Here is a 140,573-nt window from a genome sequence, read left to right as displayed (position 1 = left end):
CTAACCCTAACCCTAACCCTAACCCTAACCCTAACCCTAACCCTAACCCTAACCCTAACCCTAACCCTAACCCTAACCCTAACCCTAACCCTAACCCTAACCCTAACCCTAACCCTAACCCTAACCCTAACCCTAACCCTAACCCTAACCCTAACCCTAACCCTAACCCTAACCCTAACCCTAACCCTAACCCTAACCCTAACCCTAACCCTAACCCTAACCCTAACCCTAACCCTAACCCTAACCCTAACCCTAACCCTAACCCTAACCCTAACCCTAACCCTAACCCTAACCCTAACCCTAACCCTAACCCTAACCCTAACCCTAACCCTAACCCTAACCCTAACCCTAACCCTAACCCTAACCCTAACCCTAACCCTAACCCTAACCCTAACCCTAACCCTAACCCTAACCCTAACCCTAACCCTAACCCTAATCGCCTAACCCTAACCCTAACCCTAACCCTAACCCTAACCCTAACCCTAACCCTAACCCTAACCCTAACCCTAACCCTAACCCTAACCCTAACCCTAACCCTAACCCTAACCCTAACCCTAACCCTAACCCTAACCCTAACCCTAACCCTAACCCTAACCCTAACCCTAACCCTAACCCTAACCCTAACCCTAACCCTAACCCTAACCCTAACCCTAACCCTAACCCTAACCCTAACCCTAACCCTAACCCTAACCCTAACCCTAACCCTAACCCTAACCCTAACCCTAACCCTAACCCTAACCCTAACCCTAACCCTAACCCTAACCCTAACCCTAACCCTAACCCTAACCCTAACCCTAACCCTAACCCTAACCCTAACCCTAACCCTAACCCTAACCCTAACCCTAACCCTAACCCTAACCCTAACCCTAACCCTAACCCTAACCCTAACCCTAACCCTAACCCTAACCCTAACCCTAACCCTAACCCTAACCCTAACCCTAACCCTAACCCTAACCCTAACCCTAACCCTAACCCTAACCCTAACCCTAACCCTAACCCTAACCCTAACCCTAACCCTAACCCTAACCCTAACCCTAACCCTAACCCTAACCCTAACCCTAACCCTAACCCTAACCCTAACCCTAACCCTAACCCTAACCCTAACCCTAACCCTAACCCTAACCCTAACCCTAACCCTAACCCTAACCCTAACCCTAACCCTAACCCTAACCCTAACCCTAACCCTAACCCTAACCCTAACCCTAACCCTAACCCTAACCCTAACCCTAACCCTAACCCTAACCCTAACCCTAACCCTAACCCTAACCCTAACCCTAACCCTAACCCTAACCCTAACCCTAACCCTAACCCTAACCCTAACCCTAACCCTAACCCTAACCCTAACCCTAACCCTAACCCTAACCCTAACCCTAACCCTAACCCTAACCCTAACCCTAACCCTAACCCTAACCCTAACCCTAACCCTAACCCTAACCCTAACCCTAACCCTAACCCTAACCCTAACCCTAACCCTAACCCTAACCCTAACCCTAACCCTAACCCTAACCCTAACCCTAACCCTAACCCTAACCCTAACCCTAACCCTAACCCTAACCCTAACCCTAACCCTAACCCTAACCCTAACCCTAACCCTAACCCTAACCCTAACCCTAACCCTAACCCTAACCCTAACCCTAACCCTAACCCTAACCCTAACCCTAACCCTAACCCTAACCCTAACCCTAACCCTAACCCTAACCCTAACCCTAACCCTAACCCTAACCCTAACCCTAACCCTAACCCTAACCCTAACCCTAACCCTAACCCTAACCCTAACCCTAACCCTAACCCTAACCCTAACCCTAACCCTAACCCTAACCCTAACCCTAACCCTAACCCTAACCCTAACCCTAACCCTAACCCTAACCCTAACCCTAACCCTAACCCTAACCCTAACCCTAACCCTAACCCTAACCCTAACCCTAACCCTAACCCTAACCCTAACCCTAACCCTAACCCTAACCCTAACCCTAACCCTAACCCTAACCCTAACCCTAACCCTAACCCTAACCCTAACCCTAACCCTAACCCTAACCCTAACCCTAACCCTAACCCTAACCCTAACCCTAACCCTAACCCTAACCCTAACCCTAACCCTAACCCTAACCCTAACCCTAACCCTAACCCTAACCCTAACCCTAACCCTAACCCTAACCCTAACCCTAACCCTAACCCTAACCCTAACCCTAACCCTAACCCTAACCCTAACCCTAACCCTAACCCTAACCCTAACCCTAACCCTAACCCTAACCCTAACCCTAACCCTAACCCTAACCCTAACCCTAACCCTAACCCTAACCCTAACCCTAACCCTAACCCTAACCCTAACCCTAACCCTAACCCTAACCCTAACCCTAACCCTAACCCTAACCCTAACCCTAACCCTAACCCTAACCCTAACCCTAACCCTAACCCTAACCCTAACCCTAACCCTAACCCTAACCCTAACCCTAACCCTAACCCTAACCCTAACCCTAACCCTAACCCTAACCCTAACCCTAACCCTAACCCTAACCCTAACCCTAACCCTAACCCTAACCCTAACCCTAACCCTAACCCTAACCCTAACCCTAACCCTAACCCTAACCCTAACCCTAACCCTAACCCTAACCCTAACCCTAACCCTAACCCTAACCCTAACCCTAACCCTAACCCTAACCCTAACCCTAACCCTAACCCTAACCCTAACCCTAACCCTAACCCTAACCCTAACCCTAACCCTAACCCTAACCCTAACCCTAACCCTAACCCTAACCCTAACCCTAACCCTAACCCTAACCCTAACCCTAACCCTAACCCTAACCCTAACCCTAACCCTAACCCTAACCCTAACCCTAACCCTAACCCTAACCCTAACCCTAACCCTAACCCTAACCCTAACCCTAACCCTAACCCTAACCCTAACCCTAACCCTAACCCTAACCCTAACCCTAACCCTAACCCTAACCCTAACCCTAACCCTAACCCTAACCCTAACCCTAACCCTAACCCTAACCCTAACCCTAACCCTAACCCTAACCCTAACCCTAACCCTAACCCTAACCCTAACCCTAACCCTAACCCTAACCCTAACCCTAACCCTAACCCTAACCCTAACCCTAACCCTAACCCTAACCCTAACCCTAACCCTAACCCTAACCCTAACCCTAACCCTAACCCTAACCCTAACCCTAACCCTAACCCTAACCCTAACCCTAACCCTAACCCTAACCCTAACCCTAACCCTAACCCTAACCCTAACCCTAACCCTAACCCTAACCCTAACCCTAACCCTAACCCTAACCCTAACCCTAACCCTAACCCTAACCCTAACCCTAACCCTAACCCTAACCCTAACCCTAACCCTAACCCTAACCCTAACCCTAACCCTAACCCTAACCCTAACCCTAACCCTAACCCTAACCCTAACCCTAACCCTAACCCTAACCCTAACCCTAACCCTAACCCTAACCCTAACCCTAACCCTAACCCTAACCCTAACCCTAACCCTAACCCTAACCCTAACCCTAACCCTAACCCTAACCCTAACCCTAACCCTAACCCTAACCCTAACCCTAACCCTAACCCTAACCCTAACCCTAACCCTAACCCTAACCCTAACCCTAACCCTAACCCTAACCCTAACCCTAACCCTAACCCTAACCCTAACCCTAACCCTAACCCTAACCCTAACCCTAACCCTAACCCTAACCCTAACCCTAACCCTAACCCTAACCCTAACCCTAACCCTAACCCTAACCCTAACCCTAACCCTAACCCTAACCCTAACCCTAACCCTAACCCTAACCCTAACCCTAACCCTAACCCTAACCCTAACCCTAACCCTAACCCTAACCCTAACCCTAACCCTAACCCTAACCCTAACCCTAACCCTAACCCTAACCCTAACCCTAACCCTAACCCTAACCCTAACCCTAACCCTAACCCTAACCCTAACCCTAACCCTAACCCTAACCCTAACCCTAACCCTAACCCTAACCCTAACCCTAACCCTAACCCTAACCCTAACCCTAACCCTAACCCTAACCCTAACCCTAACCCTAACCCTAACCCTAACCCTAACCCTAACCCTAACCCTAACCCTAACCCTAACCCTAACCCTAACCCTAACCCTAACCCTAACCCTAACCCTAACCCTAACCCTAACCCTAACCCTAACCCTAACCCTAACCCTAACCCTAACCCTAACCCTAACCCTAACCCTAACCCTAACCCTAACCCTAACCCTAACCCTAACCCTAACCCTAACCCTAACCCTAACCCTAACCCTAACCCTAACCCTAACCCTAACCCTAACCCTAACCCTAACCCTAACCCTAACCCTAACCCTAACCCTAACCCTAACCCTAACCCTAACCCTAACCCTAACCCTAACCCTAACCCTAACCCTAACCCTAACCCTAACCCTAACCCTAACCCTAACCCTAACCCTAACCCTAACCCTAACCCTAACCCTAACCCTAACCCTAACCCTAACCCTAACCCTAACCCTAACCCTAACCCTAACCCTAACCCTAACCCTAACCCTAACCCTAACCCTAACCCTAACCCTAACCCTAACCCTAACCCTAACCCTAACCCTAACCCTAACCCTAACCCTAACCCTAACCCTAACCCTAACCCTAACCCTAACCCTAACCCTAACCCTAACCCTAACCCTAACCCTAACCCTAACCCTAACCCTAACCCTAACCCTAACCCTAACCCTAACCCTAACCCTAACCCTAACCCTAACCCTAACCCTAACCCTAACCCTAACCCTAACCCTAACCCTAACCCTAACCCTAACCCTAACCCTAACCCTAACCCTAACCCTAACCCTAACCCTAACCCTAACCCTAACCCTAACCCTAACCCTAACCCTAACCCTAACCCTAACCCTAACCCTAACCCTAACCCTAACCCTAACCCTAACCCTAACCCTAACCCTAACCCTAACCCTAACCCTAACCCTAACCCTAACCCTAACCCTAACCCTAACCCTAACCCTAACCCTAACCCTAACCCTAACCCTAACCCTAACCCTAACCCTAACCCTAACCCTAACCCTAACCCTAACCCTAACCCTAACCCTAACCCTAACCCTAACCCTAACCCTAACCCTAACCCTAACCCTAACCCTAACCCTAACCCTAACCCTAACCCTAACCCTAACCCTAACCCTAACCCTAACCCTAACCCTAACCCTAACCCTAACCCTAACCCTAACCCTAACCCTAACCCTAACCCTAACCCTAACCCTAACCCTAACCCTAACCCTAACCCTAACCCTAACCCTAACCCTAACCCTAACCCTAACCCTAACCCTAACCCTAACCCTAACCCTAACCCTAACCCTAACCCTAACCCTAACCCTAACCCTAACCCTAACCCTAACCCTAACCCTAACCCTAACCCTAACCCTAACCCTAACCCTAACCCTAACCCTAACCCTAACCCTAACCCTAACCCTAACCCTAACCCTAACCCTAACCCTAACCCTAACCCTAACCCTAACCCTAACCCTAACCCTAACCCTAACCCTAACCCTAACCCTAACCCTAACCCTAACCCTAACCCTAACCCTAACCCTAACCCTAACCCTAACCCTAACCCTAACCCTAACCCTAACCCTAACCCTAACCCTAACCCTAACCCTAACCCTAACCCTAACCCTAACCCTAACCCTAACCCTAACCCTAACCCTAACCCTAACCCTAACCCTAACCCTAACCCTAACCCTAACCCTAACCCTAACCCTAACCCTAACCCTAACCCTAACCCTAACCCTAACCCTAACCCTAACCCTAACCCTAACCCTAACCCTAACCCTAACCCTAACCCTAACCCTAACCCTAACCCTAACCCTAACCCTAACCCTAACCCTAACCCTAACCCTAACCCTAACCCTAACCCTAACCCTAACCCTAACCCTAACCCTAACCCTAACCCTAACCCTAACCCTAACCCTAACCCTAACCCTAACCCTAACCCTAACCCTAACCCTAACCCTAACCCTAACCCTAACCCTAACCCTAACCCTAACCCTAACCCTAACCCTAACCCTAACCCTAACCCTAACCCTAACCCTAACCCTAACCCTAACCCTAACCCTAACCCTAACCCTAACCCTAACCCTAACCCTAACCCTAACCCTAACCCTAACCCTAACCCTAACCCTAACCCTAACCCTAACCCTAACCCTAACCCTAACCCTAACCCTAACCCTAACCCTAACCCTAACCCTAACCCTAACCCTAACCCTAACCCTAACCCTAACCCTAACCCTAACCCTAACCCTAACCCTAACCCTAACCCTAACCCTAACCCTAACCCTAACCCTAACCCTAACCCTAACCCTAACCCTAACCCTAACCCTAACCCTAACCCTAACCCTAACCCTAACCCTAACCCTAACCCTAACCCTAACCCTAACCCTAACCCTAACCCTAACCCTAACCCTAACCCTAACCCTAACCCTAACCCTAACCCTAACCCTAACCCTAACCCTAACCCTAACCCTAACCCTAACCCTAACCCTAACCCTAACCCTAACCCTAACCCTAACCCTAACCCTAACCCTAACCCTAACCCTAACCCTAACCCTAACCCTAACCCTAACCCTAACCCTAACCCTAACCCTAACCCTAACCCTAACCCTAACCCTAACCCTAACCCTAACCCTAACCCTAACCCTAACCCTAACCCTAACCCTAACCCTAACCCTAACCCTAACCCTAACCCTAACCCTAACCCTAACCCTAACCCTAACCCTAACCCTAACCCTAACCCTAACCCTAACCCTAACCCTAACCCTAACCCTAACCCTAACCCTAACCCTAACCCTAACCCTAACCCTAACCCTAACCCTAACCCTAACCCTAACCCTAACCCTAACCCTAACCCTAACCCTAACCCTAACCCTAACCCTAACCCTAACCCTAACCCTAACCCTAACCCTAACCCTAACCCTAACCCTAACCCTAACCCTAACCCTAACCCTAACCCTAACCCTAACCCTAACCCTAACCCTAACCCTAACCCTAACCCTAACCCTAACCCTAACCCTAACCCTAACCCTAACCCTAACCCTAACCCTAACCCTAACCCTAACCCTAACCCTAACCCTAACCCTAACCCTAACCCTAACCCTAACCCTAACCCTAACCCTAACCCTAACCCTAACCCTAACCCTAACCCTAACCCTAACCCTAACCCTAACCCTAACCCTAACCCTAACCCTAACCCTAACCCTAACCCTAACCCTAACCCTAACCCTAACCCTAACCCTAACCCTAACCCTAACCCTAACCCTAACCCTAACCCTAACCCTAACCCTAACCCTAACCCTAACCCTAACCCTAACCCTAACCCTAACCCTAACCCTAACCCTAACCCTAACCCTAACCCTAACCCTAACCCTAACCCTAACCCTAACCCTAACCCTAACCCTAACCCTAACCCTAACCCTAACCCTAACCCTAACCCTAACCCTAACCCTAACCCTAACCCTAACCCTAACCCTAACCCTAACCCTAACCCTAACCCTAACCCTAACCCTAACCCTAACCCTAACCCTAACCCTAACCCTAACCCTAACCCTAACCCTAACCCTAACCCTAACCCTAACCCTAACCCTAACCCTAACCCTAACCCTAACCCTAACCCTAACCCTAACCCTAACCCTAACCCTAACCCTAACCCTAACCCTAACCCTAACCCTAACCCTAACCCTAACCCTAACCCTAACCCTAACCCTAACCCTAACCCTAACCCTAACCCTAACCCTAACCCTAACCCTAACCCTAACCCTAACCCTAACCCTAACCCTAACCCTAACCCTAACCCTAACCCTAACCCTAACCCTAACCCTAACCCTAACCCTAACCCTAACCCTAACCCTAACCCTAACCCTAACCCTAACCCTAACCCTAACCCTAACCCTAACCCTAACCCTAACCCTAACCCTAACCCTAACCCTAACCCTAACCCTAACCCTAACCCTAACCCTAACCCTAACCCTAACCCTAACCCTAACCCTAACCCTAACCCTAACCCTAACCCTAACCCTAACCCTAACCCTAACCCTAACCCTAACCCTAACCCTAACCCTAACCCTAACCCTAACCCTAACCCTAACCCTAACCCTAACCCTAACCCTAACCCTAACCCTAACCCTAACCCTAACCCTAACCCTAACCCTAACCCTAACCCTAACCCTAACCCTAACCCTAACCCTAACCCTAACCCTAACCCTAACCCTAACCCTAACCCTAACCCTAACCCTAACCCTAACCCTAACCCTAACCCTAACCCTAACCCTAACCCTAACCCTAACCCTAACCCTAACCCTAACCCTAACCCTAACCCTAACCCTAACCCTAACCCTAACCCTAACCCTAACCCTAACCCTAACCCTAACCCTAACCCTAACCCTAACCCTAACCCTAACCCTAACCCTAACCCTAACCCTAACCCTAACCCTAACCCTAACCCTAACCCTAACCCTAACCCTAACCCTAACCCTAACCCTAACCCTAACCCTAACCCTAACCCTAACCCTAACCCTAACCCTAACCCTAACCCTAACCCTAACCCTAACCCTAACCCTAACCCTAACCCTAACCCTAACCCTAACCCTAACCCTAACCCTAACCCTAACCCTAACCCTAACCCTAACCCTAACCCTAACCCTAACCCTAACCCTAACCCTAACCCTAACCCTAACCCTAACCCTAACCCTAACCCTAACCCTAACCCTAACCCTAACCCTAACCCTAACCCTAACCCTAACCCTAACCCTAACCCTAACCCTAACCCTAACCCTAACCCTAACCCTAACCCTAACCCTAACCCTAACCCTAACCCTAACCCTAACCCTAACCCTAACCCTAACCCTAACCCTAACCCTAACCCTAACCCTAACCCTAACCCTAACCCTAACCCTAACCCTAACCCTAACCCTAACCCTAACCCTAACCCTAACCCTAACCCTAACCCTAACCCTAACCCTAACCCTAACCCTAACCCTAACCCTAACCCTAACCCTAACCCTAACCCTAACCCTAACCCTAACCCTAACCCTAACCCTAACCCTAACCCTAACCCTAACCCTAACCCTAACCCTAACCCTAACCCTAACCCTAACCCTAACCCTAACCCTAACCCTAACCCTAACCCTAACCCTAACCCTAACCCTAACCCTAACCCTAACCCTAACCCTAACCCTAACCCTAACCCTAACCCTAACCCTAACCCTAACCCTAACCCTAACCCTAACCCTAACCCTAACCCTAACCCTAACCCTAACCCTAACCCTAACCCTAACCCTAACCCTAACCCTAACCCTAACCCTAACCCTAACCCTAACCCTAACCCTAACCCTAACCCTAACCCTAACCCTAACCCTAACCCTAACCCTAACCCTAACCCTAACCCTAACCCTAACCCTAACCCTAACCCTAACCCTAACCCTAACCCTAACCCTAACCCTAACCCTAACCCTAACCCTAACCCTAACCCTAACCCTAACCCTAACCCTAACCCTAACCCTAACCCTAACCCTAACCCTAACCCTAACCCTAACCCTAACCCTAACCCTAACCCTAACCCTAACCCTAACCCTAACCCTAACCCTAACCCTAACCCTAACCCTAACCCTAACCCTAACCCTAACCCTAACCCTAACCCTAACCCTAACCCTAACCCTAACCCTAACCCTAACCCTAACCCTAACCCTAACCCTAACCCTAACCCTAACCCTAACCCTAACCCTAACCCTAACCCTAACCCTAACCCTAACCCTAACCCTAACCCTAACCCTAACCCTAACCCTAACCCTAACCCTAACCCTAACCCTAACCCTAACCCTAACCCTAACCCTAACCCTAACCCTAACCCTAACCCTAACCCTAACCCTAACCCTAACCCTAACCCTAACCCTAACCCTAACCCTAACCCTAACCCTAACCCTAACCCTAACCCTAACCCTAACCCTAACCCTAACCCTAACCCTAACCCTAACCCTAACCCTAACCCTAACCCTAACCCTAACCCTAACCCTAACCCTAACCCTAACCCTAACCCTAACCCTAACCCTAACCCTAACCCTAACCCTAACCCTAACCCTAACCCTAACCCTAACCCTAACCCTAACCCTAACCCTAACCCTAACCCTAACCCTAACCCTAACCCTAACCCTAACCCTAACCCTAACCCTAACCCTAACCCTAACCCTAACCCTAACCCTAACCCTAACCCTAACCCTAACCCTAACCCTAACCCTAACCCTAACCCTAACCCTAACCCTAACCCTAACCCTAACCCTAACCCTAACCCTAACCCTAACCCTAACCCTAACCCTAACCCTAACCCTAACCCTAACCCTAACCCTAACCCTAACCCTAACCCTAACCCTAACCCTAACCCTAACCCTAACCCTAACCCTAACCCTAACCCTAACCCTAACCCTAACCCTAACCCTAACCCTAACCCTAACCCTAACCCTAACCCTAACCCTAACCCTAACCCTAACCCTAACCCTAACCCTAACCCTAACCCTAACCCTAACCCTAACCCTAACCCTAACCCTAACCCTAACCCTAACCCTAACCCTAACCCTAACCCTAACCCTAACCCTAACCCTAACCCTAACCCTAACCCTAACCCTAACCCTAACCCTAACCCTAACCCTAACCCTAACCCTAACCCTAACCCTAACCCTAACCCTAACCCTAACCCTAACCCTAACCCTAACCCTAACCCTAACCCTAACCCTAACCCTAACCCTAACCCTAACCCTAACCCTAACCCTAACCCTAACCCTAACCCTAACCCTAACCCTAACCCTAACCCTAACCCTAACCCTAACCCTAACCCTAACCCTAACCCTAACCCTAACCCTAACCCTAACCCTAACCCTAACCCTAACCCTAACCCTAACCCTAACCCTAACCCTAACCCTAACCCTAACCCTAACCCTAACCCTAACCCTAACCCTAACCCTAACCCTAACCCTAACCCTAACCCTAACCCTAACCCTAACCCTAACCCTAACCCTAACCCTAACCCTAACCCTAACCCTAACCCTAACCCTAACCCTAACCCTAACCCTAACCCTAACCCTAACCCTAACCCTAACCCTAACCCTAACCCTAACCCTAACCCTAACCCTAACCCTAACCCTAACCCTAACCCTAACCCTAACCCTAACCCTAACCCTAACCCTAACCCTAACCCTAACCCTAACCCTAACCCTAACCCTAACCCTAACCCTAACCCTAACCCTAACCCTAACCCTAACCCTAACCCTAACCCTAACCCTAACCCTAACCCTAACCCTAACCCTAACCCTAACCCTAACCCTAACCCTAACCCTAACCCTAACCCTAACCCTAACCCTAACCCTAACCCTAACCCTAACCCTAACCCTAACCCTAACCCTAACCCTAACCCTAACCCTAACCCTAACCCTAACCCTAACCCTAACCCTAACCCTAACCCTAACCCTAACCCTAACCCTAACCCTAACCCTAACCCTAACCCTAACCCTAACCCTAACCCTAACCCTAACCCTAACCCTAACCCTAACCCTAACCCTAACCCTAACCCTAACCCTAACCCTAACCCTAACCCTAACCCTAACCCTAACCCTAACCCTAACCCTAACCCTAACCCTAACCCTAACCCTAACCCTAACCCTAACCCTAACCCTAACCCTAACCCTAACCCTAACCCTAACCCTAACCCTAACCCTAACCCTAACCCTAACCCTAACCCTAACCCTAACCCTAACCCTAACCCTAACCCTAACCCTAACCCTAACCCTAACCCTAACCCTAACCCTAACCCTAACCCTAACCCTAACCCTAACCCTAACCCTAACCCTAACCCTAACCCTAACCCTAACCCTAACCCTAACCCTAACCCTAACCCTAACCCTAACCCTAACCCTAACCCTAACCCTAACCCTAACCCTAACCCTAACCCTAACCCTAACCCTAACCCTAACCCTAACCCTAACCCTAACCCTAACCCTAACCCTAACCCTAACCCTAACCCTAACCCTAACCCTAACCCTAACCCTAACCCTAACCCTAACCCTAACCCTAACCCTAACCCTAACCCTAACCCTAACCCTAACCCTAACCCTAACCCTAACCCTAACCCTAACCCTAACCCTAACCCTAACCCTAACCCTAACCCTAACCCTAACCCTAACCCTAACCCTAACCCTAACCCTAACCCTAACCCTAACCCTAACCCTAACCCTAACCCTAACCCTAACCCTAACCCTAACCCTAACCCTAACCCTAACCCTAACCCTAACCCTAACCCTAACCCTAACCCTAACCCTAACCCTAACCCTAACCCTAACCCTAACCCTAACCCTAACCCTAACCCTAACCCTAACCCTAACCCTAACCCTAACCCTAACCCTAACCCTAACCCTAACCCTAACCCTAACCCTAACCCTAACCCTAACCCTAACCCTAACCCTAACCCTAACCCTAACCCTAACCCTAACCCTAACCCTAACCCTAACCCTAACCCTAACCCTAACCCTAACCCTAACCCTAACCCTAACCCTAACCCTAACCCTAACCCTAACCCTAACCCTAACCCTAACCCTAACCCTAACCCTAACCCTAACCCTAACCCTAACCCTAACCCTAACCCTAACCCTAACCCTAACCCTAACCCTAACCCTAACCCTAACCCTAACCCTAACCCTAACCCTAACCCTAACCCTAACCCTAACCCTAACCCTAACCCTAACCCTAACCCTAACCCTAACCCTAACCCTAACCCTAACCCTAACCCTAACCCTAACCCTAACCCTAACCCTAACCCTAACCCTAACCCTAACCCTAACCCTAACCCTAACCCTAACCCTAACCCTAACCCTAACCCTAACCCTAACCCTAACCCTAACCCTAACCCTAACCCTAACCCTAACCCTAACCCTAACCCTAACCCTAACCCTAACCCTAACCCTAACCCTAACCCTAACCCTAACCCTAACCCTAACCCTAACCCTAACCCTAACCCTAACCCTAACCCTAACCCTAACCCTAACCCTAACCCTAACCCTAACCCTAACCCTAACCCTAACCCTAACCCTAACCCTAACCCTAACCCTAACCCTAACCCTAACCCTAACCCTAACCCTAACCCTAACCCTAACCCTAACCCTAACCCTAACCCTAACCCTAACCCTAACCCTAACCCTAACCCTAACCCTAACCCTAACCCTAACCCTAACCCTAACCCTAACCCTAACCCTAACCCTAACCCTAACCCTAACCCTAACCCTAACCCTAACCCTAACCCTAACCCTAACCCTAACCCTAACCCTAACCCTAACCCTAACCCTAACCCTAACCCTAACCCTAACCCTAACCCTAACCCTAACCCTAACCCTAACCCTAACCCTAACCCTAACCCTAACCCTAACCCTAACCCTAACCCTAACCCTAACCCTAACCCTAACCCTAACCCTAACCCTAACCCTAACCCTAACCCTAACCCTAACCCTAACCCTAACCCTAACCCTAACCCTAACCCTAACCCTAACCCTAACCCTAACCCTAACCCTAACCCTAACCCTAACCCTAACCCTAACCCTAACCCTAACCCTAACCCTAACCCTAACCCTAACCCTAACCCTAACCCTAACCCTAACCCTAACCCTAACCCTAACCCTAACCCTAACCCTAACCCTAACCCTAACCCTAACCCTAACCCTAACCCTAACCCTAACCCTAACCCTAACCCTAACCCTAACCCTAACCCTAACCCTAACCCTAACCCTAACCCTAACCCTAACCCTAACCCTAACCCTAACCCTAACCCTAACCCTAACCCTAACCCTAACCCTAACCCTAACCCTAACCCTAACCCTAACCCTAACCCTAACCCTAACCCTAACCCTAACCCTAACCCTAACCCTAACCCTAACCCTAACCCTAACCCTAACCCTAACCCTAACCCTAACCCTAACCCTAACCCTAACCCTAACCCTAACCCTAACCCTAACCCTAACCCTAACCCTAACCCTAACCCTAACCCTAACCCTAACCCTAACCCTAACCCTAACCCTAACCCTAACCCTAACCCTAACCCTAACCCTAACCCTAACCCTAACCCTAACCCTAACCCTAACCCTAACCCTAACCCTAACCCTAACCCTAACCCTAACCCTAACCCTAACCCTAACCCTAACCCTAACCCTAACCCTAACCCTAACCCTAACCCTAACCCTAACCCTAACCCTAACCCTAACCCTAACCCTAACCCTAACCCTAACCCTAACCCTAACCCTAACCCTAACCCTAACCCTAACCCTAACCCTAACCCTAACCCTAACCCTAACCCTAACCCTAACCCTAACCCTAACCCTAACCCTAACCCTAACCCTAACCCTAACCCTAACCCTAACCCTAACCCTAACCCTAACCCTAACCCTAACCCTAACCCTAACCCTAACCCTAACCCTAACCCTAACCCTAACCCTAACCCTAACCCTAACCCTAACCCTAACCCTAACCCTAACCCTAACCCTAACCCTAACCCTAACCCTAACCCTAACCCTAACCCTAACCCTAACCCTAACCCTAACCCTAACCCTAACCCTAACCCTAACCCTAACCCTAACCCTAACCCTAACCCTAACCCTAACCCTAACCCTAACCCTAACCCTAACCCTAACCCTAACCCTAACCCTAACCCTAACCCTAACCCTAACCCTAACCCTAACCCTAACCCTAACCCTAACCCTAACCCTAACCCTAACCCTAACCCTAACCCTAACCCTAACCCTAACCCTAACCCTAACCCTAACCCTAACCCTAACCCTAACCCTAACCCTAACCCTAACCCTAACCCTAACCCTAACCCTAACCCTAACCCTAACCCTAACCCTAACCCTAACCCTAACCCTAACCCTAACCCTAACCCTAACCCTAACCCTAACCCTAACCCTAACCCTAACCCTAACCCTAACCCTAACCCTAACCCTAACCCTAACCCTAACCCTAACCCTAACCCTAACCCTAACCCTAACCCTAACCCTAACCCTAACCCTAACCCTAACCCTAACCCTAACCCTAACCCTAACCCTAACCCTAACCCTAACCCTAACCCTAACCCTAACCCTAACCCTAACCCTAACCCTAACCCTAACCCTAACCCTAACCCTAACCCTAACCCTAACCCTAACCCTAACCCTAACCCTAACCCTAACCCTAACCCTAACCCTAACCCTAACCCTAACCCTAACCCTAACCCTAACCCTAACCCTAACCCTAACCCTAACCCTAACCCTAACCCTAACCCTAACCCTAACCCTAACCCTAACCCTAACCCTAACCCTAACCCTAACCCTAACCCTAACCCTAACCCTAACCCTAACCCTAACCCTAACCCTAACCCTAACCCTAACCCTAACCCTAACCCTAACCCTAACCCTAACCCTAACCCTAACCCTAACCCTAACCCTAACCCTAACCCTAACCCTAACCCTAACCCTAACCCTAACCCTAACCCTAACCCTAACCCTAACCCTAACCCTAACCCTAACCCTAACCCTAACCCTAACCCTAACCCTAACCCTAACCCTAACCCTAACCCTAACCCTAACCCTAACCCTAACCCTAACCCTAACCCTAACCCTAACCCTAACCCTAACCCTAACCCTAACCCTAACCCTAACCCTAACCCTAACCCTAACCCTAACCCTAACCCTAACCCTAACCCTAACCCTAACCCTAACCCTAACCCTAACCCTAACCCTAACCCTAACCCTAACCCTAACCCTAACCCTAACCCTAACCCTAACCCTAACCCTAACCCTAACCCTAACCCTAACCCTAACCCTAACCCTAACCCTAACCCTAACCCTAACCCTAACCCTAACCCTAACCCTAACCCTAACCCTAACCCTAACCCTAACCCTAACCCTAACCCTAACCCTAACCCTAACCCTAACCCTAACCCTAACCCTAACCCTAACCCTAACCCTAACCCTAACCCTAACCCTAACCCTAACCCTAACCCTAACCCTAACCCTAACCCTAACCCTAACCCTAACCCTAACCCTAACCCTAACCCTAACCCTAACCCTAACCCTAACCCTAACCCTAACCCTAACCCTAACCCTAACCCTAACCCTAACCCTAACCCTAACCCTAACCCTAACCCTAACCCTAACCCTAACCCTAACCCTAACCCTAACCCTAACCCTAACCCTAACCCTAACCCTAACCCTAACCCTAACCCTAACCCTAACCCTAACCCTAACCCTAACCCTAACCCTAACCCTAACCCTAACCCTAACCCTAACCCTAACCCTAACCCTAACCCTAACCCTAACCCTAACCCTAACCCTAACCCTAACCCTAACCCTAACCCTAACCCTAACCCTAACCCTAACCCTAACCCTAACCCTAACCCTAACCCTAACCCTAACCCTAACCCTAACCCTAACCCTAACCCTAACCCTAACCCTAACCCTAACCCTAACCCTAACCCTAACCCTAACCCTAACCCTAACCCTAACCCTAACCCTAACCCTAACCCTAACCCTAACCCTAACCCTAACCCTAACCCTAACCCTAACCCTAACCCTAACCCTAACCCTAACCCTAACCCTAACCCTAACCCTAACCCTAACCCTAACCCTAACCCTAACCCTAACCCTAACCCTAACCCTAACCCTAACCCTAACCCTAACCCTAACCCTAACCCTAACCCTAACCCTAACCCTAACCCTAACCCTAACCCTAACCCTAACCCTAACCCTAACCCTAACCCTAACCCTAACCCTAACCCTAACCCTAACCCTAACCCTAACCCTAACCCTAACCCTAACCCTAACCCTAACCCTAACCCTAACCCTAACCCTAACCCTAACCCTAACCCTAACCCTAACCCTAACCCTAACCCTAACCCTAACCCTAACCCTAACCCTAACCCTAACCCTAACCCTAACCCTAACCCTAACCCTAACCCTAACCCTAACCCTAACCCTAACCCTAACCCTACCCTAACCCTAACCCTAACCCTAACCCTAACCCTAACCCTAACCCTAACCCTAACCCTAACCCTAACCCTAACCCTAAGACCCTAACCCTAACCCTAACCCTAACCCTAACCCTAACCCTAACCCTAAACCTAACCCTAACCCTACCCTAACCTAACCCTAACCCTAACCCTAACCCTAACCCTACCCTAACCCTAACCCTAACCCTACCCTAACCCTAACCCTAACCCTAACCCTAACCCTAACCCTAACCCTAACCCTAACCTAACCCTAACCCTAACCCTAACCCTAACCCTACCCTAACCCTAACCCTAACCCTAACCCTACCCTAACCCTAACCCTAACCCTAACCCTACCCTAACCCTAACCCTAACCCTAACCCTAACCTAACCCTAACCCTAACCCTAACCCTAACCCTAACCCAACCCTAACCCTAACCCTAACCCTAACCCTAACCCTAACCCTAACCCTAATTAACCCTAACCCTAACCCTAACCCTAACCCTAACCCTAACCCTAACCCTAACCCTAACCCTACCCTAACCCTAACCCTACCCTAACCCTAACCCTACCCTAACCCTAACCCTACCCTAACCCTGACCCTAACCCTAACCCTACCCTAACCCTAACCCTAACCCTAACCCTAACCCTAACCCTACCCTAACCCTAACCCTAACCCTACCCTAACCCTAACCCTAACCCTAACCCTAACCCTTACCCTTACCCTAACCCTAACCCTAACCCTAACCCTAACCCTAACCCTACCCTAACCCTAACCCTAACCCTCACCTTAATTGATAACCCTAACCCTAACCCTAACCCTAACCCTAACCCTAACCCTAACCCTACCCTAACCCTAACCCTAACCCTACCCTAACCCTAACCCTAACCCTAACCCTAACCCTACCCTAACCCTAACCCTACCCCTACCCCTACCCCTACCCTAACCCTAACCCTAACCCTAACCCTAACCTTACCCTACCCCCACCCTAACCCTACCCCCACCCTAACCCTACCCCCACCCTAACCCTCCCCCTACCCTAACCCTACCCCTATCCTAACCCTACCCTAACCCTACCCCTACCCTAACCCTAACCCTACCCTAACCCTAACCCTACCCTAACCCTAACCCTACCCTAACCCTAACCCTACCCTAACCCTTACCCTAACCCTTACCCTAACCCTAAACCCTAAACCGTACCCTAAACCTAACCCTATCCTTAACCCGACCCTAACCCTACCCTATCCCTACCCTTAACCCTACCCTAACCCTAACCCTAACCCTACCCTAACCTAACCCTAATCTAACCCTAACCCTTAACCCTAACCCGTAACCCTAACCCTAATCTTTAACCCTAATCCTTAACCCTAACCCGTACCCTACCCTAACCCTTACCCTACCCTAACCCTTACCCTACCCTAACCGTTACCCTACCCTAACCCTTACCCTAACCCTTACCCTAACCCTTACCGCTATCTTAACCCTAACCCCTATCCTAACCCTACCCTCACCCTAAACCCTACCCTAAACCCTACCCTAACCCTAACCCTACCCTAACCCGTACCCTAACCCGTACCCTAACCCAACCCTAACTTTACCCTAACCCTACCCTAACCCTAACCGTAACCCTACCCTAACCCTAACCCTACCCTAACCCTAAACCCTAACCCTACCCTAACCCTACCCTAACCCTAACCCTAACCCTAACCCTAACCCTAACCCTAACCCTAACCCTACCCTAACCTAACATTAACCCTACCCTAACCTAACCCTAACCCTAACCCTTACCCTAACTACCCTAACAACCCTAACCCTAACTTTACCCCTACCCTAACCCTAACCCTACCCTAACCCTTACCCTAACCCTGCCCCAACCCTAACCCGCCTAATCCTAACCCGCCTAACCCTAACCTCACCCTACCCTAACCCCCTAACCCTCACCCCTCGCCCCAAGCCTGCCTAACCCCCAGCCTCCATACCTACCTCTCAGACCTACCTCCAAGTGTGATCCAAGTCGTGATTGTGTCAAAGCAAGACACTCCACAGCATTAAATGACTCAGCAATAATACTTGTTAAAGCACTATTTTCACAGAATCATATGCACAGAAACTATACCAGCAATTATACCTTGGGAAGTACATCAGGGTTACCCATCTTCATTACAATTCCTGAACTTAGTTTATAGCCACAGCATTCATATATTCTGTACATGGCACAATGCAATTTATAGGTGCAGCATCCATACATTCCATATGTGGCACAACACAGTTTACAGGCGCAGCATTACACAGATTGACTATGTGGCACAATGCAGTTTAGAGATGCAATATACACTTACTCCATACAGTTTAACACACGTGGTTTACATACGTCAGATTAACCAGAGAAAGGTCACAGAGCCTCCATACCCCATTAATGACATTACATTTTCAAAAACATTATGTATTGCAATCCACCTCAAAAGCAGTTTAGATCTCAGCCCATCCAAAACAGAATGCAAGTCTCAGACTGGCCGGAAAGGAAGGCAAATGACCTCCAACGGCCCTTGGGTGTTGCTTACAGGGTTGGGTTAGCCCTGCGGTACAAACAAAGCAAAGCTAACCCAACCCCATAAGCAAGGCAAAGCTAAAGCCTATTTGGTTGAAATAAACCGAATGTAAAACTAAAGCCAATTTGGTGGAGAGAAATTGATTGTAAAGCTAATGACAATTTGGTTGACTTAAATTGAATGCACATACTGAAATCAGCGCAACTCTCAGAATAGCCACAAAGGGGCATGAGTCTTAGACTGGCTGGGAAGGAACACAAAATCACATGAGAAGGAAGGATTGATTGGCCTGGGAGTAGAAGGGCCCTAAGGAAGGGTGTGGGTGGGTTGGATTTGCTGGGCTGAGGCCAATGGGGTGAACTATAATGAGAACAAGTACTGCATTCCACACATTGCCTGTGATGACCTTGGGCGGTGGTAGGGGCTTGTGGCAGAGTGAAAGGGAGACTATGGGAAGGGAAGAGACCGGGGGATATGGGTAACAGCTCAACTGAACTAAGCTGGCGGTGAGTGTGGGAGGCCTGGAGAGAGCATGGCATCCCAGGGGGGAAGTCATCGACTGGAAGTGTCAAAGGCATCTTTGCCTGCAATACAGAGAGACACACTTTAGAAAGAGGAACGCCAAGACACAAACGGCGCTCACCGTAAGACCACCCCCACAAAACGTGCAAGCAAAAGACCACCCCAAAAAATGGCTTAACATTAAGGTTAGGAGTATTTAACAGGGAAGATGTAGAATTATTTTCAGTATTACACTGAAGGTTAGAGATGGGTTAGAGGGTAGGTTCAGGGTTAATTTGGACAGTTAGTATAGTTATCTATACAGTCATGGTTACAATTAGCACTACATTTGGTGTTCAGAGCTCATTAAGGCTGGGGTGAAGATATTACAGTTAGGTTTATTAGGATCATGCTCAGCGTGACTGTTAGGGAAAGCCTAGGCAAAGGCAAGAGCAAAAGGCGAGAACACTGAAGCAAACACCAAAACAGAGTGTAAAGGTATAGACAGTACCCAAGGGAGGGCAAAGTATCAAAGTAAGGCTAAGTCATGGAAAACAACAAAGAGGTGGCCGCGTCAAGAGGCCAGGCCCAAAGAGGCGGCCGGGCCCAAAGAGGCGGCCTCAGGGAATGCCAAAACGGCACAAGACTGAAGAGAACGTTACACATAACACCATAACAGAGGGCAAAGCCCAAGATAATGCCACAGGGAACACCAAAATGGAGGGCAAGGCCCAATAGAACATCACCACGAATGCCAAAACACTGGGCAATGCACAAGAGAATGCCACCACAAACACCAAAATAGAGACTAAAGAGAATGCTGCAGGAAATAACCAGGCACAGAGGAGAGGCAAGGAGAACGCAGAAGGAAGAGAACAGACAGCCTGTAAGGCACGCTGAAGTGCAGAAATGAACTCTGGGTACCCTACCTTGCGTCTTACTAAGTAATATATAAACACTGGTAGATGTACATTGCCCTTACCTGTTGGGCAGATAATTACCGGTCAGCAAAGTCGGCTTCCAGGGCATCCGAGGAAATACAGATTTCTGTTCCTAGCTGCTCTCAGGAGGAACCACAGATCTCTCTGTACAGTTTTTACACTGCTCAGGAGCGCCGCAGCTCTCCGCTGCCACCTGTTGGACACAATACAGTAATGAAGGCACTGTCCCGCAAATGCGGGGGCTGCACCCTGTGCACATTGCTCAAATGATGACGCAAAGGAGTGTTAGGGATATAACTAATGCTATTTGTTGGCTTGAAGTCACAGTTAGTTTAACAATTCTTTTCTGCACTACAATTAGGATGAAGGTTACTTTGACAGAAAACAAGGAGTGTCATTTTTATTGCTGCATTTAGGGTTAGAGACATTTTTAATATCAGGCTAAGGGTTAGGGTGACAGACACATTGCAGGTAAATGTAATTATCATTAGAGCTCCCATTAAGCTAGGGATTCAGGTCAAGATTACAATTAACACTGCCTCCCAGCCAATCCCAGAGATCCAAAGGCAAAGGTGAGCCAAACTCCCAGGACAAGCAAAGGGAAATCCAAGGTAAAGGCAAAGCAAACAGCTAAGGCTAAGGGAAGGGCAAAAGCAAGGAAAATACCCAATGAAAAGCTATGGTGAGGGCAATGAGAGTACAGCAGGGAAGGCCAACAGCAAAGGCCGAGAGAACACAGCAAGAAACACCAAAACAGAAGGCCAAGAGAACATGGTAAGAAATGCCTAGGCAAGAGCTAAGAGAACATGGCAAGAAATGCCAAAACAGGAGGCCAAGAGGACGTAACGCCAGAACAAGCGGCCAAAGAAAACATGGCAAAGAAAGCCAATGCAGAAGGTGTAGACAGTGAGCATAGAACTTTCGAGTAGTTGCTAGTAGTAACCAGATAAGAAGTAGTGACGCAAGTGCTTACGTACGATAAGAGGGGCGTAGACGAAGTTGTACAAGGCTATATAAACTGTTGTCACGAGTTAATAAACGCCATTTTACCACCCACCACATTGGTGTGCACCGAGGTAGATGGACAGACCAATGAGTCCCTAACGATTGCGAACACCTGTATGAAGCTGAAGCGGGCGTTCGGCTTCATATGGTGACCCCGACGTGACGTTAGGGAAGAGTGGTCGGCCACAGGCGGCGTGGCGGGTTCCTGCTCTCGTCCCACCTCCCTTGGGGAAGGAGGTGATGACCCTAGAAGAGGGGGCTGCGGCTTAGGAGAGTGGAAGCTGGGTAGCGTCGGAAGGTACGGCCGATAGCCTATAAGGCCTGTCCGAGGACCCAGGAGATCATCGGAAGAGGTGCCCGGTGGTCGCTTGTTCCGTCGAGGAGATTACGCCCGACGATGGAAGCCGTCATAAAGGTGATTTCGTCCGCGTGTAAGACCCATTGCGGGAAAAATGCTCCTTCTAAGAAGGAAATAGGTACAGTGTTATCACTGTTACTAAAGGAGGGGCTGCTTACATCTCCCTCAGATTTATATACCCCGGGGTCTTGGGATTCTATCACCGCAGCGCTTTCTCAGCGGGCGATGGTACTCGGGAAGTCAGGGGAGTTGAAAATCTGGGGATTGGTCTGGGGGGCGCTGAAGGCAGCTCGAGAGGAGCAGGTTACATCTGAGCAAGCGAAGTTTTGGCTGGGTTTAGGGGGAGGGAAGGTCTCTCCCACAGATTCTACAGGAAAACCGACCGCGGAGCCTCAGAACGGCGTGGAGGAAAAGATAACAGCTGCGCAGCAAGAAACGAAGATGGCGCCGGGAGAGGTGACCGCGCCTAAAACCACATCTTGTTATCGCTGTGGAACAGGCGCTGGCTGCAGTTGCGTCACGGCGGCCCCCTCGGCCCCTCCTCCTTACGCGGGGAGTAGCTTATATCCTTCTTTGGAGGGGTTGGGTGGGCCGAGAGGGGAGGGCGTAGCCACGTCACAAGCGGGGAGGGACGATCCGCCCCAAGGGGTGGAGCGAAAGGTGGAGCCGGGGTGCCCCGACTCGGCCCCCGGGCCAGCTTTGACTGACTGGGCAAGGATAAGGGAGGAGCTTGCAACGGCAGCTCCGTCCGTGATAGCCATGCCCGTGGTGATAAAAACGGGGGGACCGGCCTGGGCTCCTTTGGAGCCAAAAGTAATTACGCGATTAGCCGATACAGTTAGAACCAAAGGCTTGCGATCTCCAATTACTATGGCAGAAGTGGAAGCTGTAATGTCTTCCCCGCTGCTGCCGCACGATGTCACGAATCTTATGAGGGTCATATTAGCCCCCGCTCAATACGCTTTGTGGTTGGACGCTTGGGACGTCCAGCTGCAGACGGTTGTAGCGGCAGCCACCCGAGACCCCAGACACCCTGCGAATGGTCAAGGAAGAGGGGAGCGAACCAATTTAGATCGTTTAAAAGGCCTGGCGGATGGAATGGCCGGAAACCCGGAAGGCCAGGCTGCGCTTTTGAGACCGGGGGAGTTGGTCGCTACTACGGCGTCGGCTCTCCAAGCGTTCAGGGAGGTTGCCCGGTTAGCGGAACCTACTGTCCCCTGGGCAGATATCACACAGGGACCATCGGAATCCTTTGTGGACTTTGCTAATCGCCTCATAAAGGCGGTTGAGGGGTCGGACCTTCCATCTTCGGCACGAGCCCCGGTGATTATCGATTGCTTTAGACAGAAATCACACCCGGATGTCCAACAGCTTATCCGAGCGGCACCCTCCACTTTAACGACACCAGGAGAGATTATCAAATATGTTCTAGACAGACAGAAGGTTACCCCACTTACAGACCAGGGAATAGCTGCGGCTATGTCATCGGCCCTCCAGCCCTTGGTTATGGCGGTAGCCAACAGAGAAAGGGACGGACAAGGTGGGCCAGGAGGCCGCGTCCGGGGAGTTTGCTATTCTTGCGGATCCCCAGGGCACTACCAGGCGCAATGCCCAAAAGGAAGGGGGTCAGGAGCTGACGGTGATCGGTGCCAACTATGCGGCGGGCTGAGGCACACCGCTAGGTCATGCCGGAAATTTCAACACGCCCTGCGGGATGAGGGTATGAGTAGGGGCCGCCGGCCAGGGAAGGGATCCTTCTCAGGGCTGGGGCCTACTTTAACTCGCCCTTCCGTGTCATTGGCAATGACTATGGAACATAATGACCGCCCCCTGGTCAAGGCTGCAATGACTAACACGGGCAGCCACCCAGTGAAGCAGCGCACCGTTTACATCACGGCGTTGCTGGATTCTGGGGCTGATGTTACTATCATCTCGGAGGAGGATTGGCCTGTCGACTGGCCATTGATGGAGGCTTCGAAGCAGGTTTATGGGATAGGCGGGGGAGTTCCTATGCGGAAATCCCGAGAAACGATTGAAGTCGGGGTCATAAATCGAGACGGCTCTCTGGAGCGACCTTTGCTTATTGTTCCGGCGGTGGCCCCGGTCAGAGGAAGCATCCTAGGGAGAGATTGCCTGCAGGGCCTAGGGCTTCGTCTGACAAATTTATAAGAAGGGCCACTGTTCTTACTGTAGCGCTACATCTGGCTATCCCGCTAAGATGGAAGCCAGACCACACCCCTGTGTGGATTGATCAGTGGCCCCTTCCTGAGGTTAAACATGTAGCGCTAATGCATCTGGCTGAGCGGGAACTTCAATTAGGGCACATAGAACCTTCGCTTAGCTGTTGGAATACACCTGTTTTTGTGATTCGGAAAGCGTCTGGATCCTATCGTCTGCTGCATGACTTGCGTGCTGTTAATGCTAAACTAGTTCCTTTTGGGGCAGTCCAACAGGGGGTACCAGTTCTTTCGGCGCTCCCGCGTGGTTGGCCCCTGATGGTACTGGACCTCAAGGACTGCTTCTTTTCTATTCCCCTCGCGGAGCAGGACCGCGAAGCCTTTGCATTCACCCTTCCCTCTACCAACAATCAGGCTCCTGCACGCAGATTTCAATGGAAGGTCTTGCCTCAAGGGATGGCGTGTTCTCCTACTATCTGCCAGCTGGTAGTAGGACAGGTATTGGAGCCCCTCCGACGTAAATATCCGTCTTTGTGTATGCTACACTACATGGATGATCTCTTGATAGCTGCCCCTGACCGCGAGAAAGTGGAAATGATGGGGGAGGAGATCATCAGTGTACTAGAGGAGGCGGGCTTTACTATTTCTCAAGATAAAATCCAGAGAGAACCTGGCGTAGAGTACCTTGGATATCGGTTAGGTAGCACCTGCGTAACTCCAGTAGGCCTATTAGCAGAGCCGAAGATCTCTACTTTGTGGGACGTTCAGAAGCTGGTAGGATCCCTTCAATGGGTCCGGCCAGCGTTAGGGATCCCACCACGACTGATGAACCCCTTTTACGAACAGTTGAAGGGGTCGGATCCAAATGAGGAGAGAGAATGGAACTTGGATATGAGATTAGCATGGAACGAAATTGTGCAGCTCAGTACTTCTGCTTCTTTAGATCGTTGGGACCCCGCTCTGCCACTAGAGGGAGCAGTTTCTCGATGTGAGCAAGGAGCGGTAGGGGTCCTGGGGCAGGGATTGGCGACGCACCCCAGACCATGCTTGTGGTTGTTTTCCACCCAACCTACTAGAGCATTTACCGCTTGGCTGGAGGTGCTTGCCCTCCTGATTGCTAAGCTCCGTGCCTCGGCCGTAAGAACCTTTGGTAAGGATGTTGAGATCCTTTTGTTACCCGCGTGTTTCCGAGAAGACCTCCCTTTCCCAGAGGGAATCTTGTTGGCCCTTAGAGGATTTGCGGGAAAAATAAGGAGCGGCGATTCGCCGCCCATCTTCGACATCGCACGACCGCTACGTGTCTCGCTGAAGATAAGGGTCACCGATGGCCCCGTGGTAGGGCCTACGGTGTTCACCGATGCCTCCTCGAACACCCATAAGGGGGTGGTGGTATGGAGGGAAGGTTTTGAGTGGCTGGTAAAGGAGACCAGTGATCCAGAGGCGAGTGTACAACAACTTGAGGTTCGCGCTGTAGCAATGGCACTTCTGTTGTGGCCCGCAACGCCCACTAACGTAGTTACAGACTCTGCGTTTGCCGCGAAAATGCTGCTCAAGATGGGACAAGAGGGGGTTCCGTCTACGACGGCCGCCTTTGTCCTAGAGGATGCACTAAGCCAGAGAACGGCCATGGTCGCGGTCCTTCATGTACGTAGTCATTCTGATGTACCGGGGTTCTTTACAGAGGGGAATGCCGTAGCGGACACTCAAGCCGCCCTCCAGGCATACCCGCTAAGGGAAGCCAAAGACCTCCATACGGCCTTCCATATCGGGCCTCGTGCTCTGTCTAGAGCATGTAACATATCTATGCAACAAGCTCGGGAGGTTATTCAGGCCTGCCCCTATTGCAACTCTGCTCCAGCATTGGAAGCCGGGGTAAATCCTAGAGGCTTGGGGCCCTTACAGATATGGCAGACTGATTTCACGCTTGAACCAAGAATGGCCGCGCGTTCTTGGCTGGCCGTTACTGTGGATACTGCCTCGTCAGTAGTCATAGCAACCCAGCATGGGCGTGTTACATCAATAGCGGCGCAGCATCATTGGGCCACGGCTATTGCCGCATTAGGGAAGCCCAAGGCGATCAAGACAGACAATGGGTCATGCTTCACCTCAAAATCCACTCGAGAGTGGCTGGCGAGGTGGGGGATAGCACACACGACCGGAATCCCAGGGAATTCCCAAGGTCAGGCCATGGTAGAGCGAGCTAACCGTCTTCTGAAGAATAAGATCCGCGTACTTGCAGAGGGAGACGGGTTTATGAAAAAGATCCCAATGAATAAGCAAGGGGAAATCTTGGCGAAAGCTTTGTATGCGTTGAATCATTTTGAGCGGGGCGACAACGCCAAGACCCCGATGCAGAAGCACTGGAAACCGACCATCCTTACAGAAGGGCCACCTGTTAAAATACGCTTGGGAGCAGGTGAATGGGAAAAGGGATGGAATGTCTTGGTCTGGGGTCGGGGCTATGCGGCAGTTAAGAATAGGGAAACGGACAAAATTATTTGGATCCCCTCCAGAAAGATCAAACCAGATCTAGGTCGCGAAAATAATGTGACTGGAAAAGATGAGGCGAGCTCTCCCTTTGCAGGCATTTCTGACTGGATATCCCAGGAGCACCACCAAGAAGGACCCGAAGAAGAGACCCCTGAAGACAGACGAGAAAGATCCGGAGAAGAAGCCCTTGCTGCCAACGAGAGTTGATGGAGTTATGGTGTTTGTCTGTTTGTTGATTCTGTGCGGGGTCACGGGGACGGGCGCTGATGTACACCTTGTAGAACAGCCAGGGAACCTTTGGGTCACTTGGGCCAACCGCACCGGCCAGACAGACTTTTGTCTCTCCGCACAGTCGGCCACCTCGCCATTTAAAACGTGCTTAATTGGTGTCCCATTAGGGATCCGAGAACAGGATTTTAAAGGCTATGTCTCTAATACTAATTGCGGGGCCTCAGAACAAGACCGACTCTTTGTATCAGAGGAAATCAAGAGTGGCCCTCACACAAGTGTTACCTTTGCCTATCGAAAGGTATCTTGCTTGCTGACAAGATTGAATGTTTCCCTCTGGGACGAGCCACTAGAGATGCAACTATTAGGCTCACAAGCCCTCCCAAACGTCACCCATAGCACTCACTCTACAACTGATCCTACGGTGGGGGGATGTATAGGGTTCGCCCCATACTCAAAACCAGCCGGCATCTACGGGTGGGACCGTGAGGGAATGGCACACAACTTTCTGATAGCCCCATGGTCTAATCCCTTTTTTAACCGTGAAACCAACTCCTCTGACCCGTTCACTATAGTAACAGCTGATAGGTACCAACTCTTCAAGGGAGGGGGATATTGTGGCAGGTATCAATATAAGTATTGGAAAATGTTTAATTGTACACACTCGCAACACACGGGATCCTCTCGATCCTTCGACGTCTACACGTGCACAATAGGGAAGTCTACTACACAAAGCTCGACACCTCCCTGGGTCAACTGCGAGAGAGGGGGTGAGTGGATCAATAGGTTCCAACCCTTTAATGTGAGTGGTACCACGATATACTGTACTGGCGATCAGCTTGGTAACGCCAGCGGGTGCTGTGGATGGGCTGCCACAGTCTTCCCACCAGGGGCATGGCTTAATTGTAAAAGTAGTACCTTCTCCAAGCCAAAGGCGCTACCACCTAACATCTTCCTCATTTGCGGAGATCGCGCGTGGCAAGGAATACCAAGCCGTCCGGTAGGGGGTCCTTGCTATCTGGGGAGGCTCACCATGTTAGCACCTAATCACACGGAAATCATTAAAACCCTTAAAGTGCTCAGCGATACAACACGAACACCTAGCAGAATAAAACGGGGCATAAAGCATTTGGGCGAGACATGCTCAGATGGCGTGCAGCTTTGGAGTGCCACGGCAAGAATCTTCGCGTCTATCCTAGCTCCGGGAGTGGCAGCGGCACAGGCTTTAAAGGAAATTGAGAGACTGGCTTGTTGGTCCGTTAAACAGGCCAATGTAACGACATCACTCCTCAACAATCTGTTAATGGACGTCACGAGTATCAGACACGCGGTCCTACAGAACCGAGCAGCTATTGACTTCTTGCTTTTGGCTCAGGGTCATGGTTGTGAGGACATTGCAGGGATGTGCTGTTTCAATCTCAGCGATCACAGTGAATCTATGCACAAGAAGCTCCAGTATCTGAAGGAACATGTCAACAAGATCGGCGTGGAGACGGACACCATCGGGGACTGGTTGAGAAGTGTGTTTGGAGGCATCGGAGAATGGGGTGTGCACTTATTGAAGGGACTGCTTTTAGGGCTTGTAGTTATCCTGCTTTTGGTAGTGTGTGTACCATGCTTTCTACAAATTATGTTAGGTTGTATTCAAAGGATGATTGACCGCACAGTTAATTATCGCGTAGAATATAGTAAAATGCAAAAGGCTTGTAGGCAGTCAGAAAACGCAGCGATATAAGGGTAGCGCGGGAATATTTTGCGATTCGGGATGTAACGGGGCAAGGCTTAACTGAGAGGACAGAGGCATGTATAGGCGCAAAGCGGGGCTTCGGTTGTACGCGGTTAGGGTCCTCTCAGAATAGGGTAGTTACGCTTGTGCATAGGGAGGGGGAGATGTAGACAGTGAGCATAGAACTTTCGAGTAGTTGCTAGTAGTAACCAGATAAGAAGTAGTGACGCAAGTGCTTACGTACGATAAGAGGGGCGTAGACGAAGTTGTACAAGGCTATATAAACTGTTGTCACGAGTTAATAAACGCCATTTTACCACCCACCACATTGGTGTGCACCAAGGTAGATGGACAGACCAATGAGTCCCTAACGATTGCGAACACCTGTATGAAGCTGAAGCGGGCGTTCGGCTTCAAGAGAAGAAGGTGGCCTTCAAGAGAAGAAGGTGGCCTTCAAGAGAAGAAGGTGGCCTTCAAGAGAAGAAGGTGGCCTTCAAGAGAAGAAGGTGGCCTTCAAGAGAAGAAGGTGGCCTTCAAGAGAAGAAGGTGGCCTTCAAGAGAAGAAGGTGGCCTTCAAGAGAAGAAGGTGGCCTTCAAGAGAAGAAGGTGGCCTTCAAGAGAAGAAGGTGGCCTTCAAGAGAAGAAGGTGGCCTTCAAGAGAAGAAGGTGGCCTTCAAGAGAAGGTGGCTGGGTAGGCCAAAACAGGAGGCCAAGGAGAATGCCACAGGGAAGGGAACGCCAAAACAGGACGCTGAGGAGGACATCACAGGGAACGCCCAGGCAAGGGCTATGAGATGGCAGGAAATGCCGAGGACAACGGCCAAGAGAACACGGCAAGAAATGCCAAAACAGAAGGCTAAGAGAACACAGCAGTAAATGCCTAGGCAAGGGCTAAGAGAACATGGCAGGAAGTGCCAAAACAGGAAGCCAAGAGGATGTGGCAGGGAATGCCAGAACAAGTGGCCAGAGAGAACATGGCAAAGAAAGCCAATGCAGAAGGCCAAGAGAAGGTGGTTGGGAGGCCAAAACTGGAGGCCAAGAAGAATGCCACAGGGAACGCCAAACAGGATACCGAGGAGAACATCACAGGGAACGCCCAGGCAATGGCTATGAGATGGCAGAAAATGCTGGGGACAACAGCCAAGAGAACATGGCAAGAAACACCAAAACCAAACGCTGAAGAGAATGCAGCAAAGAAAGCCAAGTACAATGGCCAAGACAATGGGGCACAGAACACCAAAACAGGACAGCAAGAAAATGCAGTAGAGAATGTCTAGGGTAAAGAGAAGGAGAACACTGCAGTGAAAGGCCAGAGACAAGGAGAACACAGAAAGAAAAGGACAGGCAGCCTTCTGGGCACCATAAAGTGCAATTAAGAGCTCTGGGAGCACCATGTTGTGCCATGCTATGGAATGGGTAAACACTGGTGGGCGTGCGTTGCTCTTACCTGTTGGGCAGACAATTACCAGTCAGCAAAGTGAGGTTCCAGGGCATTCCAGGAAAGGCAGATTTCAGTTCCTGGCTGCTCTCACAAAGAGCCACACATCTCTCTGTGCAGTCGTTACAGCACTCTGGAGCACCACAGCTCTCTGCTGCCACATGTTGGATACAATACAGTAATGAAGGCACTGCCACACATATGTAGAGCAGTGCCTCTCTCACAAACGTGCGCTGTAGTCTCCTTTCTCAGAGCAGCGTGGCTGCACTCTGTGCCTGATGCTGCTTACCGGCAGCACTGCAGCTGGGAACAACGCACAGGAAAAAGCTCAGATACACAACACCATTTTTGCTTCCCTCTTCTCTGATAACTGCTCATTAGACACAGCCCTCATCTTTGGTTTGGTAGGTGGGGATTGAGGAAGCAATGCCAGTCCCACAGACCCCTCCCCATCCCACAGTGTGATGGGACATCAGGTTCTGGACCACCTGAGGATCCAAACATCCAGGCATCCAGGAGTCTTTGGGTCCTGGCGAGATGAATCCCAGAGTTCTGAGGAAATTCACCGCTGCAGTCACCGAGCCACTCTCAATGGTATTTGAGAAGTCAAAGCAGTCAGGTGAAGTCCCTGATGAGTAGAAAAAAGCAACAGCACACCTGTTATTAAGGATAGGGAACTACCACCATGTCAGTCTTACCTCTGTGCTGGGAACGATCGCAGAGCAGATCCTTCTGGAAGTGACCCTAAAGCACTTGTTCCAGGGCATCACCACCCTCTGCGTGAAAAACTTCCTCCTAATAACCAACCTAAGCCACCCCTGGCTCAGTTTAAAACCATTTCCCCTTGTCCTATCACCATCCACCCTCGTAAACAGCCATTCCCCCTCCTGCTTATGCATTCCCTTTGAGTATTAGAAGGCTGTGATGAGGTCTCTCCGGAGTCTTCTCTTCTCCAAGAGAAACAATCCCAGTTCCCTCAACCTTTCTTCATAGGAGAAAGGTGCTCCAGCCCTCTGATCATCTTAGTGCCCTCCTCTGGACCCGCTCCGAAAGCAAAAGCTCCACGTCCTTTCTGTGCTGGGGCTCCAGGCCTGGACACAGTACTGCAGATGGGGCCTTACAAGAGCTGAGTAGAGGGGGACGATCACCTCCCTCTCCCTGCTGGCCACCCCTCTTTTAATGCAGCCCAGGATATAGTTGGCCTTCCAGGCTGCAAGCACACTCTGCTGGCTCATGTCCAGCTTCTCATCCACCAGGATCCCCTAGTCCTTCTCTGCAGGGCTGCTCTCAAGGGGTTCTACGCTCAGCTTCTACAAACATCTGGAATTGCACCTTCATCAGTGACATCAACAGTGGGATCAAGTGCACCCTAATGACATCAAGTTGTGGGGTGCAGCGACACACCAGAGGGATGAGATGCCATCCAGAGGGACCTCAACAGGCTGAGTAGGGGCATAAATCCAAGTGCTGGGTCAGCAGCTGGGATGAAGGAACACCCACCACCAAAACATGCTGGGGGATGAAAGGACTGAGTGCAGTCCTGCCCCATAAGGCCTTGGGGGTACTGATGGGTGGGAGCTGGACACAAATCAGCAATGTGCCTCTCCAGCCCAGAAAGCCAACTGTATCCTGAGCTGCATCCAAAGATGTGCAGTCAGCAGGTGAAGGGAGGCGATCCCCGCCCCTCTGCTCTGCGCTGGTGAGGCCTCACCTCGAGTGCTGCATCTGGATGTGGAGTCCTCAGTGCAGGAGAAACATGGAGCTGTGGGAGCACATCCAGAGTACAGCCGCAAATATGAACCGAGGGATGGAACACTTCTCTTATAAGAAGAGAGAGTTGGGCTGTTCAGCCTGGAGAAGAGAAGGCGCCAAGGTGACCTGGTAACAGCCTTTCAATGCCTAAAGGAAAGAAGAAGGGAAAATTGAGGTTAGATATACAAGAAATGTCTTCCACAGTGAGGGTGGTGAGGTGGTGGAACAGGTTGCCAGAGATGTGGTGAATGTGCTATCCCTTTCAAGGTGAAACGGGGTCAGGCTCTGAGCAACCTGATCCAGCTGTGGATGGTCACTGTGGGGGAGTTGGACCGCATCGCAAACCTGCATACAAGCAGTGCACCAACGTGGGGCTTGCGATGTTCATTACCTGCTGCACAGATCTCACACCACTGATCAGAGGAGCCCAGGCAATCCTTAAACCCCATCGGGTTGCAAAATGAAGTCAGAAGAGATGCAGAATGTAATTTAATACATGATAATAATGCACAGAATGCCCTTAAAAATTCTGTATTGGTGCAATTAACACATGGCACTATGAATTACAGCCATGAAGTGGGATGACATAGGAGCAGACAAACCACGTTTGGAGCCCCAGACTGGAGATTATGAGGTGAGAACCACTGAAGAGGTAACAACACACACAGCAGATACAGCTGCTCTAATCCAGCTTGAGATTCCCCCAGAAAGGCAGAGCTCACAACTCTGAATCAAAGCAGGAATTGCTCACCCCATACCCCAAAGGAAGCAGTCTCCAGGTTCAGATGTTGTCCTTACAGCTACCACCCTTAAATGACATTAGGATCCCCCCAAAGAGGGGGGATCACAGCCCTGAAATAAAAACAGAGCCACTCACCCCATTCCAAGGACCAACACTCACCCACACACTAAAGGAAGCAGTTTCCATGTACAGATGGCTGCCAGCCCTCCAACGTAGTCAGGAGACCCTAGAAAAAGGAGAGATCACAGCCCTAAAATAGGGAAGGGATCACCCACCCCATTGAGTAAGACTCACCCCACACTCTAAAGGAAGTACTCCCCAGGTTCAGATGCTGCCCCTGTGCTTCCCAGCCCTTAAATGGAGTCAGGGAGGGGTGGAGACTGGTTCTGCTCCACCCCACAGCCAAACTGCCCCCAGCTGTGCTTGCAGGGCTGCACCCCTCCCCAGGCGCTCTATCACAGCTTCAGGCTGTGCTCTTAAAGTGCTGATACAGCCACAGAGCAAAGGAAATGAATAACGTGAATGTCTACCAAGGGAGGCTGATGGATGACCTGTGATAGTCCTCACACTTTGATCCCAGGCTGTCCTCGGTGCTGGTTGGTGACTCTTCTAACAGACTGGGGAGCACGGATCTCAGTGCTGACACAGCAGATGCTGAGATCTGTGTGAGCAGCCCAGACAGCGAAGGCTGAAATCACAGCTGGGTATGCAGAGTGCTGTTTGCACACCTACAACTCCCAGTGACACACATCTGTCATTTAACGGCCCTGTGAATGGGAGCTGTTGAGTCATAGCTTGAACTGTTTATGCCACTTCTTCATATCTTCTCCATGGTCATGTAGGTAATGCCACAAGGCAAAATGTGACATAGTCTTACTGTTGTCACTTGCTCAAGCAGGAGGACGTCTTCTTTTGATAGAAGAGACATTGGATGACACCAGCTGGGAGGAAACCAAGTTGATCAGGCCCTCCAGTAGGCTGTTTTGGGAATTCTGGTTCCCATTCGATGCATCTGTTACCACCTTGGATCCATCAGCATTAGGCACAGTTGACAGTTTGTCTATTACTACACATTTGGTGTACACCTGACTCTCTCAGGATCGTGCTCTTGGTCTGGCTCATCAGGAATGAAATCGGGACTATGTAGCATTTCCACCACAGCATATTCTCTCAAATAACGGACGCCTTTTTCTATATCAGCCCATTTCTTTTTCTCAGGCATCAGATCGTCTTTGAAGGGGTATCTTTCTTTTACAGCTAACAGCATCCTCTTCCAGAGGGTGAAGGCCTGGTTCTGGCATGTACTAATGCCTCTATCAATGGCTGATTCCCTAGCAATGCCACCCAGTTGGCGAGCTTCTCTCTATCTTATCTAGCCACACACTGTTGGCCCCATTGTCCCAGCATTGAAGTAACCAGGTGGCAATAGGCTCATTTGGGTGACATGAAAAGTCATTTCTCGGACTTCGAATTTCATTCATTTTCAGAGATCGATCAACAATGGTAACAATATCTTGCTCACCTCTTACTCTTTCAGGACTTCTTGTTGCCCTCATAGGCGTTGATGACCGTGGTCTTACTGAGGGCCCCTCCCCTGGACTCAGGGGTGCTTCCCCTGGATCTCAGAGCCACTCCTCTGGACCTCTTTGCTCCTCTTTCTTCTCTTCTAACTCAGTTGAGATTCATCTTGTTTTCCGTCCTCTCACAGGGGCAACTGACATCAATTGTGGTGCCTCCTGTGGTTGATCAGGTTGGTCAGTTCCAATGCTCTCACCCTCCAGCTCGGCTCGGAGTCTGTCTTGTTTAATTATGAGAGCATTTAGTTCAGATTGGAGGGTGTCTCGGTTAGGATTGGATGGTGTCCCGTTCAGACGGGAGGGTGTTGAGTTTGGATTGCAGGGAGTCTCTTTCGATTCGGAGGGCATCTCATTGAGATTGGAGACTCCTTCTCTCAGCTTGGAGATCTTCCCCTTCGGCTTGGAGACTTTCTTTCTCAGTGTGGAGACACTCTTGCCAGGTTTTGAGATTCTCTCTCCTGGCTAGGAGACTCTCTTTCTCAACCTGGAGATTCTCTCTTTGAGATTGCAGGGAGTCTCCCTCGATTCAGAGGGCATCCTGTTCAGACTTGAGAATATCCCTCTCAGACCGGAGGGCATCTCTCTCAGATTGGAGATTCTCCCTCTCTGCTCAGAGTGTCTCCTGGAAACTCTCCATTTCAGTTTGGAGACTCTCTTGCTCATTTTCTACTGTCTCCCTGAGACTGTCCCTTTCAGCTCTCAGACACTCATGCTGAGCTATCAGAAATAGAAGTAAACATCACAAGAAGCTAGTAGTAGAGACAATGGCAAGACTGAAATGTTCACCATTGCATGGAACTTCTGATAGCAACAGAAAACCAAGCCTTACAAATGTGCAGTTCCCGTGCCACTCTTAAATGGTGCTATTTGAAAAGTTCTACCTTACTTTAAGATGTTCTGGGTATCATTAAGTGTATGGGAACTGCTGAATCATGGCCTGAACCTCTGATTGACCACCTGAGACAAGCAATGTGTCAGCCACGGGAGCACAGGTGAAGGTAATTCACCTGTACTACTGGAAGGGGTGGAGTCTGTCTGCACCTCTCCTAGATCCCATTTAAGTGCTGACTGCCACTGAGGAAGGATCTCTTCCTGGAGATCGCTCCTTGTGGAAAATAGTGTGAGCCTACAACATTGGTAAGCATTTTCCATTTATTATCCTCTTGTAGCAATGATCTTAGCCTAACTTTCCTGGATATTTCTTAATTATAACATCTGTCTATTCATTGATAGTCTTTCCTAACGCTGGAAGTGAGGCACAGATCTTATGTTTCTCAGGGAGAATAAGGAGTTACAGCTGTATCCAAACCTACAATTGACTTCGGCTAATATAGGAAATATCCAAATAATTTTCTAGGACAGAATCTCTGATAAAGCAGGTTTTATTTGCAATTGCAATGGCAGGCCTCCTGCAAGCAGGAGAGCACATAGAAAACAGAGTTACATCTTTAATTCCCTATTCCCTGGCTTATCTCCTTCTCTCTAGTTCCTTATTGGCTGAGGTCTTCAGGTTCGCAATCTTCTTGATGCTTCACTAAACATTGGAAATACTAAACAAACATAAATTTCTGCTGCATGAGTGTGAATCTGTAGTTAATTATTTCACACCTGATCATTATTCTGCAGATATCTGCTTGTCCTTCTTTCTACAAAGATAAGCTTGAGAGAAAGACAGGGGAGTATCTTGATGCCTGCCTGTCACATCCCAACTTCTCACAGAGTGAGACAGTCCGGCCTTGTGTAGAGGCCCTGGCTTCTTTGGTGTTTGCTAAATCTGTTTTTCTCTTGCTGGGAGTTTCTTATCCTAACAAAACAACTCTACAGTATGTTTTCTAATCTCTAACACGCTCTAAGTCTCATTGTTTAGAACATTTAACAACTATTCCAGTTTTGCAAGAAAGAATTAATCACATAATTCAGTAAAAAATGTTTCTAAAACGTGCTGCTAACATACATAATATTTCACTTCTAATTTTACTTCTTCTTATTTCTAAGGATAAGTTACAGAATACAACATTCCATTCCCACAGCTAGTAAAATTCCTCCTACAATGTATGTATGAATTAATTCATTTCAGAGAGAGATTTCAAAGAAAAACAGTATATTTTATGGAATGATATTACTTCAAAGCTACATCAGTTACTTTAGTCACCTGTTGTGTAACACCGTAAATAAAAACAATACCCCATCTGCAGGGCAAAATTGGGATTAGGTGAAAATTGGACGGGTTTTGGAGCCGTTTCAACAGTTTTTCCTTGATTTTTCCAGCTCCGGGAATGAGAAGAAGCTCTAAAGGAGCTAGAAGTGAAGCTCTAAAGGAGCTAGAAGTGAAGCTCTAAAGGAGCTAGAAGTGAAGCTCTAAAGGAGCTAGAAGTGAAGCTCTAAAGGAGCTAGAAGTGAAGCTCTAAAGGAGCTAGAAGTGAAGCTCTAAAGGAGCTAGAAGTGAAGCTCTAAAGGAGCTAGAAGTGAAGCTCTAAAGGAGCTAGAAGTGAAGCTCTAAAGGAGCTAGAAGTGAAGCTCTAAAGGAGCTAGAAGTGAAGCTCTAAAGGAGCTAGAAGTGAAGCTCTAAAGGAGCTAGAAGTGAAGCTCTAAAGGAGCTAGAAGTGAAGCTCTAAAGGAGCTAGAAGCCTCTCTGGATAAACTAAAAGAGGTGCAGTAATTTAAGGATGCTTATTTCCTTAAGTGCCATTTAACTTCGTGTTTGTTAACTGAAGCCATCATATGTTTGCCAGCTTTAATGCTTTTTTCTTTGAAGTACTTGAAATATGGAATTGGAAGTTTATCAGATTGCTTTAATACTGAAGCTGACAGGAGCTGTCAGTGCTTCTGGAGCCCAGTTCTATGTAGCTGTCTGTGATGGGTGCACCGAGCAGCTGTTCAGACAGACACACAGCCATAACCTAGCCTTCTGCCTTGCTTCCTCAGGTTTTCTGTGTTATTTCATCTAGAATCCTGCTAGTTTTCTTTTGTTGTTTTTCTTTCATCTATTGCTTTGCTTTGCTATGCTGTATAAGAAGTGTTGAATCCCAGCCTGAACCACTGATTGAGCACCTGAGGAAAGGACCCGGTCAGCCCTGGGAGCACAGGTGAACGCAATGCAGCTCCGTGGCTGGAAGGGGTGGAGCCTGGCTGCCCCTCTCAGAGCTCGTTTAAGGGCTGATTGCCACGGGGGAAGGGTTTCTTTCTGGAAGTTTCTCCACTCTGGAGTCAGTTCTGTGGGTGTAAATCCTTGGAGATGGTGAGCAGTCCTTTTCTTACCTTTGTAATATACTCCCATTCCACTGGTGTTTCTGCCGTTACTTATGTTATGGCTTTCTTTCTTATTTGCTTTTTTTTTGTGTGTGTGTTCTGTCACACACGGCCGAACCGGGCCGTGCTGCGCCGCTCCGGGGGGGGTGGGGGGGGCGCCGCGGCCGGGCGGCTCCGGGGGGGTGGGGGGGCGCCGCGGCCGGGCCGGGCTTCTTTATGTACATTTCTTTATGTACTGATACGTTGCTGCAGCTGCCCTTCTGTATTGTCGTTGCTTTTTTTGTTAAAGAATATTAACACGTTATGGAGACGATAAGGGTCTGGAGCAGCTCCCCTACAAAGACAGGCTGAGGGAGTTGGGCTTGTTCAGCCTGGAGAAAAGAAGGCTGCGGGGTGAGCTCATTGCAGCCTTTCAGGACCTAAAGGGAGCCTACAAACAGGAGGGGAATCAACTCTTTGAAAGGGTAGATAACAGCAGCACAAGGGGAAATGGTTTGAAGTTGAGGGAGAGAAGATTCAGGTTGGATGTCAGGGGGAAGTTCTTTACAGAGAGAGCAGTGAGGTGCTGGAACAGCTGCCCAGAGAGGTTGTGGATGGCCGTCCATCCCTGGAGGTGTTGAAGGTCAGGTTGGATAGGGCCCTTGGCAACCTGGTCTGGTATTAAATGTGGAGGTTGGTGGCTCTGTATGTGGCAGGGGGCTTGGAGCTCCATGATCCTTGAGGTCCTTTCCAACCCTGGCCGTTCTGTGATTCTGTTATCTCTGTGTTTGTTGCCATCCCATTTTCTTATCTCTGTGTTGCAGGTCAGCTTGTGCTAGAAGTTGATGGTGTCACTGTATGAATGAAGGTCAATTTAGGAGTAGCTGCTGAAGTCCACGTTAGTAAACTGAAGCATCTCATGGTAAGGTGTCAGAGCCAGCAGTAGTGATGTCTGTCACTGAAAAAACGAGAGGGCTGGCTCCTCCAAGTGCTTGCTGGTTGATGTGTGAGAGCATCTGCCCTCTCCAACTGAATGATAAGAAAGCTAAATATGCTGAATCATTACAGCTTATGCAGAAGCTGTGAACATGAAAGGACACATCAGCTTTCTACCTCACTCAGCAGTTTCTACCTGAGCAGAGGTTTGGTCACTTTCCAGTTCCTCTGTAGCACCCCCCTATGCCGTTAGTTCTCTTTTTCTATGTTGGTATCCTGTCTAATTGTCAGTTTGCCCCAGGATGCCAGGCCAGTTGAAAAGACTGTCATTACCATCAAGCAGAATTGAGCTTCTTATGTCATGAAAGATATAATTTTGATTGTTAATTATGAGCAGTTGCAGTGCAATAGGGCATCTCAAGTAACCATTTATTTGGGAGTTCAGGGAAGACTCATGAGAAGTGAAATGCTGGTTTCTGTTTTGGCTGTCAAAATGGTGGAGCTTTATTGGAAGTGAAAGGTGTGGGCTTTCTGTAGGTAGGCCCCAGGTTTACTTCTGTAAGCAGGCCCCCTCTCAGAGATTGGTCTTTGCTTGCTGCTTTGCTGTGCCTACCTGCCTGCTCCCTGTGCTTGCTGCATCTGATACCAGTGGTTGTGGAGCAGGCTCCCCAGGGCTGTGGGCCTGGTCCTGAGCTGCTGCAGCTTAAAGACCGTTTGTGTTTGGGTGGTCCTTCCTGGAGCACGAGGTTGGACTTGATGATCCTTGTGGATGCCGTACAACTTGGGACATTCTGTGATTCTATGATCTTGGTGTTTGCCTGGAAAATACCAGATGATTTTTTTTTTTCCCTCATTTTTTCCTGGCATTTAAAGTTGTAGTTTCACTTCTAAATGTGAGAGAGGAGTTGGATAAGGGGAGGGTAAATTGCTTCTTTATTTTCTATCCTCCCAGGTGGGTCTGTATATTTTCTGCCCAAGTTGTGGTAGCTCTGTAACTGGGAATGTTCCTAATGGTCGTAAGAAGAGTCTGCTGCCAGCACAAAATTTGGTCACAGGACTGCCTGCTGGATTAAATTCTGTAGATTGATTATATGCTATTTGAGATGGCGTGTTCTGTTTATTTTTTCCAAGACAATCAGGTTTTGAGGTTGCTGAGATTTATTGATTAATCAGTCACTTGCAGCTTGTTTGAGCTTGAAGCAGTTGAATCGTCCCACACAACAGCATTGTTAAATAAAACCTTATAATCACTTTGGAATTGTAGCTCTGTGTTAGGCTATGCCACGTTGTGAATGTCTGTGCTGCAGATATCATCCATCCTCATCCTCCCACTGTGCTCCTCATTGGCAGAAGGTATCACCATCAGCTTTCTGCCTTACACAGCAGTTTCTATCTGAGCAAAGATTTGGTCACTTTCCAGTTTCTCTGTGGCACCCCCCTATGCTGTTAGTTCTCTTTCTCTGCACTGGTGTCCTGACTAGTCTTCAGTTTGTCCTGGGATGCCAGGTCAGTTGAAAAGAATTTTCAAATTATATCCATCCTGATTTTTTTTAATGTATTATCTTTTTTCTTGATGAGGAACACCCTAGAGTCTTCAGAAGAAATCACCATTTCAGGTGTGCGTATTGTTTATCTGCATAACCAACTAGTCCTCTCAAGGCTCTTGTTGTCTAATGTGTTTGGTTCAGGATCAGTCCATGTCCTTCGTCCTCCTTGCTTTGCTGTCCTCTATGGATTTACCTGAGGTTTTTTCTTCAGCCTGCTTTGCTTTCAGTGCTGACAGTCATGAGGAACTCTATGTTGTATGCTGCTGTGTTCATTTTCCTCAGCACGTTCCTTCTTGATGTATAGCATGTACTGGTGATAGCAGAGCCACTGTTCTGTGTGAGTGACTTGTGCCAAGCCAATGTTTATTGAGCTCTGATCTGCAAGATTAAACATAGCTTCAGGCTACCTGTGTGGAATTGTGGTTTGCGCTGCTTTGAATTTAGTCCTGCTGGCCAGAGATGGACAAGGCAGGGATGTTGGGATACTGAGGAAAGTGTTGGCGCTTGATATTCTTGCTGGATTTTATTTTTTAAGCAAGCATTGGGAACCACTGAAGTTTAGCAAAGGAGCCTTAGTGGTGTGGTCGTATCAGGTGTACCTGATTTCATGATGATATGTGGTCTTTTAGAAGAGTTTAGGCTCTGACCCCTCAAAGCAGTGAATGGAATGAGTTCCGGGTGATACCAAGGCTAATACAATAACGTTCCAATGAAGCTGTCACAGAAGAGTTACCTATCTTTACCAGCCTGGCTGGTGTGTGATGTATGTTACTGAGACGCTCCTTCCTCTGTGTTTGATGAAGTAGATGCTGTTACATAAGGGCATTAAGGCATTGGATCTTAGCTTCAAAGCACAGTGAAGGCAGTTGGAAAGCAGGAAGGTGACAAGTTGGAGTCATATTGTGAGCCCAAATTCAGCAAGCCGTTACTGCTAAACAGAGGCCTCAGGCATACGTTTTAAGTTGTTCTGATTCCTATAAGATTTAAACATCTGTTTATAGGTTTGCAGTGTAGATGCCTAGGAGTGATGTTTTTCCTAGGGAGAACGGTGTGCTTGCGTATCTTGTGTGCTCTTCAGCAAGGACATGGTTAAAACCAGTCCTGGATGTTTGGTGAGGGAGCAGAGTGAGAGAGGTGAGCCCAGTTAGTGATGGGAGTCCTGATCCAATGGGTTTCTGTGCCTCTCTCTAGAGCGAAGACGTTTGGAAATTTTCAGATTAGCTTTGGATAAGCCTCTGAGCTTCTGGATGCTTTTCATGACCAGTTCAGACCTCTCAAAAGCTTGAGGTTTGTCCTTTACTAATTTCCAAAGGAATTGCATGGAAAAAATATATATGTTTCTTATTTTATAAATAGAAGCAATGATGAATATGCTAGTAGTGTCACAGTCATGGAGGAGCACAAAGTAGTAGTGAAGTGATAGGAGAAAGGAGGAAGAACGTCCTTTGTTTTTTTTCTCTAGGATCTCCAAGAAATCTTGATAAATGTGAAAATATGTAATGTGCACATAAAAAAAAAAAAAAGGTAGTTCTAACAATTGGGTACCTCACATTTTTTTTTCCTAGTTTTACTCTGGGTCAGAAAGCTTTGGAACGCTCCCAGAGTAGAGAACAGTTTCTCTGATTTTTTTTTTTTTAATTTTGCTGAGCAGTTGAAAGCATCTGTCATGGTTTTATGATTTTTGGTTATCAGTATTCCACATCATAACATCATGTAATGCACTGGAGGTTTGACTGTGGATGCTCAAGTTCCGGGTGCCTGTCTGGAGGAGAACAACAACTGCATTCCCCAGGGGGCTTTGCGGTCAGTAAGGAGATGTAACTCCCGGCAAGGTCACTTGATGTTCTCTTCTTTGCCTGCACTTCTCTGTCTGCTCTTCTGTCTGCTTTTCTTCGTCAGCTCAACTGGACTGCACTTCTCACCTCAGCGTTGTGGTGAGACCAATCCACCTTTCACACACACTCCCTCTCTCTCATTATATTTTGCTGATACTGTATTTAGTAAATTAGTTTGTTTCTCCTGAGATCGTTGCTGCTGTTTTCAATTATTTTGGGTCCCCTGTTTCCCTTTTCCAAAGGTGCAGATCTGTGGATCCCTCCACCCCACTAGTCACAGAACCAGGCTGAACCAGCCCATAAACCGTTGACAGCATCCAAGAGGACTTGCTGGCCTCTGGATGAAGAGAGAGTATTGAGAGGAAGTGGAAACCAAGTTGTTAAGATCTGTGAAGAAGGAAGGAATTTATTACTGTTTGCATTGATATTTCATAGAATCATAGTATCGCAAGATTGGAAACGACCTACAAGATCATCTAGTCCAACCATCCTCCCATCACCATTGCCACCACAAGCACTAAATCTCATCTTGTAGCTCCTCATGCAGATGCCCCTTGAACACTGCCAGGGACGGCGACTCTACCACCTCCTTGGGCAGCCATTCCAGTGCCTGACCACTCTGAGAGAAAAACCTCAGAGCGGTCTAACCTAAACCTCCTCCGGTACAACTTATGGCTGTTTCCTTGGGTCCTGTTTGTTACCTGGGAGAAGAGGCCAAACCCCTCCTCATCATCACAACCTCCCTTCAGGAAATTGTAGAGTGCAGTAAGGTCTCCTCTGAGCCGCCTCTTCTCCGGACTAAACAATCCCAGCTCCCTGAGCCACTCCTCATAAGATTTGTGCTTCAGACCCCTCATCAGTTCTGTTGCCCTTCTTTGGACATTGGGGCCTCAGTGCCTTTTTTGTAGTGAAGAGCCCAAAACTGGACACAGTACTTGAGGTGTGGCCAGAGCTGAGTACAGGGGGATGATTCCCTCCCTGCTACTGCTGGCCACACTATTTCTGATGCAGGCCAGGATGCCATTGTCCCTCTTGGCCACCTGGGCACACTGTTGGCTCATGTTCAGCCAAGCATCAACCAACACCCCCAGGTCCCTTTCCTCCTTGCAGTCATCCAGCCACTCATCCCCAAGCCTATAGCACTGCATGGGGTTGTTGTGGCCAAAGTGCAGGACCTGGCACTTGGCCTTGTTGAACCTCAGCCCAGCGATCCAGCTTATCTAGATCCCTGTGAAGTGCCTCTCTGCCTTCAGGCAGGTCAGCACCACCTCCCAACTTGGAGTCATCTGCAAACATACTGAGAGTACACTCAATCCCTTCATCTAGGTCGTCAGTAAAGATATCAAACAAGATGGGCCCCAGTACCGACCCCTGGGGTTGCCAGCTGGACTTAGCTCCATTAACCACTACCCTTTGGGTGCAGCCTTCTAGCAGTTCCTTAGCCAAAGAAGGTTATACCTGTCCAGGCCATGGGCAGCCAGTTTCCCCAGGAGAATACTGTGGGAGACCATGGAAAAGGCTTTGCTGAAGTCTAGGCAGACTACATCAATAAATAGCCCTTCCCTCATCTACCAGGCTGATCACCCAGTCATAGAAGGAGATGAGGTTTGACAAGTATGACCTGCCTTTCAGCCCGGTCCCTTGGGCTTGTGACAGTCCAGATGGAGGAGGAGCTCTCTGTCTCCACCTGAATCACCAGGGGTGTATTCTGCGTAGCATCCCAGACTTACAGATTGGGACACAAAGTGCCCTGATGATAACTGATCTGCCTTTTAAAGGCAGATGTAAAGAAGGCATTGAGGACCTCAGCCTTCTGCTTATCCTCAGTGGTTGCACTCCCCGCTGCATCAAGTAAAGGATGGAAATTCTCCTTGGTCCTTCTCTTACCATTGATATATTTATAAGAGGATTTTTTACTCTCTTACTGCGGTGGCCAGTCTGAGTTCAAGTTGGACTTTTGCCGTCCTAACTTCCTCCCTGCATACCTTAGCAACTTCTTTGTAATCTCCCCAAGTAGCCTATCCCTTCAATTTTGTCACCTTATTGCCCTTCTTGTCTCCCTAGAGCCCATCTGACTTGCTGGGATTGCTGAATAGCTGTGTTTTGCTACCTCCTGCTTGTAACATCCAAAACCAGTGGTATAAAAATCAATGGGAATTTGTTGGAGTAAGTTTTTGAGTATTCTTTATTTTAGTAAAATGCACTGAATGTCTTTGGATGAAAGTCCAAATACCTACCCAAGTGTATTACAGTAATCATGGAATTTCTATTTCAAAGAGTTTTTCAAAGCCCTTCAAATGGAAAGACAAAAGGAAATGCAACTTCGGAGAAGTAAATGGTGCATATTAAGCAAACAAGCATCTAGGAATTTTAAAGAGGACTAACTTATGAAAACTGACTCCAGTAATGTTAGCATATAGCTTTCTTTATGAGGGTACTCAGGAATTCTTTTGGTAGTGAATGATACAATCCCAACTCCAGGTACACACTCAGCTTGGAAATGCGTGCACATTGTGTTTGGTTGGCCAGCTGCTTTGACTCCATCACATTGCATCATCTTGTCTTGATTTCTTTGCTCCCTCTGTTGAAAGCTTTGCTCAATCTAGACTCATTGCAGGTGCTGAATCTGTTATTTTGATCCACGTTAGATTGATACAGAGATTAAACTGAAAATAAGGTAGGGTTCTGCCACACTAATTTGAGTGTCTTAGGAGCACAATCTTGCTTAGGATAGGGTATCTGCCACAGTGCCAATTGTCATCGCCCCACAGCCTTTGTGGGATTCAGACTTGTAGAATTAGCTCCTTGAAGAGAGGGGCTCACAAGGTGTTAATCCATGTAAACTTCAGAGTGCCAGGTTGTGTGATGGCATTTATAGGGCAGAACCCATAGAGAATATGCCTCTGTCGCCACTCTGTCTTGTGATGACACAGCACCTGCTGTAGCATGGGGTTAGCGGGACTGCAGGCACAGCGGGATGGGAGCTGAGCCAGCCACAGCCTGGCAGATGCCATGCAGGGTGCCCTGCCTGGTGCTGGGCTTAGGCTGCCCTGTGCTGGTGAGGCTGCTTGGGGTGGGTGTAGGGCAGCTTCCTGCCAAGCAGGACCACAACCAGCAGCAGGTTACTTGTGTGAGCAGGGGCGTGGGGGGAGAGCGTACTGCACTTGCTGTTACTGCCTCAGAGGAATGTTGTTATCTTTAAAATGTTTTTAACTGCTGTAGGACTCATGTCATTCTTACCTCCACTCTAGAGCACTCTGTCACTACATTTGAGAGTACAGGCTAAGAGTACAAGCTGTTGTTGGATTTCATTTTATTTTTACTATCCACAGGAAACAGTGGGTTGTTTCAAAAATAGAATCGTCTTTGCTAAGATGAAGTTTCACTCCATGTAACACAGAACCCTGAACTCTTGGTATTTTATAGCTGATACAACCAGTCTTTCCAATCTACTGAAGAAGTAGGCTTAGGAACACAGAGAATAAGTCCCAGCTGCAGTAGATGATCGTGTAGCTTGAGAAAGGCTGACCCTGGGGGCTCAGGTAGTTCAGATCTAACCTTTTGGTATTCTAAAGCGTGAATAATTCAGCTGATGTACTTTTCCTTGTATTGTTGCCTCTTCATTGTTGATGGATAATTTCAGTAGTTTTTGCTGGGCCGGTTGCTGGTTAGCAGATAGGCTTTTGTACTTACCTTCATAAGGCAGTGATTTTAGAAGTCGTGAATGTTCTGCTTCCGAGTGATTTTCTCCCATTTTTTGATTCAAACAAGAACAACTTATGATTATTTTTTTTTTTTTAATGCCAGGCATTGTGTTCAAGTTAAAAAATTAACACATTAAACATAGCTTTGTTTACATGTTGGTAACTGCTGAGGCTTTGGCTGACAACAGCTTTCAGCTATGTCTGAACTAGACTGGATTTGTTTCATGCTCTTAGTATGTCAGTATTTCTCTTCCAGACCTCTGAATCAATTATTCCTCTGCTATTTATCTTTTTTGGTTGCTGGAGAGAAGAGTTACTATGTTACATCCTGATTTGTAAGATCAAGCGTGGTGATTTTCAGTAATTGAGGATTTTCTTGCTTTTCTTTAAGTGAAATAAGTGGTAACCTTTTCCTTTTCCTGTGCGTAATGCAAAGGGGATGGGGTTGGAGGTCTGGCTGGTTCATGTGGCATCCCAGATTTTCCTACGCAGCTTAAGTTAATTCCTACATAACCTACATAACCAGAAATTCTCAAATATGGTAAAACTTGATTTCTAGTGTTTTGGTATGTATGTTAAAGTCACTGTGTTTTCAGTTCAGACAACATTGCCTCACATATGTTTGTTGTCTCATAGTAAAAAATTCTTTTAATAATTTGGCTACATACGTACTCCACCCATAGTTTGCATATTGTCTTCTTATGATGAGGTTTGCCTGTTGAGTAGAAAGACAAAGTGAGCTTAGATTACAGAAGCAGAGAAGCAAAGACAGCTTAGAGGCTCAACACAGTATAGATGAATTAGACTTTTAAAGTTGTAATGTTCTGGGTTTTATGTGGGATGAGATACAGGTGTGAGTGTTACAGACAAGTGTTTTTCCTGGGTACATTGTTTACCTGCTGCCATGCAAGCCAGCTCTTTTTTTCTCTGCCTCTGCTTTTATTGCCCATATCTATCTGCATCACAAAATCTCTAACAGATTTTGTTTCTAAAATTGTATGTCTAGAAGAAGGGCTTATCACAGTCTTTATATCATCCTCGGATGGAGATTGGTAGTGTATGGGGGAGTTTGCATAAATTATTAGCATCTTACCAAAACCAAGGAACAGGAAAAAAAAAAAAAAAAGCCCAAAGAAATGATTATAGCCGAGCCAGGAGGAAACATTATCTTCAGTTTGTGGAGTCTACCCTTTGTCCCCATTCTGCTCAGCACTGACTGGATGGGGTTAACATTGACCACTAACAAAAGCACTCTGCTACCTGTCTCACAGTGCTCCGGTCTTTGTTGCTGCATTATGAGTGTACTGCTCCTACTGACATGTTTTCTCACAAGCTGTACAGTACCTGCTTGCTCCAGGTGCTACATAAGCACAGCAGAAGGATGCCAGGGGTAGTGTCTGCACACTGTTGCTCTTTCAAAGAAGCCCCTATTCTGGCTAACTGTAGAAGAAACCATTTTTTTCCTTCATAAGATCCTTGCAAACACAGTCAAAGTGAATGGAAGTTTGTGTCTAAATGTCTTTTTGCAGTAGGTGCAATGAGGTTATCTGTTTTTCAGGCAGATAAGTGAGACAGTAAGGAAAACTGCTGGCTCAGGCTTCACCTCTATTGTTGTGTTACCCACTCACAGGTATCATGTACCAAGACTGCTGTCATAGGCCAACAAGGGCCTGTGATGCCAGGGTGAAGGCTGATATTGCAGATTACTTTTGGTCACTGGAATACGTGGAGTTTACACAGTCTTGGACATGGGGCTGTGCTCCTTTATTTGTCTTTTTTGTTTCCTTCTTGTTGCAGGGAGACAGCTGTTTGTTCTGCCCCTGTGAAGACATTCTTCCACTGTGTGGAATGAAAGGGTCTGCAGCTGTGGAAGGAGGATCACTGCGTCGGGGTGGCTGCACATTCAGACACATGGAAATTGGTGTGTTTGCCTAAAGATGTGTTCTCAAACTCAATCCCCAAAACCACTGCATTGCTGTAGGAGGCTAAATGTGCTTTTACAGGCTGGATTCACTTGCTTTGAAATGATCCCGGTTTTGATGACAGGGAAGACAATTGAATGCTGCCAAAGATCTGTGTTGATGAGACAGGAAATAGTGGGCGTTGGCCTCCTGTGAGATGGGCTTGATACTGATCCACCAGGACTCTTCTGTCCTGGATTTCTACAGAGAACGTTGTTCTAGCTGCTTGTAGTTTTGAAGTGTGGGGAAGGAAAGAGTGGTAAGGAACTAAGAAGATAATTTTGCAAGATAATTTTGAATAGATTTAACTGAGGCAGCTGAAGACAACGTTTCCCTCTGAAGAATCCAAGTGTTTTGCACTGTGTATTAGTTCAACTCCTACAGACTGATGTTTGAATGTGCCTGTCTTCTCCAACTGAATGATGAGAAAGCAGAATATGTTAATTAGCTTCAGCTTGTGCAGACTTTGTGAATATGCCCCCAAATTCTATCCTTTACTGATAAAGGATCATCTGAAATAATGTTTCAGCACTATGATAATCCTGTCCCTGGCATGTACTGGAGACGTGTTTCTCTTTGCAAACCTTAGGTGCCTGTTTCCAATAAGATCATGGTTGTCTGAACTAAGCATCTCCAAAGAGCTGCTCATAATATACTACTTTCTTAAACTATGAGTATGATACAAGTGCCCTTCCACTGACGAACAGAATTGCTGAAATGCAGGGGAAGAAAACAGAGTCTGAAACATGAACCAAGTGAGAGATAGAGATACACAACAGGCATGTGGATTGGATGCAGGGCTTTTCTGTTCAGGTTTCTGTTTGTTCTTTCATGGGACTGTTCTCCATGCATGTTGATTCAGGTCGAAAACCCTGGGATTTACAGTTAGACTAAAAGATAGTTGTATTATTGCATTTCTACTATTTTACCACTAAGTAAAGCAAGAGTTTTGCCTTCCTGCAGAGAGATGCTTTGTTCTACCCGGCAGCCGCAGACTCCTTCTGGGCTGGCGACCCTGAAGGCTCATCTCTGGTGGAGGTAGCAGCATGCCCAGCAGCTACCCCTTCCTCCTCCCAGGCACGGATGGGAAGATTTTGGCCTCCTGCAGGCTCGGTCGTCATCTCTGCTTTGCCATGACCGTGTATTCATTTCCTTTGCTTTTTTGTGTTGCTGCTGCTGCTTCTGGATGGGTTGATGTTGGTTTGCTCTGTTTGTTTTCCTGGTTGTTTTTCTGTTGTTTCTGCCTTGGTGTCCTGCTTCTTCTGCATTGCAGTGCATTGGTTTCTTTTCAGTTTTGTTGATTTTCATTCCCCCTCTGTTTCTGTTCTTTGAAAAACTTTTTCTGTCCTAAGCGTATTCCCTTTGGTTTTTTTTCCTTTTTCCCAAGAGGACGGCTTGCCTCTAAACCAAATGTTGAGCCCTTTGGTCTTAACACTATCCCCTATGTGAAGCTTTTAACCCCGAACCTAAAGAGGAGAGGTTTAACGTGTAATCATGTCTAATATTGTTAACAGTTTGCCCTCGTGCTTAATGGGTTTTCTTTAAGCCTGCTAGGAAAATGTAACCCGTAACGAGCAAGTTAACTGTCCCCTCTTATGCCTACCACTTACTCTGTTGTGTAACTCATATCACTAACTCAAATGCATAAACCTGAAATCTTCACTCTAAAGCAAACAGGTAATATGTAACCTTCACCAAATGGGGAGCACATAACCGTTTACTGTTAATGCAACTGGGAAAGCCTTGACCCTAATCAAAAAAGGGTAACCCTTAATACTAACACAAGAGGGTAGCCCTTAAGCATACCCCCATGTGGGAATCCTTTACTCTAATCCAATATCGGAACCGTTAACTCTTACTACAAAAGGGAAGCCTTTCATCCTAATCTAATATGGTACCTCTTCATCCTAAACTCTAGCCCAAAACAGTCACCTTTAACCTAAAGGGTTTTCCTTAAACCTTAGCACTAAAAGAAATTGGTAACATTTCACCTTTAAACGTAATCCAAAATAGCGATCCTAAAACCTAATGCCGAAGGGTAACCCTTCACAATTAGCAGTAATGCTGAATAGTAGCACTTCAGCATAATCCAGAGCGGGATGAGGCTGAGTTTGTCTGCTTCCAGGGCTGCTGTGAGGCGCAGGGCTGGTGAGCGGCTGCGGGGCCCGTCGTCATCATGGAAACGCACTGTGACAGCACACAGGTTGCGGGAGCCCGGGTGATGGCTGCTGTGACATCCTGTGGCGGGCCTGGAGTTGCAGCCTCCAAGCTTTTTTGGCCTTGCGCCCTAAGGAGTTAAGCCTGCTGTCCTGCACATGGTCCCACTGCAGAAGCCCTTTGGACGTAGGAAGTTTCTGGCTAGAGGGTAGATGCCTGAAGGCATTATTTTCTTCTTTCCAGAGAGTTTTCTTTTTCTTTGTTCTTTCCAATTGGTTTTTCTTTGCTTTTCCTTTTGCTATTTAATATTTTTTTCTTTCTTTCATACTTCTTTCTCTGTTGCTTTGCAATGCTTTTTTTGCTTATTTTTTCTTTTCCTTTTTTCTTTTTCTTCCTTTCAGGCAGAGCCCAGGGGGCTGCTTGGTCAATGCCCTTACTGGGAGGAGGAGGCTGGGTTTTCCTTCTGAGGGCTTCATGCACAAATTGCGAGGAGAACTGGGACACAGGGCAGTCCTCAGGAAAAGCACTACTTTCCTGAGATGCTGTCTCAAGCTGCCTGTGCTCACCCTCCTCTCTTTTCTTGGAAGGTAACTCCCCTGCTTTTTCCATCTCTTCGTCTGATTGCTTGCATTTTTGTACAGCTAGGGCTTAGGAGAAAGTTGGGAGATGTGTCCCAGGAAGGAACAAAAAGAAAACCTAGGTAGAAAGACAGTGCATCAAGTCCAGGTGGCTGTTGTGTATCTGTACCTCTTGTTGGTGCCTTCTAAAGTTTTGTCTTCCTCCCCTGCCCTTCCACATGGCTGAGCATCAGGGGAAGGCCACTTGCATCAGCTGCTGTCAGAAACAAAGCAGTACTTGAGGAGCACAAGCTTCATCTCTTCATCTCTTAGATCGTAGTCCCATCTCTTCATCTCTTCGATCGTAGTCCCATACGTTTGCCATTCCACTTCTACACGTTGTCCCGTTTCAGCCGACTCAGATCTGCAGTGCCTTCTCCTCTCTCCTACATCAAACACATCCTTTCATTCAAAATGTTGGTTCTCACCCACACAAGCTTTCCATTTCCCACTTTCTTAAAAAGATTGAATCGACGCCTAGGCTGCTTCCCTAAAACAAAGTGCAATTTTTCTATTTTGCTGAAACCAGTCACCAACAGAAGTTCTCCTCTCCTTTAATGCTGTCTTGAAACTGGCCTGAGTGCTCCTGCTGGCCGCCGTGCTGCCACAGCCAGCTTTGCCTAGCGCCGATGTTTGTGGCCTGGAACATCCTGGCAGCGCGGCAGCTTCCTCTTTGCGGCTGGGATGCTGCCAGCGTGCTGCTTGTGCCCGGTGCTCTTGCGTTTGGTGGTGGTGCAGGCGGGCGTTGTTCACCTGGGTGGCTCGGTGCTGTCCCCGTGGTGCTTGTCTGCCAGCCGGCAGGAGATGCATCTGGGTGGCAGTGCGAGGCGCGTGAGAACCACGCGGGGCTGTTCCTGCTGCGCCTCTTCCAGGAGCCGTCCAGTTTGCGGCAAAGGAGGCACGGGGCGCTTGGCTGTCTCAGTGCCATCCCCCTGGTGTTTGGCCGCCACCCGGCAGGAGATGCATCCGGGGGGCAGTGCGAGGCGGGTGAGAATCACCCGGGGCTGCCTCCACTGCACCTCTGCCATACTTTTGGAAATGCACTATCCAGCCTCAGTCTGCCCTGGCACAAATTGAGGCCATTCCCTCCAGTCCTATTGCTAGTTAACGATGTTAGTTAGCAATGAGAGAGCGTTAACAATGAAAGTGACTTATGTGTGTGGGGCATCCCTGACTTGGCTGACAGGAGTGGAACATTGTAGACGCCGTAGACGGCGGGAAGCTTGTTCCTGTGAAACGGTCCCTTGTGCTCCAGGAATCTCTCTGACTTTCTATCATGGCCTCTTCCTCCTGCTTTTCAGCGTGCTCAGAGGCATTGGTAATGAAGAGAGAACAGACGTCTTTGTAGGCCCTGGAATGGAAGGTGCTTGAGAAGCAAAGGCAGGCAGGTGTGTGCAAAGCAAAGGCTGGTGTGTGCTTGCAGAGCAAAGGGAAGCATGTGCATGCATCGAAAGCGAAGGCGGGCAGGTGCTTGTGAGGCAAAGGCAGGTATGGGTGTGCTTGCTTGCTTAGGAAAGGCACGCAGGTGCATGCTTGCATAGCAAAGGCAGGCAGGTGCGTATGATGGAACAGCAGGTAGATGGATGCATGCTTGCTTCGAAAAGGCAGGCAGGTGCATGGCTGTGAAGCAAAGGCAGGCAGATGGGTTCTTGCAAAGCAGTGGCAGGCAGGCAGGTGATTGCTTGTGAAGCGAAGGCCGGGAGGTGGTTGCTTGGTTAGCAGTGGCAGGCAGGTGTGTGCTTGCAGAGCAGTCTCTAGCCAACTGAGGGGATGATGTTCTCAGGTTTTGTTGCTGTTTAATGACTCTTTTTTTTTCCCTTTTCTTCTTTACTGCCTTCACTGTCCCCGTCTCTCCCAGAAGCTGCTCTTCTGGCAGCCGCCGCGTGGGCTCGTTAGATGCCCTGAGTGTTTGGAAGAGAGCAGTTTTGTTGAGGGCTGTTGGTGGAATTTCTGTTGCCAGGAGCGCACGGACAGAGAAAGAAGCGTGCAGGCGGGGCAAAAGGAGTGCTGGGGGTCCTGGGAGCAGCAGTGAGGGAAGGTGTTTGAGCTAGTGCCGTTCCACTGGAACGTCCCTTTGGTTTTCTACTTCTGAGAGTACTGGAACTGGTTGCAAAAGATGTGACTTTAAGCGAGGGTGCAGAGCAGATTTAAGCTTTACAGGTGGCTGTGCCAGAGCGTGAAGCATCATCAGCAGGCATGGGTAGCACCAGCTTGAAACATCAGGGGAAGCAGTTAGCTTCCTCAGAGCCCCCAAATGGAGTGCCAAGGTGATGAGATGAAGCAGCACTGAGGGTGGTTTTCCAGGATCTGTGTCTTCTAGGGCTCGGGGCCAGAGCTGTCACTGGGGTTGCTTTCACTGGACACCCGCCACCCCTCCTCAGGACCCATGGTGAGCGTGTGGGTGACAAACGTGTCACTGAGTGAGAGCATCAGGGTGGGAATGCGTGGAACATAGCGCCCAGGGGAGAGACAGGCAGCACGGGGAGGGGGCGTGGGGGGGGAAGGTCAGCCCCAAGGAGAAAGTCTCCCCCGATGGAAAAAAGGGCTTGTTGAATGCCTTGGGTGAGATGTTGGAGAAGAGGAAATCAGTGAGGTTAGTTAAAATGTGCCACCTGGGTTCTGTTTGAGCCCCCTCCAACCCCACAAGTGCCGTCCAAAGCTCTCCGGTGCCGCCTGGTGCTCTTTGCAGTTCCCCAGTAAGGTCCCATTGCCTCTCGGCGTTGTCTGGACTCTCCTTGTGCAAACTCAGTGCCCCCCAGTGCTGCCTGGAGCCACCCCAGTGCTGTGTGCGGCCCTCACTAGCCTCCCAGTGCCCCGCAGTGGACCTCCCAGTGCCACCAGTACTGCCCAGTGCCCCCAGTTCAACACCCCCATTGCTCAGTATGTGACCGACTATTTCCCCAGGAACAAAACAAGGCAACAGAGATGATGACAGCAGCGATTGTGCTAGAGATGTTCAGTGTGGAGGAGCTGCAGCTCTTGGCTCCCTGCGGCCACCCCAACATCCCCAGAGGTGGGCACGGAGGCCTGGGGGGGCTTTGGTGCTGCATGAACGACTGCAGGCAGAGGTGTAGCAAAGCGAACGCAAACCATTTAATAGTTAAACGTACAAAAGAGTAAATAAATGACAATATTCCCAACCATTTCCCACCCTAACAATAGTTGCTGATCCCACCCCCTAAAATTCCCACCCTCTAATCAGTTTCCCACCCCCCGATCAATTTCTCAGCCCCCGCTCCCTCCCACCAACAGTTTCCTCCCCCTCCAAAAAACTTCCCAGCCCCCCCAATTCCCACCCCAGTAATTCTTTCCTCCCAGTTCCAACGATTTTGGAGTGTAACATTGTATCAGAGTACAATTTCTCACTCAGAATTGCCACCCCACAAAATTCCCTCCCCCTCCCCACATCCCCAATGCCAGCAGTTACAGAGTACAAGAATTTTTGATGCCAGCCATCTCCCACCGCAGCCAGTTCTCACCCCAGTCATTTCCCACCCCAACAATATCACAGTACAGCCATTTCATTTGCCACTCCAAAAAGATCCCACCGCCCCAAGAATGCCCACCCCCAACCATTTCCCACCCCAAGAATTCCCACCCGCAATTCCCACCCCCATCCATTCCCTCCCCCCAGCCATTCCCACCCGCAATTCCCACCCGCAATCATCCCTCCCCCCCCCCCCATTCCCACTCGCAATTCCCACCCCCAACCCTTCCCCACCCCCAGCCATTCCCACCCCCCAACCATTTCCCACCCCCCAAGCAACATTTCCCAGCCCAAAGCTTTGACAGTCCAGCACTTTTGCGGTCCATCAGCTTCAGAGTCCCACATTGCCCCAGTCCAAGACGCCGCTTGTGGACAGCGCAGTTTTGGAAGGGTAGGGCTGGGGCCGGTGCTGGTGCTCCTGGAACGCTGCCGCTGCTCTCTGGGTGTTGTGGGGGCCAGCGAGGAGCCCAGGGCTACAGGGAGCCATATTCATCGGCTACGGCCACGTCTCCTGCTGCACCAAGTGGCGCCCATCACACCCCAACAGTGGCCCGAGCGGGAGTGTGCCAAGAAACCAGCCTGAGTGCTCCTGCTGGCCGCCGTGCTGCCACAGCCAGCTTTGCCTAGCGCCGATGTTTGTGGCCTGGAACATCCTGGCAGCGCGGCAGCTTCCTCTTTGCGGCTGGGATGCTGCCAGCGTGCTGCTTGTGCCTGGTGCTCTTGCGTTTGGTGGTGGTGCAGGCGGGCGTTGTTCACCTGGGTGGCTCGGTGCTGTCCCCGTGGTGCTTGTCTGCCAGCCGGCAGGAGATGCATCTGGGTGGCAGTGCGAGGCGCGTGAGAACCACGCGGGGCTGTTCCTGCTGCGCCTCTTCCAGGAGCCGTCCAGTTTGCGGCAAAGGAGGCACGGGGCGCTTGGCTGTCTCAGTGCCATCCCCCTGGTGTTTGGCCGCCACCCGGCAGGAGATGCATCCGGGGGGCAGTGCGAGGCGGGTGAGAGTCACCCGGGGCTGCCTCTGCTGCACCTCTGCCATCAGGTGTGCCGTGCAGGGCGACGGTGGTGCTGGGGCAGCCCGTGGGTTTGGCAGTGCGAGGCGGGTGAGAATCACCCGGGGCTGCCTCCGCTGCACCTCTGCCATCAGGTGTGCAGTGCTGGGCGCCGGAGGTGCTGGGGCAGCCATGGGGGTCGGCACGGGCAGCTCCGGGGATGCTGTCTTCTGCCAGAACGAGTTGGTGCGGAGCCCAGATTCAGCATCTGTCTCGTTGCTGAGCTCCCGGCTGGCCCTGGGGGAGTCAGGCAGCTCTGCGTTGGAAGAGCAGGAGTCGAAGCTGCTGGAGACATCTGAGCTCAGTTGCTCCGTGGCTGTGATGCACTGCATCAGCTCTTCACTTTTGCAGCTGTCCAGAGCACTCGCTGCTTCTGGAAAAGCAGAACATCCCCCAGAACAATGATGGCAGCCTTCCCACGCCAGCTCGGTGTGGACACGGACCCGCCATCTCTGCAGACCACAAACTCACCATCAATGCAGGTGAGCAAATGGTCAATTTCCACATCGTCGGCAAGACTGTTGGTCCTGGGTCTCTCTTCTGGAAAAGGGAAGAAATCCCCAGTGGGGCAATGCCAGCTTTCCCACGGCCACTCAGCGCAGACAGGCCTCCATCAGCTGTGCTGCTCCCAAACTCACCGTTGTTGATCCACGTGAGCAGGTCATCCATGTCTGCGGTGTCGTCCAGGAGGCCTGTGTTGGCCGTCACTTCTGGAAAAGGAAGAAAATCCCCAGTGGGGCAAAGCCAGCTTTCCCGAACACCCCCCCGCCAGTTGTGCTGCCCCCAAACTCACCCTCGTTGATCCACGTGAGGAGCTCATCGATGTCGTCCGCGATGTCCTCCGGGGTGTCTGCGCTCGTTGTCACTGCTGGAAAAGCAAGAACATCCCCAGTGGAGCAATGCCAGCTTTCCCACAGGCAGCCGGTGCGGACAGCGTGCCGCCCGCTCCGCAGCCCCTGAACTCACCGCCTGGTTCCAGCGTGGCAGCGCTGCAGGTGAGCGGAGCCGTGGCGGGATGGGGGCACACGTCGGTGGGCGCAGGGTGCCCCCGGTCCTCCGAGAGCACCACGTCATCTTGGAAGGGCTCCATCGGCGGCTCCCAGGTGTCAGGCAGGGTGCAGGGCACGGGGAGCACCTGCTGCTGCAGGGAGGGTACCTGCAAAAGAACGGGGGGGGGGCCGGGGCGGGCGGGGGCCTGCGGGCTGCGGGGGCTCCCCGTGGAGGAGCACGGCCCCAGGCCACAGCCCCATGGGCTGCTGGGGCAGCAGCGTCCCTGCCAGCAGGGGATGTCCCGAGCAGGGAGCAGGGGCGGTGGGGGGAGCCACAGCTGGGTGCAGCCCCCCAGGTAGGAGCAGCAGCACCGGTAAGTGCAGCCCCGCAGCTGGGGTCAGGCCCCCAGGTGGCAGCTGAGCCGGGGTTGGGGGCAGCCCCCCAGGTGGGAGCTGTGCTGCCTGTCCCCAGACACCTGGTCCCCCAGGCCAGACAGAGGCCTGAGGTGCCAGGTAGGTGGCAGTGGGGACAGGGGAGGGTTGGGGTGGTACCGGCATCGGTCCGCGGACGGTGGGCTGCATCCAGGCGGGGTCCGGTGGCGGCACAGTCGCATCAGCGAAAATGGCGTCGGGTGTCAGAGGCACCGTCAGCGCTCGTCGAGGGAATCTCTCTGTGGGGAAATGCCAGAAGGGGCGCTGGGCTGAGAGCCGGGGCACTGGGGTGAGATCCGGGTGAGAGGAGTGGGATCTGGTGTGCTGGGGTGCGATCTGGGGTCACGGGTGTGAGATCTGGGGCCCTGGGGTGAGATCTGGGGGCACAGGGGTGAGATCTGGGGCCCTGGAGTGTGATCTGGGGGCACAGGGGTGAGATCTGGGGTCAAAGGGGTGAGATCTGGGGCCCTGGAGTGTGATCTGGGGGCACAGGGGTGAGATCTGGGGTCAAAGGGGTGAGATCTGGGGCCCTGGGGTGAGATCTGGGGCATTGGGGTCAGATGGAGTGTCAGAGCAGGGGGAGCCTGCTGCCTTACCTGCCATGACAGCTGGAGAGTGGCAGTTGGGGGAGCCCCTCCCCCCAGGGGGGTTCCGTGACCGTTGGGGTCAGCCCCTTTCCCCCAGGCTTGCGATGGTTTGACTTTTCGTACCCAGACATCCTTTTCATGCCAGTTGTTTCCCATCCCGATGATCAGTGACCATCCCGATGGGCATTTGGCAGCCCAGTGCTCTTCCTTGCCAAGGGTCTGCCCGTCCCAGTGGGGATTTGCCATCCCTGTAGTGAGTTCTCACCCCAGGGATGGTTTCCCCTCCCGTCCAAGCGATTTCCAGTCGTCACCACCCAAGACTGTGTAAAGTGCCAGCATTAGTTACGAGTTCTTGAAAGTGGTAGCGGCCGTGGTAGGCCAGTTAGACCTATGGTAACAATGAAAAGGAGGGATTTCTGTGGGACAGCCCTGGTTTAGCTGAGAACAGTGCAGGAATGAGTCAGTGCCCGTGCAGCGTATGCCGAGCTTGTTACTGTGAACTGGTCCTTTGTGCCTCGAAGAACATCACTAACTTTAAACTGTGGACTTTTTCTCCTGGTTTTGGCTGTCTCTTGGGGGCACTGCTAGTGAGGACAGAAGAGACAGCATCGTCTTTTCTGCTCTTCCCTCTTCCGTGCTTCCCCTTTCTGCTCTCTTCCTCATCTACTCTTCAGCTCTTCTCCCTGAGTGTTATCCTCTTTTTGCTGCTCATCTGCTGTTCTTTCTTCCTTGTGTCCTGACTCCTTTCCTGCATCTGTACTCCTCTTCTGCTTTTCTTTCTTACCCGTATCCTCTCTTCTCCTCTTGTTCTCCTCATCCGCTCTTCTGACTTAACTGTTTCCTCTTTGCACATCTTGCGCTCTACGGTTCTTCTGTTCTGGCCACTCTCTGCTCTTCTACTTTACTGCTCTTTTCCTTCTCTGTCTTCTGTGCTCTCTTCCTCCCTTCTGTTCTGTTTCATTTCTGCACTTCTCACTGACCCGTGTCCTCTCTTCCCATCTTCTGTACTTCTGCCATACCCGTATTCTGTCCTCTTCAGCTCCTCTCCCTTTCTGCTTTTCTGCCTTAGCTGTCTTGGCTCATCTCCCTTTCTGCTCTTCTCCTCGTCTGCACGTCTTTCTTACCTTCATCCTCTCTTTTATTCTTCTGCTCTTCTCTTCGTCTGCTCGTCTTTCTTACCTTCATCCTCTCTTTTATTCTTCTGCTCTTCTCCTCTTCTGCTCATCTCCTCATTGCTTTGCTGTCTTGTATCCAATCTTTTTCTCTATTGCACTTTTCTTCTTCTGCACTTCTTTCTTCCCTCATCCTTTCTTCTTTTTCTTCTCTGCTGCTCTTCTTTATTTCAGTCTTGTCTGCATGTGCTCTTCCCCTGTTCTGCTCTTCTAGTGCTCTTGTCAGCATCCAGTCTCTGCACCGCAACTCTGTGTTGGACTTTATCTTGGGGTGGAGGAAGGTCGTAGGGCCTAGATTTGTAGAAGAAAACCCAGAAGGTGATGAAGAAGAGCCCTGAGGAACCAGGAGCACAAAGGCAGCGTGTTTCTCCGAAGGCCACAGCGTGAGCACGTGTTCCCTTTGGCGGACTCCTTTGTACCTCTCCAGGAAGTGCTTTGGAATGGAGAATTTTCTGGAGTTGTTTCCAGTTGTTGCTTGGATGAGCTGAGGCTTTTCTCCTTGTATCTTTGCAGGAAAGCAGAGCGGAGAGAACGTCTGTGGTGAGATGCTCAGGTGGAGTTGCCTTCCGTGCACCAACAGCCTGTTTGTGTCCACGTGATGCACGGTGAAGGGAAGGCTGCTGTTCTGTGAGTAAGCCTGGCAAATGGAATGATGGTTCTGGCCTTTTTGTCAAGTGTGTGAGGAGAGGTCTTTGGACAGGCTGTTCTTTTGTTGTTTTGTTGTTGTTGTTGTTGTTGTTGTTGTTGTTGTTTTTCAGGGGAAATGCTATTTCAGTTGTTAGTTACAGTGGTTGGTTGGTGCTTGTTTGAAAAATGTTGTTCATCTAGAGAAGCAGTGTCTCGCACCAGAGAAGTGAGAAATCTCCTGTACATCCTGTCTTCTCCACCAGCCTTCCATGTAGAGACATTTAGTGCCTCTAAATGCCTGTAGAAATGGTGGGGGGATAAATGGGGAAGAGCTGAGGTGCAGTTTCTGTGTGTGCTCTGTACACGGAGCAGGCGTCACCTAGTGAGAGCTAGGGGCCCTTTGCAGCGTTGTGGATTTGTTTTCCTTGCTTGTTGGAGCGTGATGCTTTTGTAGGTGCTGTGTGCATTGTAAGTAACTGTGAACTGTGCTGAGACAACAGGTGTCCTAGAGAGAGCCCCTCTGCAGGCTTTTTGTTTGGGCAGTTTTCTTCCCTCTGGGGATTAAAAGGGACTTGAAAAACTCACAAGTACACCTTGCTACTGCTCCAGCCCGTCAAGTGGAGATGATGCCTTTCCTCCCATTGGGGCAGGGAGGAAAGTAGCTGAGAAGTTTGTCTGCCAGCGTGAAGTAGCAGGTTCGGAAGATGGTAACAGGCACGGTAGGCCAGTTAGCAAGATGTTAGAATCCTAGAATCGCCAAGGTTGGAAGAGACCTATGAGATCATCAGTCCAACCATCCAACTATCATCAGTAGCTCTCACTAATCCATGTCCCTCAACACAACGTCTAACCGTTCCTTGAACACCTGCAGGGTGGGTGACTCCACCACCTCCCTGGGCAGCCCTTTGCAGTGCCCGACCACACTTTTGGAAATGCACTATTTCCTACCATCCAGCTTGAGTCTGCCCTGGCACAAATTGAGGCCATTCCCTCCAGTCCTATTGCTAGTTAACGATGTTAGTTAGCAATGAGAGAGCGTTAACAATGAAAGTGACTTATGTGTGTGGGGCATCCCTGACTTGGCTGACAGGAGTGGAACATTGTAGACGCCGTAGACGGCGGGAAGCTTGTTCCTGTGAAACGGTCCCTTGTGCTCCAGGAATCTCTCTGACTTTCTATCATGGCCTCTTCCTCCTGCTTTTCAGCGTGCTCAGAGGCATTGGTAATGAAGAGAGAACAGACGTCTTTGTAGGCCCTGGAATGGAAGGTGCTTGAGAAGCAAAGGCAGGCAGGTGTGTGCAAAGCAAAGGCTGGTGTGTGCTTGCAGAGCAAAGGGAAGCATGTGCACGCATCGAAAGCGAAGGCGGGCAGGTGCTTGTGAGGCAAAGGCAGGTATGGGTGTGCTTGCTTGCTTAGGAAAGGCACGCAGGTGCATGCTTGCATAGCAAAGGCAGGCAGGTGCGTATGATGGAACGGCAGGTAGATGGATGCATGCTTGCTTCGAAAAGGCAGGCAGGTGCATGGCTGTGAAGCAAAGGCAGGCAGATGGGTTCTTGCAAAGCAGTGGCAGGCAGGCAGGTGATTGCTTGTGAAGCGAAGGCCGGGAGGTGGTTGCTTGGTTAGCAGTGGCAGGCAGGTGTGTGCTTGCAGAGCAGTCTCTAGCCAACTGAGGGGATGATGTTCTCAGGTTTTGTTGCTGTTTAATGACTCTTTTTTTTTCCCTTTTCTTCTTTACTGCCTTCACTGTCCCCGTCTCTCCCAGAAGCTGCTCTTCTGGCAGCCGCCGCGTGGGCTCGTTAGATGCCCTGAGTGTTTGGAAGAGAGCAGTTTTGTTGAGGGCTGTTGGTGGAATTTCTGTTGCCAGGAGCGCACGGACAGAGAAAGAAGCGTGCAGGCGGGGCAAAAGGAGTGCTGGGGGTCCTGGGAGCAGCAGTGAGGGAAGGTGTTTGAGCTAGTGCCGTTCCACTGGAACGTCCCTTTGGTTTTCTACTTCTGAGAGTACTGGAACTGGTTGCAAAAGATGTGACTTTAAGCGAGGGTGCAGAGCAGATTTAAGCTTTACAGGTGGCTGTGCCAGAGCGTGAAGCATCATCAGCAGGCATGGGTAGCACCAGCTTGAAACATCAGGGGAAGCAGTTAGCTTCCTCAGAGCCCCCAAATGGAGTGCCAAGGTGATGAGATGAAGCAGCACTGAGGGTGGTTTTCCAGGATCTGTGTCTTCTAGGGCTCGGGGCCAGAGCTGTCACTGGGGTTGCTTTCACTGGACACCCGCCACCCCTCCTCAGGACCCATGGTGAGCGTGTGGGTGACAAACGTGTCACTGAGTGAGAGCATCAGGGTGGGAATGCGTGGAACATAGCGCCCAGGGGAGAGACAGGCAGCACGGGGAGGGGGCGTGGGGGGGGAAGGTCAGCCCCAAGGAGAAAGTCTCCCCCGATGGAAAAAAGGGCTTGTTGAATGCCTTGGGTGAGATGTTGGAGAAGAGGAAATCAGTGAGGTTAGTTAAAATGTGCCACCTGGGTTCTGTTTGAGCCCCCTCCAACCCCACAAGTGCCGTCCAAAGCTCTCCGGTGCCGCCTGGTGCTCTTTGCAGTTCCCCAGTAAGGTCCCATTGCCTCTCGGCGTTGTCTGGACTCTCCTTGTGCAAACTCAGTGCCCCCCAGTGCTGCCTGGAGCCACCCCAGTGCTGTGTGCGGCCCTCACTAGCCTCCCAGTGCCCCGCAGTGGACCTCCCAGTGCCACCAGTACTGCCCAGTGCCCCCAGTTCAACACCCCCATTGCTCAGTATGTGACCGACTATTTCCCCAGGAACAAAACAAGGCAACAGAGATGATGACAGCAGCGATTGTGCTAGAGATGTTCAGTGTGGAGGAGCTGCAGCTCTTGGCTCCCTGCGGCCACCCCAACATCCCCAGAGGTGGGCACGGAGGCCTGGGGGGGCTTTGGTGCTGCATGAACGACTGCAGGCAGAGGTGTAGCAAAGCGAACGCAAACCATTTAATAGTTAAACGTACAAAAGAGTAAATAAATGACAATATTCCCAACCATTTCCCACCCTAACAATAGTTGCTGATCCCACCCCCTAAAATTCCCACCCTCTAATCAGTTTCCCACCCCCCGATCAAGTTCTCACCCCCCCGTTCCCTCCCACCAACAGTTTCCTCCCCGTCCAAAAAACTTCCCAGCCCCCAACATTCCCACCCCAGTAATTCTTTCCTCCCAGTTCCAACGATTTTGGAGTATAACATTGTATCAGAGTACAATTTCTCACTCAGAATTGCCACCCCACAAAATTCCCTCCCCCTCCCCACATCCCCAGTGCCAGCAGTTACAGAGTACAAGAATTTTTGATGCCAGCCATCTCCCACCGCAGCCAGTTCTCACCCCAGTCATTTCCCACCCCAACAATATCACAGTACAGCCATTTCATTTGCCACTCCAAAAAGATCCCACCGCCCCAAGAATGCCCACCCCCAACCATTTCCCACCCCAAGAATTCCCACCCGCAATTCCCACCCCCATCCATTCCCTCCCCCCAGCCATTCCCACCCGCAATTCCCACCCGCAATCATCCCTCCCCCCCCCCCATTCCCACTCGCAATTCCCACCCCCAACCCTTCCCCACCCCCAGCCATTCCCACCCCCCAACCATTTCCCGCCCCCCAAGCAACATTTCCCAGCCCAAAGCTTTGACAGTCCAACACTTTTGCGGTCCATCAGCTTCAGAGTCCCACATTGCCCCAGTCCAAGACGCCGCTTGTGGACAGCGCAGTTTTGGAAGGGTAGGGCTGGGGCCGGTGCTGGTGCTCCTGGAACGCTGCCGCTGCTCTCTGGGTGTCGTGGGGGCCAGCGAGGAGCCCAGGGCTACAGGGAGCCATATTCATCGGCTACGGCCACGTCTCCTGCTGCACCAAGTGGTGCCCATCACACCCCAACAGTGGCCCGAGCGGGAGTGTGCCAAGAAACCAGCCTGAGTGCTCCTGCTGGCCGCCGTGCTGCCACAGCCAGCTTTGCCTAGCGCCGATGTTTGTGGCCTGGAACATCCTGGCAGCGCGGCAGCTTCCTCTTTGCGGCTGGGATGCTGCCAGCGTGCTGCTTGTGCCTGGTGCTCTTGCGTTTGGTGGTGGTGCAGGCAGGCGTTGTTCACCTGGGTGGCTCGGTGCTGTCCCCGTGGTGCTTGTCTGCCAGCCGGCAGGAGATGCATCCGGGTGGCAGTGCGAGGCGCGTGAGAACCACGCGGGGCTGTTCCTGCTGCGCCTCTTCCAGGAGCCGTCCAGTTTGCGGCAAAGGAGGCACGGGGCGCTTGGCTGTCTCAGTGCCGTCCCCCTGGTGTTTGGCCGCCACCCGGCAGGAGATGCATCCGGGGGGCAGTGCGAGGCGGGTGAGAGTCACCCGGGGCTGCCTCTGCTGCACCTCTGCCATCAGGTGTGCCGTGCAGGGCGACGGTGGTGCTGGGGCAGCCCGTGGGTTTGGCAGTGCGAGGCGGGTGAGAATCACCCGGGGCTGCCTCCGCTGCACCTCTGCCATCAGGTGTGCAGTGCTGGGCGCCGGAGGTGCTGGGGCAGCCATGGGGGTCGGCACGGGCAGCTCCGGGGATGCTGTCTTCTGCCAGAACGAGTTGGTGCGGAGCCCAGATTCAGCATCTGTCTCGTTGCTGAGCTCCCGGCTGGCCCTGGGGGAGTCAGGCAGCTCTGCGTTGGAAGAGCAGGAGTCGAAGCTGCTGGAGACATCTGAGCTCAGTTGCTCCGTGGCTGTGATGCACTGCATCAGCTCTTCACTTTTGCAGCTGTCCAGAGCACTCGCTGCTTCTGGAAAAGCAGAACATCCCCCAGAACAATGATGGCAGCCTTCCCACGCCAGCTCGGTGTGGACACGGACCCGCCATCTCTGCAGACCACAAACTCACCATCAATGCAGGTGAGCAAATGGTCAATTTCCACATCGTCGGCAAGACTGTTGGTCCTGGGTCTCTCTTCTGGAAAAGGGAAGAAATCCCCAGTGGGGCAATGCCAGCTTTCCCACGGCCACTCAGCGCAGACAGGCCTCCATCAGCTGTGCTGCTCCCAAACTCACCGTTGTTGATCCACGTGAGCAGGTCATCCATGTCTGCGGTGTCGTCCAGGAGGCCTGTGTTGGCCGTCACTTCTGGAAAAGGAAGAAAATCCCCAGTGGGGCAAAGCCAGCTTTCCCGAACACCCCCCCGCCAGTTGTGCTGCCCCCAAACTCACCCTCGTTGATCCACGTGAGGAGCTCATCGATGTCGTCCGCGATGTCCTCCGGGGTGTCTGCGCTCGTTGTCACTGCTGGAAAAGCAAGAACATCCCCAGTGGAGCAATGCCAGCTTTCCCACAGGCAGCCGGTGCGGACAGCGTGCCGCCCGCTCCGCAGCCCCTGAACTCACCGCCTGGTTCCAGCGTGGCAGCGCTGCAGGTGAGCGGAGCCGTGGCGGGATGGGGGCACACGTCGGTGGGCGCAGGGTGCCCCCGGTCCTCCGAGAGCACCACGTCATCTTGGAAGGGCTCCATCGGCGGCTCCCAGGTGTCAGGCAGGGTGCAGGGCACGGGGAGCACCTGCTGCTGCAGGGAGGGTACCTGCAAAAGAACGGGGGGGGGGCCGGGGCGGGCGGGGGCCTGCGGGCTGCGGGGGCTCCCCGTGGAGGAGCACGGCCCCAGGCCACAGCCCCATGGGCTGCTGGGGCAGCAGCGTCCCTGCCAGCAGGGGATGTCCCGAGCAGGGAGCAGGGGCGGTGGGGGGAGCCACAGCTGGGTGCAGCCCCCCAGGTAGGAGCAGCAGCACCGGTAAGTGCAGCCCCGCAGCTGGGGTCAGGCCCCCAGGTGGCAGCTGAGCCGGGGTTGGGGGCAGCCCCCCAGGTGGGAGCTGTGCTGCCTGTCCCCAGACACCTGGTCCCCCAGGCCAGACAGAGGCCTGAGGTGCCAGGTAGGTGGCAGTGGGGACAGGGGAGGGTTGGGGTGGTACCGGCATCGGTCCGCGGACGGTGGGCTGCATCCAGGCGGGGTCCGGTGGCGGCACAGTCGCATCAGCGAAAATGGCGTCGGGTGTCAGAGGCACCGTCAGCGCTCGTCGAGGGAATCTCTCTGTGGGGAAATGCCAGAAGGGGCGCTGGGCTGAGAGCCGGGGCACTGGGGTGAGATCCGGGTGAGAGGAGTGGGATCTGGTGTGCTGGGGTGCGATCTGGGGTCACGGGTGTGAGATCTGGGGCCCTGGGGTGAGATCTGGGGGCACAGGGGTGAGATCTGGGGCCCTGGGGTGAGATCTGGGGGCACAGGGGTGAGATCTGGGGTCAAAGGGGTGAGATCTGGGGCCCTGGGGTGAGATCTGGGGCATTGGGGTCAGATGGAGTGTCAGAGCAGGGGGAGCCTGCTGCCTTACCTGCCATGACAGCTGGAGAGTGGCAGTTGGGGGAGCCCCTCCCCCCAGGGGGGTTCCGTGACCGTTGGGGTCAGCCCCTTTCCCCCAGGCTTGCGATGGTTTGACTTTTCGTACCCAGACATCCTTTTCATGCCAGTTGTTTCCCATCCCGATGATCAGTGACCATCCCGATGGGCATTTGGCAGCCCAGTGCTCTTCCTTGCCAAGGGTCTGCCCGTCCCAGTGGGGATTTGCCATCCCTGCAGTGAGTTCTCACCCCAGGGATGGTTTCCCCTCCCGTCCAAGCGATTTCCAGTCGTCACCACCCAAGACTGTGTAAAGTGCCAGCATTAGTTACGAGTTCTTGAAAGTGGTAGCGGCCGTGGTAGGCCAGTTAGACCTATGGTAACAATGAAAAGGAGGGATTTCTGTGGGACAGCCCTGGTTTAGCTGAGAACAGTGCAGGAATGAGTCAGTGCCCGTGCAGCGTATGCCGAGCTTGTTACTGTGAACTGGTCCTTTGTGCCTCGAAGAACATCACTAACTTTAAACTGTGGACTTTTTCTCCTGGTTTTGGCTGTCTCTTGGGGGCACTGCTAGTGAGGACAGAAGAGACAGCATCGTCTTTTCTGCTCTTCCCTCTTCCGTGCTTCCCCTTTCTGCTCTCTTCCTCATCTACTCTTCAGCTCTTCTCCCTGAGTGTTATCCTCTTTTTGCTGCTCATCTGCTGTTCTTTCTTCCTTGTGTCCTGACTCCTTTCCTGCATCTGTACTCCTCTTCTGCTTTTCTTTCTTACCCGTATCCTCTCTTCTCCTCTTGTTCTCCTCATCCGCTCTTCTGACTTAACTGTTTCCTCTTTGCACATCTTGCGCTCTACGGTTCTTCTGTTCTGGCCACTCTCTGCTCTTCTACTTTACTGCTCTTTTCCTTCTCTGTCTTCTGTGCTCTCTTCCTCCCTTCTGTTCTGTTTCATTTCTGCACTTCTCACGGACCCGTGTCCTCTCTTCCCATCTTCTGTACTTCTGCCATACCCGTATTCTGTCCTCTTCAGCTCCTCTCCCTTTCTGCTTTTCTGCCTTAGCTGTCTTGGCTCATCTCCCTTTCTGCTCTTCTCCTCGTCTGCACGTCTTTCTTACCTTCATCCTCTCTTTTATTCTTCTGCTCTTCTCCTTGTCTGCTCGTCTTTCTTACCTTCATCCTCTCTTTTATTCTTCTGCTCTTCTCCTCTTCTGCTCATCTCCTCATTGCTTTGCTGTCTTGTATCCAATCTTTTTCTCTATTGCACTTTTCTTCTTCTGCACTTCTTTCTTCCCTGCATCCTTTCTTCTTTTTCTTCTCTGCTGCTCTTCTTTATTTCAGTCTTGTCTGCATGTGCTCTTCCCCTGTTCTGCTCTTCTAGTGCTCTTGTCAGCATCCAGTCTCTGCACCGCAACTCTGTGTTGGACTTTATCTTGGGGTGGAGGAAGGTCGTAGGGCCTAGATTTGTAGAAGAAAACCCAGAAGGTGATGAAGAAGAGCCCTGAGGAACCAGGAGCACAAAGGCAGCGTGTTTCTCCGAAGGCCACAGCGTGAGCACGTGTTCCCTTTGGCGGACTCCTTTGTACCTCTCCAGGAAGTGCTTTGGAATGGAGAATTTTCTGGAGTTGTTTCCAGTTGTTGCTTGGATGAGCTGAGGCTTTTCTCCTTGTATCTTTGCAGGAAAGCAGAGCGGAGAGAACGTCTGTGGTGAGATGCTCAGGTGGAGTTGCCTTCCGTGCACCAACAGCCTGTTTGTGTCCACGTGATGCACGGTGAAGGGAAGGCTGCTGTTCTGTGAGTAAGCCTGGCAAATGGAATGATGGTTCTGGCCTTTTTGTCAAGTGTGTGAGGAGAGGTCTTTGGACAGGCTGTTCTTTTGTTGTTTTGTTGTTGTTGTTGTTGTTGTTGTTGTTGTTGTTTTTCAGGGGAAATGCTATTTCAGTTGTTAGTTACAGTGGTTGGTTGGTGCTTGTTTGAAAAATGTTGTTCATCTAGAGAAGCAGTGTCTCGCACCAGAGAAGTGAGAAATCTCCTGTACATCCTGTCTTCTCCACCAGCCTTCCATGTAGAGACATTTAGTGCCTCTAAATGCCTGTAGAAATGGTGGGGGGATAAATGGGGAAGAGCTGAGGTGCAGTTTCTGTGTGTGCTCTGTACACGGAGCAGGCGTCACCTAGTGAGAGCTAGGGGCCCTTTGCAGCGTTGTGGATTTGTTTTCCTTGCTTGTTGGAGCGTGATGCTTTTGTAGGTGCTGTGTGCATTGTAAGTAACTGTGAACTGTGCTGAGACTACAGGTGTCCTAGAGGGAGCCCCAAAGTCCTTAGTTGAGTGAGGGCCTTTTTTCTCTGTCTCTCAGTTTTTTTTTTCTTCCTCTTTTCTTTCTGTTAGTGTGACATAGCTGGCCCATGAGATAATTCACTGGGAGTTGTGCCTTCTTGCAAAGCTGTGGCAGGTGGGTGCATGCACTTCACTGCTAGTATGACAAAGCTGAAGATGCCTGAGCTGTGTGAGAGCTTTGAGAATTGAATGGAGATTCTTGACCAAGGAAGAGCCCTGTGGTCCTAGCCCCCTGTGGAGAGGCTGGGATTACTGACGGGAGAGAGGATTCTTTGAGTGATCTGAATGGTCTAAGAAGGGAGGTGACAGGTTTAGGGTTCCTTTGCAGTGCTCTGCCCAGGCTGTGACACTGCTGGGGTTTTATTTTGAGTCACTCTGAATACAAAAGGAGACAAATGGTATTTTGTGCAGCCTGAAACCCTGCAACTCTGCTGTAGGGTCTCCATGTCTGCTGACCACGCTCTTCCCTTCTCCACAGTGACCACGGCCAGCCCCTGAAGCCCCAGTCATGAAGACCCTGTACGTCATGCCCAATGGCCATCTGTCTGTGCTTCCCATGTCTGTGATGGGTGATGGAAAGAGGTTGGGAAAATTGTCATTTTTCTTTTTCAATGCTTTCTACGTTAAATGATGAAATGTTTAGTATTCACTTTGCTACACCTCTGCCTGCAGTCATTCATGCAGCACCAATGCCCCTGTACAGTGCATTCCTTAAACCCAGAGTAGAAAATGTGTTATTTGTGGGCAAATTGTATGATGTACATTTTTTATTGCTAAATCTGTCTATGATGTACTTAAAAAATGATTATTTTTTTGATAGAATTAGCTTCAGGTTTTAATTTATTTTTCCAGTCGATCCTTTCTTTTGTGTCCTGACTTGATCCGTCTGGTAGCTGCTGTGATAGTCTTGCCATTGCCCTTTGGACTAAGGGTCTGTGTCTGCTGTGGAATTGCCTAGCAGGGATAATGGTAACCTAGTTGCAACTGGAAGACTAGACCAAAGGTGTTTTTCAGTGGCACTGTTTGTTTGTTACTGGTGGTGTTCTTGTTACAGAGGTAGACAGGGGCAGAGCAAATGAAGTGCTGAGTAGGCAAGTGAATGAATGTGAACTTCTCAGTCAAAATTCCTTCTATCAGGCTTTGGGCAGGGGGAGGATGTGTTGAAAAACCCTGGGTTGGGAAAAATACTGGGTTGAGAAAGCTGCCAGGCTGCTTCCTGGGAATGCTGCTGCTCTCTTGAAGGTTGAAGGTAAATTCCAGCTTCTCATGTCATCTAGTCATCTCAATATTTCCTTGGCTAGATTATTTTAGAATCAGGAATCTTAAATCAATTACACATTAATTTCTTTGCTGCCTGCTGTTTTTTTCTAGCTTGCATGAAAATTACAGCTCTGGGCTTTCACATGCATTTTAAGGTTTATCTGTTCAAAAATGTGGGGAAATTGTTAGTAATAATATCTAAGAAGTTGAGCTTAGATAGGCAATACCTGATGTGTCTCTTGTGACTAAGCTCCTTTTTAGTTTTTTGAGTTTAAAAATGAAGTGTGTGGGAAGTGCTGTCATTCTCAACTACTGTGTAAATGCTTTCAGTTATACAGTGTCACTTTGGCACTTAGTTTTATGTAGCACAGCAGCAATGACATTGAGGTTCTTAGGGGCTTCTGTTGGTTTTCTTTTGTTTTACTTGGACTAGTGTATGGTCAATAAGTATACAGATGCTATGTAGTATATAGAAGAGTTAGGCTGGTAAGGTTATCACGTTGAGAAAGATAATCAGAAATAAATGAAAAAAAGCTCACTGATATTGTAGGCTCGCAAGAAACTCCATGAGGAGCGATCTCCAGAGAGAGATCCTTCCTCAGTGGCAGTCAGCCCTTAAATGGGGTCTAGGAGAGGTGCAGCCGGGCTCCATCCCTTGTGGTCACACAACTGAATTGCCTTCACCTGCGCTCCCAGGGCTGACTCAGTGCTCACCTGAGGTGATCAATCAGAGGTTCAAACTGTGATTCAATAGTTCTCATACGGACTAGCTATTCTGTAACAAGGTGTGCTGTCACTGAATCAAACTGTCTGACAGTCTTAACTTAGCATCTACAAGAGGCACATTCTGAAGTTTTTTTCCCTGTTATCTTGTTTGTAAGATGTTGGAGTAATTTCATCAAGTCTGTAGTCTGTGTAGTGGAGGTGAGCAAACAGTGGTGATGTGGTTGTTGAAAAGACTGATGCAGAAAAAAAAATTAATTATGTTGCCTTCATGTTTAATAGGAGAAGTTACAAGAATGTAAAGTTGAAGATGGCTGGAATGAGCTCTTTTATGTGACTCAAGCTGAATTCCATGCAAGACCTGATGACGTCTCTCTTAACATCAAACTTGGTTGCACTGTACCAGTCATGCAATAAATTGCAAGATGCTGTGCTCCATGTTCAGGAGGCAGAGAAGAAAATACCTCTGGAGACGAGCTTGGAATGGTGCTCCTGTGTCGTAAAGACACTTGGGGTATTTAATCATCTTTTGATTCTGTCATAATCTTCCGTATCCTCAAAACTGGTCACAGTCTCTCAGTTTCGTTCCACTGACAGCTATTGCTCAAATAATGTAACTCCTCCAAATGAAAGTCTACTGAAGCCAATTGTTTAATGGGGATTTTCTTCCTAAAGTTAAACCTTGTATATTTTCTAACTTCAAGTCTAAGCTAGATATAGTAGCTTCATCAAGGAGAGAACTGTTTGAAGAGTTCCTGGAACTTCACTGCTGAAAGATACATTAATGCCTCACCTGTGAAAGTGGGTTAGGTAGCAGTGTGTCCTGGAGAAGTAATGTCCTTGCCTTCACAGAAAGATGGTGGTTCCTCATCCTCTGATGAACTTTATTCTTTAGGAATACCTTGAATCAGCCCAGGACTTGGAATCTAATACAAGGAATTGGAGAGCTATCAAAAGCGGTCATCTGCTGGCGCATTCTAGCTTTATTAAAATGAAATTTGCTTCGGGAGATGTCCGTCAGTGCAAATCCAGAACGGAATGCTTTTTTCTTAGTCAGAGAACATCTAGCAGGTATCAGTTTCCCTGAGTAACCAGTTTGTGGACAGGAGAGGAGTTTCTTTGTACTAAGGTTCTTAGTAGGCTTGAAGCCCAAGCTATGTATTTGTCCAAGCTACAAGCCTTGGAGAAGACTTGGTGATATCCTGGGTCAGTTATCTTCTGTCTCTTCAGTAAGAGAACGTTGTTCTATACTTCAGCAGCTAATTCAGATTTCACAGACATTTGTGGATCAGCTTTGTCCTGATCAACTTAACAGAACCTGCAGTGAGATAATGAAGAATTGTAGGTCTGTAGTATAAAAGAGAAGCAGAAGGCCACTTTCAGTAAGAACATTCTCCTTCAGAAAAAAACGGTAGGGCCAGGTAAACCAACTGACTTCAAGGTATATCATCTGAGGCACAGCTGGCATAGTGCAAAACAATGTCTGTAGGAAACTCCTTGGTGAAGTTCTGTGTTCCATTCTTCCCGTTATGTTTTCTTTCATACTGACTTCTACTGACTTCCGTTGATTTCACTTCCATAAGTGAAGGTCAGTGCTTTGGGAACTTGAGGCTGTTGTCCTGCTTTCTTGTGCAACTCAGGTTTAAACAACTGAGGTGGTGGCAGTTGAATCACCGAGTTGCTTGGTCCGCAGTTAAATAACACTGACCCAAAGCATGCAATGGCTTTTACCAGGACTTTGTTGAAAATGAGTTTTTTCTGCCTTCTAGCTTTGATCGTCTCCTTCACTCTGTGAAACAGTATGTGAGAGAAGCTGAGGAGCTGTCTCACACCGTCCTGGAAATGAAAGGACAGCTATACATGTATGCTGGGACGTTTCTGCTCAAACTGGCCCAGAACAGTGAGGTGCAGTGGAGCGATGCGTGTCAACTGGCAGCACTGTGTTATTTGAAAAGTTTCAACGTAAGTCACTTTTCACTTTCTGCCTGTAGTTAATGCAGTTCTTGACCACTCTTGCTGTACATGTGCGGAACACCCATATTCCAAAGATTAATTAGTGTTTGTAAGGCTCTCCCCTCACTAAGTCTTACTCTTCCACATGCCTTTAAAGGATGTGGACAGGAGCTAACTGAGTATCTCCCACATTCTTGTTCACAGACAGTCAGTAGAGCTTAGTCAGTCTTAATTCTTTGCCTTATGAAATACTACTAATTTTCCATTTTGTGCAACTGCTGGTGTTCGGAACTTTACTTTCTCTTGTGTGTGCTTACAGCTATTGGCAGTAGTTAAAATTACTCACTTTGTGTCTTCTTCATTGATATGTTGCAGAGTGCCTTCAGAATGAGTGTATATTTCTAAAGTTTTCTTATGCTAGAAATAAGAATATGTTTCCTAATGTTCAAGACTAAACTAAGTGATCTGCTTTTTGTTGTAAAGAAGCTGTGACAAATCCTCTCCTTTCTTCTCCAGGTTCTTAAACCAAAGTCAAAACTAATAAAAGGGGATCCTGCTGGAGAAGACAAGCTGGAAATGTTGGCTTGTGATCGAAAAAGCCAGTCTGGTAATAAGAATTAATCGTTAAGAAAGTTCCATAGATCTCTTTTAATCTTATGAATAGTTACTTGAAGAGTTAAGTGGCTCGATTCCCAACCTTAAGTAGCAAGAGCAGCCCACTGTTGGGGTTGTCCTTCAGTGTTTTTATGTGAAATCCCATTTTTGTTTTCTAGGTCATATGTTGCTGAACTTAAGCCATGGCAAGGAAGATTTCTTGAAAGAGATTGGAATGTTTTGCCAACACAAGGGGTTTACTGACGTTGTTTGAAAGCCTCTTTGGGAGGGGGGCTTCTCAAGAGAGTTCTTTCCTTGGCGTAGATGAGACAAGCAGTGTCAGTACACGAGCACCAATGTAAGAAGAACTTAATAAATATGATAATGGTAAGAGGTGTTTCTTAAATTCAACTGAAGCACGACTGTTTCAGAGGAGCTTTTTTAACTCCTTCCTTTTGCAACGAAAGAGGTGGGGCTGTGACAGCTGTTCAGTGTATCAATGCAAGGGGGTGATGTGCACGAAGCTTCCATTGATGCTTGTTGCTGAGAGGTGGTACTGTCACGCCTGCTTCTGAAGAATTTCTCATGCACTTCCTGCTTCCACAGTGCTGTCTTCTCGTCTGCTCTGATTCATTTTCACTTCAGCTGTCTGCTTAGCCTTTTGTGTCTGAACACTAGGAAGTGTTAATAGGAAGGCACATCTTGTAATGCAAGAATGCAGTTTCCAAGCATAAAAATGAAGTAACTCTAGGATGAATTGCTGAGACTTGATGATGAAGTCTGGCTTTGAAATTGAGTGAGAGAAGATTAGAATACTGGTAGTTTTCTACTTAGTTAGTTTTCAGAAATGTTTAGATTATTAAATCTAAAATGATCTAGCAGGATACAAAACAATAACTACAGCAACAACTATGGCCTTTTTTCTTGATAGATATAGCTAAAGAGAGATACGTGTAGGTATAAAGGAAAAAAGTTTATAGTTTTACAGTCTCTCCTAAGGGGTTTGTTTCTTTATATTATTTTGTAATGTGTATTTAAAAGCAAACTAACAAAAACGAAAACAAACAACAAAAAAAAAAAAAACAGCACTCAAAGGCTTGTGCTTATTATACATGGGATAAAGATTTCCCCTGTTAGAGGAAAAGCAGTGTAAGCATATTTGCAGGAGTAAAAAACAAAACTGAATTCAAAACAGAAATTAAGCATTCAGGTTGTTTTCTTTGCTGAAAATGGTAGATCTCTTGAGCTTTACAGACTTAGAAAAACGGGAAGGATGTCTGTATAATACATCAGCTTAACCTGATACCTCAAAATGGAGAGGTTAATGTTTAAATTTTTTATGTGCTTCCTTGGAGATGTTCTCTCCATTTTTCGCCTTGACAGAAAGAGCAAATGTACCAATATGTTTGCCTTGTGCACTTCTGTGAAGTTGGTATTTCTCCTTTAAAAGTTACTTGTGTAAACAAAATAGATGGAGAAATCACTTGAAGAGTGTTACATCTGCTTTTCAAAAGGCTTAGTTCCAGCTTGTTAGACAAAGGCAAACAGGTCGGAAGAGGTTGCTAGGAAGCTCCTAGGATGGGAGAAATCTTCAGAGCTCCTTACTTCTCTTGGAATGAAACCCAGCTTTGATCAGACGCTAGCCTTCCTCCCTAGGACGTAGATACTAACTTACCACTGCTTTGTTTTTGCACAGGTGCTGTTCGAATGCACAACGGTAGTCTCCAGCACCTTGTGTGGCTTGGTTTGCAGTGGAACTCTGTGTCGGTGTTACCCCCAATGTGACAATTTTTAAAACAGCTTTTTCACTTGCCCCAAGAAACATCAAGACTTGAGACAGATGCTCCTGAATCCATTTGCCTGTTGGACCTTGAAGTCAGTACACTTTCGTACATCTTAAATGCATTTAAGTGCTTTTTCTCTTTTCTTATTTCTTTTCTTCTCCTTTTTTTTCCTTTCTTTTATTTCTTTTGGTATCTAATTTTTTGGTTGTTGTTTATTTATTTTCACAAAAACAGGTATTTCTACTCAGGATGGTATTCACTAGCAACTTAGAATTGCAAGAGAAATTTAATACTCGTAATGAAACACATCAGCCTCCTTTCTTACTGTTGCTGCTGTGCAAACAGTGCTATACTGAGAAGCAAACATCCTGGTGGGATGCTGTTCATATTCTTATGCAGAAAAAAACAACGTAAGAATTCTTCAGTTCGGAAATATTTGAAACAAGCCTTTAGACAGGTTCTGAATTGATTCCCATAGTTTGTGTAAAACTAGTTTGCTTTGTTGGGCTGTTTTGGACATGAATGTTTTGTTGCAGTAGGGGTTTGAGACCTACTGCATACAAGCTTTCTGTAAATGGGCTTAATGTTTCACGTACAGCATTTCTAAACTAGAGCTAGTTTAGAACCTACTAGCTATTTGTTTTAGTCAAACAAGTCACGTGAATAGAAGAAAAAGAGAAAATACTAACTGAGGACTGTTTCCTTTGATACTCAGACCAGAATGAGAGACAAAACTGAAGTTTCTTGCACAGCATGGATTAAGTTCTCTGCAAGCACTGCAAGCCTTCGGCCCGCCTTAATTATACACTGGGCAAGAAGCCTGCAAAATATAACAAGCTAAGATTATTTTTAAAGGTGTACAGTCCATTTTTTCTCTCCTTGTGTAAATTGAACACACAAAATAAACAAAATCAGATGAGAAGGTACTATTGAGAACTGCTGTTAACTTTGTCGGGTAAGTTAGTTTCTCTAGTCAACCTATCAGGTACACTCTCCCTCACTACCTCTTCACATTACAGTGAACTGTAGTGTTGTTTTCTGTCTTTATGTTACTTCAAATAACTCTAGAGAGAGACCTCCTGAAATTTATCACAAGTGTCAGAGAACAATTCTTGAATTTTTCAAGAAAACAACTACACCAGGAAAGAATAAGTGTTAGTAAGACTTGATTTGAATTTGTTGAGGTAGTTTCTATTTCTTTTCAACAGGGCACCAGCCTGAAAATTTTCTGTGATCAGAAGGAATACATTGGAAGAAGTGTCTACTACTGGAAGAAAATCCTGATTAGTTTGGAAACGATAAAAAGAACAAAAATATTCCTGAACCAACTGATCCTCTCTTCAAATGTTTCCATAATATGGACATTCAGGTGCAGATTGACCAATCTAAGATTGGAGTAAGGTTATATGTCTTTATACAAGCTTATGGTTGTGGTTTAACCTGGAAGATGGCTAAGCATGATGTCATCCTGCACGGAACACCCCTTTGGCCAGTTTAAGTCAGCTGTCCTAATTCTGTTCCCTCCCAGCTGCTTGGATTATTTGCTGAGAATGGCTTGGTTCTGTACAACATGCTTAGCAGGAACTATAAGCATTGGTGTGTTCTCAACATTGCTTTTCTCCTAGAACCAAAACATCGCATCATACCAGACACGCTGAAGATAACAGTTCCCAGCTGAAAATAAGACACATTTACATTGGGGTTTTTGTTTTATTTATTTATTTATTTATTGTAGTAGTAGTTGGATTTTTTTTTTTTTTTTTTTTTTTTGCATTGTGCTAACAGTGAGACTTGGTAGTATTAGAATGCATCTGATAAAGGGGGAAAAATATTTTCTGAGAACTTTTCTTAGATGTGAACCTGTATCTGCTTGGACAACACTGAACTCCCTTAGCACCAACTTTGTTGAAAAAGTATTTTCTTGTCTTAGAGGAAGATGAGTAATACCTGATTACTTCCTGGATGTTGGCATGCACTAGCTGTTCCAAGTATTCACGCATATGTTAGGTATGACTTGTCTTTGGCTTTGGTTGTAGGTCTTTCAGGTTGCAGCCTATGAAGAAGAGGCACGAATAGCATTTGCAGTGCTGGATGCAGTTGAAAGCAAAACTGATGATGCCTTCCTAGCATTTGAAGCTATCAAGAATGTGATTTCATACTGGAATCTTGCCAAGGTTGGTCCCTAACCTGCATTACCCCAAATGCTTTTTCGTTACTTGCATTCCAACTGATTCTTATTAATCCAAATGCTGTTGCTTAGCTTTGCCAAAGAAAGGCAGAGGAGATTGTGAATGGTGATGTTTTGCCAGAAGAACAAGGAGAACACAAAACCTATCTTCTTAAAAGAAAGCACTACCTAACGAAGATCATTGATGAGTTCTCCTCAGCTCTGTCAGTAGCTGACAAAGTAAGTAATTCTTGCTCAACATCTTGTTTGGAGAGATGCAGTGGTGTCGCTTACAGTTTCAAATTGAAACCATTTGCAGCCTTTGCTTTAAGGCAAGTGAAAACTTACTTGTTCCCCCAGACAAATAACTTGCCTAACTCCAGTGGGTTGATATATTCTGGGAAACTTCTCTAACAACACGAGAACATGCAATGTTTTGACTCCTGCAAATGGCAATTTTTATGTAAACAAATAGCTTTTTCCCACTATCTTCTTACTGTGGTTGATAGTTTCCAAGTAGAATTAAGGCTTGTGTGAATTGTCCACTTACATTAATTTTAACAGAGGTTGCGCTTTGCTGGGAAGGAAAAAAAAAAAAAAAAAAAAAAAAGCAAGGAACAAAACTTAACGACATTTCTGTCTTTTTGTAATGAAAGCCTTGTGAGCTGTTCTACCAGAGTTCAGAATGTAGCCTCTTGCTCTGAGGAAGGATTGCAATCATGACTTGCATTTCAATTAATTTTCTAGCTGCCAGTGTCTATTGAAACTCTAACAGAAATGCTGAATGCAGTGATGCAGGAGCTTGGAGAATTTGAAGAGAAGGAAGAGGGGGATCTTTCCTCCAGAAAGATCTCTCAAGCTGCAGGTTCAGGAGTAAAACATTCCATTCCATTTCCTAAGAAGTTATTGTTCTCACCAACTGACAGCTACAAGGTACATGAGCCATATGATTTCAGGGAAGCGTTACGTTTGAATAACAACTCAAAGTTCAGTACATTCTTTTTTTTTTTCAGTTTTCTCCTAAAACTCTCCCACAGTGGGCAGAAGATGCCCAGTCTTTACTTCAGATGCTCTGTCAGCAAGTGGAGGCTTTAAAGGTAAATAACTTTGTCACTATATTCAATGCAGAACAGTTGATTTTTTTTTTATGGTAGGTACTTGGTGATCCAAGCATTGGACAGACATTCTTTCTGGACTAGTGCACGACTCATGAAAACATCTGCTCTGAACATCTGCTGAAATTGAGTGCGAGAGTAAAACTTGTTGCCTATAAACTCTGACTGGGGACTCAGAGATGCGGAGGGAGCCTTTCTAAGGACTGTGTGAACAAGAAAGAGTCCCGCTTTCATCAGCTTGGCTATCGTCCTCTTGGTTCTGGGCTTTTTCTAGCTTTGGAGAACAGTCTCAGAGTTCTGTACAGGACGGGCAGATCTTGAATTATTCCAGCAGTTAACTCTTGATTTTTTTCGTCAGACCTTTAAACATGCTTTTAAACAGCAAGAGAGTAGGGATCATTCCTTAGGTTTTCTTCAAATACCTATGGAATACCTTTACATTCTCTTAATTGAAACACTGTCTTTAACAGAATGACATTCAGGAAATGAAATGTAATAACTCCGGTGTGAGTGTATCATCTCATTGGTGGTCTGCTAAAAGCTATGGAACAGATGCTATGTCAGATAGTTCTCAGAGAGCACAAAATCTTCATGAAGCTCCCTTAACAGGTAAGTTGTTGCTCTTCCAAACAACTGCAAAGAATTATGTTTCATGCCAGAGCCCAGATCCAGCTATGTGGGAAACACGTGGCTCCCCATTCACTGAATGTACTGCAAGTTTCAAAGCCAAACATAATACTGCACGAGGGAAATTTGGATCTGGCTTTGCTAAAAAGGAAGGTCAGTGGGACTGTAACATCTGTTCGGTGAGAAAAGAACCCACTGCCTCCTAGCATGTTGCCTTTCAGAATCCAAGCAAAACTAATACAAAAGCATCTCTTCAAAGATTTTCCTTTAAACTTGAAGAAGCGGATGCTCCAAGCATCAGAATTACTTGAGAACTGCTTTTTCTTTAGCTGTTCTGTATGCCAAAACGAAGGAAGTGATGAAAACTGTTGCTCCTGTAAGAATCCTAACTCGCAAAGTCAACCTAGTGTGCTACTATCTGTTGTTCAGGATTATTATATACATAATAAATATATAATATTTATAATATTTATAATATTTATATAATTGTCTGTTAAATTTCAAAGACTGAGAGCAGTATTCCGGTGATCTCAGGAGCATGGAACTAAAAGATGACTTCTTGAGCAGAAGTTGTTTCACTAACAGCTACCATGGTAATAGGTTGAGATTAGTTAGTAAAAAGCACAGATCTCCCATGAGTGATTTGAAACAAGTCCTCTTCAGTTGCTATTCAACGTCTTCTGTAATTTCAAACACTCAAAGTTATTCAGTAGTACGCGTTGCTGCAAACAGCTTTTTTTTTTCTCAGTCCTGCCTGAATTTTACTTCTCCGCTTCTGTAGACGACACCTCTTTGGCTCTTCTCCGTAATCCTGTATTGTTTGATGTGAGGATATAACTGACCCTTGTGACAGTATGAAGATGCAGGCTTGTTCCTGATCTGAGCCTTGAATTTCAAAGGCAATAGTATAAGACGTAATTATGCGTGGAGATTGGAGCTTGTTACATTACAGCCTATAATTTCTGCCCCGCCATTCTGTAACTTGGACTATTTTTTTTTCTGTGGGCAAGGAGAAAGTGCGTAGACTCCAAATCTGTTTCTAACTACCTGGGAATTAATTAGCTCAGTAATAAGGGCATTGTGGGGTTAATGTTGCTGTTGTTCTCGAGTAATTCAGTCTTCATGTTTTGCTCAATTTCTGTCCAAAGCTGTGACTGCGCCATCAGACGATCCACCATCTGATGATGTTATTATTGCTGATGAGCTAACAGCTACCCCAGAGCCTTTCTGGGCCTTCCAGAGGGCTTTCTGTAGTTGGCCCCAGGTTTACTTCTGTAAGCAGGCCCCCTCTCAGAGATTGGTCTTTGCTTGCTGCTTTGCTGTGCCTACCTGCCTGCTCCCTGTGCTTGCTGCATCTGATACCAGTGGTTGTGGAGCAGGCTCCCCAGGGCTGTGGGCCTGGTCCTGAGCTGCTGCAGCTTAAAGACCGTTTGTGTTTGGGTGGTCCTTCCTGGAGCACGAGGTTGGACTTGATGATCCTTGTGGATGCCGTACAACTTGGGACATTCTGTGATTCTATGATCTTGGTGTTTGCCTGGAAAATACCAGATGATTTTTTTTTTTCCCTCATTTTTTCCTGGCATTTAAAGTTGTAGTTTCACTTCTAAATGTGAGAGTGGAGTTGGATAAGGGGAGGGTAAGTTGCTTCTTTATTTTCTATTCTCCCAGGTGGGTCTGTATATTTTCTGCCCAAGTTGTGGTAGCTCTGTAACTGGGAATGTTCCTAATGGTCATAAGAAGAGTTTGCTGCCAGCACAAAATTTGGTCACAGGACTGCCTGCTGGATTAAATTCTGTAGATTGATTATATGCTATTTGAGATGGCGTGTTCTGTTTATTTTTTCCAAGACAATCAGGTTTTGAGGTCACTGAGATGCATTGATTAATCAGTCACTTGCAGTTTGTTTGAGCTCATCCCACACAGAATTGTTAAATAAAACCTTACAATCACTTTGAAATTGTAGCTCTGCGCTACTCTATGCCACTGGTGTGAATGTCTGTGCTACAGATGGCATCCTTCCTCATCCTCATCCTCCCACTGTGCTCCTCATTGGCAAAAGCTGTCTACTTCACACAATGGTTTCTACCTGAGCAGAGATTTGGTCACTTTCCAGTTTCTCTGTGGCACCCCCCTATGCTGTTAGTTCTTTTTTTTTCTGTATTGGTGTCCTGTCTTGTCTTCAGTTTGCCCCAGGATGCCAGGTCAGTTGAAAAAAATTTTCAGATTATATCCATCCTGATTTTTTTAATGTATTATCTTTTTTCTTTATGAGGAACACCCTAGAGTCTTCAGAAGAAATCACCATTTCAGGTGTGCGTATTGTTTATCTGTGTAACCAACTAGTCCTCTCAAGGCTCTTGTTCTCTAATGTGTTCGGTTCAGGATCAGTCCATGTTCTTTGTCCTCCCTGCTTTGCTGTTCTCTATGGATTTACCTGAGGTTTTTCTTCAGCCTGCTTTGCTTTCAGTGCTGACAGTCATGAGGAACTCTATGTTGTATGCTGCTGTGTTCATTTTCCTCAGCACGTTCCTTCTTGATGTATAGCATGTACTGGTGATAGCAGAGCCACTGTTCTGTGTGAGTGACTTGTGCCAAGCCAATGTTTATTGAGCTCTGATCTGCAAGATTAAACATAGCTTCAGGCTACCTGTGTGGAATTGTGGTTTGCGCTGCTTTGAATTTAGTCCTGCTGGCCAGAGATGGACAAGGCAGGGATGTTGGGATACTGAGGAAAGTGTTGGCGCTTGATATTCTTGCTGGATTTTATTTTTTAAGCAAGCATTGGGAACCACTGAAGTTTAGCAAAGGAGCCTTAGTGGTGTGGTTGTATCAGGTGTACCTGATTTCATGATGATATGTGGTCTTTTAGAAGAGTTTAGGCTCTGACCCCTCAAAGCAGTGAATGGAATGAGTTCCGGGTGATCACAGATCACAGAATCACAGAATGACCTGGGTTGGAGGGGACCTCAAGGATCATGTAGTTCCAACCCCCCTGCCTAGCAGGGCCACCAAACATACACCTTTACTAGATCAGGTTGCCCAGAGCCTCGTCCAACCTGGTCTTGAACACCTCCAAGGACGGGGCATCCACAACATCCCTGGGCAGCCTGTTCCAGGATCTAACCACCCTCCTAGTAAAAAACTTCCCCCTAACATCCAACCTAAATCTTCCCTCTTTTAACTTAAAACCATTTCCCCGTGTCCTGCTATTATCAGCCCTTATGAAGAGTTTACTCCCCTCCTGGGAGTAAGTTCCCTTCAGATATTGAAAGGCTGCAATGAGGTCGCCCCGCAACCTTCTCTTCTCCAGGCTGAACAAACCCAACTCCCTCAGCCTGTCCTCATAGGGGAGGTGCTCCAGCCCCCTGATCATCTTCGTGGCCCTCCTCTGGACCCTTTCCAAAATCTCCATGTCTTTTTTGTACTGAGGGCTCCACACCTGAACACAGTACTCCAGATGGGGCCTCACAAGAGCAGAGTAGAGAGGGACAATCACCTCCCTATCCCTGCTGACCACCCCTCTCCTGATGGAGCCCAGGATCCCATTTGCTTTCCGGGCTGCCAGAGCGCACTGCTGGCTCATGTTAAGTTTCTCATCTATCAGGACCCCTAGGTCTTTCTCTGCCGAGCTGCTCTCAAGGACAACTCCCCCCAGCCTGTACAGGTGCCTGGGGTTCTTCCGGCCCAAGTGCAAAACCTTGCACTTTGCCTTATTGAACCTCATTAGGTTCACCCGAGCCCAGCTTTCCAGCCTGTCAAGGTCCCTCTGAATGGCCTCCATTCCCTCCACCGTATCGACTGCACCACTCAGCTTGGTGTCATCAGCAAACTTGCTGAGGGTGCACTCCATTCCCTCATCGATGTCATTAATAAAGATGTTAAAGAGCACCGGTCCCAAGACAGACCCTTGAGGGACACCGCTCGTTACCGGCCTCCACCTGGACATAGAGCCATTGACCACCACCCTCTGTCTGCGGCCTTTCAACCAATTGCTTATCCATCTAGTTGTCCACCCGTCAAATCCACTTCCCTCCAGTTTGGAGATGAGGATGTGATGGGGGACCATGTCAAAGGCCTTGCTCAGGTCCAGGTAAATGACATCAGTTGCTTTCCCTTCGTCCACCAATGCCGTCACTCCATCATAGAAGGCCACAAGATTAGTTAAGCATGACCTTCCCCTGGTGAAGCCATGCTGGCTATCTAGGATCACGTGCTCGTTCTTTATGTGATCAAGCATATTGTCCAGGAGGATCTGTTCCATAATCTTCCCAGGCACGGAGGTGAGACTCACCGGCCTGTAGTTACCCGGGTCCTCCCTGCTCCCCTTCTTGTAAATGGGAGTGACGTGACCCTTCCTCCAATCGTCCGGGACCTCACCTGACAGCCACGACTTCTCAAATATGATGGAGAGCGGCTCAGCAACCACCTCAGCCAGCTCCTTCAGGACCCTGGGATGCACGCCATCTGGCCCCATAGACTTATACTCATTCAGTCTAAGGAGGCACTCTCGGACTTGCTCAACCCTTACAGTGGGGAGGGATTTACCTCCTTGGTCCCCACATAGAGGTATGGGGGTGCAAGACTTAGGGACATGAAAAAGACTAGAATCCTGGCCACCAGTGAAGACCGAGGTGATACCAAGGCTAATACAATAACGTTCCAATGAAGCTGTCACAGAAGAGTTACCTATCTTTACCAGCCTGGCTGGTGTGTGATGTATGTTACTGAGACGCTCCTTCCTCTGTGTTTTATGAAGTAGATGCCGTTACATAAGGGCATTAAGGCATTGGATCTTAGCTTCAAGGCACAGTGAAGGCAGTTGGAAGGCAGGAAGGTGACAAGTTGGAATCATATTGTGAGCCCAAATTCAGCAAGCCGTTACTGCTAAACAGGGGCCTCAGGCATACGTTTTAAGTTGTTCTGATTCCTATAAGACTTAAACATCTGTTATAGGTTTGCAGTGTAGATGCCTAGGAGCCATGTTTTTCCTAGGGAGAACAGTGTGCTTGCGTATCTTGTGTGCTCTTCAGCAAGGACATGGTAAAAACCAGTCCTGGATGTTTGGTGAGGGAGCAGAGTGAGAGAGGCAAGCCCAGTTAGTGATGGGAGTCCTGATCCAACGGGTTTCTGTGCCTCTCTCTAGAGCAAAGACATTTGGAAATTTTCAGATTAGCTTTGGATAAGCCTCTGAGCTTCTGGATGCTTTTCATGACCAGTTCAGACCTCTCAAAAGCTTGAGGTTTGTCCTTTACTAATTTTCAAGGAATTGCATGGAAAAAAAAATGCATATTCCTTATTTTAAAAATAGAAGCAATAATGAATAAGCTAGTAGTGTCACTGTCATGGAGGAACACAAAGTAGTAGCCAAGCAATAGGAGAAATAAGGAAGAATGTCCTTTGGTTTTTTTCTCTAGGATCTCCAAGAACTGTTGATAAATGTGAAAATATGTAATGTGCACATAAAAAAAGATAGTTCCAACAGTTGGAAAAAAATAATGTGAGGTACCCAAGTTTTACCCCTGGTCAAAAAGCTTTGGAACTCTCCCAGAGTAGAGAACAATTTCCCTGATTTTTCATTTTGCTGAGCAGTTGAAAGCATCCAAGAGGACTTGCTAGCATCTGGATGAAGAGAGAGTGTTGAGAGGAAGAGGAAACCAAGTTGTTAAGATCTGTGAAGAAGGAAGGAATTAATTATTGTTTGAATTGGTAGATGCATAGAATTATAGAATCACAAGGTTGGAAATGACCTACAAGATCATCTAGTCCAACCATCCTCCCATCACCATTGTCACCACAAGCACTAAATCTCATCTTGTAGCTCCTCATCCAGATGCCCCTTGAACACTGCCAGGGACAGCAACTCCACCACCTCCCTGGGCAGCCATTCCAGTGCCTGACCACTCTGAGAAAAACCTCAGAGAGGTCTAACCTAAACCTCCTCCAGTACAACTTGTGGCCGTTCTTGGGTCCTGTTTGTCACCTGGGAGAAGAGGCCAAACCCCTCCTCATCATCACAACCTCCCTTCAGGAAATTGTAGAGTGCAGTAAGGTCTCCTCTGAGCCGCCTCTTCTCCGGACTAAACAATCCCAGCTCCCTGAGCCGCTCCACATAAGATTTGTGCTCCAGACCCCTCGTCAGTTCTGTTGCCCTTCTCTGGACATTGAGGCCTCAGTGTCTTTTTTGTAGTGAAGGGCCCAAAACTGGACACAGTACTTGAGATGCAGCCTCACCAGAGCTGAGTACAGGGGGATGATTCCCTCCCCGCTGCTGGCCACACTATTTCTAATGCAGGCCAGGATGCTGTTGGCCCTCTTGGCCACCTGGGCACACTGTTGGCTCCTGTTCAGCCGGACATCAACCAGTACTCCCAGGTCCCTTCCTCTTCACAGTCATCCAGCTGCTCAGCCCCAAGCCTATAGCACTGCATGGGGTTGTTGTGGCCAAAGTGCAGGACCTGGCACTTGGCCTTGTTGAACCTCAGCCCAGCGATCCAGCTTATCTAGATCCCTCTGAAGTGCCTCTCTGCCTTCAGGCAGGTCAGCACCACCTCCCAACTTGGAGTCATCTGCAAACATACTGAGAGTACACTCAATCCCTTCATCTAGGTCGTCAGTAAAGATATCAAACAAGATGGGCCCCAGTACCGCCCCCTGGAGTTGCCAGCTGGACTTAGCTCCATTAACCACTACCCTTTGGGTGCAGCCCTCTAGCAGTTCCTTAGCCAAAGAAGGCTATACCTGTCCAGGCCATGGGCAGCCAGTTTCCCCAGGAGAATACTGTGGGAGACCATGGAAAAGGCTTTGCTGAAGTCTAGGCAGACTACATCAATAAATAGCCTTTCCCTCATCTACCAGGCTGGTCACCCAGTCATAGAAGGAGATGAGGTTTGACAAGGACGACCTGCCTTTCATGAACCTGTGCTGGTTGGGCCTGATCCCCTGGATGCCACGCACATACCATGAGATCTCACCCAAGATGATTTGCTCCATAACTTTCCCGTGACTGGGGACTGGCTTGTAGTTCCCCAGATCCTCCTTACAGCCCTTCTTGTAGATGGGAATCACAAGAAGTACTGGTACCTGTCCAGTTAACCAGGTGCACTGGTAGATAGTGGAGAGTGGCTCAGCAATCACCCTCACCAGCTCCCTCAGCGCCCTAGGATGGAGCCCATCCGGTCCCATGGGCTTGTGACAGTCCAGATGGAGGAGGAGCTCTCTGACTGTCTCCACCTGAATCACCAGGGGTGTATTCTGCGTAGCATCCCAGACTTCGGGATCGGGGCACAAAGTGCCCTGATGATAACTGATCTGCCTTTTAAAGGCAGGTGTAAAGAAGGCGTTGAGGACCTCAGACTTCTGCTTATCCTCAGTGCTCACATTCCCCGCTGCATCAAGTAAAGGATGGAAATTCTCCTTGGTCCTTCTCTTACCATTGATATATTTATAAGAGGATTTCTTACTCTCTTACTGTGGTGGCCAGTCTGAGTTCAAGTTGGACTTTTGCCGTCCTAACTTCCTCCCTGCATACCTTAGCAACTTCCTTGCAATCTCCCCAAGTAGCCTGTCCCTTCAACTTTGTCACCTTACTGCCCTTCTTGTCTCCCTAGAGCCCATCTGACAGAAAAACATTATTTGAAGACTCATTTCAACAGGTATTGTACTAAAACATATTAGTAGTGGGCATGAGAAGTTGAATTGAAGAAATCTGTTACCTGTATGTCATTCTTAATGCCCTGACACCTTAATAATGTTATTTGAACAGAGACTAACAAAAACTAACAGTTAGCATACAGCCATGCTTGTTTATCTAAAGATCATGCAAAAATGTGAAATTCTGTCTCCAAGTGTCACTGTGTCCATGAAATAAATATAAATATAAATATATATATATATATGTTTGGGGGTTTTTTTGCACAAAGACGAGAACTGTGTTGGAAACTTCAAAAAAAAATTCCGTAGAAATAATTTTAAACAGCATTTAGTTTTAAAGCATTGTAGTTCGGTACTAATTTTGTAAGAGCAAGCTTCCAGGTTTGTTATGCACCAGTTGTTCTAATAACAAGTGGTGTTTTTTTTTTTTTTTCCTGACACTTAAAAGCAGGAACTGGGGACTGAGGAATAGAAGGGATAAATAGTCAGTTAAAACTTCTACTGCTATAATGATAAATAATAATTCTTTAAAAATCTGAAAACTTAGGCTGGTTTAAGTGTCTAGAGAGGTAAAACGTATTTCACTCAAGAATGATGAAGCGTTTTTTAAAAAGCTTAGGAGATGAATGCATTTTTAAAAAGCAGAAATGTGAAAGACGAAAAGTAGTGCATCTCTGGTGATTAATCTTGGGATTGTTATTGTAAGCAAGGAAGAAAGGGTGAAAGAGCTTTTGAGATATTTACAAGTTGAAATAGGACTTTTGGATCAGTTTTGAAAAGGTAGCATGTTCTGAGCTGGGTAATGTGCTGCTAGAAGGTGCAGTAAGTGAACATTTCATTAGGAAACTTCAGTAGTTGGCATTTGAGTAAAGATGCCATGAAATTGAGACCTGAAAGGGAAAAAAAGATCGAAGGCTTGATTCTTGAGATTAAAGAATCTCAAGTAGGTGTGTATTTTTTTCTTTATCCTTGTTATCCTGTGACTTACTGGATTTTAGAAATCAAGCAAATACAACAGTGAGAGAAAGCTACAGGAAAGAAATTTACACTAATTGGTCTTTAATCGAGGGGCAAAGAACTTGTGAATAAATTCTAATAAGTACCATCTGTAACAAAATTTACCTTAAGAACAATGTCACTCCATTAACGTTCTGTGGAGAGTCTAAGAGTGAAAGAGCAGTATAACCTTTTGTAAACATAGTCACCTCTTTGCATTTGTCTGTGTAGTAAAGGTGAGCTGGACACTTGCTCAGCACTATCATTTGCACATTTCAAAACAGTGTTTTGGTTTTTTTTAAATAACATCTGATAACCTGAAGGTCTTTTGGTGCAGAAGTGTGTTGTTTTTATTCTCTGTATAGTTCTTTTGATGCATGTGTTACTATAATGGATCAAAAGAGAGCACAGAGCCTTCTGAATACCAGTACTAAGCTGCTTGTCAATGGCATGGAAGAGAACTTGTAGACATTACAGATTACTTTTTCCTCCTCCTCACCTTTACTTCAAAGTGTGCAGCATTGCCAGACAGCATTCAGGTGATAGTTTGTGTGAGCTTTTCAAGTACAAAAAGTTTGAGTAGGTTTCCAAGTAGGACCAGCAGTCCTACCAGGAGAAGCTTACATAGGAAGTAGGGAAATAAAAAACTCAGAACTTGTCAAAAACAACTTTTGCATTTCACTCTAAGTGTTAGTTTCAAATTTATCCACTCTGCTGGCTACCTATGCTTTTATTAATTTACACTTAGTATTTTGAGGGGGTTTCTTTTTGGCTAGTTTGGCTGTTTGAATTTTTTTTTTTAATTTCTAGCTCATTGCCTCAGAAAAAAAAGCAATGAGGAAACTTAGGGCTGTAGCAAGAACTTTTCTGAAAGCTGTCTCTAGAGAAAATACAAACTACATGTCAATTACAGCATCTGTACTGATACAGAAGTCTTCTAATCTGGAGTCCATGAAAGGCTTTGCCCCTTTTGAGTAAACACGGAAGTACCTGAGCATTTCAGAGAAGAACCTTCAGACCTCTAAGCAGTGTGCACTGAGCTCTAAATGCAGAGGTCAGTAGCTGGACCTGCTTACCAGCACTGCTGAAGGAAATCACTGTAAATGTGCGGTAAAAAAATCACACCTGGCAGGGAGGATACCTTTTTATTAATCACCAAAAAAGCAAATGATGCAAATTCCCAGGAAGCTTTGCAATAATGTTGAATCACTTTCTGGTCCCACTTTTTGAGAAAATCTGCAGAATTACTTTGTTTGGAAAGACCTTGAGAGTTCATCTAGTGAGGCCCCTCTGCTCAAGCTGAGTCAGTTAGAGCAGGTGTCTCATTTGAAAGGAAGAAGTAACTTTATTTTGCCATCCATCAGCTCTCCTGAGGTTTTGTATTGTATTTTGGAGAGATCAAATTGAGAAGCACTGTTGCATCACAGCACTAAATACATCACGGTGATGTTTTCAGTAATGATGTTTCTATGTTTATAGTTAAGGGCATTTGCATTTTATGTTGGGGAAATGTTCATCAAGTGGTGGTTTCACAGCAGCTGTCAACAGAACACCACCACACCATGCTGTTACTGCCCCTCAAAGGAAGACGGGGAGAGAAAATGTGGTTGGAAAATAAATGAACGAAATGCTCATAGGTTGAGATAAGGACAATTTAAAGGAAAAGGAGGAAAAAGAAAAACACCAAACAAAGGCCATACAAGGAGAGAAAACAATTATCCTCTGCTCATCATAGAATGGCCTGGGTTGGAAGGGACCTCAAAGTCCACCTGGTTCCAGCTCCACTGCTGCCAGCAGGGTTGCCAGCCACTAGATCAGCTTGCCCAGGGTGCCATCCAGCCTGGCCTTGGAGACCCCCAGGGATGGGAAATCCACAGCTTCTCTCAGTAGTAAGCAGTGTTTGGCCACCCCTTGGAAAGCAAGGCCTCAGTACATGTTGTGGCCCTTCCCCAGCTCCTCATGCTGTGTGTGGCATCGTATGGTATGCGATATCCCTTCAATCAGTTTAGATCAGTGCCCTGCTGATGTCCTTCCCCCTCCTCTTGCCCACGCCCAGCCTGCTGGCTCAGGGGCTGCAGAGTTGATGCTGTGCCAGCACTCTTGGCAGGAGCCAAAACATGGCTGTGATACCAGTGCTGCTCTGGCAGCAAGTGCAAAGCACAGCGCCGTGTGGCTGCCGTGGGAACAGCAACCTTGTCCCTGCCTGCCCCAGTACAGCACCCCTGCATATGTGCATCACTGCTATAGAGAAGCACATACCAACATAGAAATTGCAATGTTGCACCTGTTATTCTGGCTATTAAACCATATAGAGAGAACAGAAATCTGAGCAGTGTTTGTTGAATGAAGGTTCTTCTTATTTTGAAGTTTCTAATGAGAAAATTCCTCTTTCTCAGGAACGTATTATTTTGTTAACTTAGGAGCTTGGAATATTTTGATTTACAAGATAGTCCCATAAATATACTGGAGTTGAAGATAATTCATTAAGCATTCTGAGTCTTTTCCTTCTTATCTGCTATTACTTCACAAGGCAGCAGGTAATGAAACATACAACAATGTCATTACTTGAAAGGTTTTTGTATTCTATAGGCATTCCACTTAGAGGCGGTGGGTAATTTGTCAGCCCAGTGACAGATGAATTTAAGGATACAACTGTACCTAGTGCACAGTTTGCTTATGCACATCAGTGAGGTGTAGTCTGTAAATCTTACAAAACCACAGTTATTGTGTAACGTTTCCTTAACTTGATTCGTGAGCTCTAAACAGATAAGAAAAGTCCTTATATTCTTCGTACCCATCTCTTCTACTGCGTGCACAGTCTGGACCTGGTTATTTATAATTACATTTTCATCCTTGCAGAGAGAATGATATTGAAGAATGTGGCTTGGAAATGTTTTTCTCAGTTGCTAAAGAAATTCTAGGTGAAATCCAAAGCCATGATTTGAAGCCAAATGGTAGCAACATTCTTGTGACGGAAGAAAACAAAGAAGAATATATTAAGTAAGATTAAATGAAGATTTTAAAATACTCTTATCTGTCCCATTTCTTTTAGCTCAATCAAGAAAATACTGTCACACTATGTAATCTGAAGCATTATTGAAATTCTGCCTATGAATAAGTACTGATGGCAAAATGTGGCAAAATGTGGCAATTGTTAAGATTCCACATTTGAAAAGAAAATATTGATGGAAACATTTAAAATAGATATATATTACATTTCCAAAAAGTAATACATATATTACTTTTCCCAAAAGATTCAGTTTAGTAGAAGCTCCACTTGTTGTGTTTTTTTCCCAGAGATAATTAAGTTTAGCAGAACATCGTGACAACAAATGTGAACGTCAGGTACTTCACCGTACCATTGCACACATTTATTATTCACATTTTGGCTTTGTAGACTGCTGATATTCTATCCAGCCATTTATGGTGTTGCTTGTTTTTAACCAAAGAACAGTTTTGGATGCTTTTGTGGTAAACTTGAGTTTTTAAAAATGCATAGTTTTGATACTAGTTTCCATGTGAACTGCCCTGATAGAGCTGTTATGTCTAGGCATTTGTAACAAGGCAGCATTACGAACAATGTAATGTGTTGTACTGTTGTAAATGAGGAATTATGATATAGCAGTAGCAGATCGTTTTAAAGCAAGGACAGGAGCCTATGAGTGATTACAGAAGAAAAACATGAGCGATGAGGTGCTTTGTCTCAAAATATCCCCTTCTTGTCTTGTAATATCCCCAGCGAGCAGCAGTATATAAGCTCTGCTTTAAGGTGTGAACTTCAACATCATCTTACATAGAGGATTTGCTCAGAACAAAAAGAAACAAATAAGAAACCACTACACACGTGGCAGGCATGAGGTAAATTGAATGAGTAGAATTTTCCTCTTATGATATGTTCTATGAAGGCTTTTTTGTGGGAAAGGTTTGAGGGATGAGGGAGTAGGAATTGCTTTCATCATGAGTCGTCCAAAAACATTTCACAGAAATTGTAATGTTTGCAGAAGGAACATATTGGCATTTTGCAGTTGTGCAAGATATTAATTGGGATGAAGAGTAAGGAGTATCTGCAGAAGACCATTCTCCTCTAGTTTTGAGGAGCCCAGGCAGAGCTCAGATTGCAGCCTAAGTAATATTCTTTTGCCATAATAGGTCCTGTGTTACGCTTCCCAGAGTTTCATCTCTTCTTTAGATTCCAGTTCTCCTGACAGCTTAGGCTTGAATTCAGCATATCTGCTTCTCCCTGGGTTCAGGTTCTTTGGGTCTTCTGCCTGCTTTTCACCTTTTTGCAGAGCAAGGTTTCATGATTAACTGTCTTTTCCTACAAAGGACTCACTCAGATGGCCTTGAAAGCTCTGAAGATGCTGCTTCAAATAAAAACAAGACTGTTAATGGCAGTGATTCCCCACTACTCACCAATGGAAGCTGCAAACCTTCTCGACCTCGCAGGCCTTTCTGACCACCTCCACCCACACCCCGCAGACCCACATCAGTAGCTGGTGCATATTCTAGGGCCAGACATCCACTTCAAAGCTGTGGATTCTCTGTACAGTCTTAAAATGAACGTAACGTTTTCCGATGCGTGTTTTTAACTACAGTTTTTTTCAGGGTAAATTCTTGGATATATAACTTCTATTTTAACAGCTTGCATTCAATATTGTTGTTCCTCTTATAAGTAATTTCTGTTTCCACGACAGGTAAGTGATGATTGCAGCGATACTGCTAAATATGTTGGAGCTGGTGCCAAAAGAACATGAGTGAGTGCTACTGTTGCATTCAGTTAACTTTAATGAGACCCGTGAACAAATCTGCTGAAGGACTTACAGAACTGCCTCAAGTAGATAATACTGGAGCTTGAAAGACTAGTGATTTGTTTCTACAGTCCTGGTTAAATTATTTGAAACAGCAGCACTTCAAACACTGATTGCGTGAAAATAAATATGTTTTTTAGTCCATCTTATAATTCAGAATCTACAAAGCTTTAAGACAGTGATAGGTGTTGCATACACTACCATGTGTTTTGGTGATCTTATTGTCACAATTGATAAATACTGAGGCTGGACGGAAAACTAGGCTGCAGTAATTATTTTAAAAGATAAAGGCAGTGTAGTTTAGTAATAAGACTTGTGTATAGTTCTTAATACTGCCTACCAAATGGCCTGCATGGGAAAAAAAATCTGAAAGCGTTTAAAGAATGCATGTATTCTCCCTTCCACAGCCTTAATTTTTCCCCGTTGTGTCAAATATCTTCTTGAAAATGTTATGCATGCTGCCTCTTAAATTGTTGCAAATATTAAATGGGAAATCCATCAATGCAAGCAAGTAGCTTTTTCTTTATAATCATGTAATGTTTAGAAAATGCAGACAAGTTGCTTTGGTGAATAACTTTTCTTTGTCATATCAAAGCTGTGCAGCTGATAGCTGATAGTTCTTGGGTTGAAGCATTTTTACAGAGTGCAGCTAAAGTTGCCTTTTGTGTGTGTCTGTGTGTGTGTGTGAAATAGAAAATGTGGCTATATGTGCGCACTACTTCAAACCACCACCTTTTGCACGTCAACTTTTGTGACTTACAAATTCTGAAATAGGTTACCAATAAGGAGAGAAATACCAATTAAAGATTTATTTTTTTTCTTCTGACATGTCTGGCATCGTAGGAAGTGTAAATGGTTCTCCATCCACGTCCACAGAGAATGATGGGGCCAGTGCAGGTTCACTGGCAGGTGCAGCTGCAAATACATCTTCAGAACCGAGCCCTGAGGGGGGAACAGCAGCAACAACAGCTCCTGCAACTGCTGCACTCACCACACCTCCAGTATCAAGACAAGTGCAGCCAGTAAGTCCTCCAACTCAGGCACTAATTGCAGACTGTCAAGGTCCTCTTCCACCTGGGTATGAGTTTAATGAATTTTTCTGCTGCCTTTTCTGTTTTCTTATTTTAAGCATACCAAAATACACGTAACATCTGTCTTTTGCTGCATAACAAAAATTCCCAAAAGCTTTTAAAGTGAAGGTTTTCTAAACTATTTGGCCTAGTAGACCTTCAGGTGTGTGTGTGTGTGTGTGTGTGGTTTAATCAATAAGGAATTAATTTTTAAGTAGTTTTGATGCTTGTTGCGAGTTGCTAAGTCAGTGAAACAGAGGTTTTAAATAGTGAGACAACTTGCTGTCTTCAAATTAGAAAGAAGTCAAGTAGTAAGAAACTGGTATAAATAAGTAGAAGGAAAGTTACTGTTGGACATAATCTGCTATATGGCTTTAAATTTCATAGTTCATACATTGCACCTCCTGAGAGCAATGTGGGCGCAGTGAGATACTTCATACCCATGTGGAATTTGTCAGATGATTGGTCTCTTGCCTCAGAGATATTATTTAGATTCTTAACTTTTTCTTAAAAAAACAGAAATGTTTCTGTACTCTGAGTAAGAAAGGGAAAGCAAAAGCTTCTTAATGCAAGTGGTATAATAGTTGAATTATTACCTGCTTTACTGTGCCTGCAGTTAAAGCAGTAGGTGGTCGAGGCTTGGATTACCATGCTTACAGGATAACCATGAAAGCAATTTTGAAAACATCAGTTGTTGCTTTACCATTTTTATTTCATTAGAAATGGCAAATTATTGTGCATTTCTCTCCATGTTACATTTGATACAAATACAGGAGTAAGTCAGCGTCCCAAATGCTGCATATTCAGAAAATACAACTTCAGTGCCCTTATGATGAACTGCTTCTGTGTGATGTGTGGAGAGGGTGAAAGAGGCCAAGGGCCCTTTTCTCGGGTTCGGCTCCCCTGTGCCCTCTTGCTCGCCGGAGAGAAGGGCTGCCCGCTGGGCACAGGGAGCGCCTTCTAGCTCCCGTCCCGTGCCCCGTCCTCCAGCCCCCTCCTTGTCCTATGCAGAACGCCACTCCCAGCAGCAGCACAGGTGCCACTGCAGAACCTTCCCCATGTCACAGCTGTCACCTTGGTCGCTGCCGCCCCACCCGGCGCACTCGTCTCCGAGAGTGCTGGGCAGGTGGCAGCCATGTCCAGCACGAAGAGAGCGAGAGAAGAGGATAGCGTGGTTTTAAATGGGAAGAGGGAGCTGGGGGCCCCAGAACCGAAGAGGAGGAGGGGGCCCGCCGTGACCATCAAGTGGAGGAGGGAGAGGAGGAAGAGAGCTCGGTTCCATCACACCCAGACCACCGCTGTGACCGACCATGGGGAGCCCATGGAGGTGGATCTGCCTCCAGAGGAGCCCATGGAGGTGGATCCGCCTGCGGCACAGCTGGCCTGGCACCACACCACCGTGCCAGGCCCCGCATCGGCGCGGTCACAGCTCCGCCATCGCTGGTCCGGGCGCTGGGCTCCTTACCCGCCGCGCGGCCCCACCCCCAGCATTAGCTGGGTGGCATTGTTTAACATCTGCTCCTCCTCCACCTTGTTGCTCCTCCGCGGTTCTGCAGGCCTCCAGTTCCATCTTCCCCTTTTAGGAGTTAGGTCCCCCTTCTGGGTTTTGTTGTTGATGTTAGTGTTAGCATAGTTTTAGTGTTAAGTTTAGTTTTAGCGTTAGGCATAGGTTACTGTTAGTAGTTTAGAGTTAGGCATAGATTGCTGCTAGCAATTGGCAGTACATGCCGCTCACTCAGTAAGCACTCCCCTGATTTACCATGCAGAGAAATGAGTGCGAGTGCACTGAGACGGGAGGTTTGATGACGTCTGCGATGAATTGAATTTCCGTCTTGTGACTTTTCTGTTGCAGAACATCGAGGAAGAGAGTATTGAGTGGCTGAGAAATGGAGTTGGGACTCAGGGGAGCAATAGGTGCCTGTGTGACCCTTGCCAGGTAGGTGTGCCTTACTGTAAGCGTGCGCTAAGGTGGTGCTGTTCAAACACAGCTTGTGGCACTGTCTGCAACAGATCTGCTTTCTGTTAAGCTTTTCCCTTATTTCATGTCCACCTATCCTCTTCAGCTCCTGCTCCCCTCACTTGCAAGTGGAGCAATGCTCAAGTTGGAGGAATCTTTTCCTCGGCAGGTGGTAAAAGACGATGCAGCTGCGTTTCATGCCCTTCTTTGTTATTGGGTCAGTAGACCAAGGATATCTTCAGAACAGCTAAGTCAGCCTGTAACACCAATGTGCATGTGAGAATGATGACTCTTTTTACCCTCTTGTAGAAAGCAGCCTCCTTGAGAGTGGGAGAGCAGCAGGCTGTCTGCTCTGTGGCTCCTGAAGGGCATTTCTCCCCAGCTGAGATCCCTGAGCCCACGCTGGTGGAGAATGTGCTGCACCACGATCTCTTCTGCGGAGCCACTTTGCAGCTTCTCTGTGCGTCAGTTGTAATCATGCCAATTTCCAGGTGCCATAAGCCAGTAAGTCATGCTCTCTGAGGCTGATAGAAAGGCACAGACAATAGGCAGGGAGGGAACAATTTGTAGCTGTTGCCTACGGTAGTGTGTCCCGGCACTGCTGAAAGTGGTATAGTTCTGTCCCTCCTTCGATGTGCGTGCTGTACCTGATGCACGCAAGAAGCCTTGAGGTGCAAGCTCATCTTATCCTGCTGCTGCTGCTGTGCTCTGTGCACTGCCAGGCAGTGTCCAACCCCTGTGCAGGTGCTGCCTTGCAGAAGATGGCTTTGGATTCTAGTTTGTGTGGGTCTTTTGGGATTGAGATAGAAGTGGAGTTTCTAGTGTGCCCTAATGTCAGGAAGGCGGTTTCCAGTACTGGCAGCCAAAGCTGCCCAGGAGGATGACTTGAGCTCCCAAAGCGAGCTGTCAGCCAGTTGTTAGCTGTGAAGGTTCCCTGACCGTTTCTGAATTGATTCTTGTAGGACTCACACGGTCTTGGGACTAAGACTTGGGAGACAGTGAAAAAACCCAAGGCAAGTGCTGCTCAGCTGAGGAAGAAAGCCAAGAAGGAAAGCAAAAAGAACCGATAAGGGCTTGACCGAGGACACTAGAATCATCTGGAATGGTTCCTCAGAGGTGGCACCAAAAGCAGCTGACTGAGTCGTCTGGTTTTCTGGCATGGCCGTGCTCTCCCTGTCACGGACAGTGCAGAGGAACTAAGGCAACTGGGAGGGAAGGGCTTGTGCTGCGTTCCAAGCCAAGAGGACTTGCCAGAGGCAGGACTTCATCTATGGCAAGAGATGGAGACGCTGTGTTCTTTCAGGATGCGTCTCTTCAGGGCCAGAGCCGGTCTAGTATGAGATTGAAATACAGCTAGCCGGGCCTGGAGAGAGAAGAGGTGATGTCAGGCTTCTCCTTGTGTCTGACTGGAGGCTGAATGACTCACTGCTAAGCAGAAATCCTGGATACTGGGGTTTCATTTTGGGCTGTGTTGAGAAATACAACCCAAATCCTTTTGTATTGAATAAAAACGAAATCAACTTTTTAAAAATTGTGCTGCCTGTTTCCGTAGCTGGTCAAAAGGTCCCTTGCTTGGGCTGGCAATTGCGGGGCGATGAACCGGTTGGCTCTCCCCTGAAATTCTGCTGGTTTTCCCCCATTTCCTTGTTGGTCTTCCCAATGGGTGGCTTTTCAGCCCAACTGTAACTGCTAGCAATAGGCTGTGAGCATCCCCTTGCTCTCCAAGGACTGCTAGCAAAAGCACAAAGGAGGAGAAGCAGCCCGGGAGGAAGAAAGGTGTCCCTGCACTCAGCCCCTTGAGCTCGCCTCTTTCCTGATGGCTTTTTCAGCCTTGGGCTGTACTGAGGGTTGCTGTTTGCCCTGGGAAGCCCAGCTGCACGCAGGCAGCCATGGCCTGCACATCAGCCTCCCGTTTAGGCACGAAGAGTTGAGGTGTGGGTGGGATGGTGTGAAGAGCAGAGCTGGGAGTGGGGAGGAGGAGAGGGCAGCAGGAGAACGTGCCTCGGGCCCAGAGCTCAGCCCCGAGGAAAGGAGATGGTTGTAAAGAGAAAACCAGCTTCCACTATTTTTAAGTGGTCATTGCATCTTAGGTCTGGGTCTGGATCCAGCAGGGGGGCCCACGTGCAGCCGTTCGGGAGGAAAGTCCGAGAGCAATTCCACAGCAAAGAAGAGGCAGTTTCGGTGCTAAGGCCTGTCTTCCAGCTGGACATCGGGGTGCTGTGGCTGCAGGACCTCCAGTCCCCCAAAGACATCATCCCTGGTGAGAAGGCAGCAGCCACCTTCCCCTTTCCACCACACGTCCGGCCGGGTGTGTTATCCCTGCTCTTTGGAAACGGCAGAGAGCAGCGGAGAATTGTCTGCAAAGCTCAGGGTACAGTGTGAGTTCCTCCAGGAGGAATGAGGAAGAGCTGTTTCTCTGAAGGACCTTTTCTATGGGATTTGGTCACAATCATGTTGCATGGGAATGTGGCTTGCTGTGGCAGTGAGGCTGTGCCTTCTCCTGGCAGACGATGTCAAGACTGAGTCGCTGAACTACCATCAGCTCTCGCGAGCCTCCGGCATCCCACTGCACATGGTACAGCGCTGCATGCAAGAGTGCATGCTCCTGTACTGTCATCTCCCGAGGAACAACGAACCCTTCTCGGCGTTATGACGTGCCAAGATGACTTTCTCCTCACGAGGTTCTTCTAAAGCTGCATTGCAGCACTGGAGGGCAATACCAGAGTCATTGCACTGTCCCACACTAAGTTGAGGTTTTGAGGGTGTGCAATCAAATCACCACTGGCCAGCCTGGATGTGGCAGGCTAGCCAAATGTCTTTCCCCATGCTTGCCTCCCGGAGTGATGGGGAGCCGAATGCTGATCCCTATTCATGGCAGAAATTCTTCTCTTCACCCTTCAGGAGTCTCTCCACACTGCACCGGAGCCCGTCATTACATCTGTGGGAGCACAGGGGGAGACCGAGGTGCACGGGGTCCTGCAGACTCCACGTGTCTGTTTGCAGCACGCTCCCAGCATGAGCAGGCAGCTCCCGCAGGACGAAGAAAGCGGGACAGAAGAAAGCACCTACTTCTGCTCAGACCAGCACAGCACTCCATGCAACAGAGGAACGTGAGTGCTGCAGGTAACGGCGCCGCACGGTGCGACAGCAGAGGCTCGATCAAAGCTGCCAGTCGTTCCGCGGCTCAGAGTCCCGTGCGGAGGAAGTCGTCTTGGCCCGGTGGTTCCGCCGCGGGCGCCGGCTCTCGCCGCGGCTCGCTCTCCCTCGCCTTCTCCCACGCGACAGCGGAGGCTCGCTCAGAGCTGCTCGCTCTCCACGCCGCTGCGGAGCGGCCGAGCCGCTCGGAGCCGGACAGACCGTGCGCAGTACGGCCGCTGCCACGGCGCGACCGTGTGGGCCGGTGCCCGCCGGGGCCGGGCCGTCCTTCCGTCCTACCCGAGCCGCCGCCGCCGCCGTGGAGCGACCGAGTCGGTCGGTGCTGGGCGGACCCGGCCCGTTCCGGGCGTACTCGGGCTGCGTGGATCGGCGGCAGGCGCGGCTGACTGCCCCCGCTGTGAGGGGTGTCCGGCCTCTGTGGGTGCCTGTGCCAGTGCTGCAGCACTTACAGTGCGGGAGTGCTCCTGATGTTTGGTGGCAACCTCTGGTCCTGGCACTGGGCTCCACTGGATGCAGCCTGGCTCCGTCCTCTCTGCCCCTCCCTGCAGGGATTGATGGCCGTGGGTGGGATCCCCCTGAGCTGCCCTTCTCCAGGCTGGGCAGCTCCCTCTCTCTCAGCCTCTTGTCATAGAAGAGGTGTTCCAGTCCTTTCACCATCCTGGTAGCCCTCCATTGGACTCTTTCCAGCATGTCCATCTGTCTCTTGTACTGGGAGCCCAGACCTGGACACTGTTCTCCAGGTGCAGCCTCACCAGTGCCGAGCAGAGCAAAGGTAATGGTGCAGAATAATGGTCCTTACTGCTACAGGTCAGGACTAGGGCTATGATGGGAGCACGCTGCTTTATGATTGACATGGAGAACTGCTAGGAAGAAGGCCTGGTGGGCCTGAACACAGGTGCCAGGTGGCCCAGCTTTTATTTCACTGGAAACCAGGTACTCCATGGGCAGCAATGTGGAGATATGTTCTCCATGTAGTTGTGCCCCTGTGGCTTCTTTCTGATGTGCCTGGGAAGTCCCACTAGAGCAGACTGCTGCGTGAGACAGAAGCCTGATACAACATCACTTGTGTGGGTGGAGTTTTACTGTCTGTGTTCACCTCTTTTATGTTTGTTTGTTTCTTTGTTTGTTTGTTTTCAGTTCAACTCTTATGTGTGCAAGTCTGCCTTTACTAAATCCTTTCCTTGTGACCTTAGGCAACAATCAAGCGGGCCTCAGTTTTCAGCGCTGAGCAAGAAGCGCAGGCGCTCAGGAAGGTCATGAAGGGCTTTGGTAAGTTGATCTCCCTCCACAGGTCAACTTTTATTTTTTCCCCAGTGCTGGGAATGGCTGCTCTGGTGATCTGTTAGAGGGAAGCATAGCTGCTTGCAATGCTCCACTGTCCTAAACACATTGCACAACTGTCCTAAAAATCATTGAAAAGTGGAAACAGAACTGCCCTTCATGTCCCAAAATGCAACTGCTCTGGTGGTGTGGGTCCTGGCAGCTTTGTGCGCATAGCTGTAGTCCTGGGGCTGTTGAGAACCGTCTGTGTAGGGTACTGGAGGTGGCACAAGAGCAGAGGGCTCTTCTGATTCTTGTGCAAGCAGCCTGACTGGCTTCCATTTGTTGGTTTCAGGCACAGATGAAGATGCCATCATTGGTGTCTTGACCAAACTAAACGTTTCCCAGTGTCAGCAAGTTCTGAGCACTATTGGCAGGGTAGGTGGTCTTCAGAGATGTGTGAACGTGGTTGTGTCACTTAGGTGAAAAGTGAGAAATGACCTAATCTCCGTAAGAGAAAGGTCAGCAGAGACTTTACCTGACCAGGGTTGTTTTGTTCTTGTTCAGTTCAGAGCAGTTGTTGATGCAAGGAAGGTTGGAGCCTGAAGAGAAGTGGTGAACAGCTCAGTTCCTTCTGTCCTCTTGGCCTTCTAGGGTTTGATTGATGACTTGAAGTCAGAGCTGAGTGGGAATTTTGAGAGGGTGATCATTGGGATGACTCCCACCACCATGTATGATGTGCACGAACTAAGGAGTGCTGTGAGGGTTTGGAAATCTTCCTTCTGTATTGCTTAAGTTCTGTCCAAGGATTTATTGCTTTGTTATGTATGTTTTCTTATTTATTACTAACTCTTAAAGAAACCTGGTTGCACGTCACAAGCAGTTGCTGGTATCTTAAATCTTGCCATGGCAATTCCCTAGGGAGCAGGAAAGATGAAGGTTGCCTGATTGAAATTCTGGCTTCTTGCACCAATGAAGAGATTCGTCACATTAATGAGAACTACAAGCTTCATAAGTAGTGTGAAAGGCCAGGCCTTGTCCTGCTAATGATGATGGCTGGAGTGCTGCAGTGATGCTGAGAGCCGTGGGCATGGTTCTGTACTTAGCTACATTATGGCTAGAAAATGTGGGCAGCACCCAGGTGGTGGCCCTGCTCCTAACGGATGCTGTGTGTGTGTTCTTGCTAGAATCTGGCTGCTCCCTTGAGGATGGCATCTGACACATCTTCCATGTTTCAAAGGGTCCTTGTGTCCCTGACAGAGTGAAGTGTGACTGCCACTGGGGCAGGGGGGAGAGGAGCTAAGAAATTTGATTGGCAGCACAAAGTAGCAGGTCTTGAAAATGGTAATAGCTGTGGTAGGCCAATTAGAAGACTGCTAGCAATGAAAATGAAATATTTCTGAGGGACGGTCTGGATTTAGCTGAGAGTGCTGCAGGAATGATAGAACGTTTGTGCAGTATATAAGGAGCTTGTTGTTGCAAAGCGTTCTTTTGAATCTGTCATGGTTTTATGTTTTTTGGTTTTCAGTATTCTGCATCGAAACATCATGTAGTGTGCTGGAATTAAAGTGTTAATGCTCCAATTCCAGGTACCTGTCCCTATACATTACAGAAGTCATGGATCTGACCCTTCCGGGTGGGGCGGGCTCTTACTGCCTGGCAGTGGGTGCTGGAGGTGCTTTCCCAGCCGTTCCAAGCTTTCCAGGTTTGACTCGGTCTCAGGAACTCTCTCTCCTATCTTATTTGATTTATTAGTCTCAATTTCAATTAGATTGTGTTATATTGTGTTATCTTGCATTCCGATATCATAGTAAAATAAGTTTTCCTCCTTGCCGCTGTTTTTTTTAATCTCCCTTCCTTCCTTCCCATTTTGTGGGGCCGGGGGGTGTGGGGGGCAGGGGCCTACTGCCCCCTGTCACAGGCATAGATTGATCTAGTAAACTCCGTGTTAACTCTCTGACTTTCTGCCATGGACTCTTCCCCTTAGTTTTTGATGGTAGTGAGGCATTGCTGACAAGGACATAACAGACAGCATTAAATCTGAGGTGTCAGGAGACCTGGAACATGCGTTGCTGGCTGTGCGTGAGTGCTCTGCTTTAAAACGTTGTCTACAAAGTGATGTAATGATGAGAGGTGCTGTGTCTTTCCTCGAGTGGCTGTTAACATGGCAGACATGGTTTGTCTTTGTTTATGGGCACAAAGCCAGGCTAGGTGGGACTTGGAGCACCCTGGTGTAGAGGGAGGTGTCCCTGCCTATTACAGGGGGTTGGAATTAGATGATCTTAGGGGTCCCCTCCAACCCAAACCATTGTATGATTCTATGCTTTACAGACCCAGTCAGGTGAGAAAGCTATCTTGTGCTTTATGGTACAGTGTGCTTGGTCATAGGGTGCTTTGGCAGCAGAGGTTTGCTCCCAGGAGGCATGAAAGCCTTCGTGCAAATACTGCTGTGCACCAGGCACAGAGACGTCAGCTCACAGCACATCACTGACTGGATGCCTGCACTGCAGCTGCTGTTTGTTAACCTGGAGGTGCATCTTGACAGAAGAAACACCTGCACCAAGAAAGTGCTGCAGCTTTGTGGAAAACCTCCTGCTTTTACTGACCGTAATTCTCTTGTTCTTGTCTCTCCTTAGAGTAAAATGCATGCGAAAAAAGCCTGCGTGCTTTGCTGAAATACTGTGTGATTCCATGAAGGTAAACATGGAGTAAGATTGCTTGCTTCCTTCTTGCATTTTCATGCTCGAGTCAGCAGCATCATGGCAATCGTGAGATGGAAGCTGCAGCCAGTCAGGAAACTGGCTTTTCTAGGAAACATCAGGCTTTTCTGCACATCAGGGTAGTAGTCATACTCAGGAGCAAGCTGCTGCTAATGGATCGCTCCATTAATGCAAAATTGCTGTAATTACGAGCAGCTCCTGCACAAGACTGGGCACTGACACCTTTGTGTCTGTGGGTGATTCTCCAGCACGTTCTGTGTTAGCTGCACGGGGCTGCTTTCCTTTCTAGGGCCTGGGAACAGACGACAGCACTCTGATCAGAGTGATGGTGTCCTGCTCTGAAAAAGGATCTTTTTAGATCTGCTCTTCTTACCTGTATCCTCTCTTCTGTTCTGCCCTCTTTCTTCTCCCCTCTTGTTCATCACTCTTCTCCCCCTTACAAGCTCCTCTCTTCCCTTTTTCCTTTGTTCTGCTCAATCTTTTCTCTCCTCTCCTTCTCTCCTCTTCTCTCCTCTTTGTTGGCAAGAGGACTCCGAGCTCCCTTGCTGGTGCGGAGAGAGAGGCTCAGACTCCCTTGCTGGTGCAGAAGGAAGGATGAAGGACCTTTACTGAAGATGCTTACAACCTTTTATACCCGTGCAACAGCAACTTACATGTAGGAAGCAGGAGCCTTGTGTGTGTTTATGTCTGGCTCAAGTTACTGCTAAGTTTCTTTACTCATTAGCAAGATAATGACTTTCTTTATCCCACATCTCCCCCTTTGCTATTAAGAGAAAAAGAAGCATGGTTCAAAAACAATCCTAAAATTAGCTAAACTAAAATTAATACACTGAACAAGGATGGGTTCTGTAGAGTACAAACAGCAGTCCATATTAACCAGTTCCAACGATTCCAATTCTTATGATTCCTTGGTGACACAGTTGACAAAGTGCGTCTTGTCGCTGTGAGTCCAAACCACTGATGAAAGTGCTGTGGTCATGTTACAGCAGATGATGAGACGGATGGCCAGACCCCCCAGATTCGCATGAGCACCCACTGGACACCCCAGGACTCCTCTGGGACATCCCCAGACCCTTCTGGATGACTCCAGGACCACTCAGACCCACATGAGAACTCCCTGGACCCTACCAGACCCTGCTGGGCCATTTCCAGATCAGCCCAGGGACTCCTCAGAGCTCTTGGGCCCACAGTGGGAACTTCTAGATCCTTCCATGGTGCCACAGGACCAACCCGGGGACTCCCTGGACATCCCAAGGTCACAGAATCACAGAATCGTAGGGGTTGGAAGGGACCTCCAGAGATCATCGAGTCCAACCCCCCTGCCAAAGCAGGATCCCTACACCAGGTCCCTCTGGGATATCTCCAGACTCTTCTGGTTGAGTCCAGAAGAGCCCCCTGGAGCCCCCAAACCTCTCTAGGATGTCTCATGCAGATCCTTCTGCATGATTCCAAGGGGGGATAAGAGGGGATAAAGGAGGGTGTGGGTGGGGTGAGAAAGGGGTCAGTGGGACTTTTTTGGACTGGAAAGGGGGGTTGTGTGGAATCTAGGGGGGGAAGGTGTGAGTGAGTGGGACTGCTGTGGGGTGGAAAGGGGTTCTGGTGATGGAGGGAGGGATGGAAGGGAAAAACTGGGGAGTTGTGGGGAGCTTCTATAGAGTGTAAAAGAAATAATTTAAAAAAATAAAATATTAAAAAAAAAAATAGGAGGACTCTGGGAACTACAGGCCAGTGAATTCTCACCTCTGTGCCTGGGAAGATCATGGAACAGATCATCCTGGATGACATGCTTGATCACATGAGGAAAGGGCGTGTGATCCGTGACAGCCAGCACGGCTTCACCAGAGGAAGGTCATGCTTGACCAATCTGGTGGCCTTTTATGATGGAGTGACGGCATCGGTGGACAAGGGAAAGGCGACCGATGTCATTTACCTGGACTTGAGCAAGGCCTTTGACATGGTCCCCCACCACATCCTTCTCTCCAAACTGGAGGGATGTGGATTTGATGGGTGGACCACTCGATGGATAAGAAAGTGGTTGAAAGGCCACAGACAGAAGGTGGTCATCAATGCCTCCATGTCCAGGTGAGGCTGGTAATGAGTGGCTTCCCCCAGGGGTCTGTCTTGGGACCGGTGCTCTTTAACATCTTTATCAATGACATCGATGACGGAATCGAGTGCACCCTCAGCAAGTTTGCTGACGACACCAAGCTGAGTGGTGCCAGTCGACACGGTTGAAGGAAGGGATGCCATTCAGAGGGACCTCGAGAGGCTAGAAAGGTGGGCCCGGGTGAACCTGATGAGGTTCAACACGGCAAAGTGCAGAGTTTTGCACTTGGGCCGGAGGAATCCCAGGCATCCCTACAGACTGGAAGGAGCGGTCCTTGAGAGCAGCCCTGTGGAGAAGGACCTGGGGGTCTTGATGGATGACAAACTTAACATGAGCCAGCAGTGTGCCCTTGTGGCTCGGAAGGCAAATGGTATCCTGGGCTCCATCAGAAGAGGGGTGGCCAGCAGGGACAGGGAGGTGATTGTTCTTGGTTGTTCCCCTCTTGTGAGGCCCCATCTGGAATACTGTGTCCAGGTCTGGAGCCCCCAGTACAAGAAAGACAGGGAGCTGTTGGAGAGGGTCCAGAGGAGGGCCACGAAGATGATCAGGGGACTGGAGCACCTCCCCTATGAAAACAGGCTGAGGGAGTTGGGCTTGTTCATCCTGGAGAAAAGAAGGCTGAGGAGTGACCTCATTGCAGCATTTCAGTACCGAAAAGGAGCCTACAAACAGGAGGGGAATCAACTCTTTGAAAGGGTTGATGACTGCAGGACGAGGGGAAATAGTTTGAAGTTGAGGGAGGGGAGATTTAGGTTGGACGTTGGGGAAATTCTTTACAGGTGCTGGAACAGCTGCCCAGAGAGGTTGTGGATGCCCTGTCCATCCCTGGAGGTGTTCAAGGCCAGATTGGATGGGGCCCTGGGCAGCCTGGCCTAGCATTAAACAGGGAGATTGGTGGCCCTGCATGTGGCAGGGGGGTTGGAGATTTGTGATCCTTGAAGTCCCTTCCAACCCTGGCCATTCTGTGATTCTGTGATTCTGTGATTCTGTAAAGGGGGTCTAGGGCAGAGAGTGGGGGTTGTGGGGGGATGACTGGGGGGAGGAGAATGAAGCTTCCATGAGTGGAAAGGGGGCCAGGGGGAAGGAGGGAGGGAAGAGCTGGTGGTTGTGGGGGGCTACTATGGGACATAAGGGGGGTCCTGTTAGGGAATATTGGGGGTCAAAATGGGGGAATGGACTCTAGAGGTCAGGAAGGAGGGCATGGGGGGTACAGGGGACTCTATGGATCAGAAAATGGGGTCAGGAAGGAGGGGGGCAAACTGAGGGGACTGGGGGATGGTAGGAGACTATGGTTCAGAATAGGGGAATTAGAGTGGGGGTATTTGGGGGGACAGGGAATTCTTGAGGTCAGGTAGAGGGGACTGGGGGGGGGGTGAATCTGCGGGACAAAATGGGAAGACGTACGGGGGGGGCGGGAAAGGGGACACAAGGGATCAGAGTGGGGGACCGAGGAAGGAACGGGATGGGAGGGGGCCAGGCATGGGACCCTGGGGGTCAGAATGGGGAACAGGGGCAGACACTGGTGGAGGAACAACTGGGGAGGGGTGGACGAGGACTCCATCGATGAGAGTGGGGGAATTGGAGGTGGGGACAAGGGGGAGTGGAACCCCAGGGGTCAGACTGAGGGACTCCAGGGGTTGTAGGCGACCCGTGGTGGAGGTGGGGGGAAGGCAGTGAAATACCCTGGGTGGGGGACGGGGGGCACGGGGCCTGAAGCCTGAGTGGGGCTCGAAGGGCAGTGGGGGGTGAAGAAGACCGGGAGAGTGGGGGGACGGAGAGCCCTCAGGGATCTCCTGGGGAGGTGGGAGAGCGACTCGGGGGAGGGCAGAGCTCCAAGGATGGGATGCAACAGGCAGGCATCAAGATACTCCCCTCGATCCTCCTTCCAAGCGTCTCTCTATGCAATTATCTGGATATTTCCAACCATACAAACACCATAATCCTCAAAGGAAGAGGAGGGATTGATGTGGGGTGCTCTGTTCGGCAGCAGGGATTAGCACATCGGTTTAAGAACCAACGTGTGAGTTTAGCAAAAGGAACCCATGAGCGATAGTTCCGAAACTTTCCGTTTCAGCTTCAGGGGGAGAACAGCCTCGTTTCTCCTCCGGAACTTCGCACGGGGACACAAATGAACGCTTCTCCCTTCTGCCTCGATGACTGTGCCTCGCAAGAAGCCTCGATCCCCGGCGTTCGCTGCTTCGGAGCTGTTCCAGCCAGAACCGCAGCGACCGACCGCGAGGTACGGGGGTTTTCGCTCGGTCCCCTCACCCAGGATCCCCGAGACAACAGAGCGGCCGGGCAGCTCTGGCGAGAGCGGCTGACGCGGCGGGGACGTCGCCAGGGCAACGGCTCTGCATCCGCGCCCCCGCCGAGAAGAAGCCTCTGGGAGGGCAGCCTCGCGTCGCTGCCCACCACAGACGGAGAGGAGGAGTCGGGCTGTGAGGATCAGGCGGGCTGTTTCAGCGAGGAGAAACCGTAAGCCGCCCGTACGCGGGACTACACCGCAAGGAGGGTTGCGATCGCTGTCGGTGAGCGGTAAGTGCGGGGGCTCCCGTTAACGAGCCGGCAACGGGGCGAGGGCAGAGCCAGCAGTACCGGCAGCGGGGCGGGGCTGATCAGTCACACCCCATTAGGCTATCGAGTAGTGTTAGTGTGCCCCCAGATGGACCCCTGGGGGACAGCGCTGGTGACCGGCCTCCGCCGGGATGTGGAGCCACTGACAACAACCCTCGGGCTTCCACCATCCAGCCAATTCTCTATCCACTCGAGAGGCTGCTCCTCAAATCCATCTCTCTCCAATTAGAGATAAGGATATGGGGCGGGACCATGTCAAAGGCATCACACAAGCCCAGGTGCATGACATCAGTTGCCCCTCCTTGGACCACCAGTGCCGGCACTCCCAATGTAGAAGGCCACCAAATGGCTCAGGCACGATCTGCCCTTGGTGAAGCTGTGCTGGCTGTCTTGGATCGCGTCCTCATCTCGCATGTGTCTGAGCATCTCTTCCAGGAGCATCCACTCCAAGATCTCCTTGCGCTCAGAGCTCTGCCTGGCAACCATCTGCCTTCCTTTCCCCTGTTCTGGATTTCCCTTCCAGCTGTGTTCCCCGTGAAAAGGCAAATGGTTTCTCACTGTACAGCTGTTCCAGTCAAGCTTAATGTGGCCTTCAGACTGCCAGCTCAAATCTTTGTCTCAGTGCTGTCAGACAGAGAATGTAAATGTTCCCCTTGTGGACGGCAGTGTTGGTTTGAAACTCCCTGCCTACAGTTACAAGCAAATCCACCTTTGCAGAGCTCCTGGCAATACAGTTCCCAGCTGCAGGCAGGAGTGCTCACAAGCCCTCTGGGGAAAGGAGAGGCCTTTCAGAAGCCCTCATGTTCCCTGTGCCCCTGCCTGCTCCTCGTCCCCACAGAGCTCCCCTGCGGTTCTCCCACGGAATTTCTGTTGCTGGGAGGGAGCTATGGGGATACGAGGGGACACATCAATTCTTCTGCACAGGAAGTGTGCACGGCCAGCAGAGATGGCTGCCGTCCTGGGAATCCGCTCTTGGAGAGCATGGGCCTACCGGGCCTTGGGAGCAGCTCTTGTTGCCACCCAAACTCCTCTCTCAAAGCACGGCTCCATCACATTAGTTGATGGCAACAGACACGACACCAGCAGACCGACTGGAAATAAGGCCAATTTATTTTTATTGGGAGTACTGCGTCCAGGGCTGGGGCCCCAGTACAAGAAAGACGCAGAGCTTTGGATCGAATCCAGAGGAGGGCCACTAAGATGATCAGAGGGCTGGAGCACCTCTCCTATTGAGAAAGGTGGAGGGAACTGGGCTTGCTTAGTTTGGTGAGGAGAAGGCTCCGGGGAGACCTCATTGTGGCCAATTCTTGAAGGGAGGATATAAAGTGGAGGGGGAACGGCCGTTGACGAGGCTGGATAGTGACAGGACAAGGGGGAATGGTTTTAAACTGTGGAAGGGGGGGCAGAATTTGGTTAGATGTTAGCAGTTCTTCCCGCGGAGGGTGGTGACGTGCTGGAACAGCTTGCCGAGAGGTGGGGGATGCCCCATCCCTGGAGGCGTTCTAGGCCAGGCTGGATATGGCTCTGGGCAGCCCGGTCTGGTGGTCGGCGACCCCGCACATAGCAGGTGGGTTGAAACTAGACGACCTTCAATGCCCTTTTCAACCTAGGCCATTCAATGAGTCTTTGATTCTACGATCTTCCATTCACAGGTGGAAATCTGGACAGCTTCCCAGCCCCCTTGCCGAGAGCTCCACCGCGGTCACCACCGTTGGCTGCACCTTCCCCTCTGGAGCGACGCGAGCATCGAGCACTACGGAGGTGAAAAGAACAGCGCACGGAGCGTTACGGGCTGAGCGCAGGCAAGTAGTGCAGGCTGGGCTCCAGCCCGGCTCTCAGGATCTGCTGCCTGTGGAGCTTACCAGGGGAGCTGCCGCTTCAGCTCCAGCTTCTGCCGGTTTCTTTCCGCTGTGCTGGCAAAAGCCTCTTGCTGATGGAGGTGCGGCTCCAACCTTTGGAGCACCTGAGCCACTCGTGGGGAAAGGAGGCTGCAGCAGGAGGAGAAAGTCATCCCTTGGGCTCTGCTGAGCCCCCCTGCCTCTCCCCTCACCCAGCCCAGCATCCCCGTGCTGCCGCGTGTCCCCACCCTTGCACCCCGCCAGAGTTTTTGGCCGGGCCGTGCCTGTCCCCGAGCTGCAGGGTCACAGCTGCCCGAGTGCCTCAGGCAGCCAGCAGAGCCCGCACACACTTACTCAGCATGCAGTGCCAGCTTGGTCGCTGTTCCCATTTTACTTCCCGGCAGAGGATCCACATCCTTCCTCCACCTCCTCTCCACTTGCTGTCCCCTGGGCTGGGCTGGAGGATGCGGAGCACGCATGCTCTGCCTGGCCATCAGCTGCCAAAGAGGAGACGCTGTCAGCAAAGTGGCTGGGAGCACGGGGCTGTTTCTCAGAAGCCCTCTGTCAAGGGCCCTGCAGCAGGCCTCGGCAAGCAGGAGACTTGGCCCTGCCAGCCCACGGCTGCCCGCCGCCCTTCCCTTCTCCCTGCAGGGCTCTCCCTGTGAGGTGCCAAGCTCTCCTCCCAGGGAGGAGCAGGCCAGCCCCTGCCATGCTGCACGGCGCCTGTCCCACTCCCCACCCCCTCAGTCCTGCTGAGCTCGCAGCCTGGCTCAGAGGATGGCGGCTGTTGCCAGCAGGCTCGATCCCTGACAGTACCTGGGGTGGACGCTGGTCCGCCCCTACGCTCCAGCCTTCCCACACCGCCCTTTCTGCCCGTGCTTGCTCTACTTGCTGCTGGTGCATGGGCCACGTGCGGTCTACTTCTTTCCAAAATGCAGACACTTCCCGGAGCTCCTGCAGAGACACAGCAGCATACAGGATCAGCCTCAGCCCCTGGGACTTTCCTTCAGCTCCACGCTCCTGCTCCTCGCCTCTGGCAGCCGGTCAGCACTGTTTTGTCCCTGAAAGACCAGGGGCCCTAAAGGCAGGACAGGATCCGCAACTTGTAGCAAACGTGGCTCAGAGGTCGTATTCCACTCTCATGGCCCCTGCTCAAAATCAGAGTGCTGTGGCAGGTGGCAGGCCAGGAGGCGAGAAAAGATAGGGAAGGTGTGCAGCACCCTCCATCTACTGAAGAGGAGCTGAAGGAGCGGGTAGAAATGTGAAATGATGGCACCCCAAGGGCTGTGCTCCAGGTCACTGCACACACAGAGGCTTTTGCTTCCCTCCCTGTGGAAGCACTCAAGGCCAGGCTGGGTCAGGCTTAGAGCAACCTGGTCTAGAGACAGGTGTCCCTGCCTACAGCAGGGGATTGGAACTAGGTGGTCTGAGTGGCCCCTTCCAACCCAAACTTCTCTATGATTCTACCATTCTGTCATTTGTGCAGTCTCAAGCAGCACAGTCCCCGTAGCAAGGCAGGGCCGGTACCTGCAGCACCCTCTTAGACTCCTCTGTGGCAGGGAGTGCAGTGCTGGTCTGGGCAGGAGTAGATGCTTCCTTCTGTCCCGCTGTCTTCGTCCCGCGGGAGCTGCCTGCACATGGCGGGAGCGCGCTGCAAACAGACACAAGAGGAGTCTGCAGGAGCCCAGGGCACCTCGGTCTCCCCCCGTGCTCCCACAGCCGTAAAGATGGGCTCCGGTGCAGTGCGGAGAGACCCCTGAAGGGAGAAGAGCTTCTGCCATCAATGGGGATCAGCATTCAGCTCCCCCAGGGATCGGGGGCCAGGGTGGAACATGAAGCTGGTGTGTCTGCCTTGAGCAATTGTGCCGCGTGCTTGCCATCCCTGGAGAGAACGGCTCCCACTGGGACACGTGTGTCAGGAGCCTTTCTGGGTGCTGAGAGCTGGCAGCTCCAAAGGGGAGGCTACTCCTACACGAGCACACGCATCTCCTTCTTCTTTTCACCCAAGGCTCTCACCTGGCAGAAGGCTCCTTCACCACGTCTTGCTGCCTTGAGCTTGGCTTGCGCTGCAGCAGCATGGAGGGGGGAAGTGTCTTCCGCCTCTGCAGCAGCCTGCCGGCAGAGCCCCCTGGAACCAAGACAGAAAGAAGTTCTTCAGAGCAGCCCCACGGACACAGCACGTGAACCTGGATCCGGTCACCCGGCACGGGACAGGGCCCACCTCCCTACAGCTGGGACCCGTTCCCTCACCTCTACTCATCTTCCGCTCTACTGCAGCTTTCTTTTCCGCGGCAACCTCTGCTCTGCTCTTTTCCACAGTGAGCTGAAACCTGGAAACAAAGAGTGACAACCCTTGAAGAAGGATGACTTCCTACCCCACACAGTTGGTTGGCAGTATTTATCTATGTGCTATGCAAAGCGTGGCATCCTTTTCCTTCCTGGCCACGCCAAACCAGCACACGTAGCCCAAATTCCTCTGCACGTGCAGTCCATTCTCTCTGATGAGAATCGGGACAGCTTGGGCACCAGTAACACAACCATGATTCCCAGGAGCCAGACTTTCCAGGATTTCTACCCGACTGGATGCCGAGCACGGAGACCCAGCAGGGCACGTCTCAGAGGAGGAGGTGGGAAATAAGCCTGTCTCCTGGCCAGCTAAGTGCTGCAGAGGAAATGCGCTCACCTCGGGAACACCCGGATCCCATGGGCGGTGGTCTCTGGCCCGAAGTCAGCAGAATCTTCTGTCCAAAATCTCTGCAAAGGGACACAGACCTGCTGGAGGCTTGCCAAGGCCATTTTTTCATGGCTCTTCTTGACAGGAAGCAAGCCTGGCTCCCATGCCAAGAGAAAGCTGCTCTCCACCAAAGCCTCTTCCGTGAACATCAGAGCTTTGTTCTGCTCTGAAGGAGCAGGATGGCCAAATAGAGAGGCTGTGCAAGAGCACTGCCAGGCTTTCTGCAGGGGCAGAGATCCAGGAAATCTCTTTGCCAGTGGAGAAAGCCGTGGGGACAAGCATTGGACTGGCCTGCCACATCCAGGCTGGCCAGCAGTGATCTGATGGCGCACCCTCAAAACCTCCTCAACTTACAGTGCGGAACAGAGAAAGGACGGTGGCATTGCTTTCCAGCGTTGCAATGCAGCTGCAGAAGAACCTCATGAGGAGGAAGTCGTCTTGGCACGTCATAACGCCAATGTTCTTAAAGACAAATGAGACGGGCTCCCTGTTCCTCAGGAGGTGACAGTATAAGAGCACACTCTCTCGCACGCAGCGCAGCACCACGTTCAGCGGGACGCCGGAGGCTCGCGAGAGCTGCCGGTAGTTGAGCGACTCAATCTTGACATCGTCTGCAAGGAGAAGGCACAGCCTCACTGCCACAGCAAGCCACATTCCCATGCAACATGATCGTGACCAAATCCCATAGAAAAGGTCTTTCGGAGAAACAGCTCTTGAGCTGTGGTTCCTTCGGGACGAACTCACGCTGTACCCCGAGCTTTGCAGACAATTCTCTGCTGCTCCCGGCCATTTCCAGAGAGCAGGGATAACACACCCAGCCAGACGTGGGACAGGAAGGGGAAGGTGGCTGCTGCCTTCTCACCAGGGATGATGTCGTTGGGAGACTGGAGGTCCTGCAGCCACAGCACCCCGATGTCCAGCTGGAAGACAGGCCTTAGCACCGAAACTGCCTCTTCTTTGCTGTGGAATTGCTCTCAGACCCCAGCAAAGACCCCAAGCCCCGGAACCAGGACTCCCTGCACGGGGAAAAGACAGAAAGGCTGACGAGTGTGTACTTTAGGGGCGGCAAAAGCCACAAACATCAAGAGCATGGGGTCACTGCTCTCCGCCCTCCCCACTCCTGATGGACAGCAGGGTGAGATGGGGCTCTCCGGAAAGCTTTGGAAAAATCTGTGATCCCTGCAAGACAGTCACCTTCGCATAGTATTTCCCAACATCCTTTGGCTAGAGAAGAGCCCGGGCATTTACAGCACAGGGCTTAAGCCTGGGACTTATTCCCAAGGACATCCTTGGCATAGGGCCAGAAAAAATCCCCCACCCATTTCTCCCTTGGCTCTCCCCGTTCTGATCACAGGGCAGAGCAAAGCCCCTGCGTGTGCCAAACGTTTGCTCAGGGCAGCTCTGGCCTTGGGTTTCCCTCCCAGTTGGCCAACAGGCTGCTCTGGGCACCCGGCTTGGGCTCAGCGTGCTGCTCAGTGTGGTGCTCAGGGAGGGACTGCTCTGTGAGGCCCACACTCTTGGCGGGACTGAACCTCTCTCCAGGGCAAGGGACACCAGCATACCAGCCCACCTTGTCCAGCTTCATCTGTTCCAGGATGTAATCAGACACGGCATCCCAGACCGCCACAATCTCTGCAAAGGAAAGAAAAGACATGTCATGCTCCAGGACAGCCTCTTCACAACTGCTTGGCAAGCTCCTCACACAGACAGTGATCGATACAGGCACACGCACACACCCCAGAAAAGCACCGCCATGGCTAGCGGAGCTGGGCTTTGCTCTGATTTCAGCCTTATTCAGGGCCCCGAGGGGAAACGGGGACATAGGAAGCCTGTGGGACACAGGATGCCTTTCCTCCCAGAGCAGGAACCTACGGAAACACCTGTAGGTGTGTTCTCCCAGGGAAACCTGGTCTTGGACTGCCCTATCACAGGGGACTGAGCATGCCTAAAGGAACCTGGGGGCTCTGGGCAGCTCTACTATTGGGACCTGGCTGCCACGTGGTCCCCAGAAGAGCTGGACCCTTGGGCAGGGCTCTTGCAGCAGCCCCCAGCCATGCCCAGCCAAGCACAGAGAGCAGGAGCTGAGGCTTTGGACAGCTAACAGCCCCGTGCGATGCCTTGGGAAGGGAGTCCGGAAAGCCTTACCTTTGGTAGAGAGTTCCAGCAGCGTTGGGAACGTGTAGACCAGCTCCGAGCTGAGGCTCACAGTCCAACAGCCTTCCATGTCGCTGGCCGACAGCCCTCAGCTCAGAACTAAGGATGCCCTCCACAAACAAGGCTCCTCAACCAACCAACAATTCTCCGCAAAGTGCCCCTGCTCCTCCACGTGTCAACAAAGGTCACCCAGTGCAGCCTTGCTGCCCCTGAGCCAACTCCTGACCGCAGAAGGACAGAGCCCCTGAGCAGTGCTGCAGCAGCGCCCAGGCCTTGCAGGGAAGTGCTGGCACTGATGCTGCCCTGTGGAAGATCTCCTTGTGATGCAGCGCATCGCACTGTGACATCAGCCCGGGTCACCTGGAGCTCTGTTGGGTCACTGGCATGGAGAGGAGATCTCCTCTTCCAGGAGGAGTTCCAGTTAACTTACTGAATTCTGTTATGAAAGAACGCAAGCCTAACTTTAATGGCTTAGTAAGAGAAGTTGTTTCACGTCTGCTTAATAAACAAAAACCTGTGCGTTCACAGGCACACACACACCTCACGAGGTTGAAATATCATTATTGACAGTCACCGTGGTTTACTCGGCAAATGGCACGAGAACTTGCCACGTGTCATACAGGCTGAAGCTGGTGAGCTGCTGGCGACGCACAACGATGATGACACTGCATCACGGCTGTGCCACGCTGATGTCACATGTGGTCTCCTCTGGTGGTGGCACAGAGTTCACCACCGTGTGTGTCCCCGTCCTCGTGGCAGGCAATGATGGGCACCAGAGGGCTCCAGTGTCACTGAGTCCGGCTGTAGGCAGGCCTGGAGGGGTGACAAAGGACAGCAAGAGGCTCAGAGACAGCACGGTGACAACGCGGGGCCACCAGTGCCTACCTCTGTGTGGTGATCACAGCACAGGGAATAATGTCATCCAAGGGATGGTGACACACGAGTGATGGCGACACCGGATGACGGTAACAACAGTGACAGCCAGGGATGGGGACACTGCATCACGGCTGTTCCACATCGAGGTCACCCTGTGTCACGGTGTTACCTGAAGACAGTGACACTCGATGACACCCAATGGCATCCAGTGAAGGTGATACCCAACGATGGTGACACCACCAACCCCATGTCACACCCCACGTGTCCCCCAACTGTCCCCAGCCCCCCTCCCTGTACCCCTCCTCGTCACCTCTTCAATGAGGATGGCACCGCGCTGCAGTTGTGCCACCATGGCAGGGGGGACAGCTTGGGACAGTCATGGACAGCCAGGGTGACAGCGACACCAGGCTCCAGGAGCTGTAGGACGCTGATGGGGCTCTCGAGGTAAACGGGTTGGTACGGCCCCAGATTCCATGGTTACAGTGACAGTGTGGACTTCGGGACAGGCGGTTGTCCCGGTGCTGGCATCCGGTGCTGGGACCGGGGGGGGGGGGGGGGGGGCAGACAGGTGGACCCTGGGGGTCAAAACGGGGGAGGCACAGAGGGGAGGGGTGGGCACCTTCGGCCCAGGGAGCCGAGCGCGTTCCACCGCCGCCTCCTCCTCTCCCTCCCTCCCTCCGCCGCTCGGGCGCGTAGCGCTTCCCCACGCCGCTCTTCCTTCCCTCCACCCCCTGCCGCTCCTCCCTTTTCTCCCCCCGGCCCCCTCCGGGCCCCGTCCTCCCTCCCCACCGGCTCCGCTCCCTCCCCCGGCTCCCGGGGGTCTAGCCGAGCTGCCCTCCCCCTTCACCGCCCCTACCCGGCACCGCGCCCCTTTCCCCGGGCCGTGCCGGGGATTACGCGCAAATCGCCTCGGCCTTAACCCTGTTTGCGGCCGCTCGGGCTGTCGGGGAGCTCCCGGGGTGTGCGGACGGCCCTTCTCCGTTGCCCCGGACCGGACCGGACCGGACCGGCGACCCCCGGCCCTCATCGAGCGACCTTCGAGCTCGGCGCCCCCTAGACTCGCAGGAGGGGCCCGAGGGGGTGAGAGCATAAAGGGCAGCCCTACTGAGCAGCCCCTTGCCCCCGCTGGGGGATCTGGGCTCAGCAGCTGGTCCCGCGTATAGGGCGAGCACTGCGATGTAGTCCTTCGAGGCATGGGTCGGGACGCGATCCGTGGCTGGGACGTGGGCTGGGACATGGGCCCTGCGTTAAATGCAGAGCAGAGATGGACACCGTGTGCATCCGTTCATGGGGGCACCACGCCTTAAGGAGCAGCACATTTCTCTGCCCTCCACCAAGCCTTTTATTGACACACTGAGTGTTTACTTGGAGGCTTCTCAGTTTACGAGTTACCAGCATACCCTTGAACCAGCATACCAGCCAACGTCTCATGGCTCTTCAAGTGGAGCTCATGTCTCCTACAAACTCAACCCTTTCACTGATTGTTTTTTTCCTCTTGCTGTACAACAGCAGGGTATGTGAAAGAGCAGAATTTCAGAGGAGATAGGAAACAAAGCTCCATCACCACGTGAAGCCACGCTGTTCTTTTCTCCAGCATTGCTGTGTTGCTTTCGTTCCAGCCTGCCCTTTTGAGTTCACAGCTGCCAGGTTTGATCACAGAAAGTAATCACTGGGTTGTCTACTTGGTAAGTGCAAACATCAGGAAAGCAGTTGGAATTCACAAGAATAGAAGAAAGGAAATTGCATTGCTAATATTTAAAGATATAGTCATTTTCTTTGTGGTTTTAGGCTTTCATACAGAGCATTGGGATACTGCAAACTGAGGGTAGTTTGCAAAAAGTAGCAATTTTTGCCTCTCCTGCCCTCCCTCTCAGTAAAAAGGTGAAGTACCTTCTGTATTTTATTAAGCCTACTAAGTTAAAGTGGTGCACCACTAACTCAAGCCCAAAGAAGTGCTGCAGTGGTATAGCTCATCGGGAGACTGAAACTGCTGCAGCTCTTCCAGCAATAGAAAAAAGAACTATTTTTGTTGACCGGGAGTTTATGAGTGGTCTGTTGTTGAATTGCTTTTGTTGAAGGGTTGTAACCTCAGAAGGGAGCAAGCCAGATGACTGACAGCAGGTTACTTTTTTGATGATGGTGAGAAATTGCATGTGGTTGTCCGAGGATGTTTGGTCTCCCTCCCTTTACCCCCAGGTGAAAGATACTGCTAAGGAATACCATCCTACAAAAGCCTGTAGACTAAGAATTGGTGTCAGAGTCATGTTAGCTCCCCTACTTACCACGTGATGCACTGGATAATCACACGACTGCTGTTCTGTATCCTTTGACATCATCCAGCCTCTGTAGCCATGGCCATGCTTTGTGGCAGAAGTGGTCTGCTATTAAATATTTGTCATCCTTGCACCCTGCTGAACCACAAAAGCCAAAAACAAGAAACAAGACTCTTATTTAAGCTACTTCTTCAGCTCCAGCCCTGTACATATTCTACTACCTTAAAGTTCAAACCGGTTCTTGGTGTCCCTTTTGCCCCATTTTTTATTTCATATGCCCTAAATCTTACAGCTGTGACTAGATAGATAGACAATTTTGTTCACCTCATTTCATCCCCTGGAGTTCAAAACTTAGTTTCCATTAGTGGAAAGCTAGTATAGGCCCCTGAAGACTACAACAACCTACTTAAGCTTAAGGTATGTTTCAAGGTCGTGTTGGATAAGGAGGAAAGAAATCAGCTCCTACTAGCTAATGAAAACTGGAATGTCATTTCAGATCAGGCCTGCCAGTTTGGGCTCCAAGATGCCAAATTTGTTTTTTCACTTCTTTTTGTTCAGGGGATAGATTCAAACCTGCTGACAAGCCTGCCCTTAGTGATTTCCCCTCATGTGAGCTTTGCTCACCCTATCTGAGAGCCCCATTTTACAGAGACCAAGGTCTGTGCACTGCTTGACAGAACTAACTGAAAATCACAGGCCAAGTACTCCTCTAAAAACATGTAATTCTGTCAAAGCAGACATGGAATTTGAGGACAGGTGTCAAAACCACAGGATTATTTATTTATTTGTTTGTTTATTTTTAGGGGCATGCTGCTGTGTTTGCAGAGGGGCAAGAGAACTGAAGGCAAGGGAACTTAAGTTGAGGAGGTGCTGCCCACTAAAATAAACCATGGCACCTGTCCCCTGAAGGAAGGGGGTGGTGGTCTGGGAGGAAACCTTCCAGAGGTCTACGGTTGAACCAGATGATATTCATGGCCTTTTCCTACCTTAACGATTCTGTGAGTCCATAATTCAGAGAGCAATCTTCACAGCTGGCCTGGGAGCAGGAAGTGAGCATATAGCTGGTCTGCCAAACTGCATCAGAACATCTCCATGAGGGGAGATGGAGTTTGTTTCATTTCATCCTGGTTTTTTGACTTCGTTCCAAGTTGTGTTTTTGTGTGTTGTTTTTATTTTCTTTTCCTTCAAGTTTTTCCACTTAGTCTAGACGTTTGGGTTTGAATTTCTCAGTAGTCCGCTGTATACGCTGCGTTCAAAGATGTCTCATATCCTTCTGTCTCTTCTGTTCCCTGCCCTTAATGACTCAGTGAGAACTGGATCAACAGAGTGAATGCTTCATTATTGACTTTTTTTTTTTTTTTTTTTTTTAAACATGAAACGCATTGAAAATAGTAACACATGCCTGCCTTCTCTAAGCAAAATATTTTGGCTGTGTTGGACACGCTGAAACATACAGATTTTGAATTCAATGCAAATGTTTTGTTTAGACATTGACAACAAAACCCCCATCTCTTGAAGTACTTCCATTCTTCATGGAAAACAAACAAACAAACAAACAAAACAACAAAAAAGCCTTTCCATTGAAGAACTTGCCATTTTCTTTCCCTAAATTGAGGCAGGAAGACCTTAAAACAATGATTTTTCTTCATATTTTTTTTTCCAGCATTGCCTTCAGCATGTACCATATAAAGAATATATGCTAATGTTCATCAACTGATGCTAGCATCAAATTTCCTTCTTTTCTTGGCACATAATACGCACGCCTACTTTGAGTAAATTCTTCAAGGAAATGTTGCTCATTCTCCTCATAGTAGATATGCCAGTTGGATTCTTTTCTGTTAAGTAATTTTGGATGACATCCAAAGGTAAGGTTTGATCAACGGGGTAACTGGGTAGTTCCTGCCAGACAGATAGGTGGTAACAACCCACAGGAAATGGATTACAAGCAGAGAAAAAAGCACTTAGTTTTCAACCCTTCAGAGAGAGCCAAAGTAACACAATGGGTTAAGGAACACATTTAAAACTAACGGTATGTTTTATTATTGGCCAAATCCTGATACCTGTCTTGAAGCCCGCTCCTTTCTCTTTGTGAGGGCATTCAGACAAAATGCTGTAGAAGTTCTGGATTTCTCCCACTTCACAGTGTCTGTTGCTTGGGAATATTTCGTGCAAGGAACCTGAAAAAATGCTTTCGCCCACACTTTCTTCACAGACTTTTTCCACCTTGTGCTTTTTCTTGTCGTTATTATTCCTCTTGTTACTGTAATTGCTGCTTCTGTATGTATCTGTACAAGACAGGATGCTCTTAAACAGTTCCCCACTGTTTTCAGTGTCACAAGGTGGAAGTTATTAATGCAGCTGGCAGGAATGTGTCTGTTGCCTTAGGGAAGGGCTGCAGGAAGCAAGAAATTGCAGTGAGAAGAAAGCCCTGCCCTCAGAAAAGAATTTCAGTGAAGGACCAGCAGAGGTATGGAGGGACAACCCACCTGCCACTTCATTGCCTTCTTCTTGTTTTACTTCCCCTTCTCAGTATTTTTTCTCAGATGTTAGCATCTCCTACTTTCTCTGTTGTTCTACTGACTTGATTCGGAGATATCTAGCAGGAGGTTGATGTGTTTCTCATTCAGTATTGTCAGGGCATTAGGAAAAGTATTAACAGCAGGTTGTGTGTTTATGGCCTCAAGTTGTGCCAGGAAGATTCAGATTGGACATTAGGAAAAATTTCTTCTTCAAAGGTGTGGTTAGATGCTGAAATGGGCTGCCCAAAGAGATGGTGGAGTCACCTTCCCAGGAGGTGTTCAGAAAACATTTAGATGTCGTACTGAGGGACATGGTTTAGTGGGGAAATATTGGTGGTAGGTGGATGGTTGGACTGGATGATCTTGAAGGTCTTTTCCAACCTTGGTGATTTGATGATTTGATGATGATGAAGAGGACTACAGTGATCAGAATGGGGGAACTGGAAGGGGGAAAAAGGGGAGGGGAGGCGCAACCCCGGGGGTCACACAGAGCGACGGGGGAGGTTGTGGGCGACCAGTGGCGGGGGGAGGGCAGGAGGGCAGTGAAATACACGGGGCGGGGGAGGCGGGGAGACACAGGGCAGCTGCCCCCGCCGAGCGGAAGCCCCGAGCGCCACAGAGACCCCGCGGGGCCAACGCAGAGCGGCACGTGGCCCCCAGCCCCCTTAACCCCGGCCCCGCCCCGGTGCCCCCCCCGAACACCCACCTGTAGAAGCTGAGGCGGCGCTCGGAGCCCCGGGGTGCGCCGCCCCACTTCCGCACGGCCGCCTCCTCCTCGGGTCGCGGGGCTGGTGACGTCACTCAGCGGGGACGGCGCGGCGCACGCGCTGAGGCGCTGTCGCCACGGGGACGCCATCACGCATGCGCTGTCGCCGGGGGGGCGGCTTTACGCGCTGCAATGAGGGAGGGCGCGCCGTCTCCACGGCATCAGATGGAAAACGGCGCTTGGAGACTGCAGCTGCGGGGCAGCAGCTCAGCACAGCGCTGCCGATGACTGGAGCCGAGCGAGAAGCGGACTCCGCTGGGCCGGACTCCGTGCCGGGCTCGAACGCGCCTCGATCCGCGCGATCGCTCCCTCTCTTCCGGGGCTGCCCGGCTCAGCCAGGAGCCGCTCCCGGACACCGGGCGGGTCCCGCCTCTCGCGGTCAGCCGCCGCTTCTCGCAGCCCGGCAGCGCCTCGCCGCAACGACGGAGGACGGCTCGGTTCCCCCTCCGAGGACAGCCGGATTCTGACGGGGGACGGACGGGGCCGGCGGCGGTGCCCCCGCGCCGCCTTCCCCCGACCGCGCGGCGTCCCCGAGAGCGGCGGCGGGGCAGCGGAGCGGCGGAGCTCCGCTTTCCCCGCACGGAGCCCCGCGGCTCCTCCATCCCGCCGGCGCCATCGGCATCACCATGGCGGCGGCCCCGCGTCCGCAGCCGCCATTGGCGGAGAGCCCGCGCTCGGCCCCGCCTCCTCCGCTCTGCCATTGGTCGGTGCGCCGAACGGGGCGGGCGCTCCGCGCGGGGTCCTTTCCGTCCGCGGGCGCGCCGTCATTGCGACATCACCGCGCGCGTCCCCGTGGCCCCAGCCCGGCTGCCCTCGCGATGCCTGCCGTCGTGCGCCCGCTCCGCTTCCGGGGCCTCGGCTGCGGCTGCGGGAGGAGGGCGGGGACGTGGGGGACCTCAGCGAGGCCGGGCCCGCCCCGCCCCGCCCCGCCCCGCCCCGCTCCGTGCGGGCCTTGCTGGAGAGCGGCGAGCGCGGGCTGGCGGCCGCCGGCAGGTGGGGGAGCGGGGCGTCCGGGCGGGCGGCGCGGCCCGGCGGTGGCGTGGGGAACCCGCTGGAGACGAGCGGCTCCGGGGCACCTTGGCGTCCCGCTGCAGGCGGCGGTCGCGGTGCCGGCCCGAGGCCGGCGCTGTGCGGGGCGGGGCTGAGCGCGGGGCGATCAGCGGCTGCTGCTGCTGCTGATGCTCGGCCGGCTTCTCGGCCGCCTGCGCAGGGCGCTGCTGGCTCGCGTTCAGCCGAGCGTCGGCCCGCAGCTCCGGATCCTTTTCCTCCACGCGGCCTTCCGGCCGCTCTGCCCCAAGCCCGCAGCGATGCCTGGGGTCGTTGTGACCAAAGTGCGGGACCCGGCGCGTGGTGGTGTTGAACCTCGTGCCGTTGGCATCAGCCGTCGATCGGCCTGACCGGAGCCCTCTGCAGGGTCTTTGGAATCCTTAGGCAGATTATAGGCGGATGGCGTAGCTGAGGGGCGATGGGAGACAGGGAGGGGAGCATCCTGCCGTGCCACCGGCAGCCCGGGGACCACGTGCTGTGGGTGCCGGCACGAAGCTCCTCCATCCGTCAGCACGGGAGCTGCGGTTCTGGCTGCAGCGGCAGGAACTCAGCGCAGCCCTGCAGAGAGCGGTCCGGCAGCACGAGAAGAAGATGACGGCCGTGGAGTGCGAGAGCCTCAGCAGCGTCTGCAGCCCGCGAGGAGCTGAGCGGGGCTGGGAAGGGGAAGCTGTGGGAGTCCTGGGGAGGGACTCCCAGAATAGCAGCGTGAGTGGCAGGATCAGCTGCTTCCTCCTGACACCGTTTCCTTTGAGAAGCCAGTGCAGAAGCCAGTCCGCATTGTCACATCTGTGGGGTTGCACAGAACGCACAGGCATGGGGTAAGTTTAGGTTGGATATCAGGACAAACTTCTATACAGTAAGGGTTGTTGAGCACTGGAATGGGCTCCCTGGGGTGGTGGTTGAGTCACCATCCCCAAACATGTTTAAAAACTGTTTGGATGTGGTGCTCCAGGACATGATTTAGAGGAGGGTTGTTAGAGTTGGGGTACTTTGCTCAGGTCATGGTTGGACTCGATGCTCTTGAAGGTCTTTTCCAACGTGAGCGATTCTGTGATTCTGCAGGGACACAGTGTGTTGGACTGCTGTTTGTTGCAGAGCACCAGCACAGGGCAGGACTGGGGACTGGGAAGATCACAGAAGATCACAGAAACACCAAGGTTAGAGAAGACCTGTAAGATCATCCAGTCCAACCGTCCACCTATTACCAATAGTTCTCACTAAACCATATCCCTCAACACGAAATCCAAACGTTCCTTGAACACCTCCAGGGTCGGTGACTCCACCACCTCCGTGGGCAGCCCATTCCACTGCCTGACCACTCTTTGAGAGAAGTAGTATTTCCTAACGTCCAGCGTAAATCTCCCCTGGTGCAGCTTGAAGCCATTCCCTCTAGTTCTGTCACCAGTTACATGAGAGGAGAGGCCAACACCCAGCTCACGACAACCTCACTTCAGGTAGTTATAGAGAGCAATAAGGTCTGCCCTGGGCCTCCTCCACACTAGCTGCTAATGGATCGCTCCATTAATGCAAAATTGCTGTAATTAAGAGCAGGTAAATGCTCCTGCACAAGACTGGGCACTGAGACCTTTGTGTCTGTCAGTGATTCTCCAGCACGTTCTGTGCACGTGGCTGCTTTGCTTTCTAGGGCCTGGGAACAGCCAACAGCACTCTGATCAGAGTGATGGTGTCCTGCTCCGAAAAAGGATCTTTTTAGATCTGCTCTTCTTACCTGTATCCTCTCTTCTGTTCTGCCCTCTTTCTTCTCCCCTCTTGTTCATCACTCTTCTCCCCCTTACAAGCTTCTCTCTTCCCTTTTTCCTTTGTTCTGCTCAATCTTTTCTCTCCTCCTCTCCTCTCCTCTCCTCTCCTCTCCTCTCCTCTCCTCTCCTCTCCTCTCCTCTCCTCTCCTCTCCTCTCCTCTCCTCTCCTCTCCTCTCCTCTCCTCTCCTCTCCTCTCCTCTCCTCTCCTCTTTGTTGGCAAGAGGGCTCCGAGCTCCCTTGCTGGTGCGGAGAGGCTCAGACTCCCTTGCTGGTGCAGAAGGAAGGATGAAGGACCTTTACTGAAGATGCTTACAACCTTTTATACCCGTGCAACAGCAACTTACATGTAGGAAGCAGGAGCCTCGTGTGTGTTTACATCTGGCTCAAGTTACTGCTAAGTTTCTTTACTCATTAGCAAGATAATGACTTTCTTTATCCCACATCTCCCCCTTCGCTATTAAGAGAAAAAGAAGCACGGTTCAAAAACAATCCTAAAAGTAGCTAAACTAAAATTAATACACTGAACAAGGATGGGTTCTTTAGAAGTATAAACAGCAGTCCATATTAACCAGTTCCAACGATTCCAATTCTTATGATTCCTTGGTGACACAGTTGACAAAGTGCGTCTTGTCGCTGTGAGTCCAAACCACTGATGAAAGTGCTGTGGTCATGTTACAGCAGATGATGAGACGGATGGCCAGACCCCCCAGATTCGCATGAGCACCCACTGGACACCCCAGGACTCCTCTGGGACATCCCCAGACCCTTCTGGATGACTCCAGGACTACTCAGACCCACATGAGAACTCCCTGGACCCTACCAGACCCTGCTGGGCCATTTCCAGATCAGCCCAGGGACTCCTCAGAGCTCTTGGGCCCATAGTGGGAACTTCCAGATCCTTCCATGGTGCCACAGGACCAACCCGGGGACTCCCTGGACATCCCAAGGTCCCTCTGGGATATCTCCAGACTCTTCTGGTTGAGTCCAGAAGAGCCCCCTAGAGCCCCCAAACCTCTCTAGGATGTCTCATGCAGATCCTTCTGCATGATTCCAAGGGGGGATAAGAGGGGATAAAGGAGGGTTGAAAAGGACCACAATGACCATCTAGTTTCAACCCCCTGCCATGTGCAGGGACACTGTCCACCAGACCAGGCTGCCCTGAGCCACGTCCAGCCTGGCCTCGAATGCCCCAAAGGATGGGGCATCCACGTCCTCTATGGGCTACCTTTTAAAATGCCTCACCACCGTCTGAATGCAAAACTTCCCCCTGATATCTAAACTAAATCTCCCCTGTCTCAATTTAAAACCATTCCCCATTATCCTGTCATTATCCACCCTTGTAAACATCTGTTCCCCCTCCAGTTTATACAGTTTATACGTTTCCTTCAAGGCCTGGGAGGTCTCCCGGAGCCTTCTCTTCTCCAAGCTGAACAAGCCCCGGTCCCTCGTTGCACCAAGAATGCCTCGGCGGCTGCATTTCCCTCGTCCCCCACCAGGGGGGACTTCACTGCACTTCAATGCACTTCAGTGCATTTTTTTTGTAACTTTTGGGTTGAAATGTTGAAGACAGTAAAAGGAATGTTATTTTAGTGATCTAAAAGTACAAAACAATAGTTGTAATTCTTATTTTCAGGATAGCTGGGCTAATCAGAATCTAGTTGCTCTTCAAGCTTACTGTTGCTTATGTTGAGCTGTTTCAAGCTTTTACAGATGTTTAAATGGGAGCAGCTAATGACACCCAGTTTTCCCAAAGAACATAAAGACGACTTGCCACTCAGGAGTAGTGGTTTAACACAAAGCTTTTGAATGGCGTGGTCTTCCTTACAGCTGCAATTCTAAGATGACTGTGTGTTAAGATAAGCTGCATCAAGCAGCTCTTTCATCCGGTTGCTGAAGACTAACAAAGACTAAATTTGTCAGAGGACAGCACCTAGCATTTAAAGAAGAGGTATATGTAGTTGTACCGTTTCCCTCCAGACTCCCTTGACTGTGCAGTCCAGCACCATAATGGATAGACCTTTATTCTTTGGAAGCCAGGTGCAAGGTGTTGTGTACACATCTCTGCTTGGATAAATAAAGGAGGATTACATTTGGGAGTTCTGCAAATTTGCAGGTGGATCCTAAATTTGTCAGCGATGAAGGGCAGGTGATTGAAGTATGCTGGCATCCCTGCAGACAATAAATGCCATGACATGATTAGCAACAGTATTGCAGTCAGGATAGAGCAAGAACATACACCAGGGAAGAGTTGTGTGTTGAGTGGATGTACAGATGTTCAGCTGGATGTTTACTAAAAATGCGTATGTGACTCTTCATTGCTGGATTTCAAATGCTCAGATGTTCAGGATTAGGGAAGCAGCAAAACAAAACCATATTTGTAGAGGGTGGAGCAGATGTAAAGAAATATTTTCATTTTTAATATCATGAAGACATTTGTAATTAGATGACACAAGATTCAATTGGAAACCCAAATCAGACTTGCCATCATTCTCCTTTTATTTCATTTTAAATAAAACAGGAAAGCTATTGAGATACATTTGAGAAATTACCGTCAATAAAATCATTGCTTGAAAACTTTGTTTCTCCTTCCTCTTCAGCTGTTTTGTTTCCACTGCAGTCATGATTGAAGGAGATGGTAAGCAGTTCTCTAGCTGTTTTCTTAGCTTAGTTACGTTTTGATGAAAGTTCTTTCTAAAAGTGGAAGGAAGGTCCTTTGTTGAATCCCTCACTGCTCCCATTAGACCGCAAAGAGGTCTCTCTATCAGACATCAGGATAGATGTGATTAGTCAGAGGCCAAATGGGCAGAAGACCTTACAGCAGCTGTTTTGTGATGATGGAAGATGAAACAGGAGCTAAAGAGAAACCTTTTAGTAATAACCAAAGGCCAGAGATGCTGGGAGATGCAGAGGAGGCTTCCTGCCCCACCAGCTTTAAAAAGGGACACATACCGCTGTGAGGGTGACCACATAGGCATCTCCCCAAATGAACTTAGGGATCCATGACCCAGATTTGTAAAATATTTAGATACTGAACAATTTAGGTGGGCTTTGTGAGGGATTATTTTTTATTAAGTGCCTAGCTTCTATTGTTTCAGTTTGGTTCCTGGAGATATTCACCTATCTGTCACAGGCACCTGTCTTTTGAAAACAGAGGCTGATGATAATTGCACAAAACCAGGAAGGGATTGTACCTGGAAAGATCTGTCCTGCAAAGGCATAAGTGCAAGTGTCTTAATTTTGAGGAGGAGAGATTGTTTGGTGGGCTTTTGGGACTGTCATCAATGATGAAATGCCCTAAGGCAAATCATTTCACGTGCGTCATGCCACGTTATTTTGTCCCTAGCTCTACAGCTCCCTCACCTAACACTGTAATACACGTCTTAGCCTCACCTAGGCCAAATCCATTCTCAAAGCGGGAGGAAGCCTCTGGTATACAAAAGGAGCCATAAAGTAGCTCATAGTCATGTGGGTCATGTAGTCATATAGGGTGAGACCTACGTTCCAGAAATGCGCTTTCCCCACACTTGGGGACTGGGCTGGACCTCGGCGGCTGCATTTCCCTCGTCCCCCACCAGGGGGCGCTGCTCCCCATCCAGCTCAGCACGCACCCTGCGCTCACTTCCAGGGGGCGTTCTCAGCAGCGTGCGCCCTTTGCACCGGGCAGCCCGGGCTGCGCTTTACTGACGTGCTGCTCGGCCGCGTTCACAACGTGTGCTCCAGTCAGCCCGCAGGCTGTCGGCTTTTCAGCGTCTATTACACAGCCCAGTGCCGGAGCTGGTGTGCGCTAAAGGCACCTGCAGCTGCCGGGACAGCCTGAAGAAAAGCCTCGGGAGGGGTTTGCACGACCCCAGGTGAGCCGTCAGCCCGGCGCTAAGCGCACAGAAGGGAACGCTGGAAGGGCCGCTAGAGGCAGATGTTGCCTGCTGGCACGTTTCTCCTCACTGAGCGAGTGACTTCTATTGCTAACAACTTCCTATCCTGCTTTCTCAATTCGGTCTTCTCTGCAAGGCATGAGCATGGTTAAGCTCTCTGTTGTACGAGGGCTGGCTATGCTATAACTCTCGAGGCCCACACATCATCCACTGTGGGGCAGAGAAAGCCCTGGTATGCACCAGGTACATTACAGGTACAGGGACCCGTATGTCTTAAGGAGATGTCCTCCATTTGGGTGAAGGAGCGAGGGTGCTCCCCCAGAGGGTGGATCCACAGCTATAGGCTGTGTGATGCAGATCGGTGTGGGAGCACAACCCTTGAGAGCAGGGTCCCACTTGGGGAGGTATCTCTGAGGTGAAATCTTGCAAGGCACCCTGAGATTGAGGCTATAATGCGCTCGGGAATGTAAGCTTTGTAATACTTTGGAGAAATCATCACAACAAAAATGCGCTGGGGGGCATTTGCAGTTAGCTGCCAGGAAGGGGCCTGGTAGGATCATGTAACGAGTAAATGTCCAAACTGGTTTTTCATTGTCGTTATCTTTGTGATTGATAAGTGTTTCTGTTATAAAATTATTGCTTGTGGAATTCCATTTACAATACAAGTGCTCTTGTTGCTGGGAGACATTGGTTATAGCTCGTGCCCAGGGAATTTGGTGTTCCTGTGCCCTGGGGAAGTAGGCAGACTCCATTACCCAGCAACGAGACTTTATAAGCGGCTGCTATCTAGTGTGAATGCTAACCTTTGGATCCAAGGTGTGAGTGGTGTGAACGTGGGAATCGAGTTTAGTTGGATATTTGTTTAACCCTGTATTTGTTATCAGAGCCTTGACCTGTAGTACTGTCCAGGAATTACAGTGGAATAGAGGAAACTGGCATTTTGGTTGGCGTTGTGGACTGGGGTTTAAAGAGGAGTATGTATTTGGTCACAGTAACTTACTAGCTATAAGGTGTGGACTTTGGGGAACAATAAAGAATCAATGAAATTTAGTATGGAGGAACACAGGGAAAGGAAGTTCCCAGGCAAATTCCACCTGAGATATTGCTGGAGAGCCTGGGGGCCCCGTGAGCAAGAAAACTTTAATTAAAAATTGTAATCAATGGTGGTTGGAAGGCGATGACCATTTAGCAGTTAATATTGTTTTTGCGAAGGCAGGAGATGAGATGCTGGGAGCGAATAGCCTTCATCTGCAGAGACCTGGGAAACTTGATATCCCAGTGTTAGCACGGGAAGCCTTAGGAAGGGAGGAGCTGAGAGCAGGGCTCTAGGACCAGAGATCTCCTCAGGAAGAGCTGACAGGGGAGAGCTGGAAGGGCCCAGGAGGTTCTGCCCCCATTGAACGGGAAAGCAGTTAGTGCAAAAAGAGGCGCTGGATTTGGTAACAGATGCAGTAACAGTCAAGGGTAGAGAAGATTAAGCTGAGGAAGGAATTGCAGCAAAGTGTGGAATTTGTAGTAACTGGAGCATCTAATTGGGTGTTAAATACTCCAGTGAGTGGTGAATTTGTAACCGTAAGGGAAGACACTGGCAAAAGTGAGGAAGTTTACTTTCTTAACCCTTAACTTAGTGTAGGTAAACAGGTAGGGATACACAAATGTTTGTAGGTGCCAAATTCACCAAAGCCTTTACTAGGGTGAGATTTATTAGAACAACTGGAATCTTGAAATCAAGTTGAAAGGAAAATTGGAATGTAAGGTACAAGAAGAACAGTTAATGGAGGTGCTTAGTTTATCATTAATCGCTACCCCTGCTGGGACCAGGATCCCAGACAAAGGAAGTGATCAAGTCTATCCTGGGGTGTGGGTAGTAGAGACCCCAGGAAGAGCTAAGAATGCAGCACCACTAGCAATCGGAATAAAGCAGGGAGCTCGGCCGGTTCGGATTAAACTGTACCCCCTCAGATTCGGAGATGGGAAAGGAATCCAGCCAATAATTGACAGTTTTCAGAAATTCGGGTTGTTACTGGAGTGTGAGCACAAGATTTAAGGGCCATCAATAGGATAGTGTAGGATTTATACCCATTGGTAGTATACCCAAACACGCTGCTTCCAAAATTATCAGGTGAATTGGCATGGTTTGCCGTTCTGGACCTAGAAGATGCCATTTTTTGTCCACCATTGAGTCCAGAGAATCAGCTCATGTTTACCTTTGAGTGGGAGAAAACTGATTCAGGAAGAGCAACACAACTTACATGCACAGCACTTTTCCAGAGGTTAAAACAAACAAACAAACAAACAAAGTCCCACTCTTTTCAGGAACCAACTTGCCAAAGACTGGAGCAATGGGTACGGCCCCAGGACAAGGAATCCTGTCACAGCACATGGATGACCTTCTGATAGCTACCACAACAAAGAAGGTATGCATAGCAAGGACAATTAGTCTACTAAACTTTCTCGGACTTGATGGCTATTGAGTTTCTCCACAGAAAGCCCAGATGGCGTGGCCACAATAACCTTGGGTTACGAAATTGCTGCTGGATTCCAAACCCTAGAGAACAACAAGGAAGGAAGCGATTTGCCAGACTGTGGAACCTCAAGCAGCAAAGGCGCTCCGGACTTTCCTAGGGATGACAAGGTGGTGTTGCATATGGATATACAACTATGGAATACTGGTAAAAACTCTCTATGCCCTTTTTAAATCCTATCCAGAGGTCCTCATTCAGGTTGAGGAGGGCAAAGCAGATTAAGGTTTACCTGTGGCAATTAGACACAGACTCTGTTGTTCGTGCAGAACAAAAACTTTTATTGTGTACAGTGGACTTGAACAATATGCTCTTGGTCAAGTGTCTTATGAATTGTGACCCTCCTGCTGCATGCGGCAGTGCTGGATCTTCCATCCTGCCCTGAAGGAGGTGGCACTAGAGCTGGGCTCGTCCCTCTTGTGCCATCCTGTGGCACACAGGCCACTCACCTCTGTCAGCCACCTCAGGTTTGCCACTGGTCAGCTTGACCTTGATAGCATCTGCTCACTCCTGGACGCCTCGTGATCACGTCGAGAGGCTCGGTCTGGCACAGATAGTTACAATCTTTCGGCTTTCTCCCTTCATTCTGCTGAACTTGTTTACATCTCCCAAGGTCTTTTGCTAATCAGCGCAAGAATGTCTTTTCTCCCAGCGATACACAGAGTAAAGGAAGCAAAATACAGGACCTGGATAAACTAATTGAGGGGGCTTGGAGAGCATTCAGAAACAGAGGACACAGAGGTGCAGGCTTCAAAACAAGATAATAGTTCCCACCTCCCTATTATGGGCCATAATCATGGCTGAGCACAGGAAAACTCACTGGGGAACCGAGACCCTGTATAAATACTTGAGCCAACGGGTTGTGGCTTGGAATTTATACACCACCACTAAGCAGGTAACACAGCAATGTGAGATCTGTTTACAGAGTAATCCTAGAACAGGCCCCAGGGTGCCCTGGGACAAACAGGGAAGGGAATTTATCCTGGGCAACAATGGTGAATTGATTTCCCTGAACTCCCAAGAAAAGGGGGGTATAGGTATATGCTGGTATTAACAGACACCTCTTCAGGTTGGCCAGAGGCTTTTCCCTTGCAGGACCAACAGGGTGCAGGGAGTAACTAAAGTACTGTTACAAGAGATAATTCCAAGATCTGGGGTTCCAGAACATATCATATCATATCATATCATATCATATCATATCATATCATCATATGATATGATATGATATCATATCATATCATATCATCATATCATATCATATACAGCGATCAAGGTGAAAGAGCAAGCTTGTGGAGCTACACGTGAGTTAAGAAGACATCTCAACCCCAGTGGAATATTAAGAAGACTGGACCATTGGAGCTAAGGATTAAGAGACAATAAGTTTAGAATGTGTTTATAGATTGCACTTGCTTTAGCCTGGCGTGAAATCACCTATTCAAATATCACTAGCGGTTAGCCTAAAGCTCACTGATTGTTGGATATGTACAGCCTTACCAAGAGATGGAGGAATGGAAATCCCTCAGTGTGGGATTCCCTCCACCAATTGGACACTATGGGTGGAGCAGGAAGTAGGCCTAGGTGTGCAAATAAAATCACGACAATAGGAAAAAGGACCTAAATTCAGTATACAACTATAGACAGGCCTCAATGTGAGACCCTTCCTGAGAACTAGAAAGGACATTATGAGGAGGATACTTAGTGCTTCAATGGAACAGCGCCTCCTCCAGGGATACTGAGAACCTCTTGGAAAAGGGTGAAGCAGGTAATAACCCCCATATAGACAGGCCCTCTGGGTTCCGTAGTTTTATTGGATGGTTTATTCCTAGACTAGGAGTAAGTGAATCAGAAAAGGCAATTATCAGTATAGCAGCTACATTAGGGAAATCAAGAACTCAACTATGGATGCTATTCTTGGACTGCAGACAGAGGTATCCTCTCTTAGTCAAGTAGTATTGCAGAAAGGAATGGCTCTTGATCTCCTGACGGCCAAAGAAGGAGGGGTGTATGCTATAATCAATCAAAACTGACGAAACTCAAAGAAAAGAAACAGATGTGCACACTAAACTATGGGAATAAATTCAGGTGATCCACCAAGTTATTTTGGATAACACCTCATTTGGATTTACAGAACTGTGGAGCAGATTAACCAGTTGGTTACCGGGCTTTGCCTGGCTAAAGCAACTCTTCAAGGCTTGTGTAGTCTTACTCTTTCTTGGAATATTCGTATGTGTTGTTACATTGTTTCTTGAGTATGTTTAATGGAAACAGCATAAGATACACTAAAAGATGGAAAGCGGGGCGTTCTTCATAAATCCTGAGGTGAGAATGGTGTCATCTAGCGACGTGACAATTGCTAGATTGTAGAAAAGGGGGGAATTGATGTGGGACTATTTCTTTAGAATTGTTTCGGAATTATGTACTAGGTAAGGAGGTGTAGAGCAGAAAAAGTGACGCAGACGCTTCGGGGGGGACGTCAGAGGGGGGTTGACTCACCCTTCCTAGCAGCAGCCTGGAGAAGGGGGAGGTGAGCCGAGGAACGCATCTCTCGCACCGCTCCAGGCACTCGTGCTCACTTACTGGTTCCTTGCTGTGCCACTACAGCAAGGAATAAGAGCTGCAAGCCACAGTAACTCAGCAGTTGGGGTGGAGAATATTATAACTTCTTGGAACCAGTGAATATCTCCTCCTATACTAAGGGTAATATCAGAATAATCTACACCTCCTTTCTTAGAATCAATCGTAATATCCTCTCCTATTCTTGCATATGTGTAACTTGTCTCCATAAATATCCTTAAACTGTCCTTTTACGGTGTGCATGTTAGGAGAGGCTACTCCCTCAGTACCCAGCGTGTGTGTGCAGTGCTGTAACTCAAAATATACCTGCTTTATAACCACTTTGTGGTTATGGAGTTTGATTTTCCACAAGTCGTCCTGTTCAGGCCATGATCTGTGTTCTTCCACACATATGGAAGTTCTGTTTAGCCTTGAGTGAGACAGAAGTGAGAACACTTGGAAGAATCTGGTGAACCATGTCCCAGACTAGACTAGGGTGGGCTTCTTTGTTAGCTTCCTTGTTTGTTTTCTTTTTCTTTTTCTTTTTCTTTTTTTTTTTTTCTTCTCAAGAGCAGAGTCAGAAGAGGATGTGTTGACCTCCTCTGCCATAGGGATACTGGCCCTTTTGTTACAAAACCATTGCTTCCTAGAAAATTTTGATGTGAGCAGAGGAAATAATTTTGCTCATGTGTGCAGCTGGGTTACCAGCACAAAGGAAAGAGATGCGGCTGTGATCACGGCAAAGTTCAGAGGAACATCCCCTGCAGAAAGATGCGTAGAGTTTAAACATTGCCAAGTGAAACTTGGAGCCACTTTTGCCCCACAGAAAATGCAATAGAAAAGGAAGCAGTCTTCTCCAGACACAAACCCCCGGTTACCCCGAGGGCGGTTCCTCCTGGGTGACCTTAAAGTCAGATCTACATAAGTGAACAGCAGAGCTGGCCCTCGTACACAGAGAGCTTAACCATGCTCATGCCTTGCAGAGAAGACCGAATTGAGAAAGCAGGATAGGAAGTTGTTAGCAATAGAAGTCACTCGCTCAGTGAGGAGAAACGTGCCATGAGTGCCATGGGCAGCGCTCAGTGAGGAAGTGAGCCAGCTGCAGGGAGATGCTGCCCTCGAGAGCAGGGCAGCGGGAGATTGCCTCTTCTGGGACCTGCTCACGGGTGAGAGGAGTTAAAGGAGCGCCAGGACAGCAACGTGGGGATGTGCGACCGCAAGGATGTGCGAATGGCCCCAGCAAAGGAAGCAAAGGGACGGAGCAGAGAGCGACGCTTCATTAGCGTGACAAAACACAGCCCCCATCCTCCCCTCTCTCCCACGGGTGCAGATGTGCCACGAGAACGAGCTGTGAAACTGCCAAGGCCTGGCAGCCGGCTCGGGGCGTGCTCGCTGTGGGAATTGCTGCCCGGCACCTGAGGCTGTGCCGAAGCGGCCAGAGCCTGGCTGGAAGCCATCCGGGCAGCACCGCGGCGGCAGGAGGTGCAGCAAGGCCGTCCTGCGGCCAGCTCCGGGCTGCGGGCACTCGGCATCCTCTGCTCTCCCAGGAGCGACTCCCAGGAGCCCGGTTGCCTGCACCAGAGGTGGGAGCAGCCTGCTCCGCACCCAAGGTAGGAGCCCTTCGTGCCTCGTGCAGAGGAGCGCACGCTTCCTGCCCCCTGCCAGCAGCGGCGGGAGGGCAGCGGGGAGCGGCACCGGGCGGGGCGGAACCGGCGCTGCTGTAGCCCAGGCGGGAGCCCGGTCCCGGCCCCAGCTCCTGCCCAGCACGGCAGGTTTGCTGGGCCAGACGGGCTGCAACGAGGGGAGCAGCGGTTGCCAGGCGTGTTGCAGCCCGGCTTGGGCTCCGAGAGGCACAGGAAGGGGTTGGAGCTGGGACAGTGAGGAAGTGAGCAGAGGAGCTCAGCGTGCTCTGCTGCCCGGTTGGCTCTCTGTAACACAGCCCAGCCGGGAGTGCGTTTCTCCCTCTGGGCCACGGCAGACACGAGATGATCCCGCTCCACAGCTCTGCACGCATGGATTGATGGCAGCTTTCAACTCCTCCTTTGGAGTGTCTGAATGGGAAGCCTCCAGCGGGGGAATTTCCACTCCCCTCTCTCTCCCCGGCAGCCCGCAGTTTCCCTTCGGGGACCCAGCAGGCAACATCTGCCTCTAGCGGCCCTTCCAGCGTTCCCTTCTGTGCGCTTAGCGCCGGGCTGACGGCTCACCTGGGGTCGTGCAAACCCCTCCCGAGGCTTTTCTTCAGGCTGTCCCGGCAGCTGCAGGTGCCTTTAGCGCACACCAGCTCCGGCACTGGGCTGTGTAATAGACGCTGAAAAGCCGACAGCCTGCGGGCTGACTGGAGCACACGTTGTGAACGCGGCCGAGCAGCACGTCAGTAAAGCGCAGCCCGGGCTGCCCGGTGCAAAGGGCGCACGCTGCTGAGAACGCCCCCTGGAAGTGAGCGCAGGGTGCGTGCTGAGCTGGATGGGGAGCAGCGCCCCCTGGTGGGGGACGAGGGAAATGCAGCCGCCGAGGTCCAGCCCAGTCCCCAAGTGTGGGGAAAGCGCATTTCTGGAACGTAGGTCTCACCCTATATGACTACATGACCCACATGACTATGAGCTACTTTATGGCTCCTTTTGTATACCAGAGGCTTCCTCCCGCTTTGAGAATGGATTTGGCCTAGGTGAGGCTAAGACGTGTATTACAGTGTTAGGTGAGGGAGCTGTAGAGCTAGGGACAAAATAACGTGGCATGACGCACGTGAAATGATTTGCCTTAGGGCATTTCATCATTGATGACAGTCCCAAAAGCCCACCAAACAATCTCTCCTCCTCAAAATTAAGACACTTGCACTTATGCCTTTGCAGGACAGATCTTTCCAGGTACAATCCCTTCCTGGTTTTGTGCAATTATCATCAGCCTCTGTTTTCAAAAGACAGGTGCCTGTGACAGATAGGTGAATATCTCCAGGTACCAAACTGAAACAATAGAAGCTAGGCACTTAATAAAAAGTAATCCCTCACAAAGCCCACCTAAATTGTTCAGTATCTAAATATTTTACAAATCTGGGTCATGGATCCCTAAGTTCATTTGGGGAGATGCCTATGTGGTCACCCTCACAGCGGTATGTGTCCCTTTTTAAAGCCGGTGGGGCAGGAAGCCTCCTCTGCATCTCCCAGCATCTCTGGCCTTTGGTTATTACTAAAAGGTTTCTCTTTAGCTCCTGTTTCATCTTCCATCATCACAAAACAGCTGCTGTAAGGTCTTCTGCCCATTTGGCCTCTGACTAATCACACCTATCCTGATGTCTGATAGAGAGACCTCTTTGCGGTCTAATGGGAGCAGTGAGGGATTCAACAAAGGACCTTCCTTCCACTTTTAGAAAGAACTTTCATCAAAACGTAACTAAGCTAAGAAAACAGCTAGAGAACTGCTTACCATCTCCTTCAATCACGACTGCAGTGGAAACAAAACAGCTGAAGAGGAAGTAGAAACAACAAAGTTTTCAAGCAATGATTTTATTGACGGTAATTTCTCAAATGTATCTCAATAGCTTTCCTGTTTTATTTAAAATGAAATAAAAGGAGAAGGATGGCAAGTCTGATTTGGGTTTCCAATTGAATCTTGCGTCATCTAATTACAAATGGCTTCATGATATTAAAAATGAAAATATTTCTCTACATCTGCTCCACCCTCTACAAATATGGCTTTGTTTTGCTGCTTCCCTAATCCTGAACATCTGAGCATTGGAAATCCAGCAATGAAGAGTCACATATGCATTTTTAGTAAACATCCAGCTGAACATCTGTACATCCACTCAACACACAACTCTTCCCTGGTGTATGTTCTTGCTCTATCCTGACTGCAATACTGTTGCTAATCATGTCATGGCATTTATTGTCTGCAGGGATGCCAGCATACTTCAATCACCTGCCCTTCATCGCTGACAAATTTAGGATCCACCTGCAAATTTGCAGAACTCCCAAATGTAATCCTCCTTTATTTATCCAAGCAGAGATGTGTACACAACACCTTGCACCTGGCTTCCAAAGAATAAAGGTCTATCCATTATGGTGCTGGACTGCACAGTCAAGGGAGTCTGGAGGGAAACGGTACAACTACATATACCTCTTCTTTAAATGCTAGGTGCTGTCCTCTGACAAATTTAGTCTTTGTTAGTCTTCAGCAACCGGATGAAAGAGCTGCTTGATGCAGCTTATCTTAACACACAGTCATCTTAGAACTGCAGCTGTAAGGAAGACCACGCCATTCAAAAGCTTTGTGTTAAACCACTACTCCTGAGTGGCAAGTCGTCTTTATGTTCTTGGGGAAAACTGGGTGTCATTAGCTGCTCTCATTTAAACATCTGTAAAAGCTTGAAACAGCTCAACATAAGCAACACTAAGCTTGAAGAGCAACTAGATTCTGATTAGCCCAGCTATCCTGAAAATAAGAATTACAACTATTGTTTTGTACTTTTAGATCACTAAAATAACATTCCTTTTACTGTCTTTAACATTTCAACCCAAAAGTTACAAAAAAAATGCACTGAAGTGATTCTGATACGTTATTAATGACAAAGACTACATTTTCAGCACCACTGCATCTTGTGAAGAAAGTACATGCTACAGGATATTTTCACAACAAAAGGACTAGACTGCTTATCTTTATAACTTAAATGGAAGATAAAGAAGTAAATCTTGTACAGAGACTTGAAATATGAACTGTCACCTAAACTGCTTTAGAGATACTTACGTGGCAAGTAACTGGAAGCCATAGAAACATTATAATGCCCACTAGCACTACGTTTGTCACAGAACTTTACTGCCTTTCCATATATCCTGCTTCTCACTTGGTGACATTTTCTTCTGCAAGGACCTCGCAATGCTTCCTGGGACATCTCCTGATTTTAGCTCCGCAGGCAGAGGTCTTTTCTCAGTGGAAGATCAGGCACATCAAGGTTGAAAATGGGATTAGGAGATGCATTTGCTGATCACTGCTGCACACTTTTCTAACCCTTTCATGGAAGCTGATCAGCGATATTCCAGGTAAGTACGTTAACCTTTACACTTGTGAAAGACAACGTGTCAGCTGATGCTTACCTCCACGTGCCACTGTTTGCCCATAGCATTCACCACACGTCCTTCAACTGGTCTTCTGTGCGCTCCACAGATGGGGACGCCCATTGTCACGGCAGGTAAACCATGTAATTATTCTCCTTTCGGTTCGTGAGCATCAGCAGTGAATTCCTTCCTGTTCAAAAATTCATTAATTGAGAGCATGAATAGAACAATTTCAACTTCAGAGCTTCCGTAGAGATCATTTAATTTTTAGCACTTGTTTCAGTAACAGGATTTATACTATAATAATGTCTTTAGCAGCATCAAATACGACAGTTCAATATGATTATTTTTTTAAACAAGCTTGATTGATTCTGAGAAAAGCCTGCTAAGTAGGATGCATCAAATCTCTATGAAAATAGCTACGGAGCTTGTCTCAAACAGGTTAGAAAGCTGTAGTCATGCCTGGCTTACATTCTGGCTCTCTTAGCACAGGTTTCTTTTAGATTTACTTAAATGTAATTGAAGGAAAGAAAAATGCACTCCTCTGCATTTTCCCCGTGATATCAAACATCAGAGAAAGAAAAATATAAGCTGACAATACCGCTGACACAACACTACCGGTGGTTCTTCAAATCAGCCTCTGCCATGATAATGAAATGATAGCTTCCTTTGTACTAAAAAGCAAACAACTAGTGACGTGTGTTATATCCTACAATGCCCCCTCATCCATGCATCACTGGGGGATGTAAAAACATGCAGCTATGTATTCTGCAGCTGCAGAAGCTGATGAAACGAGATGAAGGAAATCTGAAAAGAAAAACACACTTTGTGCAACTCAACTAAAAGCAAAGAACATAGGCAAGATAATGACTGAAGCAGCTGAAGACAACCAATTTTCTGCCCTTTGTATTAGAAAAATAATGTCAATCATTTTGCTGCTATAAGCAAGTTTGCACTCAGATTTCCTATTTCCTATGGTACCACCCTGTGCTGCAAATTGCAGACTTTCATCCCGCCCCACTCCCATGTTTACCCTCAGCCTCTTCAGAAATTTAGATTGGAAGCTGGATGGCAAAACGGGCCCTAACTCTCTACATAACCACGTGTATTGCATTAAAAGCATGAAATCAATGGCTACACAGTTTACTTAAAAAAAAAAAACAAACCGTGAAGGATCCCACTGAAATGAGCGCATTTATTAGTGAAAAAGGTGATAAACTGGACTCAAATTGGGGAACCCATGTTGGGAAAATAAAAACCTATTTAAAAATGACAAAACTTCTGCATCTGATTTGTTTTTAAGTGTCTACCACAGTGTATCCTACTCATCCTGAAACATCACCAGGTACAACACACACTTGACAGGAAATCCGGTGTCGAAGTAGACAAGTAGTTAATATTTTATGCACACATTTTAAGATATCCACTCTCAGTTTTGTGATGCATTCTTAGACCTTTTTCTCATAAAAGACACTTTGGTTACTCCATCTCAGCAGGAAAGCCTTAGGAACCATAACCATCCCTCCCAACTGTCATTCCATTTTCATCATTACCAGTGATAGAAGGAAGGGTGAAGACCCACCTGCCGTCATTCTTGACGAATCCAACTCCTGCCAATACTTGTTGGCAGATATCACAGCAGAAGCACTTCCAGTGGTTGTTCACAGCTTTAGTAACGCAACCAATAACGAACTCACCTGTAGGAAACACAGTAACAGGATGTAAAATGCCATGCTACACAAAGTTAAAAGAAGCCTGCAACTGAATCGCTAGAATTACATCACCATTTTTGCCTTGCTCCTCTTCTAGAAAAGGACACTTTTCAACTGTTATTCACACAGTGTTGGCTTCTACTCCACTAGGCCTAGAATCAAGGCTTGAAAGAGCTCCATACTCAAAGCACAACAGAACTGAGTTTGGATGGCCCTGACCCTCCTGCGAGAAAACTCCTGCAGTCAAAGTACAGTAGAATACAAAGACACACAGAGATACAGCAGGAGAATGCACTTGCTAAACAGCAAATCCAACACGCACACCAATTTCTGATCTACCACAGAGTCCTGTGCTGGGAGGCACTGAGGAAGTGAGAAAACTACCATTTCATATTCTCTGCTGCACAGCCATGCCAAACACTCACGCTGTTCTCTGCACGCACGCTGCAGCCAAGGCCCTGAGCAGCGCAAACGCTGCCTGCAATACGTCGGGAGCTCCGCCTCCTGCTGCTGCCAAAGGCTGACACCCGGCTCTGAAGAGCCTACAGATCAAACAGCTGCCAAAGAGAAGCGATCAGGCAGATAACAGGTATGAAGAAAACGAAGTCTAACATGCAAGTCTGTGGCATTCCCCTGAAGTCATAGCTTTCCAAGAATAAAATGCGATGGTCTCTAGAAGTGTCGGGAAAGCTTGAGGCATCGCTGCTGACTGCAGCCCTGCTGATTTCGGCTACTCTCACCACATTCAAGAACTGGAAAAGCCCACTTTCAGGCAGGATTCATGGAGTGCTGCAGCCCAGAAGGGTTTTTTCTCTCAATGAAAAGCCTTCACATTAAGCTTACCTGACATCGAAGTCACTAACTATTCTGTGAAATGTGGTATTCTTGAACCCACAAGCCTTTCTCCCCTGTGCACAGGGCCCTGAAATTTTCAGCTGTTCGAGGGACAATATTTGAAAGCAGCTCCGTGGTTGTGTGTCCTACAGGTTCGTCACTGGCAGAAACAAAACACACAACAACAGGGTTGGTGTCCTTTGACAGCTCCGCTGCCAGAGAGAGGTGGCCCTTCTGCAGCTCTGACAAGCTTTGCTGGCATTCTTCAAATCTCCTCTCAAAAGAATTGGCCAGTTCTTGAACTTTAGCTCTGACCCCAAATTGCTCTACTTTCACTTCACCATCTGAAAACAAATCCGAGATTTCCTTAGCTCTAGTCACTGCAGCCAGAGATCAGCAGCTTTTGTTCTGTATAATCTCCAGGGTAAAACAAAGCCAAACAAACTACAGAAGATACTGAAAAGAACTGTAAAAACCACTCAACCGACTAACCAGCATCACCTGTAGCTGTCCAAATTAAAACACTGTTTGATGTTTCAGAGGGCACTAAGTTCATTTCTTTAGCGATGACATGCTTTGCACACACCTCAAGAACTTGGTCCCTTCTCATAAGGATCCTGTAACACTTCTGTGTATGGAAGAGGACCCTGAGCTCTCCAACACCGCGTTCCTTCCACTGAGCAGCATCTCCGGCCCAACTGTAAAATTTCGCCCTCTCTTTGAAGGGAATTCCTTCATCTTCTTCTCCAGACTACCTCCACCTAAAACACAGCACAGTAACGCGTGATTTCCCCAGAAGTTGTTGTCACCAACAACACTGTTACAATTCTGACATCATAATCCAAAATTATTCGATGTTTTCCTTTCTTCAGTGGCTTTGTACCCACAGCTCTATACTCATCATGCACTGAAGTGACCAAACAGCCCTGCCTTCTCAAAAGGAGAGAGCCCAACAGATTTCAGCCTTTGAAATTCATTTTTAAGCTATCAAGTGTGCCGGCATATTTCCCAGTGAAATTTCAGGTCTGCTGAATGATGTGCTGAGTGATAACCCAGCACTGTTAGCATTCCAGGTGTTCCCCTTATGAAGGCTGCTAAGTAACTTAATACTGGCATTTGATCAGAATAAGAATCAACTGAAAATAATAAATGGAGGCCTCACAGCTGCGTATCCTCCTCACTTTATATGTGCACATTACTGCCTTTTAACATCCTTCAATTAACACATCTTCCACAGTTAAAGAAAAGCTTGAAAGAACTGGAGAAACATGTGACAGACAAGCATTTCTGAAGGAGAAAGAGAGCAGGCAAGGCAAGAAAGAAAACAACAGACGTCGTAATATGATTAACGGATGAGGAAAGGCAGACAAGATATTGCAGAAAGAGGAAGACAACATTTTGCAGACTTCATCAGATTAACTGTTCCAATTAAAGGACACTACATACTGTTTTTTTGTGCTCCATCAGTCTTGCTTAGTCATTATACTAACCTGCAATTAAGTTCTATTCTTTACAGGAAGCCAAACTAGAAGACTACAGTCATTGCAAGCTTCTCCTCTTATTAGGCATACTAAGGTTAAACACGAAATCCAGACATGAACAACTGAGTTAAGCCTTACAAAGCTACATCAGGCTTCTTCAAGCAAGTTGTTCTACTTCCTAAAAAGCTGTATCACCACCTCCTGGTAAACTCTCTGACACGCGAGCAGTTTCTGTGGATTCTGCTTCTCCGCTGCTGGCAGCTGACTGCACAAATACTGTTGCTGTTGCTTCACTGGTTGATGGAGTATGTAATTCTTCCTTACTTGTAGAGACTGAGTCAGTACGATTAATAAAACAGTAAGCAAATAAGCCGTAAGAGCCTAAGATACAAACTTCAAACTACATTAAGTCTGGACACTAAGAATAATGACTCCCTCCAAAAAAGCCACATTTCCCCTCTCCCCTCCCTCCCTTCCAGAAATTGATAAATTTCTTCATTTATTTACAACAGCA

At 49.2% G+C, this 140,573-nt stretch overlaps 6 protein-coding genes and 1 long non-coding RNA gene across 59 annotated transcripts in view; 3 read left to right on the top strand and 4 right to left on the bottom strand.

Moving 5' to 3' along the window:
• Positions 1-18,962: 18,962 nt before the first annotated feature.
• LOC149911640 (uncharacterized) lies at positions 18,963-33,986 on the bottom strand. 4 transcript variants are annotated; one of them, XR_016463100.1, is made up of 5 exons: positions 33,222-33,249; positions 33,087-33,153; positions 32,145-32,622; positions 30,443-31,061; positions 18,963-21,204 (listed from the first exon to the last, which is right to left on the bottom strand). It is a non-coding gene; the product is annotated as an uncharacterized LOC149911640 (long non-coding RNA). The 4 variants fall into 4 exon arrangements; XR_016463099.1 differs by lacking the exon at positions 32,145-32,622 and having other exon boundaries at positions 18,963-20,153; positions 21,053-21,204; XR_016463101.1 differs by lacking the exons at positions 32,145-32,622; positions 33,222-33,249 and adding an exon at positions 33,458-33,986.
• Positions 22,207-24,982, top strand: LOC149911642 (uncharacterized). Its single transcript, XM_090133514.1, has one exon. The coding sequence runs from the start codon at positions 22,414-22,416 to the stop codon at positions 24,541-24,543; it is 2,130 nt and encodes a 709-aa protein (XP_089989640.1). The 5' UTR covers positions 22,207-22,413; the 3' UTR covers positions 24,544-24,982.
• LOC149911641 (uncharacterized) lies at positions 27,017-29,328 on the top strand. The gene has a single exon (XM_090133515.1). The coding sequence runs from the start codon at positions 27,112-27,114 to the stop codon at positions 29,002-29,004; it is 1,893 nt and encodes a 630-aa protein (XP_089989641.1). The 5' UTR covers positions 27,017-27,111; the 3' UTR covers positions 29,005-29,328.
• Positions 33,987-37,140: 3,154 nt separating the features above from the next.
• On the top strand, positions 37,141-95,786 carry LOC149911638 (RANBP2-like and GRIP domain-containing protein 8). Of its 14 annotated transcripts, none has more exons than XM_090133519.1 (23): positions 37,141-37,742; positions 38,557-38,654; positions 47,552-47,675; positions 58,714-58,827; positions 66,895-67,008; positions 68,030-68,133; positions 69,817-70,048; positions 71,304-71,496; positions 72,004-72,094; positions 72,261-72,468; positions 73,778-73,956; positions 74,100-74,275; positions 75,074-75,261; positions 75,902-76,039; positions 76,126-76,272; positions 76,780-76,965; positions 77,046-77,129; positions 77,618-77,756; positions 92,072-92,250; positions 94,151-94,234; positions 94,362-94,472; positions 94,565-94,759; positions 95,218-95,786. In XM_090133519.1, the coding sequence occupies exons 13-23, from the start codon at positions 75,223-75,225 to the stop codon at positions 95,323-95,325; spliced, it is 1,410 nt and encodes a 469-aa protein (XP_089989645.1). In that variant the 5' UTR covers positions 37,141-37,742; positions 38,557-38,654; positions 47,552-47,675; positions 58,714-58,827; positions 66,895-67,008; positions 68,030-68,133; positions 69,817-70,048; positions 71,304-71,496; positions 72,004-72,094; positions 72,261-72,468; positions 73,778-73,956; positions 74,100-74,275; positions 75,074-75,222; the 3' UTR covers positions 95,326-95,786. The 14 variants fall into 14 exon arrangements, with proteins under 14 accessions (XP_089989645.1, XP_089989649.1, XP_089989650.1 ...); XM_090133523.1 differs by lacking the exon at positions 74,100-74,275 and adding an exon at positions 67,603-67,666; XM_090133524.1 differs by lacking the exon at positions 74,100-74,275 and having other exon boundaries at positions 37,141-37,590.
• LOC149911639 (uncharacterized) lies at positions 54,219-58,066 on the bottom strand. Of its 5 annotated transcripts, XM_090133535.1 has the most exons (4): positions 55,987-58,066; positions 55,814-55,888; positions 55,492-55,730; positions 54,219-55,393 (listed from the first exon to the last, which is right to left on the bottom strand). In XM_090133535.1, the coding sequence occupies exons 1-4, from the start codon at positions 56,108-56,110 to the stop codon at positions 55,352-55,354; spliced, it is 480 nt and encodes a 159-aa protein (XP_089989661.1). In that variant the 5' UTR covers positions 56,111-58,066; the 3' UTR covers positions 54,219-55,351. The 5 variants fall into 5 exon arrangements, with proteins under 5 accessions (XP_089989661.1, XP_089989660.1, XP_089989657.1 ...); XM_090133534.1 differs by having other exon boundaries at positions 54,219-55,730; XM_090133531.1 differs by having other exon boundaries at positions 54,219-55,888.
• Positions 95,787-107,170: 11,384 nt separating the features above from the next.
• Positions 107,171-119,761, bottom strand: LOC149911637 (uncharacterized). Of its 14 annotated transcripts, none has more exons than XM_090133469.1 (16): positions 119,173-119,761; positions 118,434-118,705; positions 115,957-118,339; positions 113,985-114,208; positions 113,339-113,843; positions 112,790-113,255; positions 112,215-112,276; positions 110,999-111,660; positions 110,594-110,664; positions 110,161-110,240; positions 109,927-110,038; positions 109,438-109,561; positions 108,727-108,864; positions 108,265-108,407; positions 107,935-108,060; positions 107,171-107,825 (listed from the first exon to the last, which is right to left on the bottom strand). In XM_090133469.1, the coding sequence occupies exons 8-16, from the start codon at positions 111,302-111,304 to the stop codon at positions 107,705-107,707; spliced, it is 1,221 nt and encodes a 406-aa protein (XP_089989595.1). In that variant the 5' UTR covers positions 111,305-111,660; positions 112,215-112,276; positions 112,790-113,255; positions 113,339-113,843; positions 113,985-114,208; positions 115,957-118,339; positions 118,434-118,705; positions 119,173-119,761; the 3' UTR covers positions 107,171-107,704. The 14 variants fall into 14 exon arrangements, with proteins under 14 accessions (XP_089989595.1, XP_089989599.1, XP_089989593.1 ...); XM_090133473.1 differs by having other exon boundaries at positions 118,434-118,543; XM_090133467.1 differs by lacking the exon at positions 119,173-119,761 and having other exon boundaries at positions 115,957-116,085; positions 116,934-118,339; positions 118,434-119,154.
• A 14,707-nt stretch (positions 119,762-134,468) lies between these two features.
• Positions 134,469-140,573, bottom strand: part of LOC149911636 (RANBP2-like and GRIP domain-containing protein 8) — a 19,511-nt gene continuing 13,406 nt past the window's right edge. For 8 of the 20 annotated variants that reach the window (XM_090133492.1, XM_090133495.1, XM_090133482.1 and 5 more), the window contains one exon: positions 137,637-139,339. In XM_090133492.1, the coding sequence (XP_089989618.1) occupies positions 139,185-139,339 (155 nt within the window). In that variant the 3' untranslated portion in view covers positions 137,637-139,184. Of the gene's footprint in view, positions 136,223-136,252; positions 136,840-137,614; positions 140,393-140,573 lie in introns of those variants that run through there. The other 12 variants (XM_090133486.1, XM_090133496.1, XR_016463080.1 and 9 more) reach the window with 11 other exon arrangements.

The sequence above is a fragment of the Phasianus colchicus genome, unplaced genomic scaffold (assembly GCF_987193195.1).
Source record: "Phasianus colchicus unplaced genomic scaffold, bPhaCol1.hap1.1 HAP1_SCAFFOLD_73, whole genome shotgun sequence".
Taxonomy (NCBI): Eukaryota; Metazoa; Chordata; class Aves; order Galliformes; family Phasianidae; genus Phasianus; species Phasianus colchicus.
This window is presented reverse-complemented; position numbering and strand designations above follow the sequence as displayed.

What these genes read in the sequence shown, in the direction of transcription:
- LOC149911642 (XM_090133514.1), top strand. Translation starts at nt 22,414, where the DNA reads ATGGAAGCCGTCATAAAGGTGATTTCGTCCGCGTGTAAGACCCATTGC.
- LOC149911639 (XM_090133531.1), bottom strand. Translation starts at nt 55,352, where the DNA reads ATGCAGTGCATCACAGCCACGGAGCAACTGAGCTCAGATGTCTCCAGC.
- LOC149911638 (XM_090133524.1), top strand. Translation starts at nt 75,223, where the DNA reads ATGGACATTCAGGTGCAGATTGACCAATCTAAGATTGGA. An exon ending in CATACTGGAATCTTGCCAAG is followed by an intron (nt 76,040 to 76,125) that starts GTTGGTCCCTAA and finishes GCTGTTGCTTAG; the next exon opens with CTTTGCCAAAGAAAGGCAGA. An exon ending in TATCAAGACAAGTGCAGCCA is followed by an intron (nt 92,251 to 94,150) that starts GTAAGTCCTCCA and finishes TTTCTGTTGCAG; the next exon opens with AACATCGAGGAAGAGAGTAT.
- LOC149911637 (XM_090133469.1), bottom strand. Translation starts at nt 111,304, where the DNA reads ATGGGAATGTGGCTTGCTGTGGCAGTGAGGCTGTGCCTTCTCCTTGCA. An exon ending in AGAGCGGAAGATGAGTAGAG is followed by an intron (nt 110,039 to 110,160) that starts GTGAGGGAACGG and finishes TCTTGGTTCCAG; the next exon opens with GGGGCTCTGCCGGCAGGCTG. An exon ending in GTGAAGGAGCCTTCTGCCAG is followed by an intron (nt 109,562 to 109,926) that starts GTGAGAGCCTTG and finishes GTCTGTTTGCAG; the next exon opens with CGCGCTCCCGCCATGTGCAG.
- LOC149911641 (XM_090133515.1), top strand. Translation starts at nt 27,112, where the DNA reads ATGAGGCGAGCTCTCCCTTTGCAGGCATTTCTGACTGGATATCCCAGG.